The sequence below is a fragment of the Oryx dammah genome, unplaced genomic scaffold (assembly GCF_014754425.2).
Source record: "Oryx dammah isolate SB20612 unplaced genomic scaffold, SCBI_Odam_1.1 HiC_scaffold_16, whole genome shotgun sequence".
NCBI classification, from domain to species: Eukaryota; Metazoa; Chordata; class Mammalia; order Artiodactyla; family Bovidae; genus Oryx; species Oryx dammah.
In genome coordinates this window covers 20268457-20372128 of record NW_024070200.1, presented here as the reverse complement: position 1 = coordinate 20372128, position 103672 = coordinate 20268457, and the positions used below count along the sequence as shown (strand labels likewise).

Here is a 103672-nt window from a genome sequence, read left to right as displayed (position 1 = left end):
CATTTTGGCTTAAATAGTATGACACTCTGAAAAAGAAGTTAATCATGATAGCAATAGGACAGGAATCGGAAGAAATCAGATGAAAATGCACTGCCAACTCCCACATTACTCATCTCCAGAAGAATTTTCATAAAGATATTCAACAACATCTGAAAAGCTAGTCGTGGAGATACATCTATAAGGGTGTTTGCCACAACGTGACTCATTTAACATGGCATATTTTTAGAAGCCCATACATAGTTTGTAAGGTTTCAAAGCAAAAATTTCCAAGCTTTTAAGTAGCTCTTTATTACTGTGAATTTATAATAGTCTGAATTTTATGGGCAGGTCTATGAGAAGCAATACTTTGTAATTTGATAATATTTTTAATTATTTTTGTTTGAAGTATTGCTGTAACCCGACATGATTTTCCTATTGAGAATGAAAAATTAGGATTTAATACTGGGGATGGAGATATTAAGTCTTTTAACATGTGCCATTTAAATATTTTTATGCTCTACAATACAGGGGAAAAAGTGTTCTACAAATGTGAGGAAAGCAGACAAGCAGAAAAGGCTCTTTGGCTGACATTTCACTCTTCACACGCTTTGAGTTGAATTTTTGGAGAAAGTTTTTTATTATCACTAAATTTTGAAACATATGTATGTAGCCCTAGGTGCCGATTTTGCTGTAATGGAGTCCTAAAAAATGCATGGAGGCGACATGAATTCTCAGCACGACTGCTGTGGGGCTTGAGTGAAAGTAAATATGTTGGATCTAGTTTACAGTACTCTGTAGAGTGTAATCCTGTGTAAGACAGGTCTTATATGAATGGCTGATACACCAACATGAACTTTCTTATGAGGCAGTTCTCTGGCATAGGCCCAGAAAGAAGTCCTAGAGCAAAAGCCCTCCAATGTCTCTGAATTGTTGATCCTGAAGAAAAAAAAATACACCTTTGTCACTTGAAAATATTATTTCTTTTAAAATAATTATGGAGATAATTTTCTGTCAATAGGCTATATAAAACAAAATCTGCTCAAGCGTGGTAATATGTTTATTGATAAGACAATGAGCATTTTGACAATATATTGGCTTTGTTCCAGTATCATTCTCACACCTTGTCTGAGAATATTAGAAATACAGATCTAATATAAAGTTAATCTCAATCCCCTGATTACAGTGTGGGTGGATTATAGATTTTTGTAACACATATTCAACAATGCAAATTTAATCAAAAGGATCACTTGACTTTTTTTGAAATGAGAGAAAGAAGCAGTTGAGCCTCACAGCTGAAGATACAGTTTCATTTAGTAGTGGGGCATGACGAACCTTGCCCTTGAAAAGAAATCAGTTTGTGTATTCATTCAGGAATGTATTCGTTTATTCACTCAATAAAAAGTTGAGTGATATATTCATTAAGTGATTTAACTTAAGATACTTGAACAATAAGTAGGCGTTAGTAAAGCAAAAATGTGAAGTTATATATAAGCACAAATATTGTCAGTCTCTTCCTTAAAACTTTCTATGGCATCCCTCTGCACTTAGAACAAAGCTCATTCATTTCCAAAGTCAAAAGTCCCTACACGATGGGACCTGTGTCTCCTACTTCATCTCTGACCACTCTCCACCTGCCTTTATGCTTCTTGATTATATATGCCAAGTTAGTTTCCACTTTAGAGCCTTGTTTCTGACATACTATAATGCATTCAATGTGCCTTTTCTTTCTTTCTTTCTTTCTTTTTTTTTTTTTTTTTTGCTTTACATCTTTGGTAATCAAACTTCTGGAGAAGGGAAAGGCAATCCATTCTACTATTCTTGCCTGGAGAATTCCATGGACAGAGAAGCCTGGTGGGCTACAGTCCATGGGGTTGCAAAGAGTCGGACATGACTGAGTGAGTAACACACACGCACAATCAAACTTCAGACAATGAAGTACGACTTTCTCATTAATTCTCCCCTCTGCACACAATGTTCTGCCTTCTACTCCCCCATCTTAAATCAAATGTCACTGTCCAGAATGCCTTTCCTTACAATTTTATCTTAAGCAGACTTACATAACAAGTTATCACTACTTGCAGTTATCCTGTTCATTTATTTGCTTGTTTGTTCTTGTCTGTCTCTCTTCACTAGCATACAAAGTCCTTGAGAGCAAGGACTTTGCTCTGTTCCTTCCTGCACCTCCAGTCCCTAGAAGAGTGGCTGGCACATCACAGGCACTCAATAAATAATACCTATCCTGGAATGTGAGATTTTCGTGTGAAATATTAAGCTTATTGATACAAAGCTGGTGTTCAACAAATTTTAAATTCCTTTCCTACCCACTGATGAGACTTACCAATTCAGTCTGCTGATCAGCAAATATCACACACTTACCATCTTGACTATAGAGGATATTGCCTACTATCATTCAAAAACACACAGTAAAGGAATAATGACAACATGGAGGGTATTCTCTTCTTCTCCTCTCAGTCCACTCTTTGCCACTCCGCTCTGCATCTCTAGAACACAGAACTTTAGAATGGCTTCAAAGAGTTCCCTATTTGCTAGCTTCTGACTGGGTTTGATGGATTGGAGATACAATCAGATCAGAAAAAGAGAGATTCTCTTGACTGAGTTCCTTTACTGAAGGTTTCAAGTTTGTGCTGGGCAGTCCTTTCCTGGAGTTCTCTCCAGGCTGTGGTTACTGTTCCTGCATGCCTGGGGATGTTACATACCCTGCTGGTCTTTCTTAACCCTGCCCCCACCTTTGTTATTAGAAACTCCTCAATCACTCAAGAGTGCCTCCCTCAAAATGGAATACCCACCTGTCTCCTGGTAGAACTCTGACTGATAGAATAAGAGGAAATGGTCAGGATTAAAACGGCCTTCAGCAACACAAAAACAACAAAAGTAAGAAGAGCCGTGGAGTGAGTAGCACCAATAACAAGTCAAAGTGCGCACATTCTGCCTTCCCTTCTTTTTGCATCTGTGGATCACTAGCATCTGAGATTGGGTCCTCCAGGTAATAAATACCGAGACGGAGTTTTGCTTTCAAGAGATTAACACCTACTAAAGAAGACTTCCCTGGTGGCTCTGGTTGTAAAGCGTCTGTCTACAATGCGGGAGACCCGGGTTCGATCCCTGGGTCGGGAAGATCCTCTCCTGGAGAAGGAAATGGCAATCCAGTCCAGGACTATTGCCTGGAAAATCCCATGGACAGAGGAGCCCGGTAGGCTACAGTCCATGGGGTTGCAAAGAGTCGGACACGACTGAGCAACTTCACTTCACTTACTTAGATTCCCTTCCCATTTAGATCATCACAGAGCATTCAGTAGAGATTCCTGTGCTATACAGTAGGTTCTCATTAATTATACATTTATATATAAGAGTGTGTATATATCCATCCCAATCTCCCAATTCATCCCACCCCCACTTCCTCCACTGGCAACCACAAGATTGTTTTCTACATCTGTGACTCTATTTCTGCCTTGCAAATAAGTTCATCTGTAAATCTGTACCATTTTTCTAAAGTCCACTATAAGTGATATTATACAGTATTTGAGGTTTCTCAGGTGGCTCAGTGGTAAAGAATCTGCCTGCTAATGCAGGAGACGTAAGAGAGGCAGATTTGATCCCTAGTTTAGGAAGATCCCCTGGTGTTGGAAATGGCAACCTGCTCCAGTATTCTTGCCTGGAAAATTCCACGGACAGAGGAGCCTGGCGGGCAATTCATGGGGTTGCAAACAGATGGGGACGACTGAGTTCACATATTTGTCCGTCTGTATGACAAGCTGTATGTCAGTCTGTATGACAGTCTCTAGGTCCATCCATGTCAGTGCAGATGGTATTATTTCATTCCTTTCTGTGACTAATATTCCATTGTACGTATGTACCACATCTTTATCCAGTCCTCATTTAATGGACATTTAGGTTGCCTGCGTGTCCTGGCTATTGTAAAACAGTGCTTCAGTGAATACTGGGGTGCAGCATCCTTTTGAATTTTTTTTTCTGTATATATGGCCAGGAGTGAGATTGTTGGATCATATGGTAGCTTTATTTTTATTTTTTTAAAGAATCTCCATATTGCTCTCCATAGTGGCAGTATCAATTCACATTTCCACCAACAAGGTAGGAGGGTTCCCTTTTCTCTATACCTTTCCCAGCATTTATTATTTGTAGACTTTGATGAAATCTATTCTGACTGGTGTGAGGTAATACCTCATTGTATTAATAGTTTTGTTTTGCATTTCTCTAAAAATTAGTGATATTGAGTATCTTTTCATGTGTTTTTTTTGCCATCTATATGTCTTCTCTCTCCAAGCATTTCTTATTGTACAAATGTAATGCCCTTTCCGTCTTAACTAAGCGTTTATCAGACATTGTGGGTGTAACTTTTGCATTTTGAAGTGTGATAGCAAAACCAGCACAAATTTCTTTTTCCTTCTTCACAATTTCACAGACAGATTTGTTTCTACCTTAGATCTCAGCAATCTCAGCATATGATTTTTTCCCGCTTATTGTCAAGTACTTTCCTATTTTCACCTAACGGAAGTGCTTTATGGCTTATCTTTGGCATATCCAAATTGCCAGCATTGTTACTCCTGTGTTTGGGGCCATTTTTAAGTAAACCAAAGGCTCCTTGAACACAGCATTGTGATACCTTGACAGCCCATCTGATAACCAAGGTGGCTACTAAGTGACTGATAGACAGGATGTACTGGACAAAGGGATGACTCCGAGCAGGAGGGAGAAGGACAGCAGATTTCATCACACCACTTAGAGCAGTGCACAATTTAAAACTTGTGACTTGTTTGTTTCTGGAATTTTCAATATAATGTTCTCAGATCTTAGGTAGCAGAATCCATGGAAAGTGAAAATGTGGATAAGAGGGGACCACTATAATTAAGTTTCTCTATTTTATAAACTGCCAGGGTAACTGTCAGCTGATTGAAGAAGTATGTTCCCACTTCAGGAAATCTGAGGTACTAAGAGAAAAAGTAATACCACACAGTATCAGAAATAACATCACCGAGCAGTAGAAATGCAGCATTCATGATTATGTCTGTGTATTCTCATGGGAAGGTCTGCTTTGTCATATTTCCTCTAAGATACTGAACATTCATGGCTTTGAGGATTGACTCTTTAGCTCAGTGCAGTAGTTACTCTTACATCCTGTGTGGTTTCTGAAGAAAGCTATTGTTGCTGTTCAGTCACTAAGTTGGGTCTGATCACTCGAATGTAAACCCTATGGACTATAGCACACCAGGCCCCCCTGTCTTCCACATCTCCCAGAAGTTATTCAAATTCATGTCCATTGACTGAGTGATACGTATCTAACCATCTCATCCCCTGCTGCCCCCATCTCCTGCCCTCAATCTTTGCTAGCATCAGGGTCTTTTCCATGAGTCAGCTCTTCGCACCAGGTGGCCAAAGTATTGGAGCTTCAGAATCAGTCCTTCCAATGAATATTCAGGGTTGATTTCCTTTAGGATTGACTGGTTTGACTTCCTTGCAGTCCAAGGGACTCTCAAGTGCCTTCTCCAACACCACAATTCAAAAGAATCAATTCTTCGGTGTTCAGCATTTTTTGTGATCCAGTTCTTATATCTGTACATGATTACTGGAAAAACCATAGCTTTGACTATACAGACCTTTGTTGGCAAGCTGATTCCAATACTGATTTGGAAGAAAGCCTTCCAAAGGCCTATCTTTTGGAAGATAGGCCTTCCAAATCAGTTTTCCTGACTCGTACTATGAAATCCTCCTCAAAAGCAGTATTATATTTTAATGTTGACAAAACACTTGAGCTGCAAAATGCATCAGCCATTATATAATGTCTGGCTAAGTTAATACAACTATTTTTGCAGTGAAAATTGATACTTCAGTTTCTTTAAATGTTCTCATCCTTTTCATATACCACCTCTTCATCTGGATCTGTTAGAGACACTTGACATTATGCTACCACATTTTCAGATTTCTTATTAAAATATATTTGAATAATGGTTTGAACATAAAATGAGATCATTTCAGTGCATTAAGTAGTAAGAAAGTGGGAGCATTTCTAGCAAGGGCAAATCTCTGCAAGGTGGTATCTTAGGCAAGGATTTTTCTCTTGTTTTTCTGGACTCAAATGAATAGACAAATTTCTCTGGGTTCATCTGTCTCATAATGCAGAGCACAATTAAATTAGCTAGTTAAGAATTTAGCTTTAAAATTTTTAATACTGAATACAGAAAAGGATGAAGTACATTAATTACTGAACATTCTTGATTTGATACTATAGACTATGTAAGTAATTCAGTGCCAGAATTTGAAGCTGAAGAGCTTCTTTAATATCTTTGACAAACATAGTTTACAGATTTGCAAAGGTATTCAAGAAACAAATCTACACCTTTTTGAGTGTGCACATGTACAGCTATGCAGTGCTCTAATTGTAAACCAAAGGATCCTCAAACTCATGCTTTGTCAGATTCTTTCTAAAGAGGCAAAAATCTTTAACCTCAGAGAACAGGTTTCCTACTAATTATTGGTTCTGGAAAACAAACAGAGAACACACATCCTTTTTTTTAGGACTTTGAATGCAACAGACTTTCACTTTAGCTGTCTGAGGCACTAGAGGGGAGTGTGGTGTCATATAAGTGCTGCAAGTGCTACATTCTGCAAAGCGCGTATATGCTCGCATGCCAGACACTGGGAAAAGGTACAGCAAAGGACTAAGAAAAATATTTCCCTAAGATTGAAATAGGACAAACTTAGTTTGCAAAAGTCTACTTTGACCTAGTGTTTTACACAAAAATTCCCAATATAGGGATTTGATCTCCTTTAAGGGACAATATCATTCAATTTGGAGAAAGAAATGGCCACCTACTCCAGTATTTGTACCTGGGAAATGCCATGGACAGAGGAGCGTGGAGGGCTAGACTCCATGGGGTCACAAAAAGAGTCAGATGTGACTAAACAAGTCATTCAAATAATTTAATTTCCGTAACCTTACTGTTATTTAAAAATGATATATGCTTACTTATTTTTAAGAAGAAAGTCAAACAATATAGAAAAGTACAAAGAGGAAGTGAAAACAACTGGAACTCAAACGATATATTCCCACCATTGTGGGGGAAGTCTTTCAGACATCTCTCTCATTCACCCTCTACATACAGAAATATGCATATGATTTTAAATACATGAAAGGACACTGTATGTATGTCTTGTATGAAACTGTGCCTTCTGTTTCTGCAACGGTGTTGTCGCAGATGGAGTAGACATCTTTCTGTGGTTGTGAGAAGGACGAGTCACGGGACCTAGGTTTAAATTCCTTCTCCATGCACTGTGTGACACTAGGCAAGTGAGTTAACCCATCTCCATGTACTTCGGTTTCCTCATAATGCAAAAAAGGGATGATAATGTTACCTACTTAGACAGTTGATGTGAAAGTAAAATCAGATCGTGTAATTGATTAAGATAGTACCTGGATCATAGTAAGTACTTAATACATTTTAACTATCTTAACTAAATACAAGTTTCAACTTCAGAGTAACATGGAAGGTTGTTACAATATGAAAGTGGATATTTTTTCAAATAACTTACATCATGATAATCCTGAACCATGCTTTTAATATAAATGTTTATTGCTTCTACCTTTAACTATATCTTCCCTGACCCTGGTATTTATTTACATGCAGCAAATGCTGTATACTTATTGACTAATCTACCCGAAGACTTTAACAGAAAGAGATGAACTACCTTTTGTGGAGGCCATTTAAAAATTGTTCTGTGGAACACAAGGTGCCTTTAAGCAGGAGAGTTTTCCATGGGCCGGCTTTATAAGACATGACTCCAGCTAAAAATCCTTGTTAATTATTAAACCCTTATGTATAATCTGGATACCTGACACTGCAGATACTGAAGATTGAGAACAGAGAGTGTTTGTCTCTCAAGTTAGGCCTAAACACCGATAGAGAAAAGTAGTTAGGAAGGGGTTGAAAAACCTCAGACCTTTCCCTCTTACATTTAGAAAATAGGCTGGGTTATCTCCTGTTTTGGCTGGCATAACTACTGCCTAAACGATCAGTTCAAACCTTGTTTGGGATTCCTGCTTAATTTAGCATGGCGGATCTTAAAATTCACAGGATCTTCCTTTTGGTTATTTCTCTGACAAAGTGTTTGGAGAGCACAAAACTGCTGGCAGACTTAAAGAAGTGTGGTGACTTGGAATGTGAAAGTAAGTTGCTTTTCTTTTTTTCCTCTTAAACTAAGGCTCTGAAATGATATAAAATGTTATTGTGGACATGTGTGATAAAAAAATGAACATTAATATCACTGGGAAATGTTTGTAGTTATAAGGTATAGTCCACTATAAAAAGGATATGCTAGAACCAAAACATTTTGTGATAGTTTTTAATGTAAATATAAAGGAATAAGGATAACCTTATATATAAATATATCAGAAATTATAAGGATATTAATCTAGCTTTCAAAAACAAATTAGCACTTTTACTCCTTTTTAAGATAAATGTAAATGATGTAAAAAAAAAATCAGGCCATTTGATAGCTATTTTTATGAAGCGCTTACATTTTTTAGTTTCTGTTTGACAATCAGAAGTTTCTGACTATCATGAGTTTTCTAAGACTGTTTTTATTTCATACTATCATGATTTATTGTCTAAAACTTTATCAACATTAATCATTTTTGCATAATTTATTATGTAAAAATACTGAAATCAGTTTTAGGAGTTGAAAATTTTATTTATGTCTTTGAATATTAAGCTTTCTTCTACAATGATAAATTAATTTTCATTTTGTTCTTTAAGAACTTATTTTCTGAAATTGGCATTATGGTACAAAATGAATAGCATCTTTCATCCCAATATATTATAATTGCTTTAAACCTTCTATCCCTCCAGTATGTGAGAATTATTTCTAATTTGCAACATGGAAATTAAAAATGCAAAATATTATTAGTATTAACATAAATAATTTAAAAGTAAATTTTTATGTGTCAACATTTTCCTTAATAATTTGGATATGTAATTTAATATAGAGAGAATGTTTACTAGATGATAATAATAATAATATTATATAACCATTATATAATTATATTATCTAATTATATAATAATAAAACAATTTTTTTTTCCTTTTTAAAACCTCATTTTAGTTGCCTTAGGGTTAGGCACATGTCATGTAAACAGAACATTCACATTTATAGTAATTGATAAAAGTTATTTTAACTTTAATTGTACAACTTAATCAAAATGTTTTACATATGTCAGTATAATTATAATGGTTAATATGGTATGTATATTACTTCACGTGTTGAAGGGCTAATCTAGCATATGTGGATATAATCGTTCATAGTTACTAAGGGTCTGTTATGTGCTGGGTCTGGAAGATCAGGGGTGTGTATCTAAGTGAAATAAAATGTAAGATAACTTTCTGTTCCTCCAGGGATTTTCATTCTAGTAAATGATGATAAGACAGGTCAATATGAAATATGAAATAGTAGATAGGGATACAACATAAGAATAATAGGTAATTTTGAAATTCAAAGAAGGGGCAGAGTAGGCTGGACCAATTAGGGATATCTTATATAAGAAGTAGGATATGAGTTGTCCATGAAGAGAGACTGATGGATTTCTAGAAAGGTTTAGGGAAAAACAGAAAGAAAAGCTCAGAATATAGAAGGCGGATGTTGCAGTGAAAAGAAAGTCAGTTCAGATCTGGCTCCACTATTTATCAGGTGTGTGATCATCTCTTTGAGACTTAATTAAAGGCTGATTTGTTAGTCTAAGATGAGATTATTTACCTCATAGGCTGTTTTAAGAATTTCATAATAACAATGATAAAAGGTATGAAAGAGCTTATCATGATGCCTGGAATATAGTAGGTGCCAGGAAGAAAACTAATTATCTTTTCCTTCCCTTCTCTACTTTGCGTGTTACATAGCTTTAATAAGCAGAGTCTTTGCCATAAGAGATTACAGAGGACCTGACTGTCGATACCTGAACTTCACTAAGGGAGAAGAGATATCGGTTTATGTTAAACTCTCAGGAAAAAGGGAAGACTTGTGGGCAGGAAGTGTAAGTATCTAATTTTATAAATCGAATACAGAATAAATGACCAGCTTAGACGAAGAAGCCTGCTTTTCATCTCTAAAAGAACTTTAAACATTTCAAAGTACTATCTATCTATCTATATATATATATGTAAACCTTTATATATATATATATAAAACCGTTATATATATAAAGCCTTTGATGTATTTAAACAAACAAACATGGACATGTTCACTGTTGGTTCCAGAATTTCTATAAAAGTAGCTTTGGAAAAGCCAGTCTGATTGGGATGAAGGCTTAAGAGTGCCTTGAAGTTATTTTACATACCATGCATAGTTTTTGAACTTAACTTTTATATTTGTTTGGAGAGACCTTAGAGGTACTGATGGAGATTACCAGGTGACTAGTTAAGCCCAACCATCCCCTGATGCTACCAACCGCCAAGTTTAAGACAGACTGGAAAGTTTTAGTTAATCAGATTAAAAGACATGTCTTGGGACTTCCCTGGCAGTCCAGTGGTTAGAGCTCCATGCTATCACCTTTCACTGCCAAGGGTGCAGTTCCATTTCCTAACTGGGAAAACTGATATCTCACTTGGCCAAAAAAATTTTAAAAAGACATGTCTTTCTGAGCAAATAAAGGACTGAGTTACTATTGAAGAGGTCCTCTGAAAGATTAGTAGCCTAAGGAAATGAGATATATGAATTTTTCATGGGAAAAAAGAATAACTGAGATACTTTATTTGGCCCAAAGTCCTATTACACTGAAATTCCTAGATGCCTGAATCATCTTTCTGAATATATAACATAGACAAATTAATGATTAATATTTTCAGTTGAAAAGAGATTGGTATCTTAGATTATATCATCATTATTATTTTAGAATGAAATCATACCATGACACATGATTTTATTCCCAAGCTGAGCAAGCATGACCAACCTGATACATACATCATTTCCATATAGCATATGCCTAAGATCTCTTCCTTGTATAGCATCTACACGGGAAGCCTCTGATCTTTATTTGAAGGAGCAGATTCTATGTGGGTCAATCCTGCTTCTTAGCATTAGAGGCTATATGACTGAACCTCAGACATCATTGACCAGAATTGTTTACCTGGACTTTGCAGCTCCCTAGACTGCTTACTGCTTATGGTTCTTTAAACACACTATTTCTCTGCCTTGAATGCACTGGAGGTATCTAAGGCAACGATAAGAAAAATTAAACAGTAGGTATCATAAGAAGAAAAGAAACCATTCTTTCTTGTCTACTATGTGTGAAAATGATAGTTCCGCACAAAGCAACATGTAATGTGTAGAGCCAGGGTGAAGTTTCAAGCACACTTAGTTTTGTGCTTTAGGTGTCTAGTCCAGGCAGATAGCCATTTAAGAAGTCTCACTGTGGGCTTCCCTGGTGTCTCAATGGTAAAGAATCCACCTGCCAGTGCAGGAGACATGGGTTTGATCTCTGATCTGGGAGGATCCCACATGCTGCCAAGCAACTGAGACCGTAGACCACAGTTATTGAACCCACACTCTAGAGCCTAGGAGTCACAACTACTGAGCGCATGCTCTGCAACAAGAGAAGCCACTACAATGAGAAGCCTGCTCGCTGCAACTAGAGAAAAGCCTGCATAGCAACAAAGACACAGCACAGCCAAAAATAAGTAAATAAATAAAATTAAAAGAATCTACATGGTGTGATTAAGACTCTGGGCTTTATGTTGCCGAGGGCCTGGGTTCAATCCCTGGTCAAAGAACTAAGATCCTGCAAACCAGGTTTTGCCACCATAGAAAAGAAGCCACATTGTGGAGCTCACTTTGTCAGTTTTCAAATAGTTGCAGCAACTGAAGAGCTGGAAAAATCAGAATTGAGGTGTAATAGTGCTAAATCAAAGGGCCAAAAGAAATACACTCTTTAAACTTGGACAGGGGTAGGAAATGGGCTGAGAGTGGCCATGTGAAGCCTTCACTCTTGGGGGACATCTTGAAGGCACTTAAACAATATTGAGAGGATCTCTGTCACCAATGTACAGAAGTTGAAAGTGAAAGTGAAGTCACTCAGTCGTGTCCGACTCTTTGTAACCCCATGGATTGTAGCCTACCAGGCTCCTCTGTCCATGGGATTTTCCAGGCAATAGTACTGGAGTGGATTGCCATTTCCTTCTCCAGGGCATCTTCCCAAACCAGGGATTGAACCCTGGTCTCCCACATTGTAGACAGACATTTTACTGTCTGAGCCACCAGAGAAGTTGAATGGAACCCAATTCCCTCTGGAGGACTAGTAGATCTTTACTATCTTGATGAATCCATCTTGGCTCTTCAGAGTTTAAACATCTTATCTTATTTTGACATCCTGAAAATGCGGACTATGTCACAGCTCCATCTAGCTTGGCTACTGTCACCATTCCCTTGTTTTTTGATATTCCAGGTTTATTAGTATAAATCTGTGGTCCTCTAGGCAAGAAAGGTCATTAAGAACAGAAAGAGGAAGAAAATGAGTGGTTTTCCCTCTGAAATGTGAAAAAGTGCCATTTTATAGCTTGCCCATTTGTTCCCTCAAATTAACCCTGTTCTGTTGAGTAGCAAATGGAATATGATTTCATTGGACTTTCTTTTAGACAGTAAATGAAAACCAATTACTATTTGTGATTTGAAATACATGAAAGTCAAGGACATGGAACAAAATTAGGCTCAATAGCTATTGCTTTGATCATTCTTACTTGCTAATATTTATTCTTCATTTTGATAGAAAGGAAAGGACTTTGGATATTTTCCCAGAGACGCAGTCCAGATTGAAGAAGTATTCATATCTGAGGAAGTTCAAATACCAACAAAAGTGAGTAAACAGATTTTGGTTCTTAATTGAACTGATTTATTTTTTAAAGTAAATTTATATGTTTTTTTCTCTAACAAAAGAAATAATTATAAATACCCAAGAATTCTCTTTTCCAATTACCAGTTTTCCTTTTCTTCTTTCTCCTCTTAATGAATGTATTCTTTATTTAATTTATTTTTAAATTAATTGATATTGGAGTATAGTTGTTCTGTGTGTGTGTGTGTTAGTCATTCATTCATGTCTGACTCTTTGTGACCCCTTTGGACAGTAGCCCCCCAGGATCCTCTGTCCATGGTATTCTCAAGGCAAGAATATTGGACGGGGTTGCCATTCCCTTAATGGTTATTAGTTGAATTTAAAATTTCTTGATTAACACAGTTTTCTGTGGTGTAAGTACCCATTGGTTTTACATCTTATGTAGTGGATACATAAAATAGGCTTAAGAACTAATGCTAGGAATAGTTTGAGTATGTGAATAATATCAGGTTAAGAAAGGGTCAATGACAAAGCTTTTGCTTCCTGAAAAATTGGCAGGCAGTAGAATGCAGTGGCTTAGAGCATCAGTTCTGGAGCTGAGCTGGGTTCGAAGCCTGACTTAGCCACTTAGCTGTCATGTGGTCTTTGTGGCTTTTTTCTTATTTATAAAATGAGGATGATTATTACAAACTTACCTCATGAATGTACTGAGAAAAAAGAGCATAGGAAAGCACATAAAACAGCATTTGCTAACTGCTATGTAAATGTTAGATCATTATTACTAATGTTATTGTCCTCCTGAGACAGAGTTTGTTTCCCATCATACTCTCTAGGTCTCTAATCTGTAAACCTCTTTTGCTGTTGGATTTTTAACTGAGTTTGATAATGCTGGGCTTGATAGTGAGAAGGGGAATGAGAAAGTGACTCTTCAACACGTGAATTTGACTAGTGCATTTAATTCAGATTCTGTGTTCGATCCCTGGATCAGCAAGATCCTCTGGAGGAGAGTATGGCCACCCACTCCAGAACTCTTGCCTGGAAAATCCCGTGGACAGAGGAGCCTGGCAGGCTACGGTCCATAGGATCACAAAGAGCTGGACACAACTGAAGCAACTTAGCGCATACACACAAGCAGGTTAAGCCAATTTACCTTAAATGAGGTCAGTGTGAAGTCAGTTCTGCCTGGTTAAGTAAACTGTCTATTATTTGGCTCTTTCCCACCACAAATTCTGGGATTAACTGTCTATTCACTGTGTAACTATCAGTCCTGCCAGTTCTGTCTCCAAAATATATCTATCTGTCTTCTCTTCATTTGTACTCTCCCTATAGCTCTGACTCAAGGCATAATTACCTCCTGAGTAGAACCTGCAGTAGATGTCTAACTGGTCTTTTTACCTTTACTTTTGCCCTCTCCCAATTCATTCCCTAAACACGAATCTTATAGTCATGAATCAAAATCCAAAAAATCAGATCTTGTCATAATCAAGCCTTGACTCCTTATCTGGCTCCACATGATCTGTTCCTGCCCTCTGCTGACCCTGTCATATGCCCTTCTTCTGGCCCCCACTATGCTCCTAGCCATGCTGGCCTATTGACTGTTCTTAGACCATGCCAAGCCCTTTCTCTGCCTAAAAACCCAGATAGGTCATTCCCTTTGTTTGAAATGCTTTCCCTAAATTCTTCATCTGGTTAGTTCCTCCTTATCCTTTTGTTGTTGTTTAGTCGTTAAATTGTATCTGTTGTTGTTTAGTCCTTAAGCTGTAGGTCGCAGCTTAAACATCAGTGCCTCAGAGAGCTCTTTCATGATGGTTCTAAAGGAATTATTGCTTCTCAACCACAACTTCCTGTTTATTTCCTGCATAGCACTTATCACAATCTATTATTTATTGTTTCTATCATTTACTGTAGAATTTCAGTACTTGGCACAGAGCAGAGCACCTAGTAGGCATATAGGAGGCCCAAATTCTTAGGTCAAGTCCCCTGGGAAATAGATGGACTTTTGCATCCAAGAAGTGTACTGGGGGGTACTCTTGGGAATAGCACTTGTGAGGAAACACCAGAAAAAGCAGGACTGGACAGACAGAGAAGCTGAACTATGACGCAGTTGCAGCAATGATTTCAGGTGATTCTATAAGGAACTTAGAAGCTGGGATGGCCTTTTAGATTTGTTCTGAATAGAGGCAAGGGGTTGGGCCTTTTTATCCTTGGACAGCTGGCTCATCTAGCGTAGTATAACCTTGGGCTACATTAGGCTAGTATTTACTAGAGACAGTTGCTATTTTAAGTATTTTATTCATTTAATCTTTCACAACAGCCCTATAAGGTATTATTTTTCTCATTTTACAAATGAAGAGACTGAGGCATAGAAAGGTCATCTAATTCACCCAAGGTCACAGAGCTAGTAAACAGTGGGATTAAGATTTCAATCCATAGTGTTTGGCTCCAACGTCTATTAATCACCTACAGTGTTGCAGTGCCAAAATTATACTGTAAAAATTGCAATTCTGAAGTTTATTTTTTGTAAAATTCTGAGTTTTATTCTTATTTTATAATGGTGATAACCAAAGAGCAGTGCATATCAGTGTCTCATACCTTCAGATTTAAAAAAATAGCTTTTACCATTTTATACTTGAAAATTTGGTTGCTCTGTGAGATGAGCAAGGGGATCCCTGCCTCCATTGGCGGCTTACGGTAACTCAATTAAAGAAGCCTAAGTGTTTTAGTGTAGCTTCTAACCAGGCCGTCATGCTTGAGAGTCTGGTTTTTCTGAGCTGTGATCATGTGCTGTAAATTCCACTCTGAAACCACTGCACAGCTCCATGTGTCCATTCAGTATACCCTCACAAGGAACAAGATTTTGTGGCCATGTACGCCTTTTCATCAGAGTTTCTTTGCAGAATATACTCAGTACTAGATTGCCTTTTCTTCTAAAGTTCTTCAACTGCTGCTGCTGCTGCTGCTAAGTTGCTTCAGTTGCATCCGACTCTGTGCGACCCCAGAGACGGCAGCCCACCAGGCTCCCCCTGGGCTTCTCCAGGCAAGAACACTGGAGTGGGTTGCCATTTCTCCAATGCATGAAAGTGAAAAGTGAAAGTGAACAAATCCTAGTGCAAGTGGACCTCCCTGAGGTTTATATCACTAACCCTGAAAAGTCAGTTATGATATAAGCGTTTACGATTAGGAGTTTTTGCTCAGCTATTGAGCTAGTTGTGTGGCCTTGGGAAAATGACACTCATTTGAAACGATTTTGGACAAACAAGGGGTTTCAGTATATTAATGTCAATCATATATTTTTTTTTCCTTTTAGGAATCTGACTTTTTCTGTCTTCTTGGAATAAGCTACATATTTGAAAATGAAGCTAGTGAGTTAAACAGTGATAATAGTGAAAATATGTATCCACATGAAGATAATGACCCCAAATCTAGTGTATATGAAAGTGATTTTCAGATAGAACCTGGCTTTTATTCAACTTCTGAAAGTAGTTTGTTTCAAGACCAGTTTCCAGCTTCAGAGGCTCCTGAAGATATCAGAAGTACTAGTGAATCAGAAGATTGGGAAGCAGAAGCTGGAAGTATGGAACAGTATCTTATTCCAGAAGGGGCTCATGTCCCACCATCTTCAGCTGTCCCTGAAGTGAAAGGATGGTTTGGATTTGGAAAGGACCAAGCTGAAGAAAAGACTTTTGAATCAGTTATTGAACCTCAAGAAGAAAGCTCATTTCAAAGTAGACAAATAGCAGTGGAAGATGGGAATGACCCAGAGGAATTAAACAGTGGTGAGCCCCAAACAGAACATAAGCAAGAACTTGAATTAGAGTTTGATTCAGTGCCAAAGGAACAGTCTGAACTAGTATCTGAGTCAGAGCACATTCTCAATCCTCAAGACACTGGCTGGTTTGGTGGTGGATTTACACGTTATTTGGGTTTTGGAGGTGAGGATACAAAACTTGAGTTATCGTCCAAAGAAAGCAACCCACCCTTAGAAGATGTTCCTAGTTCCATATCCTCTGAGGAAGAACCTACTGTTCCGTGTACGGAAACATTAACAGAAAAAGAAGACGTAATCACTAATGACAGCTCAATTCTCAAGCCAAGTTGGTTTGATTTTGGTTTTGGTATGCTAGGCTTTGCATATGCTAATGAAGATAAAATGATATCAGATGATGGAAAAAATGAAGAAGGAGGTGAGAGAGATAAACATAGACATCCTTCAACAAGTGAATTTGACCCTGATAAGGAACAAGAAATAAAACTAATAAAAATTACGGAAACTGAAAATCAAGTAGGCAAGGAAAGGGTCTTAGAGAAAACAGATGATCCTGATACTGTACCATATTTTAAAAAGTTATTGTATAACTTTGACAACCGCTGGAGGTTCCAGAACACTCCAAAGGAAACGGAATTGACATTTCCCAAACAGACTCTGGATGAAAATAATGTAGGTGAAAATGATAAAACAGAAGAATTTTCAGCTGAAAAGTACCCCACAGATAATATAGAAGATATGTTGAAAAGTGGTTACAGTCAGCCAGGTTAGTATAAAAATATCTATAATGTGATTTCTTTTTTAAACATAGGAAAAAGTGAAATTGCTCCTTGCTCAGCCGTGTCTGACTTTTTGAGGTGCCATGGACTGTAGCCTGCCAGGCTCCTCTGTCCATGAATTCTCCAGGCCAGAATATTGGAGTGGGTAGCCATTCTCTTCTTCAGGGGATCTCCCCAACCTAGGAGTTGAACCCGGGTCTCCCACGTTATGGGCAGATTCTTTACAGTATGAGCCTATTTTTAAAAGTACAAATCACATGAAAAATCCAGGAATCCTTATTTTTCTAAATAAACAATAGTCAGCAACCACCTTGTCAATCACCCTTTTATCAATATATCTGGTTTGCTCTGGGACTTAGTAGAGCTTGAAGTGAAGTGAAAGTCAGTCAGTCATGTCCAACCCTGCAACCCCATGGACTGGGGCCTGCCAGGCTCCTCTGTTCGTGCAATTCTCCAGGCAAGAAGACTGGAGTGGGTTGCCATTCCATTCTCCAAGGGATCTTCCCAACTCAGGGTTCAAACCCAGGTCTCCCACATTGCAGGTGGATTCTTTACTGTCTGAGCCAAAAGGAAAGTGCTTAGTAGATCTTAATATAAAATCTCAAGGGACAAGGAATGATTGGATGTATATGGCTATTTCAGGGAGATCTCTAGGTATTTTACAATAAGTTTTAATCAAACTGCTATATGTAGACAGGTTTAATAATATATGTAGTGCTAAGACCTTTTTTTTCCTAAACAAAAGCAATTTCTCTTCCCTTTGTCCATCTCTACTTCCACCTCTCTCTCAAGGATAATAATTTCTTTCATTTTTTAGAGAATATTTCTTTTAGTATTTATCTATTTTCTAAATAAATATTTATATTGTTCTTCTTTGATTGACCTATTTTAGATAATGTCCATTGACTCCCTGTTCTGTTAGGTGATAATTTTTGCTTATTAGGTTATTATAAAAACACCTTTCATTACTTTAAAATAGTCTCAGTTTCTAAATTATATTTTATTCTAGATCTATAGTTCGTCACCTCCCCACTAAGAAGATCTGTGATAACAAGCGTTTTCTTTAAGTGTACAAAATAATATGGAAACTCAAGCAAGAACAATGAAAAAGTTTTCCACATTCTCCCTCAAGTCTCTCAATTCTGGGAGCTCAACAGAAGGCAACAGAAGAGAGCAGAGTAGCAGAGGAGACTTCTAGGTGTCCAGGCATCAGTGACTCCTATGATTAAAAACATGTGGATTATATTTTAAGTAGAGTTATGTAACATGACTTTCTCACATCTCCATTCTGATGTCTTTATGATGGATAGATTAGAAACTCAACAAATATTGGCCAATAATACAGAAACGATTGAACCTTAGAATGACAGAAAAACTTTCACAAAAAGAGATCAATAATGTTGCAAACTCAGAAAGAAACACATTTCACTGGAGCTAGTTGATTTTCTTGAATTTCCAGAAGAACTCTTAATATTCTACAAAATGTGAGTTCTTTACTTGATCAACATCCTCTAACCAGAATATAGACTAGATTCTAAGTGAAGTGAAAGTATTAGTTGCTCAGTCATGTCAGACTCTTTGAGACCCCATGAACTATAGCCGGCTAGGCTCTTCTGTTCATGGAATTCTCCAGCCAAGAATACTAGAGTGGGTAGCCATTCCCTTCTCTAGGGGATCTTCCTGACCCAGGGATCGAACTTGGGTCTCCTGCATTGCAGGCAGATTCTTTACCATCTGAGCCACCTCTAACACTTTTCTAAATAAGAAAGATTTAGATATGATGATTTTCATGACTGAAAACATTAGAGACCTACATTTTCAAAAGCTAGAGGAAATTATTTTATTCTAAGCTTGTTAGATCCTAAAGAGATATTTGTGAAAAAGTGGATAAGAGTAACTGGAAAGAAGAGAGACTAAAACAAAGCAATATCAATACAGAAATATAGATGTTTCAAAATATAGATATATAAAAATACTTTAAAGCTTATTTATAGAAACTTCAGGGCATTCTGAATATCAGTTTAGTAGAATTTATTTCATGCAGTGATGCTGGGAGAATAACTTGGTAAACAGTCAAGCAGTGCATTTATGCAATTATAACTAGTTTTGAAGGATTTTTATAAAAGTTAAGAAATTCTTTTAAGGTTCAGAAAAAAGATGCCTTACTCTACAAATATTTCAAAACATTTCACTATTAACTAAATGAAAAACAAACTAGGGTCATGCAAAGTTTACTACTAAAAAAGAGAATACTAAAGGAAGGATTCAGTTAATACCACAGAGTCTATTTTTTTGGATATTGGAGAAATAGCTAAAATAGCCGATATTTTCAGATAATTTCACTGCCCCTTTTAGGGAATAACAAGTGAAAACTGGACTTATTTGTAAAGAATGCATAAGAAAAATGAATTGCTGATCTTGAATAAGTATTTGTGAAAAGCTTGAGGCTTGAGATAACACATTTACCAAAAGCCAATATTGCAGATCTAAGAATTTACAAAATAAATTAATTAGATAAGTTATTTATATTACAATATTAATAGCTATTTTACAAAAGGATTCCAACTGAGCTTATTTAAATAATGAACTTTCCAAGTACAGTAAATATGAAAGAATATTGTTTTATTTGAATTAAAACTTTATTAATTTATTAACAATTATAAGAAAGTAATAACTGTATCTAATGTAAAATTGAAGTATTTACAATATTTCAGATATACAGCAAAGTGATTCAGTTATATATATAAACAATATATACATATAAGGACATATATGAATATACAGATAAGAATATATATTTTCAGATTTTCAATTATAGGTTATTATCAGATATTGAATATAGTTTCCTGTGCTATTATTAGGACCTTGTTGTTTATTTTGTATACAGTAGTATATAAATGTTAATCCCAAATTCTTAATTTATCCCTCCCTTTCTTTCCCTTTGGTAACTATGCTTATTTTCTGTCTGTGAGTCTATTTCTGTTTTGTAAATAAGTTCATTTGTATAATTTTTCTAGATTCTACATGTAAGAGATATCATATGATATTTGTCATTCACTATCTGACTTCATCTAGTATGATAATCTCTAGGTCTATCCAATGCTGCAAATAGCATTATTTCATTCTTTTTTATGGCCTATAATCCGTTGTATGTATTGAATACATACAATCTTTTTCTGTTCATCTGTTGATAGACATTTAGATTACTTCCATGTCTTGGCTATTGTAAATAATGCATGCATGTTTTCAAATTATAGTTTTCTCCCAGTATATGGCCAAGTGTGGGGTTGTTGGAGCCTTTGGAAGTTCTATTTTCAGTTTTTTAAGGGACCTCCATGCTGTTCTCCCTTGTGGCTGCACGAGTTTATGTTCCCACCAAAGTACAGAAGGCTTTCCTTTTCTCCACACCCTTTTCAGTATTCATTGTTTGTGGACTTTTTGATGATGGCCATTCTGGCTGGTGTGATACCTCACTGTAGGTTTGATTTACATTTCTCTAATAATTAGCGATGTGCTTCTTCTTAGCCATCTGGATGTCTTCTTTGAAGAAACATCTGCTTAGGTCTTCCACTCAGTTTTGAATGAGTTGTTTGCTTTTTTGATATTGACCTGTATGAGCTGTTTGTATATTTTGGAAATCAATCCCTTGTCCATCGCATCATTTGCAAATTTTTCTCCCACTTCGTAGGTTGTCTTTTTGTTTTGTTTATGGTTTCTTTTGCTGTGCAAAGATTTTTAGTTTAATTAGGTCCCATTTATTTTTGGTTTTGTTTTCTTTACTCTAGGAGACAGATTCCCCAAAATATTGCTGTGATTTATATCAAAAAGTGTTCTACCATTGTTTTCCTCCAGGAATTTTATAGTATCCAGTCTTATAGTTAGGTTTTTTAATTTTTTGTGTATGGTATTAGAGAATGTTCTAATTTCATTCTTTTACATGTTGCTGTCTAGTTTTCCCTGTACCACTTTTTGAAGAAACTATCTTTTCTATATTGTATATCCTTATCTCCTTTGTTTAGATTAATTGACCCTAAGTGTGTGGGCCTATTTCTGGGCTCTCTAGACTATTCCATTGATCCATGTGTCTATTTTTGTTCCAGTATCATACTGTTTTCAAGATTGTAGCTTTGTAGTATAGGCTGAAGTCAGGGAGTATGATTACTCAAGCTCTATTCTTCTTTTTCAGGGTTCAGTATTCTTCAATTTCAAGATTGCTTTGGCTTCTAATGTAAATCCTAAGGCTTATGTTTAAGTAATGTAAAAATAATACCTCAGAAGTATAATTAAATATGAAAATAATATAGGAAGTTTTCATTTTTTTACATATATTTATTTCAAGTGCAGTATAAGAAAATATTTAAAAAAAAATCAATCTAGGCACACATAAATTTTGTGAAATTAATTGTTGAATTAAGTCTTTTTTTCCTCTTATGCCATCAAACATCATTGTAGATCACTATTTGAGTCCTGTATTTACAATAGTCCAATTATATTCAAACTCCTGAATTGATTGTTCATTTTAAATTTTAAAGTCCACATGTAGCATTATTAAATTACAAGTATCTGTTTGCTCACTTGGGACTTTCATCTTTTAAACGATGCTGACTAAGTAAGTGACAGCATGAAAGTGATATGTTACGTTCATAACTCAAAGAGTGAAGTTAGATATTGAATAATTCAGTTAGGACTATTCTTTAATATTGTTTTTCAGGACTGCAATGATACTTTTTCTATCCTTGTCTTAAAGAGTAACTGAGAAATAAATCCCACAATTTACTTGACTACTATACCTCAGGCTAGGAATAATTAGAACTTTTTTTTTTTTAAATCCTGTTTGATTAGTTCATTGAATCAAGTGATCAGTTTAAACTATATTTGAAAATTGAATTGATGCCTGTGTGACATGGCATGCACATAAATATATGGTGCAACATTACAAATGTGGAAAATTGTTACACATATATTTCTAATTAAATTTTTTTCCTAATTTTGGAGAAGGGTAGTCCTTTTTAAGGGCTTCCCAGATGGATAAGTGGTAAAGAATCTGCTTGCCAATGCAGTCGGGTACTCCCTGGGTTCGGAAGAGCCCCTGAAGAAGGAAATGGCAATCTGCTCCAATAGTCTTGCCTGGAAAATCCCATGGACAGAGGAGCCTGGGGGGCTACATTCCATGGGATCACAAAAGTTGGACACAACTTAGTGACTAAACAACAATGACAACAATCCTCTTTAAAGTGAATTTTCTCGAGATGTGCATAGATATATATGTATATATATATCTTCATATGTACAGGGCCATGAGCCAAAGGATGCAGATGGCCTCCAGAAGGTAGAAAAAGGAAATGAATTCTCCTCTAGACCTTCAGAAGGAATACAGCTCTGCCAAAGCCCTGGTTTTAGGATTTCTGATTTCCAGAAATATATTTGTGTTGTTTAAGCCATTAAGTGTGTGTTAATTTATATCTGAAGTAGGAATAATACAGACTATAAATTTGTTTCAATGAATTATTTCCATAATGAATATCACAATGCCCACAAAGATTCAAAGGATGACCTGCCTAGAAAAAAAAATAGGAAGCCTACGACAAAGTAAACATTATTAAAAACCCTAAACATTTCTCTCTATTTGCAGATATGGACTCTGAAATAGAGTTCCCTATGAGAATTCATGAAGAAGCTCATTTCAAAACTCTATCTTCTGAAAATAGTGATGAAAAATTAAAAATATCACTAGACACTGAAAGGCCTACTCAGGTGGAAATGGACACATCTATGGAAAATACCCTGTCAAACAGTCAGATCCTTTTAGCTGATTACTTTTTATCTTCTCAAAATTACATTGCTAAAAAAGGTAAGAAATAAGTTATTTGTTCTCTAATGCAGCAATTAAGGAAGAAATTAAACTCAATATTTGTATCTTATCAAGTATTAACATTTTAATTTATAAATTGACAGAAGATGCTTCTTGGCCTCAGCTTCTGGAATATTTATTTCAAATTGATATTTATGATTTCCTGAATTCTGCATTTTCACCAATTGTAATTCTTATAGAAAGGGTAAGTTGACCTTTTAGATATTTTCCAATACTTTTATGTGTGTGCTAAGTTGAGTCAGTTGTGTGTGACTCTTTGCGAGGCTATAAACTGCAGCCTGCCAGGTCTACATCATGGGATAATGTAGGCAAGAATATTGGAGTAGGTTGCCATTTCCTTCTCCAGGGGATCTTCCCGACCAAGGGATCAAAACTGAATTTCTATGTCTCTTGCATTGGCAGGTGGGTTCTTTATCACTAGCGCCACCCAATAATTTTACCTACTTCACTAAATATAGGAATAGCTAAAAATTATGTTTGAGTGAATCCTCCCTATGTAAATATTATTGATGCATAATATTTCTCTTTGCATAAAATCTTATATGAAGCTTTTCCCTTATATGAATATTTTGTTGCATGGATGTTCTTAAAGATATTTTTAAAAACCTTTCCTTAAGCTTTGTTGATCTTGAGCATTAGGGTTTTTTCCTTCTCCTTTTTTTAAATCAGAGGAAATCACACTAAGATTTAACTCAGAGATAATATGAACTGAAATTTAATCTTAAGGAAATTATTAATATTTGAATGACAGCTGTGACCTTAAACTGATGTAATGTAAGAATCTTGCAAAAACAACTAGTACTTCAAAATTTAACCAAGTCATAACTAAAATTCTAAAATCTGTCTGCTTCTTCATTTATTGTAACTTCTATTAAATTCTATCTCATTTATTGTAAATGAAATATTACAAAAGGATCTGGCTGTAGTATTTGGCACATAAGGTATTTTGCAAGTGTTTGTTCCTTTTCTCATTTACTGCTGTTATAGAAATAATTGAGGAAGCACTTGTATCTTCTCATTTACATTTTAAGATGAAACTTAACAGTGGTTACCTTCAAGGAGTGCATTGTGGTTGGACACAGTAAAAAAAGCAATAATTGTACATGCTGTAATGGCCACAGGATGCTACTGATACGCAGGAGGAGTTGCCTGGTAGACTGACTGGAAATGGTAGGTAGAGAGAGTAGGGCGGAGGAGCCTGGGAAAATGTCCCAGAAGAGATCTTACTTGAGCTGATCTTGAAGAAAGAGTAGGAGTTAGCCAGGCAAGCAAGGATGGACATTCTAGGTTGAGAGTGCATTTTAAAAAGTACAGAAGTGGGAGAGATTTTGGCATTTCTAAGTAATTCAGTCTGATTGAATTTACAAGCAATAAATTTATAAGCAATTTATAAATAATTCAGATGAATATTGGGATTGAAGTTGAATACTGGGATTAAAGAGGAAGGTTAGCTTGGCATTTGTGATAGGAAGTTGAACTCTATCTTTTCAATAATGGGGCACTGTTTTTTAAATTTATTTTTAATTGGAAGATAATTGCTTTAAGTAGAGTGAAAAAGATTCATGTATGAAGTCTGTCAATCAACATTGTCAATATTAATAAGAATTGACTGAAGACCAGAGGAAGGGAGCCCAATCAAGAAGTTATCACTTGAATTGAGGAAATAAATTGTAAAGGTCTCAATTAGGGTTTATAAACTCAAATGAAATGAGTGAAGCAGAGGTAAAGGAGAGAACTGTAGCCAGCTAGAGAGTGTATGCCTTCTCCAAAGGATATAAGTTCTTCAGTTTTGTTTTTTGTTCCCCAGATCTTCTGATATTTCAAGAAAAGTTGGAAATCTAGATTTTGTATGTGTGAACTCTCCCATTTTCAAAAAAGAACCTGTTTTTTAAAAATAATTTTTAAAAATGTTTATTTATTTATGGCTGTGTTGGGTCTTCGTTGCTGCACAGGCTTTTTCTAGTTTCAATGAGGGGCTACTCTCCAGGTGTGGTGCAAGGGCTTTTCATTGCACTGGCTCCTCCTGTTGAGGAGCACCGGCTCCAGGGTGCGGGAGCTTCAGTAGTTACAGAACACGGGCTCAGTGTTGTGACTTGAGGGCCCTACAGCATGGGCTCAGTAGTTGTTGCACTCGGGCTTCGTTGCTCTTCAGCATATAGGATCTTCTCTGACCAGGGATTGAAACTGTGTCTCCTGCATTGGCAGGTGGATTCTTTTTTTCTTTTTTTTAATTGATTTATTTTTAGTTGAAGCATAATTACTTTACAGTATTGTGTTGGTTTCTGCCAAACATCAACAAGAATCGGCAATAGGTATACATGTGTCCCCTCCCTCTTGAACCTCCCTCCCCCCTCCCTCCCTATCCCACCCCTCTAGGTTGTTACAGAGTCTTGGTTTGAGTTCCCTGAGTCAGACAGCAAATTACTATTAGCTATCTATTTTATATATTGTAATGTACATTTCCATGTTACTCTCTCCGTACATCCCACCCTCTCCTTCCTTCCCTGCACTGTGTCCTTAAGTCTATTCTTTAAGTCTGTGTCTCCATTGCTGTCCTGCAAATAATTTTATCAGCACTATCTTTATAGATTCCATATATGTGTGTTAGTGTACGATATTTGCTTTTCTTTTTCTGATTTACTTCACTCTGTAATAGGCTCTAGGTTCATCTGTCTTATTAGAACTGACTCAAATGTGCTCCTTTTTATGGTTGAGTAACATTCTATTGTATATATGTACCATGGCTTCTTTATACGTTCATCTGTTGATGGACATCTATGTTGCTTCCATGTCCTAGCTATTGTAAATAGTACTGCAGTGAACATTGGGGTACATGTGTCTTTTTCAATTTCGGTTTCCTCAGTGTACATGCCTAGTAGTGGGATTGCTGGGTCATATGGTGGTTTTGGAGAAGGGAATGGCAACTCACTCCAGTACTCTTGCCTGGGAAATCCCATGGACAGAGGAGCCTGGCGGGCTATAGTCCATAGGGTTGCAGACTTGGACACAACTAAAGCAACTTAGCAAGCACACACATGGTGGTTTTTATTCCCAGTTTTTTTTTTTTTAAACAATCTCCACACTCTTTTCCATCATGACTGTATCAATTTACATTCCCACCAGCAATGTAAGAGGGTTCTGTTTGCTCTACACCTTCTCCAGCATTTGTTTGTAGACATTTTGATGACAGCCATTCTGACTGGTGTGAGGTGATATCTTACAGTTTTGATTTGCATTTCTCTAATACTGAGCGATGTTGAGCATCTTTTCATGTGTTTGTTAGCCATCTGTATGTCTTGTTTGGAGAAATGTCTATTTAGGTCTTCCCTACTTTTTGATTGGGCTGTTTTTCTGATATTGACTTATATGAGCTGCTTGTTTATTTTGGAAATAAATCCTTTATCAGTTGTTTCATTTGCTATTATTTTCTCTCATTCTGAGGGGTGTCTTTTCACCTTGTTTATAGTTTCCTTTGCTGTGTAAACTTTTTAAGTTTAATTAGGTCCCACTTGTTTATTTTTGTTTTTATTTCCTCTACTCTAGGAGGTGGGTCATAGAGGAACTTGCTGTGATTTATGTCATAGAGTGTTCTGCCTATGTTTTCCTCTAAGAATATTATAGTTTTTGGTCTTACATTTAGGTCTTTAATCCATTTTGAGTTTATCTTTGTGTATGGTGTTAGGGATGTGGGTTCAGTTCCTTGGTCGGGAAGATCCCTTGGAGGAGGGCGCAGGCAACCCACTCCAGTATTCCTGCCTGGAATATCCCCATGGGCAGAGGAGCCTGGTGGGCTATAGTCCATGGGGTCTCAAAGAGTCGAACATGACTGAAGAGACTTAAGATGGTGTAAGGAAGTGTTCTACGTTCATTCTTTTATGTGTAGGCGTCCAGTTTTCCCAGCACCACTTATTGAAGAAGCTATCTTTGCCCCATTGTGTATTTTTGCCTCCTTTGTTAAAAATAAGGTATCCATAGGTGCATGGGTTTATCTCTGGGCTTTTTACCTTCTTCCATTGGTCTATATTTCTGTTTTCGTGCCAGTATCATACTGTCTTCTTGATGACTATAGCTTTGTAATATAGTCTGAAGTCAGGAAAGTTGATTCCTCTAGCTGCATTCTTCTTTCTCTCAATTGCTTTGGCTATTTGGGGTCTTTTGTGTTTCCATATGAATTGTGAGATTTTTTTGTTCTAGTTCTGTGAAAAATGGCAGGTGGATTCTTTACCACTGAGCCACCAGGGAAGCTTGAAATCTCCCAATTTTTAATTGCTGGCAAATATTCAGATAAAAAAAATACCATGCGGGTCTGACAAAATGTTCTATGGGTTGAGTTTGGCCTATTAGCCATATTTTTTAACCTCTGACTAAGTATCTGAGAGTCAGACACGACTGAATGGCTTCACTTTCAATTTTCACTTTCCACTTTCATGCATTGGAGAAGGAAATGGCAACCCACTCCAGGGTTCTCGCTTGGAGAATCCCAGGGACGGAGGAGCCTGGTGGGCTGCTGTCTATGGGGTCACACAGAGTCGGGCACGACTGACGCGACTTAGCAGCAGCAAGTATCTGATAGTGGTTATTAAAATGACTGGAAGAACAAACTAGATAGATCTTTTGCAGATAGAATTCACTGGATTTAGTGATTGATTGAAAGTAGCAAGGAGAAAATGGAAAACATAGGAAAATTTACCAGATTTCTAGCTAAGGTGACCAGGTGCCGCTGACTGTAAGAGTATTTGTGAAAACTAGGCTTAATGACACAAATTGTTTTGCTTTCAGAAGCTTCCTCCTCACTTTCTTTGGTGGGTTCCGGAGAGTTGACATTACCTAGTAAATAAGCTCAGAGAAATGATTAATTTACTCAGTATGATTTGGTGTTGAAGATGTTGGTTAAAAACATTACTCAGAAATCTGCTCTAGCATAGGAGAGAATAAAAACTAATGATGTAGTTTCTAAAATAGTTATAATAAAACTTTCAACTGCTTATTTAATTCTACTTATTAGTATGTCCTACTGACATAGCCCTTACTTGTCATCTCCCCATAAATTATACCAGTGAAGTTACTAAATTAAAAAATAATTTATTGCTATACCATATTAACCTTTCATATAGTTAAGCTAAGCTAAGTCACTTCAGTTGTGTCTGACTCTGTGCGACCTCATAGACGGCAGCCCACCAGGCTCCCCCGTCCCTGGGATTCACCAGGCAAGAATACTGGAGTGGGTTGCCCTTTCCTTCTCCAATGCATGAAAGTGAAAAGTGAAAGTGAAGTCGCTCAGTCCTGTCTGACTCTTAGCGACCCCATGGACTGCAGCCTACCAGGCTCCTCCATCCATGGGATTTTCCAGGCAAGAGTACTGGAGTTAAGTGCTTATTTAATATATGCTGTGCTAAGTATGCTTACTTTTGTGAACTCAGTAAATTTTGTCAAATACATTTTATATGAACATCTTGTTTGAAATTCTTTAGACATGAAAATATTGACTTTAAATGTATTAATTATCTTGTGACCCTGGAAAGTCACTTATTCTCTGGGGAAGTCTTAGTTTAAAACTCTAATATCAGAGATTATATGACAGGCTTGACAGGTCATAGACTGGCTTGAGCTTTGTGTAAAACATTATGAATCAGTTGCCTGCATTTAAAATGTGCATTCATACAAAAATATGGATTTCTGCATTCTGTTGAAAAAGTGGAAGACTGTAATACATAGTCTCCCATTTTTCTACAGCAACAAGAAGTTCAAGCTGAATAGTGCTTGTGTTGAGTAGACATGCATTTTTCATTTCCCTACACTTATTTCAACTGTTTGGCCTCTATATGGCTTTAAGTTCATAATGTTTAGACTAAATATTCTGAAGAGTTTCTGTCAGACCAGGAATTTCAACAATCTTAATGTGTCTAATAAGCACCCATACATTTAGGTGAAAGGGTTTCCTTTTTTTCTCGCCTAAATTGTTTCTATTTGTTGATAAATTCAGTTAGATTTTGTAAAAAAAAAAAAAAAAAGCTTTTTAAAAAGTTAAGTAATAGGAATCAACACCACTTTTATCTACTTTATTTTAAAATTGAAGAGGCTCTTTGAGTTCTAACATCTATATATTCTTAACTAGAATGCTTCATTTATATATGGAATAAACAATGGAAATTACCCAACTCTTGTTCAACAGGTAGCTCCTGATTTAACACGTTTTGAGAACAAACTCTTACATCATTAGAGAATGAGGATGTGGCTCAGCATGTTTGACTTTCTTTTGAAAGACTAGATCTTATATCCAGTGACACTGGCTGTTTAATTAAAAGGGAGTAACTAGTATTTATAGTTTAGCAACAGGGCCCTTTATAAGCGAAATCAGTTTCTGGATTGTGGACAACGTTGACTGGTTAGCATGTTTCCAATGTTCTTGTGTGGGTTCTTGTAGCTGTCACAGACACTAACTGCATATCTTCTCCATTTCCTTTTAGGTAGGCCTATGTAAGTGGCAAAATCCCATATCTACTTAAGGAGAACAAACTTTGAATGTAAATATGGTAAAAAATCGTATACTCTATATGTTAAAAGTTTTATTTTTATCAGTTACCTAATCCAGGATTTCTCTTTTCAATTGTAGATTTTAAGAGAGTAGTACTTGCATGATATTTAAAGACAAAAATTGACCAGGAGTTTTGTCCATGAAATTAGATTATGGGTTGGTAGTCACAACTCCACCTATAGCACCCCTTTACCACACAAGTGTCAAAACAGGATCCCAGTCATTGTAGACACAGAAAAGCGCAGGATGTATTAGCACCTGAAATCTTTCTCAAAGATATGAGGTACTTATTAGAATTTTACTTACATATTAGGATATTTTAACATGAACTTTTTAAAAAATGGAACTGAAAGATCTAGAGGAAGAGGTAAGTTTCAACATGACTATTAAGTGTGTACAGAAATTAGGTTTGGATCTGGCATTGAATTTAAGGTTTACGGTTTTTGCCATGGGGAAATTTGTAGATTTTTAAAAAATTTCATTTATCCTTTTGTGCCTGATCTATGTTTTTACTATTTGTAACGGTAATTATTGTTAAATTAGAAAAGAGCACAGACTGTCTCTGGGAGAGCAAAGGGACTTAAAAAAAAATGTTTTAAGTTGTAAATAAGTCTTGAAAGCTGAAAGTAATTCTGGAGTTCTCTGAAAATGTTCAGATTTACTGAAGAATTTTCATCCAGTAATACAATGTTTTGAGGCATACTTTGTTCTAAGATTCTTTTAAATTTTAAAGACAGAGTTTTAGTTTGGCTTCTGTTTGACTTAATAAGCTATACACATAGTTTAGTTTGAGTATATACTGTCCAACACATATGAAGGTTGTGTAATACCTTAAATAGGGAGGATTATTAAGCAATTTCTGCTGTTCTTTGCTACCGATAGTTCCTGAAACTCCTTAGGCTGATGTGGCAAATGAGAGTTCCGAAAATCTAGGCAGCATTTTGGTTCCGAAAATCTCCCACCGTGAACTGGACCATTTTTGGATTCTTTATGGCACAATGCTTTTGTTGCTGCTGGAGCTTAACATTAGGGAAGTTTTCTAAGGAACTAACATATTGTTCGACTGCTGAGTTCTCTCAGGTGATTTGTTAAGGAAGACGTATCCGTTCCTTCCTTTTCTGGTTGCTTCAACGAGGACTTCAGTTGGAAAATGCAGGGATGGGTTATAAAGCCCATCTCTAAGAACAGGTCCATCCCTGGGCATTTACTCAACAGCCCTAAATATAGGCTCCTAAATGTAGAGGGCAAGGTGCTACTTTTAGCTTCCCATTTCAGAGAACACGAGGCCAGCTGAGGTTCATTCGGGTTTGATTTGGCGTCTGGGTAACCAGGAGCTCATGAAGTTTTAAGAGTTTTGCACAGCAAGTGCCCAGGTAACTCAGGTAAAAGTGAGTAAGCCCCTGGAACCCTCCGCTGGGCACCGAAAGCCCGATAGATATTCTCTTGCGTGGGAGAGGTTAAACTTTGCCCAGATCACAGCTGACCCAAAGCGCCTTCCTGTCCAAAGTCCGGACACGGTTGGCAGGACGCAGAGGCCCGGGCCCTGCAAGCCATTTTGTGACTGGAATGAAGACGGCGGCCGGTTTCCCTGGGCCGGCGGGCTCCCCCGGGGTACGACGCCATCAAGGCTTCCTTGGGGTGCGGACAGCAGGCTCTTGCAGGGCTGCGAGATGAAAGCGTTGGGGGCTGGCCTTGGGCCAGGCGCCCGCAGCCGGGCAGAGGAGGCGCGTCGCGCTCACCCAGCCGGGCGACCCGGAGGGGCCTCCGGGAGAAGTCTAGCAGCCGCCAGCCCGATGATGGGGATTTCTGGGCCGTGGTCTTGACCTTCGCTGGGGATGTCTGCGGCTCGCGCTACAACTCAGGGCCGGAGGCGGAATCCTTCTCTCTCAGCCCCGAGCACCTCGATTTCCAAGGATGGGTAGCCTCTATAGGTAGAGGGCCGGCCCCTTTAAGAGAGAAAGACAGGGACACGTCTACGAACCTCGCGCGAAGAAGGAAGGGAAATTAACTGACTCCCCGCGACCCCGCCTCCCCGCCGCGGCTCGGCCGAAACCAAACCGCGGGGTAGGGTGGCAGGGAGAGTGCAGATCGCAGACTCGCGCGGGCAGGTTTGAACCTTCGGATCTTAGGGACGCAAAGCATAACCTGGGGTGGGTGGCGAAGCTCCCCGGGTGGTCAGCATGGACGCTTGAGGCACGGCCGCGCCATTCATCTCCAGCACCCCCCTGTAGCCGGCTCCGCAGTGGTCTGATCCGGTTGCCCAGTGCAGGTTTGGGTTCCGGACCGAACGCTGCGTGTTCTGTTCATTTGTTGTGGTTCGGGCAGGCCCTGGATACGGCTCTGATTGCCAGAGCAGCCTTGGCGCCATGGCGGGGCCCGGGAGTGCCCCTCAGCCGTACCTGGGGCTGGTCCTGGCAAAGCTTCGCTGGGTGAGTCCAGGCGCGATCAGGGTTACTTGGCCCAGGGGTCGCGGGTGCCTCCCGGGGAAGGAAGCTGCAGACTTTGGGGTCTGAGCCGCAGTGGTCAGAGGTCCTGAAGCCAGTTCTCAGCTGCCGGCGGGCTGCGGCCTGTGTCCAGGGCAGTCGCTAGGTTCCTAGGGTGCTTGGGCGGGTTCTGCTGTGGTGTAGGGAGACCTGGAGATCCGGAAGGTAAAGGGAGCATTTGCTTACGCTTAGCAGGACTTTAGAAAGGTGAGTTTCCTAAAATGAATTAGCCTTTCGGTCATGTTATTTATTTGGATGACACGTGGTTTCCCCGACTGTGAGAAACTTGAGGACTGATCCTGTGAAATCAGTTCCTTTTAAGTGCTGAAACTTCGCGTTGCTTGAAAGGACATCTAAGCCTGGACAGGGAATTGGGATTCTAATTCTGCGGTTTCTTTTAAGAAATAATGCTTTTAGTTCAGACGGTAAAGCGTCTGCCTACAATGCCGAAGACCCAGGTTTGATCCCTGGGTCAGGAAGATCCCCTGGAGAAGGAAATGGCAACCCACTCCAGTGTTCTTGCCTGGAAAATCCCATGGACTGAGGAGCCTGGTAGGCTATAGTCCATGGGGTCGCAAAGAGTCGGACACGACTGAGCGACTTCACCATAAGTGAGATTGTTCGTCGCCTCTATCTTCACCATGGCTTTGCCTTTGGGATTCGAATGGAAACTTACCTTTTCCAGTCCTATGGCCACTGCTGAGTTTTCCAAATTGACTGGTACATTGAGTGCAACACTTTAACAGCATCATCTTTTGGGATTTGAAATAGCTCATCAAATTTGGAATTCCATCACTAGCTTTGTTCATAGTGATACTTCCTAAGGCTCACTTGACTTCACATTCTAAGATGTCTGTCTCTAGGTCAGTGATCACACCATCACGATTGTCTGGGTCATGAAGATCTTTTTCGTATAGTTTTTCGTCATATTTACTGTATGTTTAACTTTTGGAAGAACTGCCAAATTGTTTTCCACAGATGATGTACCATTTTGCATTCCTACCTGCAGTTTATGAGAGCTGAATTTCACACATTCTCTCCAATATGTTTTTTTCCTTCCTATACAACCACCCTAATGATGAGTGTGGGCATCCCTGGTGGCTCAGTGGTAAAGAATCTGCCTGCAGTGCAGGAGATGTGGGTTTGATCCCCTGGTTGGGAAGATCCCCTGGAGGAGGGAATGGCAACCTACTCTAGTATTCTTGTCCAGGAAGTCCCATGGGCTGAGGAGCCTGGCGGGCTACAGTCCTACAGTCCATGGGGTCACAAAAGAGTCGGACGTGACTTAGCAACTAACAACAGTGTAAAGTGGTACCTTGTGGTTTCGATTTGCAGTCATCTAATGACTAATAATGTTGAACAACCTCACATGTACTTATTGACCATTATCTTCTTTGTAGAAATATCTATTCAGTTTTTTTTTTTTTTTTACCATTTAAAACATTGGATTATTTGTCTTTTTACTGTTGAAGTCATAAGAGTTCTTTATACATTCACAATATTAGACCCTTCCTTATCAGGTACATGACTGGCAAATGTTTTCTCTCTCCCATTCTGTGGATTGTGTTTTCACTTTTTTGATGGTGACTTTTGAAACATGAAGTTTTAAACTTTGATGAAATCTAGTTTATCTTTTTTTTTCCCATTGGTTCTATATGCTTTTGGTGTCATATGCAGGAAATGATTGCTTAAAATAAGGTCACAAAGATTTACGTCAGTGCTTCCTTCTAAGAGTTTTAGCTCTTACATTTTGGTCTGTGATGTATTTTAAATTAATACTTATATGTAATATAAAGTATAGGTTTCATTTCATTTGTTTGCAAGTGGATATTCACTAGTCCCAAAACCATCTGTTGAAAAGACTCCTCTCTCCTCATTGATTTTGTATTGGTACTGCTGTTAAAAATCAATTGACCATAAATTTTTTTTATTGAGATGAGATTAATTTATAAGATTAGTTTCAGGTGTAAAATACAGTGATTCAGAATTTCTATAGATGATATTCCACTTAAAGTTATTATAAAATATTGGCTATATTCCCTGTGCAGTATATCTTTATAGTTTCAGTTCAGTTCAGTTCAGTCGCTCAGTTGTGTCTGACTCTTTGCGACCCCATGAAGCACAGTGTGCCAGGCCTCCCTGTCCATCACCATCTCCTGGAGTCCACCCAAACCCGTGTCCATTGAGTCGGTGATGCCATCCAACCATGTCATCCTCTGTTGTCTCCTTCTCCTCCTGCCCTCAATCTTTCCCAGCATCAGGGTCTTTTCCAGTGAATCAGCTCTTCACATCAGGTGGCCAAAGTATTGGAGTTTCAGCTTTAGCATCAGTTCTTCCAATGAACACCCAGGACTGATGTGCTTTAGGATGGACTGGTTGGATCTCCTTGCAGTCCAAGGGACTCTCAAGAGTCTTCTCCAACACCACAGTTCAAAAGCATCAATTCTTCAGCGCTCAGCTTTCTTTATAGTCCAACTCTCAAATCCAGACATGACTACTGGAAAAACCATAGCCTTGACTACACGGACCTTTGTTGACAAAGTAACGTCTCTGCTTTTTAATATGCTGTCTAAGTTGGTCATAACTTTCCTTCCAAGGAGTGTCTTTTAATTTCATGGCTGCAATCACCATCTGCAGTGATTCTAGAGCCGCCCAAAATAAAGTCTGTCACTGTTTCTACTGTTTCCCCATCTATTTGCCATGGAGTAATGAGACCAGACGCGGGGTAGCTCCTCTAATCTGCTGCCCCTGACCTGGGACTTGGGTAGCTCCTCTTGGCCGAGAGGAGCTACCCGGTGTCCGAGGTCGGGGCAGCCGGGAGGAGCCACCGTGCCACTGAGGTCAGAGGCGGTGGCTGGGAGGAGCAACCCCGCGTCCAAGGAGCGGTGGCTGCATGGGCCCAGGAGGGCCTAGAGGAGCTATCCCACGTTGAAGGTCAGGAAGGGCGGTGGTGAGGAGATACCCCTTGGCCAAGGTAAGGAGCAGCAGCTGCGCTTTGCTGGAGCAGCCATGAAGAGATACCCTACGCCCAAGGTTAGAGAAACCAAAGTAAGATGGTAAGTGTTGCAAAGGGCATCAGAGGGCAGACACACTGAAACCATACTCACAGAAAACTAGTCAATCTAATCACACTAGGACCACAGCCTTGTCTAACTCAATGAACTAAGCCATGCCCATGGGGCAACCCAAGACGGGTGGGTCATGGTGGAGAGGTCTGACAGAATGTGGTCCACTGGAGAAGGGAATGGCAAACCACTTCAGTATTCTTGGCTTGAGAACCCCATGAACAGTAGGAAAAGGCAAAATGATAGGATACTGAAAGAGGAACTCCCCAGGTCAGTAGGTCCCAATATGCTACTGGAGATCAGTGGAGAAATAACTCCAGAAAGAATGAAGGGATGGAACCAAAGCAAAAACAATACACAGCTGTGGATGTGACTGGTGATAGAAGCAAGGTCCGATGCTGTAAAGAGCAATATTGCATAGGAACCTGGAATGTCAGGTCCATGAATCAAGGCAAATTGGAGGTGGTGAAACAAGAGATGGCAAGAGTGTACGTTGACATTCTAGGAATCAGCGAACTAAAATGGACAGGAATGGGTGAATTTAACTCAGATGACCATTATATCTACTACTGCAGGCAGGAATCCCTCAGAAGAAATGGAGTAGCCATCATGGTCAACAAGAGTCCGAAATGCAGTACTTGGATGCAGTCTCAAAAACGACAGAATGATCTCTGTTCGTTTCCCAGGCAAACCATTCAATATCACAGTTATCCAAGTCTATGCCCCAACCAGTAATGCTGAAGAAGCTGAAGTTGAACAGTTCTATGAACACCTACAAGACCTTTTAGAACTAACACCCCCAAAAGATGTCCTTTTCATTATAGGGGACTGGAATGCAAAAGTAGGAAGTCAAGAAACACCTGGAGTAACAGGCAAATTTGGCCTTGGAATGCAGAATGAAGCAGGGCAAAGACTAATAAGAGTTTTGCCAAGAAAATGCACTGGTCATAGCAAACACCCTCTTCCAACAACACAAGACAAGCCTCTACACATGGACATCACCAGATGGTCAACACCGAAATCAGATTGATTATATTCTTTGCAGCCAAAGAAGGAGAAGCTCTATACAGTCAACAAAAACAGGACCAGTAGCTGACTGTGGCTCAGATCATGAACTCCTTATTACCAAATTCAGACTCAAATTGAAGAAAGTAGGGAAAACTGCTTGACAATTCAGGTATGACCTAAATCAAATCCCTTATGATTATACAGTACAAGTGAGAAATAGATTTAGGGGCCTATATCTGATAGATAGAGTGCCTGATGAACTGTGGAATGAGGTTCATGACATTGTACAGGAGACAGGGATCAAGACCATCTCCATGGAACAGAAATGCAAAAAACCAAAATGGCTGTCTGGGGAGGCCTTACAAATAGCTGTGAAAAGAAGAGAAGTGAAAAGCAAAGGAGAAAAGGAAAGATATAAGCATCTGAATGCAGAGTCCCAAAGAATAGCAAGAAGAGATAAGAAAGCCTTCTTCAGTGATCAGTGCAAAGAAATCGAGGAAAACAAGAGAATGGGAAAGACTAGAGATCTCTTCAAGAAAATTAGAGATACCAAGGGAACATTTCATGCAAAGATGGGCTCGATAAAGGACAGAAATGGTCTGGACCTAACAGAAGCAGAAGATACTAAGAAGAGGTGGCAAGAATACACAGAACTGTACCAAAAAGATTTTCACGACCCAGATAATCACAATGGTGTGATCACTGATCTAGAGCCAGACATCCTGGAATGTGAAGTCAAGTGGGCCTTAGAAAGCATCACTACGAACAAAGCTAGTGGAGGTGATGGCATTCCAGTTGAGCTGTTTCAAATCCTGAAAGATGATGCTGTGAAAGTGCTGCACTCAACATGCCAGCACATTTGGAAAACTCAGCAGTGGCCACAGGACTGGAAAAGGTCAGTTTTCATTCCAATTCCAAAGAAAGGCAATGCCAAAGAATGCTCAAACTACCGCACAATTGCACTCATCTCACATGCTAGTAAAGTAATGCTCAAAATTCTCCAAGCCAGACTTCAGCAATACATGAACCGTGAACTTCCAGATGTTCAAGCTGGTTTTAGGAAAGGCAGAGGAACCAGGGATCAAATTGCCAACATCCGCTGGATCATGGGAAAAGCAAGATAGTTCCAGAAAAACATCTGTTTCTGCTTTATTGACTATGCCAAAGCCTTTGACTGTGTGGATCACAATAAAGTGTGGAAAATTCTGAAAGAGATGGAAATACCAGACCACCTGACCTGCCTCTTGAGAAATCTGTATGCAGGTCAGGAAGCAACAGTTAGAACTGGACATGGAACAACAGACTGGTTCCAAATAGGAAAAGGAATACATCAAGGCTGTATATTGTCGCCCTGCTTATTTAACTTCTATGCAGAGTACATCATGAGAAACGCTGGACTGGAAGAAACACAAGCTGGAATCAAAATTGCCAGGAGAAATATCAATCACCTCAGATATGCAGATGGCACTACCCTTATGGCAGAAAGTGAAGAGGAGCTAAAAAGCCTGTTGATGACCGTGAAAGAGGAGAGTGAAGAAGTTGGCTTAAAGCTCAACATTCAGAAAACAAAGATCATGGCATCTGGTCCCATCACTTGATGGGAAATAGATGGGGAAACAGTGGAAACAGTGTCAGACTTTATTTTTTTGTGCTCCAAAATCACTGCAATGGTGACTGCAGCCATGAAATTAAAAGACACTTACTCCTTGGAAGATAAGTTATGAGTAACCTAAATAGCATATTCAAAAGCAGAGACATTACTTTGCTGACTAAGGTCCGTCTAGTCAAGGCTATGGTTTTTCCTGTGGTCATGTATGGATGTGAGAGTTGGACTGTGAAGAAGGCTGAGCGCTGAAGAATTGATGCTTTTGAACTGTGGTGTTGGAGAAGACTCTTGAGAGTCCCTTGGACTGCAAGGAGATCCAACCAGTCCATTCTGAAGGAGATCAGCCCTGGGATTTCTTTGGAAGGAATGATGCTAAAGCTGAAACTCCAGTACTTTGGCCACCTCATGCGAAGAGTTGACTCATTGGAAAAGACTCAGATGCTGGGAAGGATTGGGGGCAGGAGGAGAAGGAGACGACAGAGGATGAGATGGCTGGATGGCATCACTGACTCGATGGACGTGAGTCTGAGTGAACTCCGGGAGTTGGGGATGGACAGGGTGGCCTGGTGTGCTGCGATTCATGGGGTCTCGAAGAGTCGGACACGACTGAGCGACTGAACTCAACTGAACTGAATGAGACCAGACGCCATGATCTTAGTTTTCTGAATGTTGAGTTGTAAGCTGGGTTTTTCATGCTCCTCTTTCACTTTCATTAGGAGGCTCTTTAGTTCTTCACTTTCTGCCAGAAGGGTGGTGTCATCTGCATATCTGAGGTTATTGATATTTCTCCCGGCAATCTTGATTCCAGCTTGTGTTTCATCCAGCTCAGCATTTCTCATGATGTTCTCTCCATATAGGTTAAATAAGCAGGGTGACAATATACAGGCTTGACATACTCCTTTACCTATTTTGTTCCATGTCCAGTTAACTGTTGCTTCCTGACCTGCCTACAGGTTTTTCAAAGGGCAAGTTAGGTGGGCTGGTATTCCCATCTCTTTCAGAATTTTCCACAGTTTATTGTGATCCACACAGTCAAAGGCTTCGGCATAGTCAATAAAGCAGAAATAGATGTTTTTCTGAAACTCTCGCTTTTTCAATGCTCCAGGGGATGTTGGCAATTTGATCTCTAGTTCCTCTGCCTTTTACAAACCAGTTTGAACATCTGGAACTTCACAGTTCATGTATTGCTGAAGCCTGGCTTGGAGAATTTTGAGCATTACTTTAAATGGCAACCCACCCCAGTATTCTTGCCTGGAAAATCCCATAGACGGAGGAGCCTGTTTGGCTACTGTCCATGGGGACGGAAAGAGTCAGACACGACTGAGCGACTTTCACTTCTCTTCACTTACTAGCGTGTGAGATGAGTGCAATTGTGCTGTAGTTTGAGCATTTTTTGGCATCACCTTTCGTTGGGATTGGAATGAAAACTAACCTTTTCCAGTTCTGTGGCCACTGATGAGTTTTCCAAATTTGCTGACATATTGAGTGTAGCACTTTCACAGCATCATCTTTCAGAATTTGAAATTAGCTGAACTGAAATTCCATCACATCCACTAGGTTTGTTTGTAGTGATGCTTCCTAAGGCCCACTTGACTTCACATTGCAGGATATCTGGCTCTGGGTGAGGGATCACACCCTCGTGATTATCTGGGTTGTGACGATCTCTTTTGTGTAGTTCTTCTGTGGATTCCTGCCCCCTCTTCTTCAATCTTCTGCTTGTAGTTTATGCATAGTAGTCTGTACCTCTTACCTGCCTCCCCTTATCTTGCCTCTTCCCCCTTCCCTCTCCCCACTTGTAGCCACAGATTTGTTCTTTATAACCTTGATTCTCTTTCTGTTCTGTTGCATTCGTTTATTTCTTAGATCCCGTATATAGTGATAATGTCCTGTGTCTTTCTTTGTCTCACTGATTTTGCTATAATACCTTACAGATTTACTCATATTGCAAATACCAACATTTTATTCCTTTTTATGAATGGATAACATCCCATTGTGTGTGTGTGTGTGTATGTGTGTGTATATGTGTGTGTATACATCTTCTTTTAAAATTTTTTTTTAGTTTTTATTTTGTATCGAGGTATAGCTGATTAACAAACAATATTATGAGAGATTCCAGATGTACAGTGAGAAAGAACTTGGCCATACATATACATGTATCCATTTCTTCCCAGTATTGTGTGTCCAAATACTCCTTTTTCTCAGAAACAGAAATAATTTTAAAAAATTATTATTAGTTATGTATAGTGACATCACAATTCTGTGAGCTGGTAGTGGGTAATGTAGGGAAAGGCAGAGGTAGAGATCAGGGTAAAGGGTATTTTTTTTTTTTTTTAGAAAAGTTATCAGTTCAGTTCAGTTGCTCAGTCGTGTCTGAGTCTTTGTGACCCCATGAATCCCAGCATGCCAGGTCTCCCTGTCCATCACCAACTCCCAGAGTTCACTCAAACTAACGTCCATCAAGTTGGTGATGCCATCCAGCCATCTCATCCTCTGTAGTCCCCTTCTCCTCCTGCCCCCAATCCTTCCCAGCAACAGAGTCTTTTCCAATGAGTCAACTCTTTGCATGAGGTGGCCAAAGTACTGGAGTTTCAGCTTTAGCATCATTCCTTCCAAAGAAATCCCAGGGCTGATCTCCTTCAGAATGGACTGGTTGGATCTCCTTGCAGTCCAAGGGACTCTCAAAGTCTTCTCCAACACCACAGTTCAAAAGCATCAGTTCTTCAGCGCTCAGCCTTCTTCACAGTCCAACTCTCACATCCATACATAACCACAGGAAAAACCATAGCCTTGACTAGACGGACCTTAGTCGGCAAAGTAATGTCTTTGCTTTTGAATATGCTATCTAGGTTGCTCATAACTTTTCTTCCAAGGAGTAAGTGTCTTTTAATTTCATGGCTGCAGTCACCATCTGCAGTGATTTTGGAGCCCCCAAAAGTAGTCTGACACTGTTTCCACTGTTTCCCCATTTCCCATGAAGTGATGGGACCAGATGCCATGATCTTCGTTTTCTGAATGTTGAGCTTTATAGAAAAGGTATAAGGTTTATTTAATACGGCTTAATGAACTGTAGATAGCATATGCGGATCAGAGTTATAAAAATGATTTTAAAAAGGAGAATAGATATTAAAGGGTATTTTTCTAGATAGAAATGGCCTAAAAAGGAAAGATTTGCCCATAGAGGTTTTGGATTTAATTCTGGAAAGACTCAAGCTTGATCAAACTTCAGGTTGTTCTTAAAAAAAGGATATTTTTCTACTATTCCCTTGCCTTTTACCTTAAAAAAAAAAAAAAAAAAGAACTGTTTATTTTTTACTGCCCTGGATCTTCATTTCTATGTAATGGCTTTCCCTAGTTGCAGTGAGCAGGGACTTCTCTTCATTGTGAGCAGGTTTCTCACTGTGGTGGCTTCCGTTGTTGTGGAGCAAGACCTCTAGGTGATCTGGCTCAGTAGTTGTGGCACAATGAGGTTAGTTGCCCCGTGGCATATAGAATCTTTTAGGAGCAGGGATTGAACCTGTGACCCTGGCATTGGCAGATAGATTCCTCACCATTCAACCATTAGGGAAGTCCCCTTTTATCTTTTTATGTGATTGAATAATATGTGGGGCCTGGTAACAAAAAAAAAATAACCTCATTGGATGACAGTGAAGATGAATTGATCCAGAGAAAGGTAAAATACAGAAGCAGCTGCAAAGGCCTTCAGCTGTTTTGTGCTGAAGACTTGTTAGGGAAAGAAGTAATGCGGAAAGGCAATGATTATAGTATCATGCTCTTTGAAAGAGGAATAGTAGAAAGAGTTACCTCTATTGAGCACCTGTCCTCCATGTTTAAACAGCATTATTCCCATTACAGATAATAGAAAGGAGCCATAGAGGTATGGTAGAGGGATTCAGATTCTAAAGCCATGGTTTCATCAGTAGTTCTTAAACTGTAATAAAACAGCAGATCCATCCCCCCGCTCCCCCTCGCCCCCCCCCCCCCCTCCCCCGGCCTAGGTAAATCTTCTATGGAAGGCGATAAACCAAACAGCCGGGTAGGGTGGCAAGCAGAGTGCAGATCGCAGATGCGCGCAGGCAGGTTTGAACCTTCGGATCTTAGGGATGCAAAGCGTAACCCCGGGTGGGTGGCGAAGCTCCCCGGGTGGTCAGCATGGACGCTTGAGGCACGGCCGCGCCATTCATCTCCAGCACCCCCCTGTAGCCGGCTCCGCAGTGGTCTGATCCGGTTGCCCGGTGCAGGTTTGGGTTCCGGACCGAACGCTGCGTGTTCTGTTCATTTGTTGTGGTTCGGGCAGGCCCTGGATACGGCTCTGATTGCCAGAGCAGCCTTGGCGCCATGGCGGGGCCCGGGAGTGCCCCTCAGCCGTACCTGGGGCTGGTCCTGGCAAAGCTTCGCTGGGTGAGTCCAGGCGCGATCAGGGTTACTTGGCCCAGGGGTCGCGGGTGCCTCCCGGGGAAGGAAGCTGCAGACTTTGGGGTCTGAGCCGCAGTGGTCGGAGGTCCTGAAGCCAGTTCTCAGCTGCCGGCGGGCTGCGGCCTATGTCCAGGGCAGTCGCTAGGTTCCTAGGGTGCTTGGGCGGGTTCTGCTGTGGTGTAGGGAGACCTGGAGATCCGGAAGGTGAAGGGAGCATTTGCTGATGCTTAGCAGGACTTTAGAAGGTGAGTTTCCTAAAATGAATTAGCCTTTCGGTCATGTTATTTATTTGGATGACACGTGGTTTCCCCGACTGTGAGAAACTTGAGGACTGATCCTGTGAAATCAGTTCCTTTTAAGTGCTGAAACTTCGCGTTGCTTGAAAGGACATCTAAGCCTGGACAGGGAATTGGGATTCTAATTCTGCGGTTTCTTTTAAGAAATAATGCTTTTAGTTCAGATGGTAAAGCGTCTGCCTACAATGCCGAAGACCCAGGTTTGATCCCTGGGTCAGGAAGATCCCCTGGAGAAGGAAATGGCAACCCACTCCAGTGTTCTTGCCTGGAAAATCCCATGGACTGAGGAGCCTGGTAGGCTACAGTCCATGGGGTCGCAAAGAGTCGGACACCACTGAGCGACTTCACCATACTCTATGGAAAAAGCCTAAACTGATTGAATCGGGATAAAGAGCATCGATCGGATTCAGCTTCTTTCTTTGGCCTTCTCTCCTAGTACTCTCACTTTCAGGCATCTCTGTAGAACTCTGGTTTAAAAATCACTACATTTCACCCTACTGTTTTTGTTCGTCTCTTGGTGATAGTGGTTAATAACAGATAATTTTATGAAACAGGTTTTATTAGTGTTTACATGTAAACTTGTACTTATGTTTATGTCTTAGTCTGACAGGGCTCCTATAACGAAAATGCTGTAGACCGAGTGATTTTCATCATAGTTCTAGGGGCTGGGAACACCATGATAAAGGTGCTGCAGATCTGGTTTGTTGTAATCAAAACTTTTTAACAAGTTAATTTTCTTTGTCTTGAAGGCTGTGGCAGCATTGCCTGAAGATATGAGACAATCCAATTTGTATGGTTTTCCATGGGAATTGGTGATATGTGCAACTATTGTTGGATTTTTTGCTGTTCTCTTGTTTTTGTGGAGAAGTTTTCAGTCGGTAAGTAACCAATGCTAGGTATACTAAGAGAATGTTCGTTCAGTCTTCATGTTGAATAAGTAATATGAGAAACATATCTTTTGTTTTAAGGAAACAGGTTATCATTTTGTGGGCTACTCGTGTTAATGTGTAGCTACTAGAAACTGAATATAGATTTTAAGGAATTTTGTTTTTTTGTTTTTCATTTTTCGACCACACCATGCAGCATGCAGGATCTTAGTTCCCTGACCAGGGATAGAACCTATGCCCCCCTGCAGTGGAAGCGTGGAGTCTTAACCACTGGACTGCCAGGGAAGTCCCTAGAGGAATTTTTTAAAGTGCTGAAATTTTAAAAAATTCCTTTACACGAGTATTCCATAGTAATACTAAAACGCTGCCTTTGTTTCTTATTTATTATTTGGGGTGGTGTTTAGTTTTAAGAGTCTACTAAACATCTGTGAATGTACCACCCAACTGGAATCAAAGATGTTGACTGTCACTTATATTTAGATGATCCTCCTCATTTCATCCCCCTGCCTCCCTGAAGTAGAGGTAATCCTGTTCAAGATCCTGTGTTGATATTCCAATGCCTCAAAAAAATTTATTTTTGGTCATATCTATTAAATAATATATCCTTCAGAAGTATAGTAATTTTGGCATATATCCTTCAGAAGTATAGTAATTTTGCCATATATCCTTCAGAAGTTTAGTAATTTTGCTTAATATATTTGCTTCATGCCAAATATCATGTTTTGGAACTTTTTACTCCATCTTATTTTGCTAAGATTCATCCATATTTTTGGCTCATTTTGATTGTTTTAATATTACATCGAGAGAATATACTATAGTTAATTTATATTTTTTATGGTCTTGGGCCTTTGAGTTGTTTCCAGGTTTTTTCTATTACAAATCACGCTGCTGTGTAAATTCTTATACTTGTCTCCTGTTGTGTATTTGTAAGTTTCTCTTGGGAATATACTGGGTCTGAGATTTACTTGGTTTAGTGCATGCTGGAGGTTCTACTTTTAAAAGATAATGCTGTACCAGTTTATACTCCCAACAGCAATATATAAGTTGTCTGTACCAGTTTATACTCCCAACAGCAATATATAAGAGGTCCTAGAGATCCATTTGATCTCTGTCCTCTCCAACAGTTATTATCATTGAAATTCTTTATTTTTGCCATTTGAATGGTATCTTACCATGGTTCTGATGTATTCTTTGATCACTAAGGAGATTGAAAACTTTATTTACTGGCCATATGTATTTGTTCTTCAGGGAAATATTTTGTTTGTATCTTATGCCCCTTTTTCTTTTGAGTAGTTTGTTCTTTTCCTTTTTATTTGTAGGAATTTCTTATGTATTCTTCAAAAAATTTTTTTAAATTGGAGTTTGATTGCTTTACACTGTTGTGTTGGTTTCTGCTGTATAGCAAAGTGAATCAGCTATAAGTATACATATATCTTCTCCCTCTTCAGCCTTCTTCCCATCCCCTCCTTATGTATTCTTGATGATATCCTTGTCGATTATGTCTATTACAGATGTCCCAGTATGAAACATCTTTTCATTGTTCTTAAGATGTTTTCTGATGAGTAGAAATTCTTAATGAAAACAATTTCCATTTAGCACAGAAGTGCTTGATCCATTTTGAGTTAATTTTCTGGTTGGTGTAGGGTAGCGAGTCTGTAATTCCCCATGCTCCTCACCCTACCTGCCAAATAACCTTTTTCCCAGGTTTGTTTAGTGAATAGTCTTTCCTTTTCCCATTTTTCTGCCATGCTGTATGAGAGTGCCATGTGGATGTAGACCTTTTCTGTGCTCTTTTTCCTATTGCACTGAGTAGTATTGAAAACAAATACATGGGTATCATTCCATATCCGTCCATTATTAGGTCAGTCTTGCTAACTGACTAATATGATAATTCATGTATCACATATTCTTGCTCTTTTTGTTGTTGTTTCCTTCATTATCAAGAATAGAGAGAAGTTGGCTGAATTCCACTGTCATGATGGATTTATCAGTTACTTTCTATAGTTTTTTCAATTCTTTCTTTACATACTTTGAGAATATTGTGTTAGGTGGATATATGTTTAGAATTGCTATATCTCTTCTTGGTGGGTTAACTGTTTAGTCAATATTTAGTGACCCTCTATAACTCTACTGATGCTTTTGTCTTAAAGTTTCTTATCTGATGTTAATACAGCTAGACCAATTTTCTCTTTGGTAATATTTATTGTGTCTTTTTCCATCCTTATATTTTCCAGTCTTTCTGTGGTCTTTTACTTAATGTATGTACTCTATGGATTTCTCTATTTTATTGGAGTATAGTTGATTTACTACGTTGTGTTAATTTCAGGCATACAGCAAGGTGATTCAGTTCTGTATGAATTTTTTAAAATATTTAATCCAAAAATCTCTGTGTTTTCACTGAATTTACTGTATCTACGTTATGATTATTGATTACTGATGTATTTGGACCACTTTCTCCTAGCATACTTTATTAATTTATTCCACTTTTTGTATATTTCTTTTCAGTTCTTTCTGCATTCATAAAGTAAAATTTCCTAGTGAGAAGACAAGAACCTTATTTGGCATACTCTCACATCCCTTGGCCTCTTTCACTTTCCAAACTACTTTCATGTTGGTGTAATCTAGAATTTTAGTTCTAAAAATATTTCTCCTTTCTTTTTTACTTTCTTCTCCACCCCTTCTCCATCCCTGAAGACAACAATAAATATTACCAAGATATTTGATCATCAATAATTGACATATCTCTTGTAGGGTCTCCTGGATTTAATTCGTCTCATATTTGGATACTTCTTTCTATATTATGTTTAGTATTGGTCTTTGTATGGTAAAACTTTTGTATGCTTGAGGACGTTTGAATTAAGTCCTTATGCTGGAACAGCAATTTGTTTGATTTAAGCATTCTGGGTCTAAAGTTTCATCCTGTTAGTACTTTAAAATCCTTTACTTCCTTGTCTTTTTATATCTAATGTTACTTATTGAAAGGTCTCTTGTCAGTGTGATTCTTATTCATTTGTAAGAGGCTTTTGATATCCTTATTTCAATATAATTTGTTTAGGCTTGACTGTTTTCTTATTTCTTCGTTGAATTATCTTAAATATTTAAATATGAAATCTTTTATATTTTTTAATTCTGAGAAGTTTTTTCTGCATTTTACATGGATTTTTTTTTCTCTTTGGGACTATTGCTATTTAAGATGTTGGCTCTTCTTACTTCCCTATTTCTTTAACAATTTTTTCTCCATTTTTTTTAATGGTTTACTGTTACTTTTTTTTTTAATTTTAAAGAAAAAATTTATTGAAGATCTGAAAAACAATTTCTAAAAGATTAACTTTTCCAGAAAACTGTAGCTACACAATGCATTGAGTCTATCATGTTAAAACGTGCATTAGACACAAATACAAAAACCATGAAACAAGCCACCGTTCTTCAGCAATTGAGCAAAGATAAAATGCCTAAAGAACAATATGGATGGATTACTCACAAAGGAGGGGCTCTTTAAGCACCATAAAAAAAAAGGGGAGCACAAATGGATGAATGTTTTCAGTTATGTACACTGAATTGAGCCTTTGGCACTAGGAATCAGAGCATTGTGTCATATGGCATTAACACATATTATAAAAGTACGTAGTGTCAAAGGAATAGAAACCACCAGTGTTCAAAAGCAGCTTTGTCAACTAAGCAATAAAACACTCTACAGTATGTCTCTCTGTTATCCATCACTGAATACACTGGCAGCAACTTTGAAATGAAAAAAAGGAAAGAAAAAAGGAGCTATAACTCCTTTTATTTTCTCTGTTTAAAATCAAACAGAAAACAAACCTCAATTTTGTTATGCACGAACATTTCCAAAGTACATTGTTTGTACAAGGGAAGGACTAAGAAACAAAAAGGTGTTCATAGAGATCAAATGTGAGTGGGTGCAGGTGCCTCACACGGCTTTCCGATGGTACTCCGGGGAGCGACTTCATAATCGCTGGCACTAAACAGAATTGTAGAGTTCCTTGCCAGATATTTTAGGAAATTGTGAAGATAATTCAGTAATAAAGCAAGGCTCTTCTCATCCAGAGGTGTATAGGCCAACATTGCTCCAATTCTTACAGTCTCAGGAGATATGGCGCTCTGTACACCTGGGTGGATCAGGGTGGTCTGCAAGGATCTCAGCGTACCATGGCCTCTCAAATTTGTAAAGCAGTTGAGTGCCCAGCATCACACAGAAGTACTCCTTTTTCCCAGCCACAACCTCATTGACTGCATACTCCTTATTATCTGATCTGTGTTTCCTCGAGATTTCTTGTCTTTTGCATAATCCTCTAGAATGGAATCCACATTCTTCTTGGCAGGAAGATAAAAGAGCTGTTTTTGCTGGGTAATTAAGTCCCAGTCATCAACAAGCCATGGTTTCAGTTCTTGAGGAATCTTTAACTTCAGCTCTGCTCATGAATGTTTCCTGGTTTTCAGCAGTAGGATCTACTCGAGCCCTTTTCTTGCAGGGAGGCTGAGGTGTCTCCCCGATGCTGCCACCATCTCCATTTCCAGGTCTCTTCTGTTTGTTTCTTTTTGTTTTCACTTCAGCGTTTTTCTGCTGCAGCCCAGCAGTCTTCTTTCCAGGGGCAGCCCCTCACATCTTCCCCTCTGCATACTGCTTCTGATTGGCTTTTTTGAAGTTCTAGTTGTTTCTGCAGATTGGTATCCACATACTTGAGTACTCTGCTTTCTGGAACCCAGGCACCCCAATTTTTATTCCAACCACTGTAATGTATAAAGTATTTTACTTGTTTATCCTTTATGGCAACTTTTACACACTTTGCTTCATAAAGAAGAGGCCCATGAAAGCACAGCACTCTCTCACCTCCTGGAATTTAGGCTTCGGGTCCTGCTTCGGCATCATTTATAAGAGATTCGTCGCTGCCGTCTCCTCCTCCTCCTGTCACTTTTTGAGATAGTTTCTGAATCTGTTTCAGTTCACTAGTTGTTCCTCATCTAACTAATTATACTGTACCTTGACTTTTAAATCTTGTTTCATTTAATTTTATTCCTGTATATCTTGTGTAGATTATCTAAGTCCCCATTGCTTTTTTTTCTCAGTACTGAAGTGGCAACCCACTCCAGTATTGCCTTGAGTATCCCAGGGAGGGGGAGCCTGGTGGGCTGCTGTCTGTGGGGTCGCACAGAGTTGGACACGACTGAAGCGACTTAGCAGCAGCAGCAGCAGCGGCAGCACTTGTTTATTCTGGCCCTTGTGGGCCATTTGGGCAGTGAAGGGGGAGCAGGCATGTCCCCATTGTTTTTCAGTCCTAAGCCTGACCCTCTTATAAATTGAAATTTTCCCTTTATTGTTTGAAAGAGAGGTTAAAGAAGAAAAAAGTTTTTTTACTTTATAGTCAGCAGATCCATGGCCCCATGGTAACATTTTTCAAATTGTGTTATTTTAGATATTAGTACTAGGGGAGATGATAGGGGCTTCTTTAAGTAGTTTGTTTTGGGGTCAAATATGTTTGAGGAGCAGTGGGCTAAATGAAATGAAACAGGTATTTTTAAGGTAGAGTTATTTCAGAGCCTTTATTATGCTAATAAATAATGTGAATCTTCAATGGGGGGACTTTAATATGTAGTATTATTTTCTCAATGGAAATAGAACACTTTTTGGCTAGCTTACATTTATACTAAAAGTAATAAGAAACACTTTAAGTTGTCAGTAGCAGTTAAATAAATTATATTTGCCTGAATGTATGTTTGTTTTAATGTAATTTTTGTTAAAAATTTGTTTCAGGTTAGAAGCCGGATTTATGTGGGTAAGCTCTTTTTTCTATTTTAAATCACATCATTGTTGTTTGTAATTAAATAAACTTAAAAACATGATAACATTAACTCTTTTTTAGGGAGAGAGAAAAAGCTTGCTGTAGAACTTTCTACGCTGATTGAAGAAAAATGTAAACTGCTTGAAAAATTTAGCATTGTTCAAAAGGAGGTAAGACATTTTTGAAAATGTTGACATTCACGTTAGGATCCTCTAGGATCCTTACTTTACAGTGCAGATATTTCTGTGTAAGTTTAAGATTATTAATGCTTTGTTTGCAAAGTATGAGAGTTCAGTTGCTTTCATATAACCAGTCTAAATTGTAACCATTGTGGTTGATGCATAGTGATGTCTCATTGTGATTTCAGTTTTTGTTTCCCTGACCGATGAGGTTGAGCACCCTTTGATGTTTTATTAACCATTTGGATATATCCTTTTTGTTTCATCTTGCCTAGTTCATTTTTTTTCACATTTTAAAAATTATTTTTTATCTTTTGAAAATCTTTGGTTATCTTTTTCCTTTTGATATATATATATTTTCCTATATTTTGGATACAAGTCCTTTGTCAGATACATGTATTAGAAATATCTTCTACTCTATGGTTTGCCTTTATATTTCAAGTGGTGTCTTGGTAAGCAGAAGTTCTTATTTGTAACAGTCTATAATTTGTCAATCTTTTCTTTATGATGACTGCTGTTTGTTTCCTACTTAAAGTTTTTTTTTTTTGGCCTACTCAAGAATATGAAGATATTCATCTGTGTTATCTTTCAGAAACTATTTTTAACTTTTCTTACTTAGTCTTTTTATTAGTTTGATAAGACTGTTATAACACAATACCACAGACTGGATGACTTACACAGAAATTAAGTTTTGTACGGTTCTGGAGGTTCAAAGTCCAGGATCAAGGTCATGACTGGTTTGGTTTGTGCTGAGGCCTGTCATCTTGACATAACCGCCAGCCTCTTAGTCTCTTCTCACATTGTCTTTTCTCTGTGCAGGTGTGCGTTTCTGATGTCTCTTTGTGTCCAAATTTCCTCCTCTTGTAAGGGTACCAGTCAGACTGGATGCGAGCCTATCTTAATACAACGGGCTTATTTTAACTTAATGCCCTTTGAAAGGCTTGTCTTCAAATACAGTCACATTTTGAGGTATTGGGCCTTCAACAAACACATATTGAGGCGAAACTCAGTTCAGCCCCAAATTAATCAGTCTCTAACCCATCTAGAATTGCGTCTGTGATGTATGATTTGGTGGTTAGTATTTCATATTTTTCATATGGCTGCTGAATATACCAGTACCATTGATTAAAAGGCCGTCTTTCCCCTTTGTTCTATAGTGTTGTTGTCTTAAATCTTGCGACTGTGTGTATCTGAGTCTGTTTTTATAGTATTTTCTGTTCTGTTGGTCTATTTTATATATATACACACACATATATGTATATTGGAGAAGGCAATGGCACTCCACTCCAGTCCTCTTGCCTGGAAAATCCCATGGATGGAGGAGCCTGGTGGGCTGCAGTCCATGGGGTCGCTAGGAGTCGGACAACAACTGAACGACTTCACTTTCACTTTTCACTTTCATGCATTGGAGAAGGAAATGGCAACCCACTCCTGTATTCTTGCCTGGAGAATCCCAGGGACGGGGGAGCCTGGTGGGCTGCTGTCTCTGGGGTTGCACAGAGTCGGACACGACTGAAGCAACTTAGCAGCAGCAGCAGCATATATGTATATATCTTTGCACCAATACCATGCTTTTTAAAAGCTACCTAGCTCGTCTTGGTATCTGACAGTGTAAATTGCCAGACTTGTTTTTCGAGATTGTGTCTTTTCATATAAATTTTCGATCACTTCATCAGTTTACACATGCACATAGCCTCCTAGGAATTTGGGATTACATTGACTATATAGATTAATTTGAAAAGAATTTACATTTTTACAGTGTTGAGTATTTATCGATGGACAATGGTATATCCCTCTAATTATGTCTTTTTAAAATTCTCAGTGTTGTTTATATATTTATGTGTTGAGGTCTTGCACATCTTTTTTTAGATTTATTCCCTGGTATCTGAGGGTTTTGAAACTATTATAGTAGTTTTTTAAACAGCTCTGTTGGGATATAATTCACATACTATACTGTTCACCCATTTAAATTGTACAAATGAATATTTATATAATTAGTATATTTTAGTATACTTTAGTATATTTAGTATACTTTTAGTTTATTTACTAAACAAAACAAAACACAAAAACAAAATGTTTTTGAACATACTTTGTACACCCTAAAGGAACCCTGCACCTCTTAGCTGTCACCCTTCACCCAATCTCCCCTATTCCCAAGCCCTAGACAACTTACCCACTTTCTATTTCTATAAACTTGCCCACTCTGGATTCCGTTTCACGTAAATGGAATAATATATATAACATGTGCTTCGTTGTGAATAGCTTTTTAAACCTAACATAATGTTTTCAAGACTCATCCATGTTGTAGCAAATATCAATACTATATATATCTTTTTTTGCCAAATAATATTCCTTACCACAATTGACATATCCATTTTTCAGTTGATGGTCGTTTGGGTTATTGTACTTTTTGGCTGTTATAAATGATGCTGTGTGGACATTCTTGTACAAATTTTTGTGTGAATATGCATTTTAAGTTATTTTGGGTATATACCTTGGAGTAGAATTGTTGGATCTATATTTCACTTTTTGAAGAACTGCCATATTGTGTTTCACAGTGGCCGTGCTAGTTTATATTTCCACCAGCAGGTTGTGAGTGTTCCATTTTCTCCACATCTTTCCCAACACTTGTTATTATGTCTTTTTGATTATAGCCATCCTAACAGATGTGAAGTGTTGTCTCAATGAGGTGTTTGTTTTTTTAAATTTTATTGAAGTATGGTTGACTTATAGTGTTGTTCAGTGAGGTTTTAATGTACATTTCCCTCATAGCTAGTGATTTGAACATCATACAGATAGGTTTTTTTTTTTAATTAGTCTAAAAAATCTTTTTATTTAGACTATTTAGTTCATTTGCATTTAGTATAATTTCTAATTTATTAGGGGTCAAATCTACCATCTTAACTATTTTTCTATTTGACCCATCTGTCCCACAAGCCTTTTTCTCTTCTATTTTTTTATTTTTGGGTTGAAACAGTTTTTAACTAATTCAATATTTTCTACATCAGTGGGTTTGTTAGTTATGGATTTTATTTTTTTAATGGTTATGTTTGAGATTGTAGTGTATATTTTTAAATTATTGAGTTCTAATATAAATTTATGCTGTCATAATGCTGCTTAATGAATAGTGCAAAGATCTTAGAATGCTTTAATTTCACTTGCCCCCTTTTATCTATTATATTTTGCCTTTATGTTTATATAAACCCCCAAATAACTTTATTATTCTTTGAGACAGTCAAGATTCATTTGGATTTATCCACACATTTATTCTTTCCATTACTTTTCATTCTTCCCTTCCTTTCCAGCTTCCCTCTGAGGTGATTTTTTTTCCTCTTAAAGAATAGAAGGACCTCCTGTTCTTTTTTTCTGTAATATACTGTCGATAACTCTTAGTTTTTGTCTGACCATGTCTTTATTTCTCTGTTTTGTATAATGTTCTTTATAGAAGTCTGAGTTGGCAGTTATTTTCTTTAAGCACTTTGGGGACACCTCATTTTACTTTTTTTTCTTGGCATGTTGTTTGTGGGTCAAAGTCAGCTATAAGTTTTATTGAAATTTGGTGTTATGTCTTTTTTTGAATTATTTTTCTCTTTCAATTTCAAAACTTGAAGTATGGTTTTCAGTAGTTAAATGGACATTCTTAAATATGCAGTTCTTTTTATTTTCACAGGTGTATTCACCCAGGAATCTACCTCCCTCATTAATACATAAAACATTTCTATCACCTTTGTATTTCCCTTGTCCTCATTTTCATTCAGTCCCATACCCCTGCCAGCAACCACTGTTTATATTTCTATCTCCATAAATTAGTTTTTGTCTGTTTTAGAGTTTCTGTAAATGAAATCATACTTTTTTGTGTCTGGTTTTTTTTCCGGTAGCATTTTATTTTTGAGATTCACTATGTTGCATATAGTAGTTTTTTTTTTTTTTAACTTGAAAGTAAATTTGCATTATAGCAACATTACCACATTTTCTTTTATCCGTTTACCTCTGAATGTGGTTATTTCCATCTTTTGGCTATTATGAAAAATGTTGCTATGATCATTTTACCTTTTTTTGTGTGTGGGTATATGTTTTTATTTCTCTTTTGTAAGTATCTTAGAATTGGTGGATCATATGGCAGGAAGTGTATAACTTTATAAGAAACTGTGCCTTTTTATGATTTTCTCTTTGATTTTCAACAGTGTTACTGGCTATATGGATATGGTGTCTTCTGTTATTCATCCCTGGGCTTCATGGTGTTCCAGAATCTGTGGCTTAATGTCTTATTTGTTTTGGAATTCTCTTGATCATAACTTTTTCAAATACTGTTTTTGCCCTTTTTTCTTCTCTTGCTGGGATTCCAGATACTTGTATTTTAGCTTTTTACTATATCCCACATATCTCTTATGTTCTTTTCTGGATCTTATCTTTTTGTTCACACTTCAGTCTGGATATTTTCTTCTGATCTAGCTTCCATCTTACTGATTGTCTTCACCTATGCCTGCTGCTGCTGCTGCTAAGTTGCTTCAGTCATGTCAGACTCTGTGTGACCCCATAGACGGCAGCCCACCAGGCTCCCCCGTCCCTGGGATTCTCCAGGCAAGAACACTGGAGTGGGTTGCCTTTTCCTTCTCCAATGCATGAAAGTGAAAAGTGAAAGTGAAGTTGCTCAGTCGTGTCTGATTCTTAGTGACCCCATGGACTGCAGCCCACCAGGCTCCTCCGTCCATGGGATTTTCCAGGCAAGAGTACTGGAGTGGGGTGCCATTGCCTTCTCCGTCACCTATGCCCAATCACCTTTTAAACCTTCTTAATTTCATCTGTTGCCTTTTTTGGTTCTAAAGGTTGTGTGGCTCTTTTTGTAGTTCTTTTTCTTTGGCTCAATGATTGTCTTTTAGTTCCTCTTATATATTAAGCTTACTTATTTTGTTGTCTGAAGGAGAACTCTATTACTTGAACCCTCTAAGATTGTCTTTTTCTCTTGTTCATTTTTTCTCTTCATTCTCACTCAGATCTTGTTTTCTTGAATGCCGGATTTTTCCATGTTGAGTATCAATAACATTATAATATAAATTATTGTGGTAAATTTGAAGCTGTGGATGATGCTGTCTTTCTGCAGTGAGGTTTTAGTGTTGCTTTTCATGGAATTGGTGGGTCAGGGGGCAGGTATAGTTTGTAATAAAATTTATAGTACTTTTACTTATACTGTTGCTTTCTTTCAGTATGAAAGCTTAGAGTCATCTTTAAAGGATGCCAGCTATGAGAAGGAGTCAACAGAAGCACAATGTTTGGAGGTAAGAACAAATAGATACTTATAAAAGTTAAAGGAAAGGTTCTTTCTAAATGACATAAACTTTAAAAGTCATGTATCTTCTCAAAACTCACGTTTCTTGGATATTAAAACTTAAAGAAATTTAAGTTAAATATAAGAAATAAAATGTTATAAGTAGCATAAGGTATTTTAAAATTTTGAGCCTTTGTTGATTTATTTTGAGTGAAGCATATTCAGTTGACTGTCATCTGGAGTTATATAGAGGCTCTTAATTCTTCATTTCTGGGAAATGTATTAAGATAATCATTCTTTTTTTTGGCTCAGTTTGCTCCAGGAAGGAAAAATAGAATTCACTTTCATAACTTTAGGAATAGTTTGAAATAATAATTATATAAGTTGAGGCAGTTCTTGCCTTTACCTCATCAAAGAGTTAGGAGCTGACTAAAATGTTACACACAGTGATGTGCTGGTATCTAAAAAGTAGGAGCCTTTATCTGTAATACCTGCTGAGTTCTGTTGTGTAAATACTCCTACCAGGACCAATTTCAAGGTAGCAACATTGTGCCACTGAGTGTGCAGTTTGGAAGAAATACAGAGTTGGGTCTCCTGAGCCAGGTTTGATTTGGCTAATAATAAGGAAGCAAAGTGTGATAATCTGTCATTTAGCGAAGTTATGACGGATAAGGGTTTGTAATAGGAGTGTCATGCTACTATTTAGAGATGGAAGTGTTGTAAAAAGCATAGTAATATTAAAATAGAAAATGATGGACTTTGTACCTTCGGTATATGTGTTCAGTTTAGCTTGGTGTTCTCCATCACTGATATCTATAATCATCAAAGCATATGGATCAGAATTTCCTAGTAGAGTCCAAAGGAAGTCATAAATTGAATTCCAAATAAAATTGAATTCTTAACCTTTTGTTTTCTTTATGTTACCGATTAATATTCTCAAGAACTTGTTGAAATTATTATATTTTATTTATTTATTTTATTTGTAATTTATTAGATTGAATAAAATAGAATTTCACAAGGAATTTAATATGCTGACAAAAGAACAAAAACTGAAGAGCAAATATGTTTACTTAAGCTTTGCAACCTTGTGAATAAAATAAAGCACACCAATTTATTCTTAGGCATTGAATTTTTACTTTAAAATGAATATTTTGGAAGTTTTTCTCTAATTTTAGTAGTTTTTTGAAACACAGTGTTTATTTTCAAGATTGGCAAACATAGTTGAATATAAACTATCATGTGGTACAGTTACAAAAATTGCTGTTTGAATCTATAGATAAAATCCAAATATCAGGGTAATTTGGATTCAAGTAAGAGAACTCATACAATCAGGTAGTCAAATTTGGGGAAATATATGCATATATATATTTTTACTATATATATGAATATATGTAAATATGCTTTTTAACCAGTATGATATAATATGTATTTATTAAACTTTTATTTTGGCCTGCATTAAGTTCTTTGATTCTTTTGGTTTATTTTTCTTTTAACAAGTTTGTTGAAGGATCACAAATATCAGAGGTATGTTTATTTCAGTATTTAAATTCCAAATGGATAATCCAATAACTAATCATTTAAAATTAAAAAGGCCACAGAAAATATGTCTTAATTCAGTGTAGAATATTATCTTGATTGTCTTTTGAGTTTATTTTTGATTTTATGTATTGAATTATATGAAATTGGACTTTTTCTCATTGCTTCTTTTATAATGTTTTAGAGCAGAAGCTGGCAAACTAGGCTCTGAGCTCTCTACCTGTTGTTGTAAATAAAATCTTATTGAAACATAGCCATGTTCATTCATTTATGTGTTGTCTCTGCTTTCTCACTACATATATATATGACTTTAGCTGGAACAGAAACTGCATGGCTTTCAAACCTAAAATATTTACTATCTCTTTATAGAAAAAGTTTGCTAACACCTGCTAGTATTGCTGTTATTTCAGTGTTATGAACAAATATATAAACTAGACTTATTTAACTTATAGTGTGTGTATTTGATTACATTCATCTGATTTATCTTCAGCAAATATTCCTATGACTGTCTTATAAAGTTTTCTTCCTCTTTCAGGCATTCTGTGAAAAGCTGACTGGGTCCAAATCTGAACTTGAGGATGAAATACTCATTCTAGAAAAAGAGTTAAAGGAAGAGAAATCTAAACATTTGAAGCAAGATGAGTTGGTAGGACTTTTGTGTTTGAGGAGAATGTAGGAAAAAGAAAGTTATTGAGTTAAATTATACGATATCGGTTAAAGTATTACATGCACTGTAAAAAGAAAAAAGTCCAAAGAATACAGAAGGCTATAAAGTGGAGAATAAAATTTTCTGGATTCTCTAGCTCTTTTCATTTGTTAGAGTTAACATTATTATGTTATATTTCTTGCATATTCTTATAGAAATTTTCTATTTGCACTATGGAATAGCTCACATAAATCATTTAAGTTGAATAATCACATACATAGTGGTTTTGGTTTTTTATTACTCTGAAAGTATTTTAGGAACTTAAAGTTCCCTGTATTTGTCTTTATTTTAAAATCTATCTTAAGGATGATCTTAATGTGTGTGAGATTATTTAGTAAGATATAATGCTAGTAGCCTTCTTATATATAACTTAAATGTTAAGAAATATTAAAGATGAGTTGAAATACTGTTGTTATATAACTTTCATATAAAATCCCTTTAAGCATATAGCTTTGAAGTTTTCTTAATCTGAATTCTCACTTTTGGAGCAAAAGTGTTAGGTTAATAATATACTTAATAGAAATGGCATCTTGAAAACTGGAGGAGTTCAGTAAATACTTGTTGATTGATACTGTCTTTTTAGATGTCAGACATTTCAAAAAGGATCCAGTCCCTAGAAGATGAATCCAAGTCCCTCAAATCACAAGTAGCTGAAGTAAGTTGAGTTATTTTAATAGGGCTATTGCTTTAAAAATCATTTACATTTTGCTATTACTTTTATGATTAAAGAATTAAATATTAGAATTTAGATAGTTTTTTAAAAATGTGTTTTATTTTATTATTTTTTAATTTAAATTTATTTATTTTAATTGGAGGCTAATTACTTTACAATATTGTATTGGTTTTGCCATACATCAACATGAATCTGCCACAGGTATAAAGTTTTAAATAAAATTTAGTTTATTTTTAAACTACTTTAAAGAGTAGTTTTAAAAAATTTTTATTTATTTTTGGCTGCGCTGTCTTTGCTGCTGTGCGGGCTTTTTCTCTAGATGTGGACAGTGGGGGCTAATTCTCTAGTAGCTATGCAAGGGCCTCTCGGTGCAGTGGCTTCTCTTGCTGGAGAGCACAGGTTCTGGGTGTATGAGGCTCAGAAGTTGCCGTACGTGGACTCAGTAGTTGTGGCTCTTGGGCTCTAGAGTATAGGCTCAATAGTTGTAGCAAACGGGCTTAGTTGCTCCTTGACATGTGGAATTGAACCTGTGTCTCTTGCATTGACAGGCAGATTCTTTACCACTGAGCCACCAGGGAAGCGCTAGATACAGCTGTAAAATACAGAGTATCTGAGGAAAGTTCATGTTTTTCATTGAATAATATTTATTGAGCCATAGCTATATATACTGTTCACTGTTGAAGGTGATTAGCACTTAATATTAGTAAACAAAATGAACAGAAAGACTCTTGTGGATTTTGAGTTCTAGTAAGAGAGACAATAGAAAGTTAATTAAAGTTGCCAGGTAGTACATAGAAGGTTATGAGAGGTTAAATCATTTGTCCAAAGTCATGTGGCAAGTTAGTGGCAGAGCAACTAGACCTCGAGTGACTAGACCTTGAGTTTAAGCCAGCCTTTTTTCTGCTATAGTATGCTGCCTCTCCTATTAATATTGGCCCGTTTTTAACTTTAAAATTCCATGTTTCAAGGAGTGTGTATAAAAAAGGGCTGTTAAACTAATTCTTGTAATCTCATTATGTTGTATTTTACTTAGGCCAAAACAACCTTCAAAATATTTCAGATGAATGAAGAACGACTTAAGATAGCTATAAAAGATGCCTTGAGTGAAAATTCTCAGCTTCAAGAAAGCCAGAAACAGGTTTGTACTGTAAAGGGGCTCCTCAACTTGTGAGTATATAATTATAAACGTTCTGGGCATACTCCTGACTGACTCATGCTAGGGGCAAAAGTGGGCTATTTCCAGAAACCACAAGAGCAGGGCAATCGCCTTTGTATCCTATGGTGTCTCTTTTGTATAGGATACAAAGGTCTATATTCCTGGAACCCTCTTCCCCCAGGAGTGAAAGTAAGCCTGGACACTCACCATTTGGATAATAATAGCAAATAGCATTTAGCACAAAGCTTCAAAGCCAGATTGTAGGAGAGTGGAGAATGCTATGAGAGTTATTGCAGCTAGGGGCCTAAAGGCAGAAGCGGTTGTGGTGGCAGATATAGTAAGGATGTAACTTCCTCACATATGTAGACACTGCCACATACCCAAACATATTTCCTCTCTACCTATTCTCCCAATACAGTTAGAATTTTCAGTGGGAAATTTTTAAAATGATAACATTATTTATAATTTTCTAAACGTCGTTCACAGCTGAGTCACAGGATGTGCTCTGATTATGTGTTATGTTTCACTCAACTTTCTATTTGCCATCGAGTTAATAATTGTCTTGTTTCTTTTATACCTATCTGTAATTTATCTGTATTTCAATCATAAATGTCTCTTTTAGAGATTATGTAAATATTTTGTTTGTGTGTGCAAAGGCTTTGGTTAATCTAATTTCATTTTCCCCTTGAAGCAATACTTTCTGGGTCTGCCATCCTCCTAGTTCAGTAGGAACTTGGTCTCTAGGTCTGCTACATTTCTGCTGTTCTGAGATTGCACTCTACCCCTGTCCTTTGACTTACCTTTCTTCTGTGTTGGATCTTCTATTTCCTATGTCATGTCGTGCTTTATATGGTAAATTCCCTTGATTATCTTCCTGAGAAAAAGCATAGGAGGAAACTTTTTAAGAAGTTTCATGACTTAGAATGTCTTCTCTCATACCATTAACATTTTGGTTGGATATGTTCTGGGTTGCAATTTTTTTTTCCTTGAAATTTTGACATTATTGCTCTATTGTCTTCATTTTCTAGACTTACTTGTGAGAAGTCAAGTGCTGTTTGGATTACTGAACCTTTTTTGTTACCTACTCTTTTCCCCTGTGGAAAATTTTAGTATCTTTCATTATTTCCAGTTCTCTGAAATTTCACAATGATATGGCTTAGTGTGGGTCTTTTTCTATATATTTGTTGATTACACTCTGTCTGGAAACTCTTCCTCTTGATTCAGTTCTGGGAAATTTACTTGAATTATTTTATTCAATTTGGGGTGTATTTTGTATGATGTATGAAATTATTTGAAAATGTCTGTTTTGGTTTCTTTATGACTATGAAACTTTTTTCACTTGTTCTCTGATATTTTCTACTTGTGAGAGTTCTTTGTTGTTTTGCTTATGCTTTTTACTGATTTCATGGATGCAATGTCTTACTTTGCTGAGGATGTCATGTTTTTTTTCCCCACTCTTTTTTGATGTTTATTTTTCCTGAGTTGCCTTGTTTCCTTCAAGTTCCTTTGTGTTCTGCTTTAGTCTATGTCTTTTGTCTAAGAGTTTCTTTTTTCAGATGTTTGGTGATTCATGGGTATCTGTTTATTTAATAGTAGGGCTCTCCAAATCTAGTTGGAAGCCCTGTGTGAGCTTCTTGTGGGCCTTTCTACACAGTAATCTGGCTAGGGTATTTCATTGGAGGGTCCCCAGTTGTTGGTATTCAAATACCATTTTCCACAGGGATGAATCCTCCACAGTTCCTGTTTGGGGAGGTATAGGGTTGTTTGTGAACACTGAGGTAAGCAGCTTAGTGAGGTAAGGAGGGCTGGTATCTCACTATTCAGAAAGTCAGTTTTCACTTAATGCTATTATGTTTACAGCTTATTACTCACACCTTTACCTGGATCCGGTGTCCCAGAGTTTCAGATTCTAGCTCTCCAGAGAATAACCTTCCAGGCTTTTGCCAGATGTGTGTATGTGTGTGTAAGTGTGTATGCACATGCATGTGTTTGTGCATGGAAAAGACAGAGGGAGAGAGGGATGGACTGAGAAGTAGAGTGTTTGTATATGTATGTGTGCGGAGAACATGGGGTTTTCTCTAACTAGTTTTCATACAGACTTTTGAGTAGTCCTTCTGTTTTCATTCCACTTACAAGCTAGTACTTGTACCTCCAAATCATGAGCCTTCCTGGTTTGTATCAAGTCAACACTAGTTTTAGACTCTACCATCTTCTGCCTTAGATTTCAATTGTCTGGTCTTTTACCATGCTTCCATCACTTTCCACTTCTGGAACTATCCTTTTCTTCATCACATTTTGTCTTTTTCCTTGTGGGTTTATGCTTTTTCCCCCCCTTAAACCTTTTTACTGTCATCTTAGTAGATTTCAGGTGAAAGTGGCTGGTATCAATACATCCTGTGTTACTTTTGCTGTGTTATCAATATAGTCAAAAGTGACCTTCTGTACATTGAAAATATTTCATCTAGATTGTCTTACTCGCTGCTTTAATCTAACTCCTTTTGGTCATCAGAGTTTTTGAAATAAACTATTCTGTATGCACTGACTCCATGTTCTAACACATTCCTTCTTTAACCTTGTAAGACTGCTTGCTATATATGCAGTCTCCTTAGTAACTCACTAAAGATCAGCCAGTCACCAAATCCAAGTTTTAGTCTTCAATTCTTATTTATTTTTCAGTTCAGTTCAGTTCAGTTGCTCAGTCGTGTCTGACTCTTGCGACCCCATGAATCGCAGCACGCCAGGCCTCCCTGTCCATCACCATCTCCTGAAGTTCACTCAGACTCATGTCCATCGAGTCCGTGATGCCATCCAGCCATCTCATCCTCTGTCGTCCCTTTCTCCTCCTGCCCCTAATCCCTCCCAGCATCAGAGTCTTTTCCAGTGAGTCAACTCTTCTCATGAGGTGGCCAAAGTACTGGAGTTTCAGCTTTAGCATCATTCCTTCCAAAGAAATCCCAGGGTTGATCTCCTTCAGAATGAACTGGTTGGATCTCCTTGCAGTCCAAGGGACTCTCAAGAGTCTTCTCCAACACCACAGTTCAAAAGCATCAATTCTTCAGCGCTCAGCCTTCTTCACAGTCCAACTCTCACATCCATACATGACCACAGGAAAAACCATAGCCTTGACTAGACGGACCTTAGTCGGCAAAGTAATGTCTCTGCTTTTGAATATACTATCTAGGTTGCTCATAACTTTTCTTCCAAGGAGTAAGCGTCTTTTAATTTCATGGCTGCAATCACCATCTGCAGTGATTCTGGAGCCCCCCAAAATAAAGTCTGACACTGTTTCCCCATCTATTTCCCATCAAGTGATGGGACCGGATGCCATGATCTTCGTTTTCTGAATGTTGAGCTTTAAGCCAACTTCTTCACTCTCCTCTTTCACTGTCATCAAGAGGCTTTTTAGCTCCTCTTCACTTTCTGCCATAAGGGTGGTGTCATCTGCATATCTGAGTTTATTGATATTTCTCCCGGCAATCTTGATTCCAGTTTGTGTTTCTTCCAGTCCAGCGTTTCTCATGATGTACTCTGCATAGAAGTTAAATAAGCAGGGCGACAATATACAGCCTTGACGTACTCCTTTTCCTATTTGGAACCAGTCTGTTGTTCCATGTCCAGTTCTAACTGTTGCTTCCTGACCTGTATACAGATTTCTCAGGAGGCAGGTTAGGTGGTCTGGTATTCCCATCTCTTTCAGAATTTTCCACAGTTTATGGTGATCCACACAGTCAAAGGCTTTGGCATAGTCAATGAAGCAGAAATAGATGTTTTTCTGGAACTCTCTTGCTTTTTCCATGATCCAGCAGATGTTGGCAATTTGATCTCTGGTTCCTCTGCCTTTTCTAAAACCAGCTTGAACATCAGGGAGTTTATGGTTCACGTATTGCTGAAGTCTGGCTTGGAGAATTTTGAGCATTACTTTACTAGCATGTGAGATGAGTGCAATTGTGTGGTAGTTTGAGCATTCTTTGGCATTGCCTTTCTTTGGAATTGGAATGAAAACTGACCTTTTCTAGTCCTGTGGCCACTGCTGAGTTTTCCAAATTTGCTGGCATATTGAGTGCAGCACTTTCACAGCATCATCTTTCAGGATTTGAAATAGCTCAACTGGATTCCATCACCTCCACTAGCTTTGTTTGTAGTGATGCTTTCTAAGGCCCCTTGACTCCACATTCCAAGATGTCTGGCTCTAGATTAGTGATCACATCATCATGATTATCTAGGTCGTGAAGATCTTTTTTGTATAGTTCTTCCATGTATTCTTGCCACCTCTTCTTAATATCTTCTGCTTCTGTTAGGTCCAGACCATTTCTGTCCTTTATTGAGCCCATCTTTGCATGAAACGTTCCCTTGGTATCTCTAATTTTCTTGAAGAGATCGCTAGTCTTTCCCATTCTGTTCTTTTCCTCTATTTCTTTGCATTGATCACTGAAGAAGGCTTTCTTATCTCTTCTTGCTATTCTTTGGGACTCTGCATTCAGATGCTTATATCTTTCCTTTTCTCCTTTGCTTTTGCCTGTCTCCTTTTCACAGCTATTTTAAGCCCTCCCCAGACAGCCATTTTGGTTTTTTGCATTTCTTTTCCATGGGGATGGTCTTGATCCCTGTCTGCTGTACAATGTCACGAACCCCATTCCATAGTTCATCAGGCACTCTATCTATCAGATCTAGGCCCTTAAATCTATTTCTCACTTGTACTGTATAATCATAAGGGATTTGATTTAGGTCATACCTGAATTGTCAAGCAGTTTTCCCTACTTTCTTCAATTTGAGTCTGAATTTGGTAATAAGGAGTTCATGATCTGAGCCACAGTCAGCTACTGGTCCTGTTTTTGTTGACTGTATAGAGCTTCTCCTTCTTTGGCTGCAAAGAATATAATCAATCTGATTTCGGTGTTGACCATCTGGTGATGTCCATGTGTAGAGTCTTCTCTTGTGTTGTTGGAAGACAGTGTTTGCTATGACCAGTGCATTTTCTTGGCAAAACTCTATTAGTCTTTGCCCTGCTTCATTCCACATTCCAAGGCCAAATTTGCTTGTTACTCCAGGTGTTTCTTGACTTCCTACTTTTGCATTCCAGTCCCCTATAATGAAAAGGACATCATTTGGGGGTGTTAGTTCTAAAAGTTCTTGTAGGTGTCTATAGCACCGTTCAACTTCAGCTTCTTCAGCATTACTGATTGGGGCATAGACTTGGATAACTGTGATATTGAATGGTTTGACCAGGAAATGAACAGAGATCATTCTGTCATTTTTGAGATTGCATCCAAGTACTGCATTTCGGACTCTTTTGTTGACCATGATGGCTACTCCATTTCTTTTGAGAGATTCCTGCCTGCAGTAGTAGATATAATGGTCATCTGAGTTAAATTCACCCATTCCTGTCCATTTTAGTTCGCTGATTCCTAGAATATTGACGTTCACCCTTGCCATCTCTTGTTTGACCACTTCCAATTTGCCTTGATTCATGGACCTGACATTCCAGGTTCCTATGCAATATTGCTCTTTACAAGCACCGGATCTTGCTTCTATCACCAGTCACATGCACAACTGGGTATTGTTTTTGTTTTGGCTCCATCCCTTCATTCTTTCTGGAGTTACTTCTCCACTGATCTCCAGTAGCATATTGGGCACCTAATGACCTGGGCAGTTCCTCTTTTGGTATCCTATCATTTTGCCTTTTCCTACTGTTCATGGGATTCCAAGGCAAGAATACTGAAATTGTCTTATTTTACTAACATATGTGGAGAAGGACTAGTTTTTTGTGTGCCAGGGAATATGCTGATGAAGCCTTGATTTTGCTGGAAAACCCAGTAATTACTATTTAATGGAATAGAGTTTTAAAGATTAAGTAAAATTGGCCTTTTTTCCATATATATGTATATATTGGCTGATTCTTTTGTAAATCACTTGCTGATTCTATTTTGGGGGGAGGGGACCTATTTTTCTTATTGACTTCTAAAAGCTTTTTGCATATTACAGTTATTAACCCTGTGTTATATATAAATATTTCTTGCTAGTTACTTGCTTGTTTTTAAATTTTAAATTTTATTTCTGTTATTTTTTGATTTGCAAAACTTTAAAATAAGCATTATGTAGTTAAGTTTATCTTTTATGACAGTCTTTACCTTTTATTCATGTTGAGAAAGTTCTCCTCTGTAAAAAAGTCTATACAGTAAAAGGTTGTTTATGCAGAATTTGATCTATTTTAGATTAGGGTATTTCTGAAGGTTAGTTAGCCACAAAATGGCACATGATTAAAAAATAAATTTTAATATAAATGAGGTATGGCATGTTATATGGGATATAAAGAATGGCAAGAAATAGCCAAATCTAACAAATGTGTCTCTGAAAGCTTTTAATTTGATATACATTTATCATATAAGTAGTTGAAGAATGTTAAAGTCTGTTATTTTACTTTAAAACCCACGTTTTAAAAGTTCTTTGAAAAAAAGGAGCCCTTCCTTCCTTTCCTTCTTTCTTCATTATACTCCTTCCCCACCACCTCATTTTTTCCTTACCCTTCTTAGCAACACACTGTGTTGTATAATATTTATTAGTGGTGCATGCGTGCTCAGCTGCTAAGTTGTGTTGGACTCTTTGGAACTCCATGGACTCTAGCCCACCAGGCTCTTCTGTCCCTGGCATTTCCCAGGCAAGAATACTGGAGTGGGGTGCCATTTCTGTCGCCAAGTGATTTTTCCAACCCCAGGGACCAAGCCCAGGTCTCCTTCACTGGCAGGCAAATTCGTTACCACTGAGCCACCGGGGAAACCTATTTATTAGTGGTGCACCTAGGTATATATAAATAAGTGCATCTGCACCTGAGTTTGATACAATAATATGAGTTACTTCTCCTTTTTGTGAGGTTCTTTTAATGATACACCTTACATACATAAGTGTGAAAGTGAAAGTCACTCAGTTGTGTCCGACTCTTTGTGACCCCATGGACTATACAGTCCATGGAATTCTCTAGGCCAGAACACTAGAGTGGGTAACCTTTCCCTTCTCCAGGGGATCTTCCCAACCCAGGGATGGAACCCAGGTCTCCCACATTGCAGGTGTATTCTTTACCAGCTGAGCCACAAGAGAAGCCCATGAATAAGTGTACCTGCATATAAATATGATGAGATAATAAGAGTTGCTTTTCTTTTTCTTTGGGGTTTAAATGTTAGCTTTTACAAGAAGCTGAAGAATGGAGAGAACAAGTGAATGAGCTTAATAAACAGAAAATAACTTTTGAAGACTCCAAAGTACATATGGAACAAGTTCTCTGTGATAAAGAAAATCAGATTAAGGTAAACAGCCCTGCTAGTTTAATGACTGAGTTAAGCTAGATCTTTGTACTAATTGTGAAATATAAAAAATTTTGTTTTTAGCAGCTTTTATTTTGAGGAGATGTACTTTTTTGCAAACATTACTAGTTGTACTGTATTTGTATCTGTGTTGCCAAATGTTCTTTGAAAACTTGTAGATTTTTAGTATGTACACACACACACACACACATATATTCTCTGTGTCCTTTTTTCTTCTCTCTTCTGTTTTAGCCTAGATATTTAATGAAGAAAGACAAAGGATTTTGGATTTTATCTTAAGATTGCCATCGTTTTTGTTAATGAGAAGAGTTGGAAAGAATTTTATAAATTGGACAAATGAAGTTTTATGCATTGAATATAAATATGAATATCTTTAATGCCTAGATTAACTGGTATATGTACTTTCACAGAGATGAATATTTTAAGTAAATCTAATTGCACTTTAACTCCATTAGGAATAAGATAATTGGTATTACTGTTAAGATTTATTGATTTTTTTCCTACTTCTTATCTCTCCCTTCTACCAGTTTTTCCTGCCTACACTTTTAAATCTTAATAGATACTCAAGTATCTGTTTATTATATTAATAATAAGATGTACAACTAACATTCTGTAACCTGCACAGTGAAGTGGATGATGTCATCTTGAAAGCTATACATTTACACTATTTACTTCACTACTAAGGATGTTTTTGGGGCTTCCTCAGTGTCTCAAAAGTAAAGAATCCACCTGCCAGTGCAGGAGACCTGGGCTCGATCCTTGGGTTGGGACAGTCCCCTGGAGGAGGGCATGGCAACCCATTCCAGTATTCTTGCCTAGAGAATCCCATGGACAGAGGAGCTTCTTTAAGAAAAATCAAAAAGTACTGTAGCAAAACCTCTGATGTTCCAACTCAGATTCTATTTTACAGTTTCGTTTTCTGTTGGTCAGTTGTGTCAGCTGATCTCCTCAGCTAGTTGTTTACTTGATTAAATTGAATCTGTGCAATCTGTTTTCATATATCATGTACTCCACTTGGGGATTTGTTTAACTTTCACACAAAATTTATTCTCACGTTAATGACTACTCTTATTGTGGCAAGTGAGAAATACCATGTAAGAAATGTTTTGTTACTGTATAGTCATGTGATACACTTCGAGAAAATGCGCCATTGCTAGGTATTACACTTATTTGATTTGGGCTTCCTTCGTAGCTCAGACGGTAAGGAATCCACCTGCCATGCAGGAGACCCGAGTTGGAAGATCACTGGAGAAATGAATGGCCACCCACTCCAGCATTGTTGCCTGGAGAATTACAGTCCACGGGGTCACGAAGAGTCAGACCTGACTGAGCGACTGCCACTTTCAGCTTTCACTTTTCATATTTGATTTAAGAGTACCCAGTTTTTATTTTTAACTTGTAGACATTAATACTAAATAAATGTTAGTTTCTGAGAGTATTTACATATTTTATGCTAGGTAGAGAGTAAGAGCTCATGTACTTTTATCTATGTGGATTGATTTTTAGACTACAGTTACACATTCAGAGGTTGTAAAGCCAGCATAAGGCATTACCCTCTTTTTTTTCCCCCTTTGGTAAATGTCAAGTCTCTGACAGAGCGCTTACGAAAGATGAAAGACTGGACTGCTGTACTTGGTGAAGACATTGCAGACGATGATAACTTGGAAATGAAGAGTGATTCAGAAAACGATGCGTACCTAGGTATAACTCATCTTCTTTTACTGAATATGATGACTGGCTCTGGTATATCCTTTTAGTTCCCCATGTGCTATTATAATACTCCTTATATACTTGCGTAACATTCTTTTCCTCTCTCACTATCCCTTGTGGTTGTGTCAGCTAGGATAGCTCCATTTCAGTAAATCTGTCTTCGGTGCCTCAGATAGATAGACTTTCAGCCTTCTTCACCTCTGTTCTTTTTATGTGTTGTACATTATAGCAGTCCTTGGCTTCCCTGGTGGCTCAGTGGTAAAGAATCCGCCTGCAATGTAGGGGACCCAGCTGCAATGCGGGAGACACATGTTTGATCCCTGGTTCAGGAAGATCCCCTGGAGAAGGAAATGGCAACCCACTCCAGTATTCTTGCCTGGGAGATCCCATGGACAGAGGAGCCTGGCGGGCTACAGTCCAAGGGGTCGCACGATTCAGACATGACTTAGTGACTAAACCACCACCACGACCACAGCAGTCTTCATACTGCATCATAATTCTTTCCTTGCTTGTTTCCCCCTGTACTGTAAGCTAATTAAATGGATGGGTGAGTAGTTGGAAAACTGAGTGTTGTATAAATGAATGCCTCAGGATGCATTTTTTTTAGATGGTTCATATGGTGACAGTACTTTAATTTCGACCATCCCAAAGTCTATTGCCATTGCTGGTTGCAGTATGAAAACTCAGCAAAAGTTAGGTTCCCTATAGCCACTTAGTATATTTTCAGAACAGTTCTTTTGACTCTAAAAAAGAATATCTTGCTTTGATATATAGACTCACAGAAAATTGTAAGAACAGTACAAAAGAGGTCTCAGGTATCTTCATTGAGTTTCCCCCAATGATAGTTTCTCTGACTTTTGTAACTTTTCTCTTTTCTCTCCCTCCATCCTCTATATCAGTAAAAAATGTGTTAAGGAGAAGGTGTGATTTTTTTAAAGATTTTCTTTGATGGTAACATTAATGTCTTGGAAGAAAAGTACACTCCAAAGTAAAGACATATAGTTCTGTTTGTAATTTTTTACTTCTGCTTTATCTTGTAAGAAATTATTATGAGAAAACTCATGCTTAATGTTATTTTAATTTGGAATATAATTCTGCTCATATTTTGTCTGATGAGGAATTCTAAGAATAATCGAAACTGGGGGCTAGATTTAGGTGACTACCAAATACTTATTTTAACTCTGTTTTTGGAGTTAGTGGTAAAGAACCATGTTACAGATACTATGATAATTCCATTGCTTTTTTGGTTTAGCTTCCTGGGAGCAGGTCTGAGGCCGTTGTGCCTTATGTTAAATTCTTTATTGTAACAAAGGATTATAAAGCTCTAGTTGAGTGAACTAATAAAATCATTTGGCTGTCTGTTGTGGCATTGTACTGTTTTATCAAGTTATTATGGTTTTGTTTTTCGTTATAGATAATCAACCAAAAGGAGCTTTGAAGAAACTGGTTCATGCTGCTAAGGTTTGCATTACTACATAAGAATATAGAGAAACAAATAAAGCATGGATTAAATCCATATATCCTAGTAACTTTTAAATGTCTATCTTATGGTTACCGTATAAGTGATAGAAGTTTTAGAAGTGATCAGAATTTTCTTCAGTTGCTTTTAATTTTTTTATGGTAACTAGATATTCATATTGTTAGGTTTTAGAATTTATTGTAATAAAAATTTTCAAGGTGTGCACTCATTTCTTTGGATAAGGACTGTATTAATGTTTGCTACATATTTTCCCATACTTTCCTCTTTGGATGTTCTTCATTCTCACGTCTCAGTGTTTTCTAATATTCTGTTGCCCCATATCTTATCTTAAGAAGTACGTACTAGATTCGTTTTCTTGTGGTTTATCCCTATTCTCTTTCATCCTAGTAGTGGTATCCTGATCTTTATTGATCTATGTGAAGTTTCAGTAATGTAGTTTGAAGGTTGCTTTGATCAAAATTTATGTGCTGAAAGCAAACAGCTGCTGTTCAAACATTAATCACTGACTTCTTTATTCCTGTTTTGAGATTTACATGTGTTGATGACTTTGCTAACTTTCTAAGATGGAAACTCCATTGTTGGCTTGTGTAGTCTGGGCAGTAATTTCCTCGGAGTGTAAAAGAGCTTCAAAGGATTAGGATGGTATATTGAGATTTTTGTTTGTTTTGGTATAATTGTTTAATGTTGCTTTTTTTCTTCTCCTTCTCCCATTCTTTGAAGTTAAGAGCTTCTTTAAAAACCCTAGAAGGAGAAAGAAACCAAATTTACACTCAATTATCTGAAGCTGATAAAACAAAAGAAGAGCTTACAGGTAGATAATCTATAGACTTACAAAGTTTCTCTAAATAAATATGTCTCCTTATAGAGAATAGAACATTAATTGAATCAATTATGGGGAGATACAATTTGAATTTTTTTTTTAACTTTTACTTTTGTTCGTTATTTGTGAAAAGTTAGTCTGAGTTTTTATTGTTGGTAAAGCCATATTGTTTCCTCCATATTTATATAAAATCAATGGCATTATTTAAAAAAAAAAACATGTAAAGCTGTACTTTTAATTTCAGTGTCAAATATTTGGTATGGTTTTAGTTGTTTAAAAGTAGCAGATTAAAACTTAATTAAAAAAACTTTGTTAATTGCAAATTTGATTTTTAGTAGTGGTACTTCTATATTTCATAGATCTTTTTATGGTACAGCTTTTTCCTCTAATGTCCTTGCATAGTATATTAACATATATGGGAATGATGTTAGACCTGTAGAACTGATGTTTTTTATCATTGAAAAGATTTGTTTTTTAATTTTGCTGATAGCATTTTTTTCCCTAAAGTGAAAAAATACTGTTATGTTCCAAAATTTTAAAAGTTGATGTAAGTAACATTCCATTTTGTAAAAAAAAAAAAAAAAAAAATTCAGCATAACTGTTAGCAAAAAAAATGATGGAAGGACATTCTCAAATGTCAGCCATGATTCTCTTTGAATATGGGATCATGGAAGATTTCTGTTTTCTTTTTACTTATCTATATTTCCAAAAATTTCTAAAATAGGTAAACTGTGTTTATAATAAAACATCTTTTGAAAAGGTTGAACCACCAAAGGTACAGATTATTTAAAAAATTATCATTGCCCTATTCACATGGTACTGATAGTTGGGTTATTTTTGAATTTTGAAAAACATTAATATTAACCTAAAGTTTTGCTAGTGTATAGTACTAAAAAAGGCCTATACTTTAAATACTCCTATATGGGAGTACTAAAATCTCCTATATGGGAGATTTACAAGAGGAAAAGATAGGAAGCCAACTTTCAAGGAAGCCCTATTTTAGTACATTAACAGGCTTTCTTTCAGTGAGGAACTTGTAGTATGAATTTGCTCACCAGTTACCCCATCACTTAATATGGTATCTTGGCAAATTACTATTTTTCTAAAACTAGTATTTGGAGACTTTGTGTCCCTTCTTGCAAATCTTTCTTATTTTAGGGAGTCATGAAAGATAAATTTCTATAATTGATCTTCTATTCAGAACAGAAAGGTTTTGTTCTGAATTGTTTCTCCTCTGACCCTGCCGTTTTTGGTAATCATTTACAGTGTTATTTTAAGATACAGAGGATTTGAAACAAAACAGTTAAGGTAGAAGTGAAAAAATATAATGAAGGTTTAAGTGTTGGTTTAATTTTCTTTTTTAATAGAGATGATCCAATTTTAAAAGAAGTAATATCCAACATGAATGTCAGTTAAGTGACTTAACAATGGCTTGTTAAGAATTGTTAAGATGACATGGCAATGGCTTAAGGCCAAAGGTCAACAAACTTTACTGATCTAGATTTAAAAATTTCTTGGAAAGACAAGATGTGGACAATTTCCTGCACGTTTAATCATTTAATGTTAAGGTATTAAACTATCTTTTTGGTGTGTAAAATCAGTAAAATTCTAATGATTGTTAGTATGATTTTGGAATTGTCCTGTTTAGGCAGAGTGAGTTTTGCCTTGTTTCAAGATTTGTGGGTATGGTCGTGATTCATACCCATTTTTTTGGGGAGATGTCACCTTAGTCTTAGAGGAGCTGAATTATGTTATGTTGAAAGAGAAATAATTTATCTAATTAGTGCATCCACTAATTATTTTATAATCATAATTATTAGAATTGTTTATTTTAATTTTCATTGACAATTCTTTTAGGTTGAAACAAAGCTAAAATTGGTATTTTCCTTTCCAGTCTTGATCTGGTATAAGCCAGCAGGACTTTGGGGTATTCATTATCAGAAAACCCAAATTTCTGGCTTGATTTTTAACACGTATAAAAATTTTGGCTTAGAAAGAGGCTGGGTAGAAGTGTTAATGGGTAAACAACTTTTTATTTGGGAAAAATAGATGCATTATTAATCATGTAGGAGAGATTCACAGAAAATATTAAGCTAAAGTATTTGCCTTCAAAATCCTCATCACCTAAACTTTGAGAATTTTAGTGACTTTTGTCACAGAAAATTAGATGCTAGAATTAAAGAGTACTCAAGGTTTTAGAATTTTTTTTAGGAAATCCTTAAATAATAAAAAATGTTATAATAATTTATATAGCTCTTAACATGTTAAAGCAAACAAAATATCTTATCAATTTTCTGTTGGAAAGAATTTAGTTTATTAATAATTAGTTTTTGTAATTTTTATTTTTATAAAATATTAATATGTATCTCAAAATATTTGCTCCCTTAATTGTGATTTAAAAATTTTTTCTGTAGAGTGTATTAAAAATCTCCAGACTGAACAAGCGTCTTTACAGTCAGAAAATACACAGTTCGAAAGTGAAACTCAAAAACTTCAGCAGAAACTTAAAGTAATGACTGAACTATATCAAGAAAATGAGATGATACTTCACAGGTAATAAATTATGTTGGTCACTCCATTGAGTGGCAAATAAAATAGCTTAAAAATGTTTTACATTCAGCTTATGTGATTATTTAGGCTTCCCTTGTGGCTCAGCTGGTAAAGAATCCACCTGCAGTGTGGGAGACTTGGGTTTGATCCCTGGGTTGGGAAGATCCCCTGGAGAAGGGAAAGGCTACCCACTCCAGTATTTTGGCCTAGAGAATTCCACGAACTGTATAGTCCATGAGGTCACAGAGTCGGACATGACTGAGCGACTTTCACTTTCACTATGTGGTTATTCAAAGTTCTTAATTTATGATTGGGTTGCATTGCATCAATTTATTTTTTTAAGAAAGTTATTTGATTTTGAAACATTTTTTCTTCAGTGATAAAAATATAAATGATAATGGTGAACTCTTAAAGCTTCTGTATTAGTAGTACTGTATTGGATAAGGTGCTTTACAATTTGAGTCTATAAATTAAATTCCATACTCAGGTACTTTTTTTTCTTACATGTGATGTTTTTATTGATATTTGCAGGTTGCTTTATGGGAAGCAGTAGAATAAATCACCAGTTGTGATATAAGTAAAAACATACCTTTGATTATTTTCTGACATACAATAACAGAAATAAAACACTCTTTGTTTTAAGGAAATTGACAATGGAGGAAAATTACCGATTAGAGAAAGAGGAGAAACTTTCCAAAGCTGATGAAAAGATCAACCATGCAGCTGAAGAGCTGGAGACCTATAGGTATGAATATATTTCACCCCTTTGTTTTTGAGGTAGGAAGGGTATCCATACAAAAGCCCCAAAGCAGAAAAAAATAATAGAGCAATCAAAAAAAATCCCCCTTAATTATTTTTCCTTTGGATGTCTTGCTCTTATGTGATCATACAGAAAATATAAAAAGGACAAAAAAGTTTTTCTTTTACTCTATGTAATTCAAAATCTCTTAGATTAGTTGGATTTGAATATGGGCAATCCTATATTATGTTAAAGTTAAGAACTTTATGAATGTGACTAATTTTAAGGTCTTTCCTCTGGTTCACATGGGGAAGAATGTATATAATATTAATCAATTAGAGAAGTATGCTGCAAAAAGAAGAATAAGCCTTAATTAAAGTTATGAAGAAGTGTTTATAAAACCATAAATCTAGTTTTTACCTTAGCTCAATCCTTACTGAAATAGTCGATCCTAAAATAATAGAAATAATAAAAACCTAGAGAAAATAGGTGACAAGATTCAGCAGTACTCCAAATAGTTGTGATACTTCATTTTACATTAGGAAGAGCAAGCTTGAATTTTATCCAAAAGAAGTTTTTAGTCTTATAAGGTCTTTTTATAGTTTTATGAACTTTAAGTCTTTTTAGTCTTATAAAGGTAATAGCATTTTCTTTCTCACAGATCTTTAATTTCTTAGAGTTCTGTTAAGACTATAGGCATCTGAATACATCTCCCAATATGCTTCTTAAAAATGAAAATGAGCCAGTATTCCATCTAAATCTTAGGTAAACTCAAGTAGTAGTATTCTTAAAGCTTACCTAATGTTTAAATTATATCAGGAAAAAAATATGCTTTAGAACCTTGCAACTAAACCAGCACCACCAAAGGTGATGAACATGTGGAGTTCTAGCGTTACATGAAACAAAGCAGTCTAGGTATTAAATTAATTAATATTTTCAGTAGAGATAGAGTGTTCTGTCATTTCTTAGTTTATGTTAAGTAGAATAATTGTTTGTTCTTTATAGAAAGCGAGCCAAAGATCTAGAAGAAGAGTTGGAGAGAACTATTCATTCTTATAAAGGACAGGTACGTGTGTGTGTGTAACTTGAAACAGTGGTGATTTGTTTGAATTCATACCTGTTGTGATGCAGGAATGTAGTTAGTCTCTTGAGGTTTTGCACGTGGTGGCGGAACATTTCTAGGGAGCAAAGATTCTGGGCCAAGAGACATTGTTTAAAGTTGCGATGTGAACTACTGCTGATGTGGGAATTTGAGTTGCATAAATAGATAAACATATAGCAGCATTAGGGTCCTATGTATATATATAACCAGTCTGGCTAGTTGTCTCTTAATTGGTACCTCCTATTGTAATTGATTATTGTGTAAAACAGAAATGTACTAGACAAAAATTTCAGTTGTCTTTACATTGTTTTTCTTTTAGAAGTATAATAGAGTAGATCATATGTATATGAAAATTTGCTTTAAAATAATACTTGCTGACTTTTTAGAGATGAATGAGTTATTTTTGAGTTTATGAGTTTTATATTAAATCATAGTGGTAGGTATGAATGTTTTTTACAGAAAAAAAATAGTTATTAGTAGTATTTTAATGAATTTTCTTTTTCAGGTTATTTCTCATGAGAAAAAAGCACATGATAATTGGGTAAGTATTACATTTTCTTAGGCTTTTTTGTCAAATTGTTCTTTTTCCTAATTTACATGAGCAGTGTAAAGGTACAGTTTTATAACTGAGAAAAAAAGGTAGTGTTTAAAGAAATCAGTTTCTTTTAATTTCACCAGTAGTGGAATTACATCCCTTATGAACTAAATACTTTGTTATGATACAGTTATTCACAAAATCTGATTTTTCCTTCTCTGCTTTTAGCATATTACTTCTTTGCAAGGAGCTTTACTCTTTGGGGCTTATACTCTGGGGGAGGTGAGGCAATGTTCATGGACTTGTTTCAGGCAGTGGATTGCCAGCTAATTACTTGTGGACAAATATTTAAAATTCTCTAGGCTTGTGTACTCATCTGTAAAACAATGGGACTAGCTGAAGTAATAATCTAAAGCCCGTCCTAGTTCTAAAAATTATATTAATATAATTCAGGTATCTGATTCTCTGATTTTTAATTACTTGTTACACAGTAAGAAAAAGACCATCATGAGAAGTGACATGTCAGTGCTGTGGAGGAACTGTGTGAGGAACTGATAACTATATAGATTTTGAGTAATGATCAGGATGGTCTCTCTAACATGAAGAACTGTTGTTAACAGCTGGCCTTTGAAAGACTTGCCCCTCAAAGTCTTCAAGGGGAAGCGATTTGCACAGTAGGTGAATATGGGGTCCGGAGTCAGCTTGTTTTAGTTGATATCCTGGTTCTATCACCTACCACCTGTTCCTTACCTAAAGACAGATATTATTAGTATCTATTTCAGAGTTATTGTGATGACATTAAATAAGATAATTCTGATAGCCAAGTACCTGACATATAGTAGGCATTCAGTAAATGTTAACTGTTAAATTATCACTGCTGTCCTGAAGCTTGGAAGATATTTTTATTTTTAGGCATGGATGTTTCTTGGAATGGAGATTTCAGCTTAGAGTAAGAAATTAGATAAGTTGAATATCAGGATCCTTCCCAATTTTGAGCTTTTATATGCTTCTGTAATGAGGGTTCAAATGAAGATTTGTTATTGAAATAATACGCTGGTCTTGGAAATGAATTTAGTCTTCCTCACCCCTTTCTAAATGCTCACATGCAAATTATTTTTTAAAGATGGAGGGAACTGATGTTTATTAGTATTGCATATATTCTAGGCACTGTGCTCTAAGGCATTTTACATATATTACTCACTCAGTCCACACAATAAATGTAATTCAGGTCTTCCTGATAAGGAAACACCCCTCGGTCATGTGATCAGAGAGTTAAGATTGGAGATTGAAACATTGACCTTTTAGATTCTAAGTCTTACAGGTTTTTTTTTTAGATTCTAAGTCTTATACTTTTTCTTTTCAATACATTGAGATTCTTATTTAGTAAATAATGACATTGATCTTAAATTAAAACATGCAGACATTATGTCCTTAATGTCTCAAACTAAAAAGATATTTTATAAAAATAATATATACTCATTGAACAAAAATTTATACTAGGTAGAAAAGTACAAAGAATAATCAGCAGTAGTACTTTAATTTATTCCATGCTTTTATAGATACATATGTTTAAAAAAACAAGATCATATATTAATGTTTTATAACGTTTCTTAATATATCATAGATATTTTTATGAAGTTTTATATTTTCTATGAAGTTTTTCATTTTATAGACTTTTGGTTGTAATAAATAATTTCTTAATTTTAGGTGTTACTTTCTCTGTTGAGCATTTCTTTGCTCCATCCTGTTAGATTTAATCTTCCTTTAAATTGTCATAGTACTTTGTTGTTTTTTTTTTTGTATTCTGTGGCAAGTACTGTGGTTATTTGTATTTGTTCTTACCACATATTTAAGCTTATAGGGACTGTTTTGCTTTCCTTCTTAACACCTGTACCTAATAGAATCTTTTTTGCATATTGTAAGTGTTCAATATCTGAATATAAAATGTTTTAGAATACAATATGGTTGGTTATTTACTAAAATTACAGTTTTGCTAACTTCTGGGTGTAAATTTTTCAAGTGTGAATCACTGTCATCAGTCTATTTTTATATTTATTTGTTGTAGTTATATCTTAGTATATACTATACTATAAACAGAGTAGAACTTACTTTTGACTTAACTACACATTTTTGTGCCATATGTTTAAGAGTAAATATGTTACACATTAGCATCATTTAGAAATGATTTTAGTTCTGCATCATTAAAAGTTAAATGAATTGGTATTTTGTTAACAAAAATTGTTACAGTGGTGTTCTTTTTGTTAGTACAAAATTGATTATATAATTCAGAAAAAGATTTACACCTGGAATCTTTTTGACATTGAGTGCTAACATGTGGTTAAGCTATATTTTTGGTGACTATTTGACCAGTTAAAGTCAATGCTCAGGTACAGTTCAAAATTATAGACTGAGTTAATTTACCTACCTTTTGGTGACTCACATTTGCTCTGCTGTTGCTAAGTCACTTCAGTCATGTCCGACTCTGTGCGACCCCATAGACGGCAGCCCACCAGGCTCCCCTGTCCCTGAGATTCTCCAGGCAAGAACACTGGAGTGGGTTGCCATTTCCTTCCCCAGTGCATGAAAGTGAAAAGTGAAAGTGAAGTCGCTCAGTCAGGTCCCACCCTCAGCGACCCCATGGACTGCCGCCTACCAGGCTCCTCCATCCATGGGATAGTGAACTGCATTCATCTGACAGGTGTGATGTTCCACACTCTGCTGCTTCTACTCTGGAGAGTCCGCAGAATAACAGGGAAACATGTAGTATTCTATGCAAGCTTAATTTTACCCACAGCTATTTGGGTTTATTGCATATTCTTGGTATAAGCTTTTTTTTCTTGTAACATATGTATTGGTACTCTGATTTTTATTAAATGAAAGTGTCTCTAAGTAAATGTAAAAGACTAAGGAATATATCTCTACAGTGCTGTGTACTTAATAAACATGCAGCATGCTTTGATTATATTCAGCCATTAAAAAAAATGGCCTTTACCAGCATTTTTAGACTTTTATGGTTTCACAGAATTACAGTGATTTCTTTCTGGAGATAGTTACTTTGTCCCACTGCCAGTGTTGCCACGCATAATAATTCTGAGTCTCCATTCCTAAGCTTGGGTCCTCTTCCATTGCTCTTGTCATGTTATTTGGATATTTACAACACCAAGTAATTCTAATCCTTGACTTTACATCTAGCTGAAAGCATTTCTTGGCAAGTACATGATTAAACTCCAGCCTTAGGCTCATCTGGTTGTATGAAACTCATTCCTTTTTGATATAATTTTCTAAATTAAATTTTTTTTACATTGAGTTTACTGAAATGCATACTTGCATACTTAAGTGATTGTATGCAATTTTTGTATATTTGTATGCAATTATTGAGATATTTATGTATGCTTATATTATTTTCTTTAAGTTGGCAGCTCGGACTGCTGAAAGAAACCTCAATGATTTAAGGAAAGAAAATGCTCACAACAGACAAAAGTAAGTATCTTAGTAGGAATACTTTAAAAACTTTGCTTATGACTTTTATTCTTAGTTGTTATTTTATTAAGTAGTTAATATTTTTATAAGGATAAACAGACTTTCAGTGACCCAACATATCTAGTAATAAAGTATACCTTAGTTCTATTAGAGTTGACTAGATTTTTTGTTTGAAACACTTGTCTTAGAGGTTACTGTAACAGAAACTTTTCATAGATTTTTTTGTAAAAAGTATAACTTAAAAAATTTTTGTTTAAACCAGGGTGGGTAGAAGGAGATTATAAGAGCTGGAGATAGAAAGGATAAATCTCTTTGACATGGTAATTCGCAGAGTATTAACATCTTTAATGAATAAATGGATAGAATGTTTATTTTTCTTTTTCCATGGTTTTATTATATTGGATGGCATTGCTTTACAATAACAAAATGAAAGAGAGGATAAAAGAATACAATGTTCGATTGAAGGGAAGAGTAAATGGTTTTCTATGAAGACTGTAAAAGTCTTCCCATAGTGTTATAATTTCTTGACAGAATGTACTATCAACATTATCCAGTATTAGTTTTAGTCTCTTGTCTTTTCTACCCAGAAATTAAAGCCATATGATTAAATGTTTTATTTCAGATCTAATAGTATAGAACTAGAAATAAGATTCTTTTAAAATGTCATATTTTTCAGATAAAAGGTTTGGAAAGGAATAAACTAGTAGGATGAAGTAATCAGATTCCAATTTTATGTTATGACTGAAATTGTATGGGTAACACTACAATGGAGAGCTTATATGACTCAGAGCTGGGAGCCTTGAGTTTTAATTTTGCATAAATCATTTGAACTCCTAACTTCACTTTCCTTAGTTGTAAAATAATAGGTTTGAACTCACTGACCTTGGAGGGCCCTTCATCTTTCTAAAAGTTGGATTCTGTGATACGGTATTCTTTGTAGCCTAGTTTTGAAAGAGAACAAAACAAATCCAAACCTCCACAAAACATCACTATCATGAGGCAAAAGGAACCTGTTACCCTAAAATAAATAGTGGGGGATATATAAAGGTATTTTGATCAGAATAATTTTACGGGAACTGCTTCTTTTATGTAGATATTGAGATAATAAAAAGTAGTTTATAATAGTGGCATTTTTCTTGAAATGTGAGTGCTTCTCTTATATAGGTAACTTAGCAATGTTTGTTCTTTATTTGCAGATTAACTGAAACAGAATTTAAAATTGAACTTTTAGAAAAAGATCCTTATGCACTTGATGTTCCAAATACAGCATTTGGCAGAGGTAGTTTTTTTTTTTAACCCCTCATTAAAAAAATACTTATTATATTTTGTACATACCATTTATATTAGTGTGAATTAACACTATTCCTTATGAATTTTTTAGATTTTGGAGTTAGGGTTTGAATCTGAGTTCTCTTGTGGTCTCCCAAGTTTCTGAGTTTTGTTCTCTAGCAATACTGTGAATAATGGGTTTCTCAGTGGCATTTTGTAGGATGATGTATGTTTAGTACCTTGAGCTCCTTGGGAAGCAAAGTGCTTGGTACATAGTAAGGTACTCATTGTTTTTTTGGAGAGTGAATGGGTAAAGATTGCTTAAATGGAATAGCATTGTGACTGTTTATATATTAACCATTCTTTGGAATTTGCTTGAATTTTAAAAATAAGAATTAAAACAACTGGTTTGAAATAATGTAAAACTTCATTAAAAAGGTGGGAAAACTTTATTAATCTGAGTTTTGATTGCTTTAATTACCCCCAGAAGAACCAGTTATTTGGAAAATGTATTTAATATTTCTGTCCATTCATTAGTGAGTTAGCATCTGTATGATCTCATACTATTCCAAATAGTTTATTACATTTTTCAAAATGATTTTGGTTGAATTGGAATTAAGCTTCTAGGTAGTAAAAACAAACCTATCTTCTGTAGGTAGACTCCTCTTTTAATAACTGTTGAAAAGTTATAAAGATCACTTTGACAGCCCAGTTTCATTAAGTATTTCTACGTTAAGAAATAGCAGATTGTTATGAATTTCAAATAGGAACAAAATCTGGAGTTGAGGGAGTTATACAGAAAGAATTTTTTTATCTGAATCAAATGCAAAAATGTCTCAGGGTAAATAATGCTTTGATCTTTTGTTATAACTACATTTGAATATTATATAAGCTACATAATAAAATTTAGCATGTTTTGAAAAGTATTATTTTGGGTGGCATTAAAGTTTGTTTGTTTTTGATAATGTTGATTTTTGATCTTTGGAAGTGTAACCATGATTTGAGAATGGTGAAGTTTGTAAAATGATCAGACTTTTGGTCATCTGATTTACAGATAAAGTGATTTATTTGATGTGTAAAACTGAGTTTTCACTGGTGATAAACCAGAAATAATTTCTGATGCTTCAGAGTATTTTCTGTTTTTGTTTTTCAGCTTTTGAAAATCTGAACTTTACTCGGGTAATTCATAGTCCAATACAGGCTCTATCTGGCCCTGATTTAAACAGAGCCCGTCTATTGGTACAACCCTCACTAGCTGAAATATCTGGAAGCATACTGCCATTCAAAACCAAACCAAACCAAACAAACTTCATGCCCCTCAAATCCTCTTATAACTCTAAAATATGGTGTTCTTTGCTTAATAGCGTATGATCATTCAAGTGTATTAGTTACCAGAAGGGTGATGTTTTTATTGACTGGCGTGTCTATTTGGTAGATAGACTTAAACACATGGTTCTATATATAGCTCTATCCCATCTTAGCTAAACCCAAGTCACGTTCAGCATTTAGGACAGAGACTAAAGTTAAATTGGCAATAGCATGACCCGATGGTAACTGCTGCGCTAGGAGTCTAGTCTATAGAGTAGGTAGTTGAAACTGTGAATTTAAACATGCTGTTTTAATTATTCCAGAGCATCCCCCATATGATCCCTCACCATTGGGTCGGCCTTCACCTGAAATGAGAGCTTTTCTCTCCCCTCCAACTTTGTTGGAGGGTCCACTCAGACTCTCACCTTTGCTTCCAGGGGGAGGAGGAAGAGGTATATTGTTTAAACATCTTTATTACTCTAGATTTCTTCCTTACTTTATATTTTCATCTCAACTTATCTTTAAAATCATCTTTAAAGTAAACCTTTGCAAAATACAGGCATTCCTTGCACTTACTTTGGGTTAATTTTCGTTTGGAAAAGGAACTCTGTGACATCTAATTTGAATATATTTTTCCCTTAGAAACCTATTTCTAATGGATTACATTTTGGTCAGGGAGTTCATATATCATCTTTTAAAATCTTTTAGAAAACTGTATCCTTTGCTACATAATATATAGCTTTATAAAAGTATACATGAAATACAGTAACAGTATAACCTAGCATAAAATTGTATTTTAATTAAGCATTATTAGAATACAGAATTTTAAAAAAATCTTTTTTTACTTCATTATCATGATCTTTTTATTGTAGAAAATCAAAAAGTGAAAGAGCTGTTTTTTTGTTTTTTTTTTTTAAGAAATAAGGAATTCAGAAGTGCTCTCTTGTAGGCATAGTTTTGTTGGGAACCTTAAAAGAGTCCTAAATCATTTGCTAATACTTTGAGAAACTGACCCAAGATTGTGTGCTTTGTTACCCCCTTATGTGTTTTTTAGAATTTCCAGGGCCATTCAAGCCCAAGCATGAGCTATTGATCTTTCTGCAGTTACCTCATCAGCATTGATGTTACCTGTATACTTCTTTTGATCTGGAGTTTTCCTCTTTTGATCTCTCAACTATATTTTGTTTGTCAAGTTACTTTAAAACTTTTCTTTGCGTTGTGGCAAAATTCAAACATATTTATTCCAAAATCAAGAGCTTTAGGTTTTTAGCCCTGAATTTGTGTTTATATCATGTCATATTACTCATGAACATAAGTGTTATTGAAGCCAGTCACATGAAATAGTACTACCCTTACTATCTGTGATGCTTTCTGATAACTTCTATTCAGTTCTATTCCATTTCATTAAGAAAGAATACTAGTTAAGATTAACTTCATACACCACAATGGGTTGCAGCCAACAGTCTGAAAAACAATGCCCTAAAAGTAAGGGTATAAACTAGCTGAATTGCCAATGTGAATCACTAGAAGTTGAATGACATAAGTCAAGGATTGCTTGTAGTTAATTGAATATTTGAAATAACAGTAAAAATTACCTTTGATTTCGCCTCTCCTATTTAAATTACTTTCCTTTCTTTTTAAATAACTTTCAAGATACAGTGTGATTAGATCATTTGCAAGGGTGTTTTATTGTTTGTTAGAAAAGCTACCGAAGTTTTAGGTAAGTTATCAGCAGGTCTTAAAAGAGTTGCTTTGAACTGAAAGTTTCTATGACTCACAAAAGAAGAATGACCTTTCTTTTCCTTCCTCTTATCTTTTTTTTTTGAAAGTTTGGATGAGATACATGTTTGAGTAAGTTTGAGTGTAAGGAAAATAATTTCTTTTTAGAGTAAATTGTATGTAACTTGTGGACTGAATGAAAAACCTTGACCTTTAGTATGTTCATGTTGGCAGTTTTTCACCTAAAATAGTCACTTGGCCTGTACTTTTTTCCTCTGGAAGTAAGCAATCAGGAGAAAGTCTTTAAATGTCTCCTTTAAAGATCCATTTTTCACTCTACACAACCTCAGCCTAATTGACTCTTGAACATTTTTCGCTGATTTAATTTTCTGCTTTCCCAGCCTTTTTTTTTTCCTTCTGATGAACTGACTAGAAGGATGAATACACTAGAAGGAATAAGGAAAAGTTGACCTTCTGACATAAAAGTCAGTTGGCTTCCTGACAACAAGAGTTGATAGAACAATTTTTAAAATTACTAAAATTAAAAAAAAAAGAATGCTTATACTGATTGGTACAAGTTACCATATTACTTATCATATTACTTTTATCTCTTAAAGGAAGTAGTGAAATGTGGGGAGCATTTTAGAATATTTCTATTAAAATAATTGGTTTTTAAAGTTGTTCTTTGAAAAGTTAAATAAGTTTTTGTTTTCTGGGCAATATAATTTTGAGGAGACCTCATTCCCCCTTCAATGGCAGGTGAAATATTAATTAATTTTGTTATTTAATATTACAACTTTTTATATTTGTGTTTTTCACTTTAATTGAGTATGGGTTATTAGTTGAGGTGCCATTCTTTCTGTGGTCATAGGAAGGGAACTTTGGAATGATTCTCTTTCTTTATAAATGTCAGCATGTCAGATTTTCTTATCCAAATGAGTGTTACCTTGCTCAGAGTGTTTATTTCAACAGTGCTGCTGCTTTTGAAACTCTTTTATTTTAGACTTGCTTTCAGAGTTGCGAGCTCTCTTTGGAGGTGAACTTGATATTTAAAAATTGCTAGAAACCAGGAAATGGCAACCCACTCCGGTGTTCTTGCTTGGAGAATCCCAGGGTTGGCAGAGCATGGTGGGCTGTTGTCTATGGGGTCGCACAGAGTTGGACACGACTGAAGTGACTTAGTGGCAGAAGCCACTTAAAGCCAAATTTATTTGGCATATATAAATTTTGTAATCAGACTGGTTAAAATCATTTCTGAGGCAGAAGTCATGAAGAGTCATGCCTCTACTTACTACAGTAGTAAGATACAATTTCTTGAGTGGCTCTTAAGTTAATAAAAGAAACTTTGAGTAGTTGCAGAATTATTAAAATAGGTATATAGCCTCTAAGATGACTGTTCTAAAGGCTTCATACCCTTTGACTATTGGCATATTAGTTTAATTAACAAAAATCTCATAATTATTACATCTGATATAGAAATCCTTTACTTTGCTATTTACTTTCTACTCTTATTTTTCAGACTTAGTATTTATAATTTCCAATTTAACCACTGACTTAATATGTAAATAATGATAGTAATAACATTTAAGAATGAGTTTTATAGGCAAGTATTTATGTATATGACAAAATATTTCCTTTTGTTTTAGAAATGGCTTTCATAGGATAGAGTTATAGTCTAATGTGTCTTAGGAAAACTTGGTTGGAATCTGATTGTTTTGCCTTTCAAAAAAGGCCTGGATTTTATTTGATGAGAGATCTTATAATACTTTTTTAGATAAAACAGTTGTATCTTTCTTCTTTAATTAGGCTCAAGAGGCCCAGGGAATCCTCTGGACCATCCAATTACCAATGAAAGAGGAGAATCAAATTCTGATAGGTTAACTGATCCTCACAGAGCATCGTCTGACACTGGTTCCCTTTCACCACCCTGGGAACAAGATCGTAGGATGATGATTCCTCCATCAGGTATGGAATGAGTATAGTTAGTGTGTATATTTGAAAGGCAGCCAGTATGTGCAGCATACAGGAATGAAAGAATAGAGAAGTACACGTGTGCCCTGTCTTAAGAAGAACCATGATAAATATTAGAAAACAGTAGTAACACAAATTTCCAAAGAGAATGATTAGGGATAATTATTCACATTGTAGAAAACTGTCCTCCCTCCATCCCCACCATGCAATGTCTTTATAGTTTTTGTAGCTCATAGAAGTGATACATGTTTATATTTATGTTAGAAAATTCAAACAATGGAGAAATGTATTATTAGGAAAGTGAAAAAAGTCCCCCTTGTCATCTTAAGCATGCCCCTCCCAGAATGTAGTTTTATATCTTTTAAGGAGTTCTTTTTTGGTGTGTTTTCATAAACATAGGTATACCCATTCCTTCATCACTTCTTTGCAGTTATGCTATTCACCTTCTTATAATTGTCTTTTTACCCTTGAACAATATATCTTAGATTAATTGTAAAGATAAATATATTTACCGGAAGACTCACAGTAGAATATTCTGAAGTAAGGCAATAAATTCCCTTATAGCCTCTGTTTGCCCAAGGAATGTTATTAAAATTATTCAGTTTGCTAAACTTTTATTTATGCACAGTGTTTCAGGGACAGACACTGTTATGTAGAGCAAGCTATGCCTGCTTTGCATAAATTAGTTACATTAAAAAAAATACTAGTTCGGATTGCTTCTTGAGGAGTTGTAGAAGGAAGAATATTATGGTTAAAAAAACCTTTAATTCCAATTAGCCTTTGCTTTGTTAGTGTGTGTATGTGGTATGAAGTGGTAATTTCTTTGGTTTGAGGTTACTTTCGTTTGATATCATTAGAGTATCAGCTTCATAAAAACAGAGATTTGTGTCACTTTAGTTCACTGCTATATCTCCAGAACCTAGAACAATGCTGAGCCTGTAGTATTTGCCCAGTAAATATTTGCTGAATGAATGAATACCCAAATAATTCTAAGAAAGCTGAATAGTTTTCTTACTGTTTTATATTTAGAAATATATATGCTGTGACTTTCAAACTTAAGAATCTGTTAATAGGTGGCATAGAAATCTTTCAAGGACTTTTTTCTTAAGTAGCATTCATTTTAAACTTTAGATGTGATAAAAATAAAGATGAATAATTTACAGCCCCTTTCTTAAGGAGTTTGATTTCAAGCTTTTGGTGTATATTGTATTTCTCTGTGTGTGTGTGTGTGTATATACATATATATGGGCTTCTCTGGTGGCTCAGAGGTTAAAGCCTCTGCCTGCAATGTGGGAGACCTGGGTTCAATCCCTGGGTCAGGAAGATCCTCTGGAGAAGGAAATGGCAACCCACTCCAGTATTCTTGCCTGGAGAATCCCATGGATGGAGGAACCTGGTGGGCTACAGTCCACGGGGTTGCAAAAGTCGGACACGACTGAGTGACTTCACTTTCATATATATATATATACACACACATATGTATATATATTTAAAATGTTTTGTTTGGGAGCATTAGGTCTTAGCGGGATCTTTCTTTGTGGCTCACATGGGCTCAGTTGCTCCAAGGCATGTGGGATCTTAGTTCCCTGATCAAGGATCAAACTCATGTCCCCTGCATTGCAAGGTGGATTCTTAACCACTGAACCACCAGGGAAGTCTCATATTTTTGTAAAGGATGTTCCTTTTGAGAATTTACAAGCTGTCACATGCTCTGCCTGTCCCTCCAAGTATTATCTAGTGTGGTGATGCTCAAACTTGGCTTATCATCAGAAATAATCGAGGGGACTTAAAAAAATGCAAATACCTGGGTTTCACCGCATTCCCCTGCCCTTGTTTTTCTGTAAATTTCATTGAAGTATAGTTGATTTATGATGTTGTCATTACACCTTCTGAACATGATCTCTGGAGGTAAGATCTGTATTTCCCAAAAAAACCTCTCTAGGAGGTTCTGAGGAATAGCTAAATTTAAAAACCACTAATTTATCCAGTGCCCTTACTGGAGAGAAGGGAACTGAGTCCCAGAAGAGGGATTTTCTCTGACAGTCTTAGGTTAGAACAGTTAGCCAGGTGAGGAGCTGAGGCTAGAACTTTTTTGGTTGAATAATTTCTGTTGATCTATCTTTAAGTTTACTGACTCTTTCCAGTGTTACTTCCATTCTTCTGTTAAGCCCATCTGATACATTTGGGGCTTTCCTGGTGGCTTAGCAGTAAAGAATCTGCCTGCCAGTACAGGATACATGGATTTGATCTCTGGTCGGGAAGATCCCCTGGAGAAGGAAGTGGCAACCCACTCCAGCATTCTTGCTTGGGAAATCCTGTGGTCCAAGGGGCCTGGCAGGCTACAGTCCACAGGATCACAAAGAGTTGGACACGATTGAGCAACTAACCAACCCCATGGACTGTAGCCTCTGTCCAGAATTCTGCAGGTGAAAAAGTATTTGGATTAGAAATTAAGAAATTTGATTACTGATCTTCACTCTTTAATCTTTTTATGTGATTTTTGAAATTTGTTTTATCTCTTTGGACCTCAGTCCTTTTATACAGTGAGAGAGATGAACTGAGTGATCTGTGTAATCTGTTTATCTGAGTAATAGAACATTTAGTTCAGTATTAATGGTTAATGTTGAGATGTTCTAGAAAATGTTCAATCTAGTTGATAGAGCAAATAATATAATATACAATGTTGGTAAAACCGAAGACTATTTACAGCATTCTTTTCGAAATCCAATTGTGAACACACCTTTTTCATTTTAAAAACTTAATTGAGGGACTTCCTGTTCTAGGTCAAGCTACCTTTTAATCAAACTGGTAAATGTTGACAGCAGTAAGTTATGTAATACCTAGAGCAACCACTAAAAAGTCTTCTTAAAGAGATATACTGAGGAATGCTTTGGATCAGATAAATTGTCATCGGAATAGACCTGCTTTTCAAGCCCCAAGGAAACATTTCCCAAGATAGATCATATCCTGGGTCATGAAACAACATTTAACAAATCTAAAAGAATTGAAATCATATCGTGTGTTCTCTGATTACAGTGGAATCAAACTAGGTTGAATTATTGATACATGCAACAATTTGAATAGATCTCAGATGGTTAAGAATCTGCCTGCAACGCAGGAGAGCCGGGTTGGATCCCTGGCATGGGAAGTCCCCTATAGAAGGGAATGGCTACCCACTCCGGTATTCTTGCCTGGAAGCTCCATGAACAGAGGAGCCTGGAGGGCTACAGTCCATGGGATCTCAAAGAGGCAGACACAACTGAGTGACTAACATAAAGCCATAATGTTGACTGAGAAAAATATCTCAGAAGGTCAGATAATATATGATTTCATGTATATAACATCCTTGAAATGACAAAATTATAGAACTAGAAAACAGATTAGTGGATGCCGTGAGTTAGGGATGGTAGAGGGAGGAGAGTGGATGTGATTAAAGGGAAGCCTGAGAGAGATCCTTTGGTAATGGAATAGTTCTGTATCTTGAGTGTGGTGGTGGTTTCATAAATCTATTCATGATAAAATCTATCCATGGCAAGAACTATAGACGTAGTAATAATGTGGTTGCTCAGATGGTAAAGTGTCTGTCTACAATGCGGGAGACCTGGGTTGCATCCCTGGGTCAGGAAGATCCACTGGAGAAGGAAATGGCAAACCACTCCAGTACTATTGCCTGGAAAATCCCATGGACAGAGGAGCCTGGTAGGCTACAGTCCATGGGGTTGCAAAGAGTCAGACACGACTGAGCAACTTCATTTTCACTTTCCTTTCCTGTTATTACTTTGAACTATAGTTATGAAAAATGTAAACATTTGGGGAAACTGGGTAAAGGGTATGCAGGAACTTTCTGTATTATTTTTCAGCTCTCTGGGAATCTTTATTTTAAAGTCAACAGTTAAAAAAAAACAAAACCTTCTTATCTGGATACAGTGCATATAAAGTGCAAATATTTTTATGCATATAATTGTTTCAAAATTTGAGCACACCTGTAAGCCAGCATTCAGGTTAAGAAACCATTTTCAATTTATTTTTATTCATCTTATGAATTTAGATAGGAATATCACATCATAAGTAATCAGAGTTAAAATTTTAACAAGATGTCCTGTAATTAACAAACCCATTATAAATTCTCAATAAATATTTAACTGCAACATGAATTTCATCAGTGTTCCTTACCTTGCTCAGTGTTTTATTCTGTAAGAAGTAGAACTTTATTCTGTGAGGATCTCATCCTTGAAGGTCAGGAGTAGAAAAGCAAAAACATCAAAATGCTTTTTGAAGCCTCTTTGAATCACAACAGCTAACATTTGATTGACAAAGCAAGTCACATGGCAGAATTTGGAATCATTGGGCAGGATAGGTATTCTATCTCTTAAGGATAAGGATACAAGGAAAGGTAAATAATAGAGGTCATGAATAGAATCTAAGCAGAGGGATTATATTAATACTATTGTGATGTATTTTCACTTATTATATAACTATTTTTTAAAAATATATTTATGTAATATAATTTTAAAATTTTAAAATTACTTTTGGAAGAAAGGAATATATGGTTTTTCTGTTAAGTTCTTCCTAAGTAATTGCCTTGTTTTCTTTATAGTTGCTCTTATTTACAAAGCTGTGCATAGTAAGCAATCTTGACAAGTTTTTAGAAAGTCTTAAAATATGATCTAACTCCCGCATGTGTGCGTGCTGAGTCACTCAGTCATGTCCGATTATTTGCAACGCCATGGACTGTAACCCACCAGGATCCTCTGTCCATGGAATTTTCTAGGTGAGAATACTGTTGTGGGTTGCCATTTGCTATTCCAGTGGATTTTCCCAACCTAGGGATTGAACCCATATCTTCTGCATCTCTTGCTCCCACATTTAGTAGTTATTAATACATTTTGAGAGATATGCTTATTAAAATGTTCTTATGCTTTTTGTAAACTGTAATTAGTAACTGTGTGTTTCTACGGTACTAGTAACATAATTGAAATAAGAAAAGAAATGCTAAAATTTAAATGATAGCTTTTTGACTGTCAGGGTATGAATCTGCAGGATTCTTGGCTTTTAGTCTTTTAACTGATTCTTGAGAATTATATCTTTAAGTAATTTATAGTACAGGTATTAATCACAGTTATGATTCATCATATGTACATGGTTATATTCATGAATCTAACAAGACAGATAGCAATTGTGTCTAAGTTCATGTAAATATTTTGGTAAAATTTTAAATTAAGAAAGTAAAACCACAGATACTTTAATGAAACAAAGTTTCAGTTTTTATCATTTTTTTCCCACTCTTTGGTATTCTTAATCTCTCAGTGCCCCTCTTGATCTTTCAGCGCTCCAACTTCAGTGTCCTTTTATTCCTCTATGTTGCCTCACAGTTTCTTTTTCCAGGAATAGAGAAGTAGCAGAGAAGAATAAGAATCTTAATTCTCAGCAGATCTTGTGCTACTCGAGAGATATGCATTAATAGTGAATTATATAGTTTTTCCTCCTTGTACTTTTCTGAGCTTTAGCAAAGAGCCGGGAATATGTTTGTATGTATGTATTCCATTTTTTCTTTGGCCAGTGCTTATCTTTAACTGATTTAGATAATTTATTTTATGTAAGGGGTAGCAAAGAGACTTAGCTGCTATTTCTTGGTGGTTTTATCATGAATTAAGTGTGGTCTTCAGTGTTCCATGTTTAAAAACTTGCTTTTTATCTCTCTTTTTTTTAAAGAGCTAATCCGAAGACATATACAGCCAACTTGAAGAGGACAGTTCTAAATTTTACCTTGAGAGAGAAAAGCAGGCTAAACAGATCAGAACAATTGGGAGAGCTTTATCAGAACAGTTTGGAGAATACAGGCATAGATTTTTACATTACTGGCTCTGATCTGTAGACGTTTGTGTAGACCATTGCCCTGCATTACAAACATTCTTTCAGATAAGATGCATTTGATAGAATTATAGTTTGTCTTCAGTTAGGTTCACTTTGATTTCCCTGTTGAGATTTTGGAGTTTTCATAAGCTGAAAAAGTGTACTAAAATCCATAGTGATGCTTTTCTACTCTTAGAGGATGAGATTTACTTTAAAGTTATTTCCAAATTTTGAGGCTCTCACTTTTTTGGGAGTATATATTTCTTGTGGCACTTCAACTTTCTTGTGTAATGATCCTTTTTAAATTCTAATGATTAGCATTTGGTTGCTAACTTACTGGTATATGTAGTTATATAAACTTGAAAAATCTATGTTTAATTTTGCAGTCTTCCTGAAGAGAGTAGATTGAAGAAAGATTAAGATATGGGGACAAATGTAAACAATTTTTGAAAAAATTTGCTTTTAATAAAAATGAGAGATGAGGTGGTAATTGGATGGAGCAATGTTTTTGTTTTTAAAGATAGAAAACATTACATGTTTATTTGCTGATGGGAATAATCTAAGGTCAGAGGAGAAATTGATGATGTATGGGAGAGGGTATAAAAGTACACAAAAAGAGTGGGATCCAGAGGGTAATTAAGAAATTAGATAGTGTTTGAATAACTTTGTAAAAGGAAGGTGGAGCAGCTGGGTACAGATGTAGAGGCTGGGTGAGGGTAAGTGTGTGTATTTAGTTGCATCAAGTTCCTTGATGTGTAAGATCATTAACTTGGGATAGGAGAGAAAGGGAGGGGATTGTCAGAGATTTGGAGGGAGAAAAAGGTACACAGTAGCCATTTAGGACAGTGAAAGAATTTACCTGTCAGTGAAACGTGGTATGATTACAGGGCAATGTTGAGTATCCAGTTGAAGTTTATGATCATAGATTTGAAAGAGACCAGCTAAGAGTCGGACACGACTGAGCGACTTCCCTTTCACTTTTCACTTTCATGCATTGGAGAAGGAAATGGCAACCCACTCCAGTGTTCTTGCCTGGAGAATCCCAGGGGCGGGGGAGCCTGGTGGGCTGCCGTCTATGGGGTCGCACAGAGTCGGACACGGCTGAAGTGACTTAGCAGCAGCAGTCAATACTATAGGCTTCCCAGGTAGCACTAGTGGTAAAGAATCTGCCTGCCAATGCAGGAGATTCAAGGGACATGAGTTCGACCCCTTTGTTAGGAAGATTCCCTGGAGGAAGAAATGGCAACTGATTCCATTTGAAAATCCCGTGGACAGAGGAACATGGGCTACAGTCCATGCAGTTGCATAGAGTTGTATGCGACTAAGCATACAAGTCAATACTATATTTTAATATAGTTTGTAATTATAAAAAATTTAATTTATCATTACATCTACTTTGGGATGCTTACTTTGTGCCATATGTTAAGAGCTTTATATTAATCATTCTAACACTCTTAAATTTATTATTCTGATTTTACAGGTAAAGAAAAAAAAAACAAGAAGTTAAAAAATAGCATAATCCTATCACCTACCAGAATTTACATATTAATATTTGTTTCATATACATATACATATACATATGTGTGTGTGTGTGTATATGTGTAGCTCTGTGTCAAAGAAAGAGAATGGGTAAATAAAACAAATATAAACAGCACACTATATGAGTTGAAGTCTATTCTGTTTCCTTCACAGCAGGTGGACTGTTTACCCTCTGAGCCACCAGGGAAAGTCTTCTGTTTCCTTTCCCAAGGTCAACCTTCTTTCCCAGAGACAATTACTCATCAGTTTAATGTTTGTAAATTTATAGTCTAAATATGATTTTTTTTAAATTTCTATTTTATCAAGTTTTTGTCAGCATGTTCCTGATTTCTTTCCATTTTAATAAAAAATTTATTATTAAATTGCTGTATTTAAGTATATGAATATACCACAATATATTTATCCAGTCTTATCCATTTTCCTCTGATGAACATTCAGGGTGTTTTCAGTGTTTCACCATTACTAACAGTGCTGAAGTTAACACTTGATTTTTGCACATATGTTCTTTAGAGATGAGTCCAAGTTATGAAATTGCTGGGAAGTAAGATACACATAGTTTCAGTTTTAATAGATGTTGCCCTTGGTCTTCAAGAGTGGTTATGTGTGAAGTATTTGAGAGTAGCTGTTTCTTCAATACCTGATATAAAACTTTTAAAAAGTATTTCCAGCCATATGAGTTAAATTTTTTCTCATTTTTCTTTGATTGATTTTTTTACAGTTCCTTCATTATTAGTGAGCTTGAGCCTCTTTTTATGTTTATTGGTCATTTGTATTTACTTCTGTGGATTGCCTGATCCATTTCTCTTTTGCTTAATAGGAATTCTTAGTATCCTTTGGATGCTAATCTTCTATCTTTTATAAATATTTTCTTGGTTTATTGTTATGTATGTTATTGTTATATATAAAAAACCAAAAGTTTTCTATTTTTTTTAAGGGAAGTTAATCCATTTTTATTTTTACTGAATTTTTTTTCTTTAGAACCTGTCAATATCAAAAAGATACTGTTTTCTTCTAAAAATGTAAAATTTTGGTTTTTTAAGTCTTTAATATAGATTTTATTTTGTTTTTAGTGTTTAGTTGAAGAGTTTTTCCCCGCCATGGGTAGACAGTTGTTTTAATACTGTATATTTATCAATTTGAAATATTACTTTTATCTTAAATGTCCATATTTGCATAAGTATGTTTCTTAGACATTTTCTCTGTACCATTGGCCTCTTTATTCCAGAGCCATAATCTATCCATATTGATGGTTTTATCAGCTACTTTCTGGAAGTTTTACTTTCCATTAGTTCCTTAATCATTAAATTAAATTATTTCTTCACATTCTGAGTAAAGATGCTTATTGTACTTGATTAGTGAATAGTATTGAAATTAAAAAAATGCAAACCCTTTATCCATCTGTATAATTCTCTTCTCAACCACATTAATGTTCTTGTTATGTGATAGACCCCCAGTTATTAAAGCTGCTGAAGGAACTATTATAAGCTGAGATTTGTTTTGGAATGAAAAGAGATGAGTAACATTTTTGTTTAAACTAGACATTGTGAATTTTATTGTAATCTTTATTTTATGAAATTGCTTCACGGTGCTCTGCATGGTTCTTCCTCCTTTTTTATTTTTTTTTCCCCCTGATTCTTTTCCTTCTTCCATTCTTTCTTTTTAATCATCCCTTCTCTGAGAAGGGTGGTAGAAAACAAAGGTAAGCAGGCAAAAGAGAAAGGAACCCTTCATGTAATTATTTGTATTTTAGTCTTTCATTGGTCATATGCTTTCCATGTAGTTTTATCTTGATACATTGAGTATATGTGTGTGTTTATGTATGTACTATACATGTATATGTATATTTGAATTTGACTAGAATATCACTGTTTACTTGTTCGTCCTTTCTTATTTTTCTTTCGGGGCAAGCTTTACCTCCTCTGTGGCACTGTTTCTGACTCTTCCAGTCAGAATTAGATAGACCATCTCTCATATTATTTGTATGCCCTTTTATTTAAGACATGATTTGTTTTTGTTTCATCACCATAAGGACACAGATTGTATTAAAACCAACTTTGTATCACTAATGCCTGGCACATAATAAGAGCTGGTAGACTTAAAGAGTGGATTATTTTCCTAGAGGAGGGCAATGTATAGCATATGGTCAGTAAAACAGAATACTTATAGCAAAATCTTGTATTTCTCAGGTTACTGATATTGTGGGGATGTATTTTAGAAGCAAAATGATGATATGGTATCTTGAGACCTGATTTTAAGAAAGAGTTGGAAAGTCTGCCATTTTGTTAATTCCATGTTTAAAGTAGGGAAAACTCAGTTTAGACCTGTGGTTGGTATTGGCCTTTTCTCCCATGGGGCTAATTCAGCTGGTTACAACACCCTGAAAGAGGGAGGAAATGAGCCTTTATGACTCTCTGAATCTTTCTTTCCTAAGTCACATCCCTTGACCCTTGCTGCTGTTGCTGCTGCTAAGTCACTTCAGTCGTGTCCAACTTTGTGCGACCCCATAGACTGCAGCCCACCAGGCTCCTCTGTCCCTGGGATTCTCCAGGCAAGAATACTGGAGAGGGTTGCCATTTCCTTCTACAATGCATGTGTGCATGCTAAGTTGCTTCAGTCGTGTCTGACTCTTCGAGACCCGGTAGATGGCAGCCCACCAGTCTCCTCTGTCCACGGGATTCTCTAGGCGAGAATACTAGAGTGGGTTGCCATTTCCTTCTCCACTTGACCCTCGAGAAATCATTAAATATAATTTTCTTCATTGACTCCAGTTGATGTCAGATGGTATCCTTGGCTTTTTTGTGGGAAAGATGTGTCTGTAAGGTCCCAAGGAACTGAGTCATATAACAAGTATGTATGCAGTTCACATTATATTCACCTAGGAGAGTCATGGAAGGTAGTATGAGACCGTATCTATTAGGATGGGAGAGTGAAACAGGGTAAGAAAAAGTTATCCCCTTTGTCCTCTGCCATATTTTTTTAATAGTATTATTACTTATTAACTTTTGCCAGAATCTGGTTACTTAAGGAAACTTCTGGCCCTTCCCTCCCACCGTAGCAGTGTCTTTAAGAACTTCTACCCCTAATTATTCAGATAGAGGAAGACAAATACTGCAGGACCTCCCTTATATGTGGGCATCTGAAAATGTAGAACACGTAGAAAGAGAGTAGACCAATGGCCACCAGGGGTTGGGGATGGAGAAATAGGCAGATGCTGGTCATATTCTCTTCCATATTTTTGAAGATTGCCAAAAGCATCCTTAATCAAAGTCTACCATCACCTAACAGAGATGAGATAGACTACTTATATTTTTTCAAGAATGATGAGTTACACAAGGACCCATGAATTATTACCATTTTGTCATCATAAATGACAAAGGGGGCTGACTGTAGAAGCACTTGAGTCAGAGTCTGTGCCTAAATTTGTGTCTGCCCAAATGTCCTTAATCTGGGCATTGTGAACCTTCCATTCATCTGTTGAGTCAGAGATCTTTCCCTTTAGTTTTGGAGGGATGCTAAATTCTAAAATGTTGAGGTTACTGAAAATTTGATTACTTGATGACCTCACTGATACTGTTTCTGCTCTGGTGACCATTTCTTTTATCATTATCAGTTCTGTTCTTTCTTAGTATGTTTACAGCATATTCTCTCTTTTCTTTGTTTACTAGTAGATAGCTCCCTGAAGCCTTTTTTTGATTTATTGATGTATCCACTTCCTTCCACTATTATTAAAATTAAAGTTAAATCTATCTATAAATATATATGTAACTAAATTTTGTTCATATATTCTGATGTACATGTAGTAATGGAAACTTTCAAACTCCAAGGTGTCGTCATATTTGTGTTTACTAAAAAGCAAAATTATTGCTTTAAGTAAAGTGTGTGGTTTTCCTAAAATTGTTTACTATCGTCTACCAAGACTATGTGTCAAAGTCTCTTAGAGAGAAAAATTCTATGTTCAATGTATTAAATTTAAGGAAACTTGATTTTTATCTTTAATGAAGATATTTTAAAAACATGTTTTTTAGGCCAGCCATATCCTGATCTAGTTCTTCTTCCACAAAGGCAAGACGGATTTTATTCTAATTCTGGTAGACTTTCTGGACCAGCAGAACTCAGAAGTTTTAATATGCCTTCTTTGGATAAAACAGGTAAGAAATATTCTGTGTGTATGTGTTTTTTAGTAATGATGGCATACTAAAGAACTGGAAGCTGCATAAAGGACTAATATAATTGTGATTTCTCCTTAGCTCTTAAGGCCACAATTTCTTTCCTGAGAACTTCTGGTTTTATGTTTCTTGCTATTTTGTACTCATCCATGGCATCTGCACAGGTGTTGGTGGTTGGTTTGAGCACTATTGCAATGACTTTATTCTGTGTACCTATGGTGGTAATGGAGAAAACAATGGCACCCCACTCCAGTGCTCTTGCCTGGAAAATCCCATGGACGGAGGAGCCTGGTGGGCTGCAGTCCATGGGGTCGCTAAGAGTCAGACACGACTGAGCGACTTCCCTTTCACTTTTCACTTTCATGCATTGGAGAAGGCATTGGCAGCCCACTCCAGTGTTCTTGCCTGGAGAATCCCAGGGACGGGGGAGCCTGGCGGGCTGCCGTCTATGGGGTCGCACAGAGTCGGACACGACTGAAGCGACTTAGTAGCAGCAGCAGCAGCAGCAGCATGGTGGTAAATTTTACTGTGTTCTATGATTAATTTTCTAGTTTTTCCAGTCCACTTTACATAAATCCTGTGTAGTAATCGGAGAAATTAGGCTGTGTGAATGATATGTGAAAATCAGAGAAATAATTTGAGTGCATGCTCTGTTGATGGGTTAATCAGTTACCTTGTTTAAATTTTTCATGCTTAGGTAGATTTAACATTTACTGAGCAACCAACAATATGTCTGGGGCTCATTTTCTTAAACCACCTCAGAGCAACCCATTGAAATTGGGAATTACATACACCCAATGTATTTTAGAAATACATAACAAAAGATTAAAAGTAGAAAATGAAAAATTTATGGGTAAAAGATTTCCTCAGGAAAGGGTATATATTTTAGGAGAGGGAAATATTCAATTTAGCAAGTAATTTTTAAGTTCTTTCACTTGAGAAGGTACACTGCATGACATGGTAGACAATACAATTATAGTAAGGTATAGTTTTTAGTTCTAAGGAGCTAATAATTACTAATAAAAGAGAAAGACAGATATATATGCTTGACTGATACTAGTCAGAATGATAAATCCCATTAGAGAGTAGATTATGTTCACAGAAAGTGAAAATGCCCATATAGTTGAAGGATCAGGGAAAACTCTGTGAAAGAGGTGGCATTTGAGCTGCTTTTAGGGAATTTGAAAATTTAGTTAAAAGGTAAAGGTCTGTGCCAGTAATAATGAAGAGTATAAGCAAAAGTAAAGAAAAGAGCATGAATTATTGATGGGTAATACCTGTAAAACTTGAGATATGAATCCCTTGATCTTATGAGGGTTAAATCAGTTAATGTGTGAGGAAGTATTTTGTAAGCTGAAGAATTTCTATATATATGTAATGTTTTGTTATTGGTTTATCAGTGTATGGTATTTACATGAAGGAAAGTAGTGTGAAATGGTAGAAATACATTAAGTAACACTAGTAAACACCAGTAAACATTTATTGAATGAAATGAATGACCTGATTTCATTTTTGCAATAAACCTGTAAAGTAGATAGTATTGCCCTTATTTTACAGATGAAGAAACCAAGGCTCAAAAAGGTGCTAAAGAGCTCAGGTAGGAAGTGTTAGAGCTAGGATTTGATACCCTGTCTGACTCTAGAGCCATGGTCTTGATCCTTAGGCTTTACTGAAATGAGAGGCTAGTGGATGAGTTTAGTGCCTCGGCCCTGCCATTGATGCACTAAATACCTATAGACTGTTTACCGTTTGACAGGACTGTGGTGGCTGCTGTGTTTCAGTGGTGAATAGGAGGTCAGCATTCCTTATACCTGTGGTCTGTAGGCAGTTGCACTATATAGAGACAAAAGTAACAAGTGCAAAATGTTATGGCAGCTTATGGGCCACGAGCCAGGAACCTAGATGAGAGGTGGTGATGTTTGGAATGTGGGGTCGTCGAGGAAGTCTTTTTGGAGGAAATGATGGGTAAGCTGAGAATTAAAGGAGGAATTAGCTAGGCCAGAATGATGTTTGATAATGTTCTGGGAGGAGAGAATAGCCTGTGTAAAGACACAGGGAGGAGTGCCTTGTAAATATGGCTGCAGCATGGAGTGGAAGTCAGAATATTGAAACAAGTCGTGTAGAAGTAAGCAGCGCATAGTTTTCAAGGCCTTGCAAACCTGTTCAGAAATTTTGGACCGACTTGTGGGATAATGGGAACACGTTAAAGGGTTTTAAATGGAGAATAATCAGATCAGACCTGCATTTTGGAGAAATTATTCTGGTTGTGTTATGGGAAATAGATTAGAGGGGAGCAGTTGAGATTGGAGAGAGGGTAACGTTTTAGAACACTGACAGAAATCTACATGGATGATGGTGGTGACTTAGCTGAGCAGACAGAAAGATGTGAAGAGACACAGAGATAACATAATTGGGAGGACTTCAGATTGAATGGAATGAGGGAGGACGGGGAGTCTCGGCTGATGCTGGCTTCTTGGCTAAGGCATGTGGGCCATTCATTGTTCTGAGACAAGGAGCAAGAAGCAGTATAATGTTTGATGGGAAATATTTTAAGTTAACTTAGAACTTAAATTAGCTGTGCTTGCGATACAGCTGCAAGGCGCTTCAAGCTCGGAAGTCCTCGGAGAAATACCTAGATCTGACTTAAACGTCTGGAAGTACAGTAGTAGTTTACATCAAATTCGAGCTGTAGAATGGGTGAAATTTCTCAAGGAGAGAATGAGAGGAGAGGAGGATGAGGATGGAGCTCTGAAGAGACCACCCCTGAGGGATCGTGGAGCCCACTGAAGAGACTGAGAAGGCACAGCTAGAAAGGAGAGGTAGGGAAGGTGCCCTCCCGGAAGCTGAAGGCTGAGAGGGTTGAAAGAGGGAGTGAATAGTCAACAGTGTGAGAAACTACATTCAATAAGAACTGAAAGTTCTATTTTAATTGAGGGGGAAAAAAAGACGTTTTATCTTGGGGGATGTAATTTCAGTGGAACAGTGTATGCTGCACATAAATTGAGAGACAAAATGGGAGGAATTCTCAATAATATATATAGGAAAACTTTTTTTTTTTAAGAAGAAGAACTTTTGACTGTGAAGGGGAGGGATAGCTGTAAGGGGGTTCTCTTTTTCTATCTAATTTTAAAACAGTAGTTGGGAGAGACTTGCCGATAGGATAGGTCTAGCGGAAAGGGTGGAGGGAGGAAACAGAATGGAAGATTCCAGCAGAAGCTCTTTGAGGCAGGGGACTCTGAGTACAGAATCAGGCTCTTAGATTGTCTAGAAGAATCCTAGGCAGGTGAAAAATGGCCAATAGGACAAAGACGCTAGTGACTGGCTGTTAGCAATGGAGTCTCCAAGATCAGCTAATTAGGGAAGGAAATGAGGAAAGGAGGAAATTGAGAGATCAGAGGACTGGAAGCTTCAGTGATACCCAAGGACAAGTATAGTGAGAGTGATGAAATGAAAAGGCTGGGAGGGGACAGGTAGTTGTGGTCAGAGAGAGGGTTGTTTAAATTTATGTTCTCAGAGCCTGTGCAATTCTTGATGATAAAGCCCAGGCACATTTATTTAGAAACAGTGGCTATTCAATTGCTAGTCTGTGTTATGTGATGGAGGAATAAGGAAGGACAGATGAGAGAGGAGGGAGGAAGAAAGGAAAGGAAGGCAGGAGGAAAAGGAAGTGGGGAGAGGGAGAGGAATGCTGTCTCCTGGAAGCTTCCTTAATGATGCAGCTTGCAGGATTGTCTAGGCACGTGCTTCCTTAATGATGCAGCTTGCAGGATTGTCTAGGCACGTGGTGGGGAAACTACAAACACATGCCTTTACAGAACTCTGTCTGAGTCTGCTGAAAGTTCCATGGACCTCAAGCTGTCCTTGTGGCACTAATATAGGATGCTGGTGTCAAGCTGGCTTGTCTGCCGACAAGGGGAGTAGGGTTATCAATGTCCTTTGTGATCTGAAGTTGTAAGAATGGTGTGATAAACCATGTATTTTTCATGATTTAACTTTTAATTTTAGATGGAGCAGTATCTTCAGAAATGGAATCCAGTAGAAATGAAAGCAAAGATGATCTTGGTGTAAGTATTGAAAGTGGAATTGTATCCATGTATTCAGGATCTTTCTAATCTCTTGGTTTACTAGAATGGTAATTTAGCCAGCATCTGGTTTTTTGATTAAAAGCTGCTGCTTTCTTTTTGACAAATGTACTTCATGCTTTCATTATAGCTATTTCCTTTCCGGATTGTACCCCATGGTGATAAAGTACAATGTACAGACTCAAGGCTTGATTTAGTTTATATAGTTAAACAAGAACTTGAATTCCCTCTTGGACTTTCATTTTAAATCCAGGACTGTTTTAAAGTATTTTTTTGTTCACTGTGCTTACAATCTTGATTTTTGGTCACCTTGAAAATATTAACATAAGCAGGTTTTTTTTAGTATATGCTTAATAAAAGAATGTATATTTTGGTACTCTTGGGCCATTCTTATGTTTTATTTTTAACTGGACAATTGCTTTGTTGGTTAAAGCTGTTTTCTGTTAAGTTAATAAAATATTCATGATAGCTAAAATCCATCTGATGTAGAAAACGGAATCTTTCTCTGGAGCCTTTTATGGTATCATAGACTGCTTTCTGCCTAGGTGCCTAGATGCCGCCTTCTAAGCCTAAATTTATAAGGAAAGCTATTGCAAACTTTGCTATTGCAGTGACTGCCATATGTCAATTTGTTGTAGAATTTAAATGTTCCTGATTCATCTGTTCCCACTGAAAATGAAGCAACTGGACCTGGTTTTGTTCCTCCACCTCGTCCTCTAGTCAGAGTTCCATTGTTTCCAATGGATACAAGGGGTCCTTTCATAAGAAGAGGGCCTCCTTTTCCTCCACCTCCTCCAGGAAGCATATATGGAGCTCCCCGAGATTATTTTCCACCAAGGGATTTCCCTGGCCCACCACCTCCGCCATTCGCAAGTATGCTTTATAAAGCTTTATATATGTCTTACAGAGTAGATCAGACACGTTCATTTTATTTTCTATTCATGTAGTAATACAATGGAGGAAAGTTTTTCTCATCTTCTGTAAGTATAGCATTATTTTTCCAAATTGGAAAGATTGCCAGCCATCAGTAATGAGGTCTCATCTGTAATGAGGCTTCAACTTGATTCATCTTAATAGATGTAGAATTATTTCTGTGTTTCAGTAATCAGGAAAATCATTGGCTTTTTGCAACAGTCTTACGTTAAGACTAAAATTATTTTTTCTTATTAGATAGAAATTGGGTCAATTAGTAAAAATAATTACAGTTTATATTTTTGCATTAAAATGACTGGCTAAAGTATTTAAAAAAATCTTTTAAAATCTTTTTTCATAAGTAGCTCCCATGCAGTCCTACTTATTTAAAACCTAGAATGTGTTTATCATCATGTTTGGACTAATTGTTGAATTTATTAAAATTCCTCATAGCCTCACATTTGAGAAAAGAAATAATTATTGCTTTTATGACTATCTGTTTCCATTTAGAACTACAGGTTTCAGCAGAATAAATACATGGTTAACAAACACTAGGAAAAAGCCTATCATTTGCCTGATAGAGTCATTCCTTTCCTCATTCCTCCTCTTTAAAGCTTAGAGTGAACTAAAATGAATTTATTTGAGGAATTTCAAGACAGTTTTTTATATAACTGTAAATATTTTAGGATACTGTCAAATTAGATTTGGGAATTACTGATCTTAATTTTAAGTCTGGTGAAAATTACATTACATGAAAGCTTTTCTGAGAGTAAGTTACTCTATTTTGAAATAATTCTCCTTTTAAAAAAATGTTAAGATGTTAGATTTTCATAGGACAAAAATCTGCAGCTAAAATGAGTGATGTTCCCCTTAATCACGTGTAGTTGAAGAGCATATGTTTTTCTTAATGTTGTAAAAATTCATTTGTTAAATCAGATAATTATTCTGGTGTCATCTTTTGAAAATAAAGATAAGTACTGAAAGTTATAAGCAAATGATTTATTGGGGCGACAGTGCAGGTGCTGAAAGTTAAAACATGTCTTTTACCAATCTCTTTGAACAGTGAGAAATGTCTATCCACCAAGAGGTTTTCCTCATTATCTTCCCCCGAGAGCTGGATTTTTCCCCCCACCCCCACCTCCTGAAAGTAGAAGTGAGTTCCCATCAGGGCTGATTCCACCTTCAAATGAGCCTACTACTGAGCATCCAGAGCCACCGCAAGAAATTTGACCATATTGTTGGTCTCTCTTCAAAAGTAACTTTGACTTCTCTCTCATTTTCAGTTTAAGTAACTGCTGTTACTTAAGTGATTATACTTTTGCTCAAATTGGAGCTTAATGGAATTATAATTCTCAGGATAGTATTTTGTAAATAAAGATGATTTAAATATGAATCTTATGAGTAAATTATTTCCATTTTATTTTGTTCTAGGTGGTATAATTATTTTAATTTAATTCATCCACTATAACATAAACAATAAAGAGAGTTTTATATATGTAATCTTGCAGTTGGGGATATTTTAAACTCCAAAGGCTGTGTGTCTTTATGCCAAGAACTGTATTTATTATGGTTGCAGACAAATGTGAAAGTAACTTTATGCCTAATTAAATAAATTTTGATTGATTTAAAGACTTGATTGGCATTGATAATAATAAAATCAGCTAGTTTTTTCATAAATATGGCTCCATTAGTTAGTTTTTTTTTTTTTTACTTCTACCAGTGGCTTTGAGGCTAAAAATAATACTTTTTTTGGATCTTTTCCATTCAGGTATCTTAACCAAAACTGTGCCCTTTTCTTATCCATAGGCATGGATGACCCCATGCAAAAAGTTAATACACTTAAAGGTCATATTTTAAAATCATGACATTGTCTAATGGCAAATTTTAGAATTTGGATATTTTTAGTTAATTCACTGAATTCCTGTGCAGCTTCATTTTTTTCTTGTTTTTCTCTTCATTTGTAAGATATTTACTGTTTTTAGTGGGGACTGTTGAGATTTACTCTAAGATAGCTGTGTTGAGGCAGTGTGTCATTTTGAGCTTTGAACTCAGTATCTTTAGAACGTCTCTGTAACTCGGGTTTGTATTCTGTTGTTAGTCATCTTGCACATTAATATGATTATGGAAGGAAAGTCAATTAAGTATAGCTAATATTACACTATTTATGTTGAAAAGTTGATTGGTTTTAGTTGTTTACTTAGATTTTTTCCTTCAGTGCCAAGAGACTGAAGATTAAATATTTTTGAGCAAAGCAGTGATGCATTGTAATTG

At 36.6% G+C, this 103672-nt stretch overlaps 1 protein-coding gene and 1 pseudogene across 17 annotated transcripts; one reads left to right on the top strand and one right to left on the bottom strand.

The window, feature by feature from the left end:
• The first annotated feature begins 7905 nt into the window (after positions 1–7905).
• On the top strand, positions 7906–103078 carry MIA2 (MIA SH3 domain ER export factor 2). Of its 17 annotated transcripts, XM_040256706.1 has the most exons (30): positions 7906–8179; positions 9903–10036; positions 12764–12850; positions 16134–17358; positions 23004–23222; positions 23327–23427; positions 43399–43527; positions 49307–49328; positions 49416–49504; positions 54718–54789; positions 56277–56303; positions 56851–56961; positions 57605–57676; positions 58728–58832; positions 66026–66148; positions 67753–67867; positions 69291–69337; positions 70077–70167; positions 72591–72729; positions 73370–73471; positions 74471–74531; positions 75073–75108; positions 78515–78582; positions 79779–79861; positions 81483–81611; positions 84685–84843; positions 96267–96389; positions 100413–100471; positions 101128–101362; positions 102465–103078. In XM_040256706.1, the coding sequence occupies exons 1-30, from the start codon at positions 8065–8067 to the stop codon at positions 102629–102631; spliced, it is 4245 nt and encodes a 1414-aa protein (XP_040112640.1). In that variant the 5' UTR covers positions 7906–8064; the 3' UTR covers positions 102632–103078. The 17 variants fall into 17 exon arrangements, with proteins under 17 accessions (XP_040112640.1, XP_040112641.1, XP_040112642.1 ...); XM_040256707.1 differs by lacking the exon at positions 56277–56303; XM_040256708.1 differs by lacking the exon at positions 81483–81611.
• LOC120875053 lies at positions 46801–48569 on the bottom strand (annotated as a pseudogene).
• Positions 103079–103672: the final 594 nt, after the last annotated feature.

Coding starts and splice junctions, on each gene's coding strand:
- MIA2 (XM_040256706.1), top strand. CDS start 8,065: ATGGCGGATCTTAAAATTCACAGGATCTTCCTTTTGGTTATTTCTCTG. Junction 69,338..70,076: donor AACTGGTTCATGCTGCTAAG/GTTTGCATTACT, acceptor CATTCTTTGAAG/TTAAGAGCTTCTTTAAAAAC. Junction 81,612..84,684: donor TCCAGGGGGAGGAGGAAGAG/GTATATTGTTTA, acceptor TTCTTTAATTAG/GCTCAAGAGGCCCAGGGAAT.